Genomic DNA, 141,847 nt, shown 5'->3' with positions numbered 1-141,847 from the left:
TGAACTAGCAAAAAGTGCATCAAGGTTAACACCTGCTGCACTTGAGCCTTTCTGTGGGCTAGGAAAAGAACAATATAAGGCTGAAATCCAGCATTGGGAGTTGAATAACAGGATAACCCACTGGACTTACTCAAGCCAAGAAATTCGTGACGATTTCACCTACCTACGCCAAAAAGTTATTGAAGCTGTCACGAGCCGAGCTTCGGGTGATGGTGGGACTACTGACGGGGTATAGGAAAGTCAGCAGATGAGATTTGCAGGCTCTGTGGATCAGAAGCAGAAACAGCCGAACAAATGGTATGCAAGTGTCCAGAGCTGGCTGGCCTAAGAACCATTCATATGGGAAAGCCGGTCCTGGATACCCGAGAGGTAACAGCCAAGGCCCCTAAGGAGGTTGTCAGTTTTATTAACGTCATTGACGACCTCCTTGGGTTTCCATGAATGAGTAGGCTAGAGAACAAAAGATCTACTGGTCGCAGTTCCCGGAAGGCTTACCGAGCCACAACGATCCCGGTTCAAATAATAATGATGAGTAGATGTCTGTCGGTGTATGTACCTGCCAGTCGTTAAGTAAAAACACATTTGCAATTTCAGCAATTTGTTTTCAGAGATCCGATATAAAAATATCACGTTCGAAAAATTTTGAGGGATCAAAAAGACCACACGTTCGCGTTTACGTAACTAATTCGTACTTCGAATCGATTTATACAGGGATAATCAAAACTGTCAACATTCTATTTCATCAAGCAATTGGCAAGAAAATTATAACACCTGAAATGGAATGAAGATTCAAAATTTTCATACATGGAATGCAAGAGGAGAATTTGAATAGCTTGAAAATGGGTGTGAATATACCATTTGCAGTTTTCCATAATATTGACAAAGGACCACGCACGTTTCTTATGGGAAATGGCTTTACGTGAATTTGGCTGAATTTTTGATATGTTGTAGTTCTTGATAAACTGATCAGAAGCCACAAAGCTCAAAAATCGACAGTTTTCGAGATATGGAGCTTTGAAGATGGATTATTTGCAATTTTCGGGGTTTTTGGGAAAATCAAAATCATATATCCTCAGGAATAACAATTGTGATCACTATTGATGTCATTTACATATAGGATATGTGATTTGTTTCTCACAAATCTCAATAATCTGACAATGGGGAGCCAAGACATTTTCCTCAGAATGTCTCGAAATTGATGATAGCATCTCACAGACAAACGAATCCGTGAAAATGTCTGCAGTTTTGATACAACATATCCGGGTAGAAATGGAACAGAGACCCTGTGCCGTACCGTATGTGAAATTGAGGATGAGATGGATTAATAAAATATTCGATTAATACGTATCTCCTTCTTTTTCCACATATTGTAGGCCTTAGGCCTGTATTCTCCAACTTTCAGTACTCCTGAGATATTGAAGTCCAGGATTCTTCCATCTCTTTGGAGGTCTTCCTCTGAATGTAAAATCTAGGATTTATTCGGTGGGGCGCTGCCCTATAGGACAAGCTACAGTGCCTTTATTACCACAGTGGCGACAACTCGTGTCTCATTCTATTGGTTGGCCGCCATGTTTCATCGGAGTTGCGTAGATTGCAGATTTAGTTTGTTTATGTTTATTTGTCAAAACGTGTTCAGCAGTTGAGTTGTCAAGTTTGTGGAAATTACCGGCTTCGACTTTCGATTATCCGAATTTTTCATATTTCAAAATGCACAGAGAAGGGTTTAATTATGAAATGCTTTCCAATCCAAGGGAAAGAATAGAAAAATAGATAGCACGATCCAGTTCATTTCAGACGTGATATATTGGATCGAAGATCGAATTCAGAATAATAAGACGTTTTGTTGCCTACAGATTAAGAAAAAGGTCGAAAAAGACTATAGAGAGTTATGACCTTTAAGTCCATGGCTGATCATTCAAGGTGAATTTATTATTGGAAAATAATAATCTTTTCATTTGTATGTACCTAGTTCTTGAATTTTTTCTTAATAATAATTTAAGTTAGAAGTTAAAGATAACCAATATTTTCGATCTGTATCTTTGAAAAAATAGATAGCACGATTCAGTTCATTTGCAATGTCGTACCTTGGATCGAATTCATGAAACATATAATGCTACTTTCTAAAGAAATTGAGACCCATAATATGAAATATTGCCGTAAGTTACCGATATACAATTCAAAAATACCTCCAAAATGTCTTGACGAAACATGGCGGACTTTTGACAGTTTTATGGCCAGTTGTCGCCACTATGGTAATATAGTCACTGTAGGACAAGCAGCCACTGTGACATTGGATATTCAATAGGTTAAGTTTATTTTAACTAAAATCTTTAGGTGAATGCAAGCATTTTATATTATGTTCTTAAACTGAAAGGAGGGAAGGAATGAATAATTACAAAAAATACCTTAATACAATTTATTTTTCATAGGAAAAGATGTTCTATCTGAATATTTTTTTTTTAAAGGAATGAGTGAGTATGAATCGACAAACTTTCATTGAATTGATATGAATTCATATAAATCAGAAGCCACAAGCATTTAAACCAAAGGTGTTCATTCGATTGATATGTTAACCAAGTAAATGAAATCTTTTTATGAATACAAGATTCACAGAAAAAAAAAATTGAACTCTGGGTCGATAATTATTGTATATTTATATCCTTCAAACATAAATAATCTTTCACTTTTATAATATCATCCTTTTATATCTCGGAAGAAATTGGTTATATTCAACACTGATTTAAGCTATCCCCGATTCAAGGGTAGGTTTCGCCATCTGTAAAGAAACAACTTGGAAATGGGTAGTCTTCGATCTCTATGGAAATACATAATTATTCTCGGTAACTATTTAGAGTAAGCCATTAATCAGAAATAATGCTCTGATCGAGATAAAATTTGCCATACTTACAAAATTTGGAGTGTAGATTGCGAATACGCTGTGAAAAAACTGCAATCGCATTTGATTTTTCAAAAAAAAAAATTTTTTTTCACCTAGTTCCTCTTATACATTGTTGATTTATGGTTTATTTTGAGGGTTTTCGCCCAATATTAAATATCAATCATATTTTACGCATTTTCTAACATCAATATATCCAAAAAACCTAAAGAATTAATATTTTCTTATTTATTTTCGTTCGAAGTCGCGCATGGCGAATACCTTTAAAATAAACCACAAATCAAAAGAGTATAAGAGGAACAAGTGAACCTTGGTGAAGAAAAAAAAATTTTTTCCTTATTGAAAAACCAAATGCGATTGAAGTTTTGTTACAGTGGATTCGTAATCTACACACCAAATTTGGTAAGTCTGGAAAATTTCAACTTGATCGGAGCGTTATTTCTGATAAATTACTCACTCTAAATAATTGCTCTCAATTAAATCAAATTTCTTGAAATGATGTATGAAAACTCAATATTTTGTTGGAATGCTTCGAATTTGATATTTATTTACTGTAAACAAGCTAATGTATAATATAAACTTAACTAAAACTTAAACGGTGTAAATATCGCTGAGCACAGATTATTCTAAGGTACATAGAGTTAGCTTATAATTCTGAAATGAATTTCTCTTATGGTTGGAAAAACATAAGTGTGTAGGTTGCCAGATGTGGCATAGCTTCACTATAAACATTTAAAATGTCTTTTCATCTAGGCCGAATCGGAAAGAATGGTAAAGGAAAAAGTGTTCCTTTTGACCTCAAGAATGTACTGTTAAAATATATGTACAAGACAAAGATACACCCTGTATATATATACAGAATTATTCACCACGATGGCCTGTATATATAAAGAATGATTCACCATGATGGACTATTAGACATTAAAAATTGTGGTTCTTCTTCATTTAAAGTTTTTCATCAATAACTCTTGAAGTATTGATATTAGGTATAGGGTTTGCTCAAGTAACCCTCCTCTTTTTAATGTTAGAATTGACTGAAATAATAAAAAATATAGGTTCTAATTTGAAAATCTTGAGTCTTGATGAATTTGAGTTGTCCAAATTCATGATCTTCTGGTAATAAACTCACTGTACATTTTTGTTCCAAACCGTAGTCTTATAATACTACGTATTTGCAGAATGGAAAATGAAAAACGTTTTTTCGAAAACAAACTTTTTCTGCAGAAATATTAAAAAAATTGTGAGTCCTCATAGTCACCATTTTTTTTATTAGAATTACATCAACTCATGAGCCGTTGAGTTTTCACTCAAGCTATGGCATATTGCTGAAATTGTCACAAAAAAACTATCTAGTGATGAAATAATATACTGGGTGTGTCATTTGAAATAAGGAAGTAGTAGTCTGTTTCCGTTATAACTGGAAGTTGTAGAGATCTGAAAATATTTTAGGGAGGTAGATCATTGTCTCAAACCCCAACATGCAAATTTTCAGCATAAAATTATGATTACTTTTCCATAAACGTCTAATAGACCTTCGCGGTGAATCACCCTGTATAATAATAATAAAACAATTTTTGATTTTTGTGGCTTTGGGAGGTGGCGGGTTTTCAAGGTTAATAAAATTGTCGTAAATGTAAGAACTAAAATTTATATATATTATTTGGATAAATACCAAGAGAAGTTTTCCCAAAATTGACAAATCAAAACATACTGTTCTTGAATTCTGATTTTCCTATATATTGTACATAATATCATTGAAAATTGGTAATCTGTATTGTCAGACAAACTTCGTAGGTTGTTATTCCTACCAGGCGTTTTGAAGATCATGAGAAAATAGCATAAGCCTACTAAAATTCGATTGTGAATTGAAATCTCTGATAAATGCAAAAATGATCTGAAATTAAAAATAGAAATGATTGGAAAGTTGTCAAAGTAAGAAATGACGTGAATACACCTGGTTTTTGCACCTTTTAAAGATGTCTGGTGGAAGGCTTCCACTATGGAAAGTATCTGTAAATTGAAATTGAAGGCTTTGGAGCAACAAAAATGCATGTCACAAAACTCAATTTTGGAGATTAAAACGTTTCAAATTTTTAATTTAATCCTGAAATACCTAGAAACGAAATGAAACAATTGAAAAGTATCATTTTGTAAAGTTCCAAACTTGTCTTGAAGAAAGAAAGTAAAAATTGATATACATATTTCTTCACTGCAAAAATCAGCATTATGTGAAAAACAAAATTTTAAATTGTTGAAGTAATTTCAAAACAAATAAGGCTTTTATGAGATTTTGCTGCCATCTATGTTTCCATAGCATTAACGTTTATTGCATAGTTGAGAGATATTGACTGAAATGGAAACTTCATACAAATAATTTTCGATGAGATTGTGGCTTATATCGTTGTTACTCTAAGGTCTTCAATTGAAATAACATCTTTTGATATTTGTTCAAGTAACATACATAAATTTTAGGTTTTATATTTAAGATTTAATTAGGTACCCATTTTTTGCACCTTTGACACCTGCTATCTGCCAAAGTTATGATCATCTAAATTTTTAGTAGCCATTCCTATTGGGGACATTGAGTTCAGAAAATTTCAGCTTTTACACTGTTAGGTAAGTCTGGCATCCACAGGCTCTTAGATTAATATAATAGCAAATTTTTTTTTTTTAATAATAATTTTCAATTAAAGCTTACATCTACAATCAGTATCACATTTATTTTTTATTACCTCTATTATTACATTTCCCTCACAAGACTCAAATAGTATGACTTTTCTCTTTTATTTGAAGCAAACTGCAAAAAATAAAATAGGCGGAAAATTCGTTTCAAAAAATTACAAAAAAGCATACCTTCTTCACTTGATAAAAATATAAGCTGATTCTTCAGAGTTCAGCAGCCACCCTCTCACAATGTTTTACGGCATCTTTTAGTTTGTAGATGAGATCTTGCATTTCCTGACTATTACAAATGAAATTCAGATGTTGATTTTTTTTACACATCTCTTCTTCATCAAACTTTTCCATTGTGAAACCTATTCGAAATAGAGGACCTTCATCTTGTTCCAAGCTACTTGACTGCAAAATAACTTTTCTTTAATGTTTTTTATCTCAACTCTCTCAGCGCTTAGTGAGACCTATCAGAAGCTTGTATGAGTTGGGAGAACTTTAGGTTAACATATAGATAGATTCGAAATAATGGTTATATCGTCTGTGAATTAATTAGTGCATTAGTCCATTGCACCGGACTAGTGATTCGGAGGTTGCGGGTTTGAGTCCCGCTCGAGGAGGTACTTTTTCCAGAATTGAAAAATTGTCTGCATGCAAATATATTATTTTCCTTGTGCACTGGACTAGTGATTCGGAGGTTGCGGATTCGAGTCTCACTCGAGAATGTATTGTGATTGTTTATATACTAACGGACAAAGAAACTGCAACACCCAGAAGGAGCTGTTTAAACTTAATTTTGTTTTGTAAAACATAGATTGTATTGTTATACAATCTATGTTACTACTTGTTAGTAGTAGATGATTGAAATTTTGAAAAAAAAACGAAGGGTTTACAATTTTTTCAATAAATTTGTTAATAATATGTTTTTCCACCGCGATTATCTATACACTCCCCAACACGTCTCGGCATTGATGCAATAAGACTCCCCATACCCTGCTGAAGTGTCGTGGCTTGGGGTATTGTACGGGGTAAACGATGCCAGGCATGCAAGGGGTCAACACCCTCATGCCTGATATACCGACATGTGGAATCTGATGTCTGTAGTCATGTCTCGCGAGCAGAGAACACATGCCGGGGGATTTGGCTTAACCGCCTGAACCAAATGTATGAAAGACATAATAAAGACTTTCCCCAAGACAAGGTGGAACAGCATATGCCGAAGTCTGCATGGCTAGGGGAATATCTAGTCCTGAATATGCGAACTCCGGATACCAGGCGACCTCTGGTTTAATTGGCCTTCCAGGGGCATGCGGGGCTCTGCCTCTGGTGACTGAAATTCCCTAGCTACTCCTCCTGGGACTTGATATGGACCAAGAAAATGAAAACGCAGGGCCTGGCACTAGCCCTAATGTGCCAATCACTGAGGAAGGACAAAACCTTACTCAGCCTGAGGAACAGGTCGCAAGTCCTGGCCCCATGAAGAGGTCGTAGCTGGCCTCGAAAAGTTGGCGGTCAAGAGACCTAGACTCTCTAGGACTGCCAGAAAGAGTATGAAGTTCTTCATAAAGAAGGGGATGGAGCCTGATGAAGCCTCCAAACCAATTGGCCCCAGGCAGACAACACGCCGTGAGTTCAAGAGAAACAGGTCGGAGGATGGCACGCCTAAAGGCAAAGAGCCTAACAGTGCAAAGTGTGAGGCTCTGAACGCCGCACAGTCCTCAGGAGTTTCCGGGGCTCAGTCCTCGGGGGCTTCCAAAGTTCAGTCCTCGAGAGCTTCCAGGACTCAGCCGTCGGGAGCTATAGCCAGGTTGCTGCTAGTCTGGAAGAGGGTATAATGGATAAAAAGTATCCAGAGGTGATTTTGGAAATGGACCAACTGAAGGCCATCAAGAAATCAATCATGGAGGAAATTATGGCGCTGGGAAAAGAGCCTAAGTTCCAGCAATCACATGAGGCCAGGCTGGCTTCAGCTGACATGCTCTGATAAAGCCACTGTTGAAAAGCATCCACCCAAAACTAAACCATTAGAGGATTGCTGAAGAGGCAGAACTGCCTCACCAGGAGATCCTAGTTGGCTATCTCCCAGAAAGTCAGGATCTCTCCAGCGAGAAAATTTTCACGCTGATTGAGAACCAGAATGAAGGGCTCAAAACCTCCAGAGCTAGAGCTAGCTAGAGGGTCCTTCCAAGGGGACCATCAGGACCCATGCTCGAAATCGTTATCTCGGCTGACAGAATATCGGTCGAGAGACTCCGAGCATTAAATTGGCGAAACATCTACCTATTCGGCCAATCAAGTCTTCGCCTTAAGGGCTCTAAAACAACGGTGGAGAGGGAAGAGGCACACCAGGCCTCAACCAGTGTCGAAAAAGCCCAAAGGGGAAGCAACGGAGAAGCCTCCAGGCAATGAAAAGGCCGGGGCCTCAAAACCGACCACCAGCTCTGGGAGGAGGGCTGTGCCGCAAAGGCGTGAGGAGGGGGGCCCGGCGGGGTAAAATCTGCGGTTCCCTTCGAAAAGCCTAGCGGACATCCAACCTCATAAGGGACAGATGTCTGACATGCCTTCAGATAAACCTCCAGCACTCGAAGGCAGCCTCTAGTGCCTTATGTTGGAGAACGCCTAGAAGGCATATTGATATAGGGCTGATACAAGAGCCCTGGATTAATGAAGGCCAAGTTAGAGGCCTACCAAACAAAGTATATACTTTGTTATATACTTATACGATATACTCCGATAAGTTAGGAAGTTTAAGAGCTATAATAATACTCAGAAGGGGACTAACCTGCCTTCCACCTACAGAGTTCCTGACGAGGGATCTTGCTGCGGCATTGGTTGAGGTGCGAACTGAGAACATCAAGAGGCAGTTGGTTATTGCCTCAGGATTTTTTCCAGGAGAAGCCACCAGCCCACCACCGGAGGAAGTACAACGACTCATCGAATGGTGCCACAGGGAGAAGAGACAATTGATTTTGGGCTGCGATGCGAACGCACACCACACAGTATGGGGCAGCACAGACATAAATCATAGAGGTGAGGATTTGCTTGATTTTCCATTTTCTACTAACATAGAGATAGTGAACGTGTGTTATAGTCCAACCTTCACGAATGCGAACAGAAGGGAAGTAATTGACCTAACACTCGCGACACCTTTTATTGCGGAGATGGTCAAGAACTGGAAGGTCTCAAATGAACCATCGATGTCAGACCATATGGCAATTGAATTTGACGTTGAAGCAACTGCTTCAGCTGATGTTGAGTTCAGGATACCCAGAATGACAGACTGGGAACTCTATGTAGCCCATCTAAGTTCAGAAAGGCCAGAAATACAACATCAGTTCCAATGAGGATCTGGAAAACGCCTCTGCTCACTTCACATCATGTCTGAAGAGAGCATTTGAAAGCAGTTGTCCACTCAGGAAGAACGTCCCCTGGTGGAATAATCATCTTGAAAACCTCTGCTAGGAAAGCCTTCAATAAGGCTAAGCGAGAAGGCTGAAAACAGTTGTCCACTCAGAAAGAAAACTATCTCCAGAGACGTCCCCTGGTGGAATAATCATCTTGAAAACCTCAAGAAAACTTCTAGGAAAGCCTTCAATAAGGCTGGAATGCCTATATGGTCTGGCCCTGACCAACTACAACAAAGAGGTCAGGAAAGCCAAAAGGCAGTCCTGGAGAAGTTTCTGCGAGGGAATAGATAAAACAGCCCCAACAGCTAGACTTCAAAAGGTACTATCTAAGGACCAACCCAATTGGCCAAATAAAGAAGCCATGTGGGGACTTTGAGAATGATCCTCAAGAGGGCCTAAGAGCTCTGTTAGAAACTCATTTTCCTGGCTCCAGGCAATTTATCACTTAAGATGGGGCCCCCGCTGGGGAGGTACACAACCCCACCAGGTGGTATTCTCAGAAAGCTGATAGACTATACACACCAGAAAGAATTGAATGGGCGATAAAGAGCTTTCAACCCTTCAAATCAGCAGGCATGGATGGCATATTTCCGGTCATGCTTCAGAAAGGTGTTGAAGTTCTTATGGCCCAGATAACTGAGCTCTTTAAGGCCAGCTTTCCAAGGGGTTATATTCCGAAATCATGGAGGGAGGCGAGGGTAGTATTCATACCCAAAGAGGGTCGAAAAGGCTTCCCGGAGTCTAAATCCTATCGACCCATATTTCTCACCTTTTTTTCTCCTGAAGACCATGGAGGAAATAATAGATAATAGTATAAGGGGAAGTTTAAAGTTCCACAACAAACAGTTTCCCTATAGGAAAATCATCTCTGAAGAGAGGATAAACGGCGTCTACAGTAGATCTGCCCGCCCTATAGGAAAACTGTTTGTTGTGGAACTTTAAACTTCCCCTTATACTATTATCTATTATTTCCTCCATGGTCTTAAGCATGGCCTCACCGCAAAAGAGATTCTGCTTGCAATGTTTGGAGATATAGGAGGAGCTTTCGATAATACCCTACATGCCTCCATATGCAATGCAGCCAAAAAGAAAGGGATAGAACCCTCCACTGTTAGGTGGATATCAGCTATGTTGAAAGGACGAACCGTTACAGCCTATCTGGGAGAAATCGAAGTGATCGTGCTGACGTGCAGGGGATGTCCTCAAGGAGGGTTTTTATAACCCTTGTTGTGGAGCTTGGTCATGGATGGCCTCCTGGAGAGGCTTACGGCAGGTGGCTTTAACGTCCAGGCTTACGCCGACGACATAGTAGTGACTGTTAGAGGCAAGTATGAGGGGGAGTGAAACCGAAAATGGTACTGTGGTTATACACAGCAGTAGTACGCCCTATTGTCACCTATGCGTCTCTAGCATGGTGGACAAAAACACAGCAGTAGTACGCCCTATTGTCACCTATGCGTCTCTAGCATGGTGGACAAAAACCGAGGAGGCCATCACACGCAGCCGATTGCAGAAACTGCAAAGGCTGGCATGCATTGGTGTCACAGGAGCTATGCGCACAGCTCCCACAGCAGCGCTGGAGGTCATACTTGACTTGCCTCCCTTACATTTATAATACATGTGAGGAAATGTAGCCTGCTAGAAGCAATAAGAATTTCCCTTAATGGAAAGCTCCTACCTGGAAACTGGGTTGGACATATGAGGATATTGAATCTAGACTAGATTCAAGGCCCCTAAGGAGGTTGTCAGTTTTATTAACGTCATTGACGACCTCCTTGGGTTTCCATGAACGAGTAGGGTAGAGAACAAAAGATCTACATGGTCGCAGTTCCCGGAAGGCTTACTGAGCCACGACGACCCCAGTTCTAATAATAATAATGATGCAATAAGATGGTCTATATCTTCTTGAGGGATACTATCCCAAGCTACCTGTACTTTCTGTCTCATAGCCGCCTAAGTCGGTGGGGGCGGGGGGTAAATTTCCAAGCTTTCTATCCATGATGTCCCAAACATGCGAAAGATCTGGGGATCTAGGCAAGATGAGGTCAGGCATTATCTTGCTGAAATATTGGATTCTCGAGTCGGTTAAGGTAAGGAAGAACATATGGCTCCACTATTTCTTGAAGGTAACGCCTACTGTCCGGTGTACATGACGCTCAACATCAAACTGAGGTTCACGTCTTTCTCCCCGACGTCGTCTAACTCTTTTTCGACCATCATGTGCACCCAAGGATAATCGAGATTCATCATAAACAACGACCTAATGCCATTCCACATTCCAATGTTGACGTTCTCTGCACCACAGTAATCGTTGCCGGAGATGCTTAACCGTCAGAGGCAACATCAGATGGGGTCGATAATGCTGCAGTCCAAAAGACCCTATCCGGCGGTAAATCGTTCGGATAGTTACAGGATGGCCTTATTCTCCTAACCACTCATCAGCCAAAGATCGAGTTGTCGCAAATCGGTCTCTAATGAGTAATGGCCATAAGTCTTAGACTTCGATCTTAAACTTCATTTGTGCCCCTTCGACGTCCGATGCCAACTCTTCTTCGACTTTGGGCATTATCAAACCACGCTTGACAACATCTCATAACAGTAGTTGGATTTCTGTTCGTACGTTTAGCGATTTCTCGAAATGACAACCTCGCCTCCCGTAGACCAATCATTCGACCTCTTTCAAATTCAATTAGCTGACAATAAGTACATGTGCTCTAGGCATTTTAACAATAACTAAACATCGTTTGCTGGTTTGTTGTAAAATTTAAATAAAATTGCAAAAAACGACTACAATATTTAAGTAACAAAAATTGTTCACATGAAAAACCCGTCGCGATTTTTTTTTCTCCAATTTCAATCATATACTATTTGCTATTAGGGAATCCAATCCCGCTGAAATTCTGCGGGATCAGAATTGCGGAATTTTACATGCGGGATTCAATAATAAAATTGCATATTGGAAAATAAGAGCGCAAACGTCTTGCAAAACGTCCCAGAAAGCAATAAACCACTCATAAGTTACGGCATACAAGATACAAAGGGCGGTAGGGCATGCAAAGCTTCGAAAACTAAATGGGATTAAAAACATGTGTTCCGCTGAAAACATTTAGCATTTAACAGTAACTAGTTCCGAATGCAAAATCGTAGGAATTTTCCATATGTTGAATGTGTAAACAACTTCCACATAATTCGAAAGAGAAGATAATGTTGTTTTTCGTCTTTGTGATATACACTTCATCCCTCTTCCAATTAGGGTGATAGGCAATGCTGCTTATATTGGTTGGGTTGCCATGTGTTATTTATTGAACAGGCGGCTTAGTAAAGACGGTTTGGAGATTTTTATTGCAGGGAATTTTGATAAACTCAGCAGAGCGGATCAACCTCATGTTGTTTTTGAGAATCAAGACTATATTTTTTTAGATATATGAAAAGGCGGCCATTTATTAAAACATAAAATGACACTTTTTCAATGCAGTAAGAATAGGAGTACGGGTACATACTTGGAAACTCGAACCTTCGACTTAATTTTCACCTATCACAAACGTTCAATTTTGAATAACAAATGGTTTCTAACTAGAAACCATTTATTATTCAAAATTGAGCGTTTGTAACCGACAAGTGCTGTCTTACAGTTTTTCCAACTGGAAAAACTGTAAGACCACACTTGTCGGTGGATTTTTCGCGGCAAAACTTGACAGCTGTTGCCATGAAATAATCACTTATGAGCATTGTTAACAATCCCGCATTCTTGCGGATCCGCGGGATTGATCATTTTAATCCCGCGGATTTGATATTTTGGTGCGGGATTGGATTCCCTACTTGCTATACTATCTATGTTTTACCAATAAAAAAATTAAAATTTAAACTGCTCCTTCTGGGTGTTGCAGTTTCTTTGTGAGTTAGTAAATTTTACTCAATAGCTATGTCAGTTAATGCTGGTCCTACAAAATCGTTTAAATGGGCAAATATGAAGTATTTTTTATAGGTACTCACAATTCAGAATCAGAACTGAAAGAAGAGAAATGAAAAAAAAAATTATAACCATAAGAATTTTAAGTGAACTGGTATTTTTTAAATCGAACACCCTGTACTTCATTTTCCTAATCGGTAGAGCTCTTCCTCCTGATTTTAAATATATAAACTTTACTGAGGTTATCTTTGTCAGAAAAATATAGATTTATTCATCTAAATCAAAGATAGCTGCAGAACGCCCCATGACAATGCTGAGATTTCCTTATAAAATTTATTGAGAATTCATTGTTTATATGTTGAAAGTTTATGGTTGAAAATTTAATGAAAATTTATTAATTTTGGTATTACTACAATACATAAAACACAAATTGGTGGTGCAGAAATCTCTTAAGAGTTCCAAAATTTACCTTAATGACAAAGTCAATTTTCCAGTCAACATCCACAATATGGGGAGCCTGACGTCCTATATTCATTAGGGTAATTTCAATACCCTTCTTACGATTAGAATATAAATTGACATAAATATTCAATCTGGTCTCAATAATATTACATTCCTCGAATAAATACCGTTTTACTTCCTCTTCACTCAAACCATTTCTAACAAATTCGGCAGTAGCAATGAGAAGGTTTGAATACAATTCCTTTATAAGGTCAGGTTTTGAACCATGTAGTGATGCATTATCTAAAAATGAAGTTACTACAAAAGCAACATTTTATGGTGATTTGAATGATGCTCACTGTGTAATTCTTCAGCACCACAAAGAACAGAAAAACAGTTTTCTAAAAGTTTTAGATACGTGTCATCATCAACAATTTTCGAGTTATTAATATTTAACAAGGATTTCTTTGTATAATCTCGGAGATTCATAATATAACTTGAGATTTATTTAGTTCACATATAAAATAAAAAAAAAATTTATTCAACAAACAGAACATTCAGCCCTTCAATTTTCAATTCAAAGATATTTTTGATAGATGTCAAGCATAGAGTATGTTCTTTGATGTCAAATAATGCCACAGACTACTACCACAGACTAACTAGTAATCTGTGCTACTAGTTAGTTTTTGGGTCAGGACGTAGTCTCACTTATTATTTATCAGTTATTTATGACTAAAGTATAAATTTGATCTAAGATGTTTAAAAATACTACTATGTTGTGTACACTTATTATATTTCGTTTAAGATCATTCTGAAGACTCGACCCCCGTTCGTATGTACTTCCCTCTCCTTCCATAGGGGGGGGGGGGTATTTAATAATTTTATTAATTAGCAACCATTGAACTTGGTTTTATTAATTCTATGATAGCAACAGAGTGGAAATATGGCCATTTATCTATGATTAATTCGAATCATAGCAGTGCTAAAACCTTAGAATATACGATATTGTAGATAGATTAATTATTATTAATATTCTAAGGCTAAAACTAAGATGTCTTTAGACATCTTAGCTAAAACGTTCCAGCATCGAACGAGAGCTGTTCACTCGAATGCGCTATTTAATATCCCCTTAGGATAACGGGTTTCAGGGATACAGGACGAATGGCGATTCCCGAAAAAATGGTGAAATTATAAATCTACTACATTTTAGATGATACCTATATATATATATTTAACATTATTTATGTTTTTCATTTCCATTCTCCGACAGTTTATTGGAAAACTTCTATCTAATTTTAGGGCCGTACTCAAAAATTGTATTATTAACGTAGGTACTCCTTAGGTCAGCCATACTCAACGTGTGGCCCTTTTGCCCCTTTTATGCGGCCCAAGCCACAGCATAGCCCAGTATTAGAATTTTCACAGTAGTATCACAAATAAGGGTTCAAAATTACCCAAAAATAACGGTATTAATATTCACTCATTTAAGGTATAAACACTATAAACAGACCAACGCAGAGCGGGAGCGATGCGTTAGATGCGGCAGCGGGCAGATTGCATATCATGCACACCAACGCGATAAAGTACTGTGCGAACTGCGGGAAAACACTGCACGCTGCGAACCGAAATTAATTCGCAGACATTCCGCAATTCGCATGCGTCCTACTCGTACCGGTATGAACTCCTTAATATCCCGTCGTTGATTTTCATCCCGTAATCTGCGTTGGTCTGATTATACCTTAACTCAGGGCCCCCGCAACCGCGCGTGCACCGCACGCGGGCGCCACTCTTAAAGGGCGCCAAAACCTCTTATAGACCGCATGAAGAACCGATGGACCAAAGTTTTTCGAAAAAAAAATCTTTCAAATTTTTTTAACAATTTTTTTTTCCCAAATTCTTTCTTGCAATTTATACTGATGCAAAGTGTAGCGATTGACATTAAAGTGTGCCAAAACTATGAAGAATATAGTTGATCATTTCAAAAATTATGGGGATGATAATGTTCTCGAGGAAAAACTTGCGGAAGCTGGAAAACTAGCGGCTGCTCTTGAGATAGATCAAAGTTTTTCTCTATTATATACTGTAAGACGAAAGTATAAACCAAAATTGTTCGATTATGAACAGACGAATGAGGCACCTCAAGATTCAAAAATCGCTTTTAAAATAAATTTTTTTTTGAAAATAATTGATCAAACACTAAGTTCCTTAAATAGTAGGTTTGATATGATATGAATAAATGATGAATATCTATTGAAATGCTGTCATGCTCTTCAACAAAAGCTAACTGATCAGGAAAAAAAGAAGCTGACATGAAAGAAAATGATTCATTCAACGAGATAAAAGCCCTAAGATTGTTTTCATTATCTGAAGCGAAAATCCTCTTGAAATTCTACAATACAGTTTTGAAAATAATCTTACTTCTTCTCAACCGAATCTTAGGATTGCCTCAAGAATCCTTCTCACTTTACTTTTGTCTGTTGCTTCTGGTGAGAGATCATTCACTAAATTAAAAATAATTGAAAACTTTTTGAAGTCTACCATGTCATAAGAAAGATTTTCTGGATTGGCAATCTTAGATATAGAGAAAGAGATACTCGATAAAATTGATTGATTGATTATATAAAAAAATTGGCAACAACCAAATCTAGAAAAACATCCATTCAATTTCTAGACTGATCCTAATTAAATGTTTATGCCTTTCTGAATAATTTATAGAAGAATACAGCTTAAGTTTTGAAACACATTTAAAATGTATTATATGTTACAACTAATACCATAAAGTTCTCAAGGCAATGAAGGTTGCTGATAGATTTTCAACCATTTAACACTAAATTCTTAACAAAATTTCGATTATCAAGCAGTGCTTTTCTCCACCTCCCCTTTAAGGGGCGCCAAATTATGTTCCGCACGCGGGCGTTGACGTCCCTTGCGGGGGCACTGCCTTTACTCTTGCAGGACACTATTAGTATAAGGAATCCTTTCCTTATACTATATGCTTTATTTTATTTATACTATATGCTACTATAGGTAATACCTATAACTTGTCTTCTTAGCGAGATTGCCGTATCACATATTTTTGCTATTTTAGTTTTCGTTTCTATGAATTCTTGGGTACATTTTCTTAGCTGATTATACATTTAGTTGAATTCTCATATTACTATGTAAATACGACAATTTAACTTAGTGATTAGCTAAATTTTCTTATCACAATTTTGTTTTTCTGACCAGTACCATGATTTTTAAAACCGTTTATAATAAAAAAAATAAATAAATAAAAGAGGGTCGTGATTATGCGCGATAAACAAAAACCGCGCGGGCGGAGCCGCGGAATAAAGCTAGTTTTACAAGTAAGGTAGGTATGTAGGTAAATTTACTGCGGCACGCAAGAATGAACAGTAGCAATTATATGGCCTAACAAAAAAATGTTGAGTTTGGCTGCCTTAGGTAATAAATAACAATCCGGTATATATGATGAAAAATCGAGTCGAAATAATTAACCCAAAAAATGCTTTTATATCACACTAACGCAAGTAAATAAGTATATTTTAATTTATTGCATACTTAACAAGTGTTTTGTTTCAACTTGTCTCGGCCTCTACAGCGAAATGTTCTTGAAGGAACACATCAGGTTCCACAAAATCAATTACTCTTTTATCATTAATTAATTGAAATATTTCAATAAATCAGACATCTCAAAAGGACTTACTTAAGTAGTCATATTCATCTCACATTTGTATTTCTGTATACTCATTTCTTCCCATATTACTCTATACGTGTTTGGATGAAATACAAAAATTTGCTATGGAAGATGATCGAAAACGTTAAATCTAAACCACACAATCAAAACTATGTCCGAAACATGACTTCAGAATAATCGTGGTTTTGCTATTGTCCCAAAAATACCGAGATGTATCAACTTCTTCATTTCAGTTTTTCGAAATCGAACACAAAATTTAAAAATTCGAAACGTAAAAATATTTTGATAACCATTAATTGGAAATGTTGATTTTACAGTAATATATGAAATAAAAATATCGAAAATTACGTAATTTCAGTGCTAAGTTAACGAGCTCAGAACATTAATATCTATCTATATTTTAAGCTAACAAGAGACTTTTTCATTGGCCTCAACCGCCAAGTGAATGCCAATAATTGAAACCCAGATATACCAACCTCCTTTCAGTTTTTGAGATTAGCAATAACTAGAAAATGGCTTTTTCACTATATTTTATTATCTGAGATAGTTTGTACATAGATATCCTTATATAATAGTAATTTTAATAATAAATATTCTCACTTTTCTCTTAATATACTTTCTTAAATATTGCAGTATTTCTTTTTCACACTTGTGAAAATTTTGTCTACATTAAATTGACATTGGAACAAATATCGAGAATAGCCAAGAATAAATTACAAAACATAAGAAAATTTGAAAAAAAAAAGAGTAAAACCCACATCAGGTGAATTACTTTTATCATTTAGGTATATATTAATCTTAATTTTTTCTCAAATTTCCAATCACCCTCAAAGATTGAGCTTAACCATTTTGCAGTTGATTCACAAACCAAGAATTCCACAATATTTTTAGTCCATGAACACGCACTTCTGAAATATGCTTCAATTTCAAACATATCAATTCACTTGCTATCACAAATATTTGGCTTTGCTCAATTTAATCATTAAAACGAGTTAATTGGGTTTTTAATAACCTTCGATTGACTTCAATGCTTTCTGCACAAAATATTTAGTCTCAACTACACTATAGTTTTTTTTGCACAACCTTTTTTAGAGCATGTTGAACTATTTTATACTTTTTTATATACAAACCAAAATTGACATGTAATGTATATATCAAATATTATATTGCTCTTTATGTTCACACTGCAAATGAAAGAATGATGTGAAAATATCTCAACAAGATAGTTAATAAGATTCCCTAGAGATTTTTGTGAAATAGACACAACTTAAATAGACAAATGTATTTGTAAGCTTTCCCTTTCTCTATGGGATATACATAGGAAAATAATTCTATTTCAAATTCAAATCTGATCCAATGAGTTCTTAGGAATTTATTTGATTATAAAAATTAGCTTTTGATCTATCTAGTTATTAAGATATTTTCCCATTTTTCCTTTGGCTACTCCTCTAAAATATGTATACATTCGATTAATTGCAAATTTAGTTTCAACCTCAAAGAAATTGGCCAGTTCTTACACAAAAATACAGTGTTTGAAAACTTAACAACTTACAAAAAATATAAAATCATCCAGTTTTTAACATTTAACAATCATATACTTTATCGCAATTTACAACAAAATATTTACACACAATTTTTGCAGGTACTATTTCAAATTCATTCATGTACAGTATGTAAACATAGATTAAAAGCAAAAGTTTGAAGCGCAGGTTATTTGTTTCAGTTTGGCATACAATGATTGATAGAGAATTTGAGATTGTACTGCTGCAGAAAAATGCAACATTCTTCTTTAAAAGAAGAAAGTTGTCATTCAATGTAAATAGTTCCTGTTTGAAAACGTTTTACCAAATTCAAATTGCTTGAGAGAAAAAACAACTAGTAACATATTTACAGTTAAATAAGATAGCAAATATCGGGTGTCCCAAGGTGAGTGGCCTATTAGATTATTATGGAAACTATTGATGGTAAAGATTTCAAATTTTGTGGATAGATATTTGGCCAGTTAAGGTACATTTGTAAAATAATTTCACATTTCCAGTGTTGCCGGATGTACGACAATTTGGCAACAACTTTGTTATTTTGAATGGGACATCCGGTATTTCTATTTTTTTTATGATACTCCATAAAATATTAAATCTATTCACTCTTACTTTTCCACCCCTATCTTCAACGGTTTTTGAGTTATTAATTATTTTTCGAAATTTTAGATCAAATTGGCGTATTACGAAAATGACTCTAGTTCGCTCAATATTTGAGATTTAAGTCAGAAATTTTGCAAGTCGTTAGATATTGATCTGATCTGTGTCACTGCTTTTGAATTATGGTTGTCAATAATACAGGACGGACCAAAAAAAATCATCATTTTCCAAGTTACAAAATAGTAAAAAAGTCTGTGTAAGTGAATAGAAAAATTGTAGAATGTGTTGTACTGATTCCAAAAATCGAAAAATATACTAGGTGTCTAATTTGAAAAAATAGACTTTTTTACAATTTTGTAACTTGGCAAATGATGATTTTTTTTGGTCCGTCCTGTATTATTGACAACCATAATTCAAAAGCAGTGACACAGATCAGATCAATATCTAACGACTTGCAAAATTTCTGACTTAAATCTCAAATATTGAGCGAACTAGAGTCATTTTCGTAATACGCCAATTTGATCTAAAATTTCGAAAAATAATTAATAACTCAAAAACCGTTGAAGATAGGGGTGGAAAAGTAAGAGTGAATAGATTTAATATTTTATGGAGTATCATAAAAAAAATAGAAATACCGGATGTCCCATTCAAAATAACAAAGTTGTTGCCAAATTGTCGTACATCCGGCAACACTGGAAATGTGAAATTATTTTACAAATGTACCTTAACTGGCCAAATATCTATCCACAAAATTTGAAATCTTTACCATCAATAGTTTCCATAATAATCTAATAGGCCACTCACCTTGGGACACCCGATATATGTATGTGATAGTAATAATTTAGATTTTTTCATCCAAAAAGCTTCATTAATTCACATCTTTATCACAATGGTACAAAAAAAATAAATACTTTGAGCAAATTCCCGTAACTCGATGAAAACATTCTTCATAAACATAAAATTGGCCAAATCATCTCTCATACAAGAAAATTCCTAAAGCTATATTAAACCTACACTATAAGTTACAATACCTATCTTAAAACTAATGGGATTAAATATTTTTCATGTATATACTGAAGTTTGGATATTTCTTTGGAAAATCAAATTTTTGAAATTGAGAAGGATCTGCCTCTCAATTGTTTAGGGCCATTTGAAACTTGGAATTTTTATTTTCTGTGAACATTATAAGCCCAAATTTTATTTAGAAACTAAATAAAGAACGCTACTTTTTCAGCCTTCAAAAATCTTGGAACTAACTACTAGTGTCCTAGTTTAATGTCGGTAAAGATGTTATAATTAAAAATTTCAAATCAACTTTAATGAGAATATATTGGAAATACAAGACAATTTTCTAGAGTTAAACTCCAAGATATAGATTTGTTAAAAGAAGTATACATTATGGCAATGCCAAATGACATTTGGAATAAATAGCTACATAAACACAGATTCTCTTCCTTAAAAAATCTACGAAATTCAACAATACATAACTTTTATGTCACAGCCTAAAATTTAAAAATGACACAGAACGGATTGAATTTTCAAGATACCAGTATCGGAGAAAATAATCACATTGATTATCCTCATACTTTTATACTTCTTTTTGATTATCTTCAGATAATCTGGTATTCTAGAGAATGTGCTTCAAGACAAGAGAAATCAAAAATATTCTATATTAAACCGAAACCAATGGAGATAAATGGAAAAAACTTGTTACATGTTAACAGTTTCCTTAATCGTGCATCTATAAAACAATCTATCAACGATGGCAGCCATTTTGAGCAAGAATCTCGCGTTTATTTCTCAAGTCATTCAATAGACACAACAAGAAGTGTATGCATTGAATATTCCATTGTTTAAATGTTAGTTCATCTGTCAATGTTAAGAAAGTCATTTTTAATCATTCAGGTGATATGAATTTTTGGAAGAGTTGAAAAATTATCGTAACAAAATATCCAAAGTCAACAACTTTTCCTCGAAAATATTTTTTGTTTGATAGCCGAAACTTGCATCCAATATCCTTTATGGTCATATGAAATCAAGGTCAATATACTTATCAGAAAAAATAATCCAAATCTAAAAAATATGAGTTGTGATGTGACAATGAAAACTACTTGCAAAAATGGTTGAAATGAGGTTTTGAAATTCTTATCACAAGACGATTCATTGACGCAAATGTTATCACAGTTTGAAGATTGTGGGCTTTATGGACTAACCTCAATTCCAAGAAGCTGTGAAAAAAAAATATAGTAACAATTTTCATTGACAGAAGTACTAGTCATTGTTCAAATAGTATGTGATATTTCACATAGGGGGTGGGTTTATTTTTGTTATACATAGAAACAATGCTGTTGATAATTTTGCAACCTAATTGAAAAGAACATTTTATCAAAACCTAACCTAACCATCGATTAGAGAAGAGAAAATAAGGCAGAATGGTGTTTTATATATCCCCCTTTCATCAATAAAAAAATTGAAATTTAATTTATGTCTAATTACTGAATAGAATTGACAACAGGTACATTTAATTCAGCGAAGAAATTCAACGTGTCACAACATCGCATCAATCGAAAATCATATTTTGGTAATTGAAAATGAGCACAAGCGGACTCGAGATACTCATCAGTAGAAAAAACAACTTTTCCTCTCCTTATACATTAAATAACAATTTAATACAGTAGCGATCTAGAAAAAATCTACTGTTAAAACTTTCAGCATGTTTCGATTTTTATTTCTAGTCCAATATGGCATCTCATGTATTACATATACAATTAATATTGTCGTTTATACTCTAAATAAATATTGCATACCAACTACAAATTTTTTTCGTTTTTGTATCATTATTATTATATACAAGGTGATGTTCTATGGTGAACAACATTCTTCTGTTGAATAATTTAAAATATACAAAAAAAATAATACTTTGAATTTACAATAAATATTTACTATCCCTTCCTTAAGTAATATTAAGGTATTAAAGTATTTATAAAATTTACAGTCTTATTCGAAGATAATTGAATTTTTTTTTCAAATAAGTAGTGCCTTTTGCAAAACGGCCATTACCTATCTGTTACCTTACAATTTCAGACTGTCCATTTTCTTACACGCTTCCGAAACTGAATCGGAATTCTGGGGTAGAGGGGCGTCCCCAGCACCAATCTCGCTCAATGCAGTCCCAGTTCCCATGTTGTTTCTGCGGATTGACCTCCTGTTCCTTCGTGTTGGCAAGGGAGCGAATGTAGAAGAACTCCCAGTGTGAACCTGCGGTGCATTCGTATCATAAATTGCGTTCACTAGATTGTTTTCACCCCTGAAAGGGCCATTGACCGCGGTCTCGATCGAAGATTCTCTGCCGTTACTGATCCTACCGGTATAATTGCCATTGGTTCTAAGTTTTCCGGACGTTTTTCTACCATCTTGCTGCGAGTGATTACCGTAAAAATTCCTAGAAGGTCGCGCGTTACCGAACTGACCACCGTTGGGCGGACTAACCACACCGTTCAATCTCATCGTGTACCCGTGATTGGTTAACGGCGAATAGGGAGCGGGAGGAGGTGTGTTTAAGCCGGTAGTGCGGTGTTTTTCGTCGTTGTTATTGTTGTTACGATTGTCCTCCACACAGCTAGCAGCCGACGAACTAGAGTCTGTCCTCAGACTGGACCTGTTTGAGAACTCGTTCTGTCGACCGACGAAGTTCTTCTTAGCCGTGGGTTTTTTGGAATAGCCGTTCATCTGCGAGTATTTGTTGACGTGATGCTTCGCCTGTTGACCGTAATCGTATTGGGAAACAGGACCTCCGTTGAACGGCTGCTGCTGCGGATTGGTTAGAAAAGGAGGGTAAGCGGTGGAAAAAGGAGGTTGATAATTGATTGGGGGAGGTGGGTAGTTCAAAGAAGAAAATGCAACCGGTTGCATGCCATTTACGATTGGCGCGAAGACCGTAGGAGCCGCATTCAACGATAACGGAGCGAGAGGCTTCTTCTTACGCCCTCCTTGCATCGCGTTCAGGTCTTTCTCGACGCTATTATCGATGGAAAGTAACGACACGACAGGCGTGTTCGTCTGTCGCGTTGTGTCCGTGTCGTTTGCGATCTCTCGTTGCTTATGGAGATGGTGGTGCTGTTGTGGTTCGCTGACTGCAGTGTAAGGTGAGAAACGCGCAGAAGACGAAGAAGGAACGTTATTAGATGGTGCATTATGTGGAAGATGTTGTTCGGTCACCGGTGTGGTACTATCGCAAGGTGTACTTCTAGTGTTGTACCTTGCATCTATATCTTGTGGTAAGCATTGACCCATGTAGGGTTCCTGCGGCAGGAGAAGAGACAAGGTTCCTTAGTGAAAATATCAATCAAGATATTTCGAATATATTTATAATAGTTATTAAAAAATTTCTGGTTATTTCCCTATGGATCTCAATATTGACAAATTTGTTTCTGAAAATATAAAAAAGATACTGGATAAGCCTACAGTTGAAAAAAAAAAGGGAAAGAAGAGAATTTTAATGAACAAATACGATAGATTTCAAACTCGAAAAACTCTTAAATAATTATATTGGTTTTTCTTATACTCACTTCGGTATAGTTGCCACTACTTTCGATGGGTTCTGTGTACACTGGTTGGTGGTCCATGGGTCCGCCATACATGGGCATATTATAGAAAACTGGTTCAGCGGTATATGAGACCTGCTGGTTGTAGCAGGGGGGACGTGGGGGACTACCGGACGGAGGCAGCGGGGGTCCCTGAGGTCCTGGACCTCCCTGTGCCCCAACCATATATTGGGTTGGAGCTCCATTGTTCGTATAGTATCCATAGTCATACTGTAACATAATGATTAGTAAATAGATGTTGGACTAATGAATCATTTAGTTATCCTTGTACATGCAAATAACTTCTATCAAAAATGGTTAAAAAAGCAGAGCATGTCCAAATAAAGAGCTAATAAAGATCAATAATAAGAATCATATATTTTTCACAGTATAAATCTTATATTATCTACTAACATTGTTTGAGAATGCAACACTAGGAAGGATACAGTAACTATCCTTTCCAATATAAAATAAATATTTAGCCAACTTTTGTTGAATAAAATCAATGTTATTGTAGGTTTTATATTATAATAGGTATTAGATGTTTCCAGATGGCAAATTTATAATAAAAGTTTGATTATACTTTTTTGAAGAACAGTGCAATTTTGAATAATTTTATCCGTGTACTGCGATATAGATATCGAGGATAACTAATGAAAATTATACTGCTCAATCCTCAATATTTTGCTCAGTGAATTAATCAAATACTTTTATTTTGTATTATTGGAAGGATATGCTGCTATTCATTAGCAAGAAACATGCGATTTTTAGAGAAAAAATAAACATTGCCTTGGCTTGAAACTTATAGTATAGTAGAGTATACAATTTTATGAAAAAAATAAATAAATGGGCAATTAGGTAATGGAGACTTTTTTTGTATCAAGGAAGAGTTACTAAAATACAAACTATGTATACAGGGTGTTCCTAAATTGAACGTACAAACGAAAAGGGGAGATTCCTTGAGTGAGTTTAAGAAAAAAAAGTCCCATAAACATGGGGTCGCAAACGTTTCGTTTTCGAGATACAGAGTGTTGAAGTTTGAATTTTTTTCAATTTTTTTTCTCATAGTATCTACACTTCACAAGATATTCAACTGAAATTTGGCATAGATATTACATTTGAGAGTTCTCACCACGTGACATGGCAATTTCGATAGAAAATCTACAGGGTGATATTTTTTCTGGAACACTGCCACCTGTTCTTCTGCATTCCTATCATAGTAACGAAAATTTCGAGAGAATCGTTCAAATTTTTTTTCTCGAAATCGTTGGTAGATACGACAAAACTACAAGAGACCGAAAAGTTTAGTATAAGAACAAAGCTTCTTTTTACATTTTTTCAAATTAACAGTCGCTCACCAAAAAAAAGTTCTGCAGAAGAACAGGTGGCAGTGTTCCAGAAAAAATATCACCCTGTAGATCTTCTATCGAAATTGCCATGTCTCGTGGTGAGAACTCTCAAATGTAATATCTATGCCAACTTTCAGTTGAATATCTTGTGAAGTGTAGATACTATGAGAAAAAAAATTGAAAAAAATTCAAACTTCAACACTCTGTATCTCGGAAACGAAATGTTTGCGACCCCATGTTTATGGGACTTTTTTTTCTTAAACTCACTTAAGGAATCTCCCCTTTTCGTTTGTACGTTCAATTTAGGAACACCCTGTAGATGCTTATGTTCAATGATTCTATCTCGACTCTTCAAGATCTCTCAGAATCTCAAAGTTTGTGTGAATCTGGAGAACCAGTTGTGTTTTTTTATAACCGTCTCCTTCCACTGACTTTGACACGATACTAGTAATAGCAAAATGTTGAACGATACCTACATGTTAGAAAATGTTTTCCCCAACTGGTGGATTCAAAACATCGCGCTATCAAACTATCAAGTTATCGAATTATAACTTTTATAAATCTATGAACGTTTATACTTAAAACATTTTTAATTCAGCTAACAGGATCTTAAAAGGCAAAATAAATCTAAAAACTTATGCATGACTGCTAACATAAAATCATGCATAAAAATATTAACAAGGCGTAACTCTGGGCGAAAGACATACACAACATTTAAGTGCTGAAAATGACAGAAGGGAGTAATACAAATAATGCAGTAGGCAAAGATAATTAATCAATTCAGGATACATCTATAAAATTAAATCAAGGTATCTTAAAAACGGCATGAAGGTTTGTCTAAAAAGACAATCTTTGTCCAATTTCAAAGTTACTGCTAATACTTCCTTCTGGCAAACATAGAAATTAAACAAAAATGTGCAACACTTCATCTAGACACCAGAGACCTTAAGAAAGGGATGAGAGGTTGGGCCTGATGCCCTCAGTACTGCAGGCTGTCCAGCAACACGTAGGTGGGTTGGGTCACAGGGTAGATGCCCTCGGAAATGTAGTTGCTGGACTGATTACACACTGTTATACTCGGACATGGATACAAAAACACTTGAAATGCGACAAACAGAGTTATTTTCAAAGGTCTGCCTCATTCTGACAGCAGGTAAAACTCATAAAAAAAATTATTTCACAAAAAAAAATACGCCTATATAGAATATGGATGATGAACTCGAGATTCCGCGAAATTTCAGGCACGGCTTAGAGTTTTCTCAACTTCAGGAACATTAATCACTAGCATTTATCGAACAATACATGCAACGTTTTTTTTCTCGGACTTAAGTCATTGCAATTTCTTTCTATAGGTTCATTTGAAAAATTTGGTATCGCGAAGAAGAGGTGAATACTACTGAAGAATTCGGGCATCACATAGAATATGCCGGTTGAAGAAACTGTGCGCACCTCAAATCAAAGTTCTTTTCGACTTATCTATAAGGTAAGCTCCCTATTTACCAAGTAGATCAGGAACCTCTCAGGTTTTCCAAATGCGATTAAATAAATTTATTCCTTTTGCGTTTATTCGTAGATAAAAACTTGTGCTGTAGAAATAAATTTATTTATTCGCATGTGAAAAAACCGTCCCTTATAGAAATTAACACAAAACGGTATATTTAGTTAATTTCTATGAGAGCCTCTTTACCTGCTCGGTAACCGCGGCAACGGGATCGGACCCAGAGCTTACCGATCCCGCACTGACTAGTAGAACTCATCAGGTCTGCTCATACCTTTAAGGTATGAGCAGAACAACTCGAGACTGCGGGAGCGAAACAGAAACTTTTGCGGGATGGAAATCAACGGCTTTGAGAGTAAAGATTTCCGTCACTTTCATACATAATTTTAGATTCCTATTAATTATTGTGTCTTATTATTATCGCGTAGGTGTGCATGCTATGCAATCTACACCCTAAAAAATTAATTAATCTACACCCTGCCGCATCTAACGCATCGCTCCCGTTCCCGCTGCCCGCATCAGTCTGCTCATACCTTAAAAGATTTCATGTCAAATTGGTCAATAAAAATTAAAAGGGTATTAAAATTTTCCAATGATTCTCATTTCAAAATCGAAGCTAATGCCTTATTTATAGGTCAACAATGAACCATCTTGGTTATTGGAAAATAAACATATTTTCCCTCAATTTACCTTCAATTTTAGCTTAGATTCTAGTGAAAATTGAACAAGATCTAAGGTTGTATTAATGCACAATAGATCTCAAGGTCAAGGTACATGCAAGGTCGGATGATCTCTCGCCCCTCCTCAAATTTATGGTTGTATTAGGGTCTATTTTTTCGATGGTTTTTAGTCAACTTCATCATTTTGCAAATTTTATACAGACGATTTTTGGTGAAATTTGGGTTCTACCAACTGGTGAAAGAAAATGACTCAGCTTTGAAAATATCTTGTTTGTCAAATATTATGAGCTACAATACTTTCTACCAGAATTCCTGTATTAACAAGAAGACTACCATTGAAAAATAGAACAGATCTGACTTCAATGAATGCATTTGATAGTGAACTAATTAATGATGGATCAAATAACTTATACATATCTATTTAATAATTATTTTTGAACTATTTTATTCAATATGCTTTTGTTTTTTTAATAATTTTATTAAGGTCACAGTCCTACTCAAATTTTAAACCCAAATATAACAAAATATAAAGGATTTGATTAATCCCTCAAAACTATTTCTTCTAAATCAAGAAAATGTTAGTTTAGTATCAAATTTTTTGTTATCCAACATATGATACAACATATTTGAATATTAATAGCCTTACACAATTTCAACTCCGCTACTCTATGAGCTCTGCTAATCGTATAACCAGAGACAAAGATTTGCCAAAGTAAGGGATGTACTCCCTCTTCTTTCTAATTAGACTGTTTTTCAAAGGAAAAACATCACCACTAATGTTTGATTTCTTGCATTGTCTACGCATTAATTTCAAACACATTAATTCAGCACCTATTGTGTTGCAAGCCTTGTAGTATACAGGTCTCGAAAATTATGTTGGAAAGATAGGATTTTCAATGTATAAGATGGAATGTTGCTTAGCACTGCAAGAATCGAATTCTTCTACAGAACTACAGTATAAATTCCTATTTACAAAACTAGGATTTATTTTCAACCATTGTGGTCTCACGCTGCTTTGTCTGAATGAGAAGTGAAATGAAAATGAAGTTAGTCTAAGTCTAGTCCAAATTCAACACTATTCATCATCATAACGCGCATATCTTTCTTATCTTGCACTCTTCGACTGGACAGTCAGATTTTTCATTCTTCTCCTATCTTTCCTCAATGTAATCTTCTCAACTTGCATATATGTATAATTATATGGTCTACAAGTGCGCAATTGGCGCATGAATGGATGAGCGTTCAAATATTCTGACTCAACATTAGTGCTTTCCTAATTTTTTTTTTATTCTGCTTGAATTTTATATAGTTTTGACGACATTATAGAACAAGAACAAGAAAAACTATTGAAAGGGTCAACACAGCAAGTGATCTGGCAACGCTGCAGTGTTTTCGTTAATAGAACTTGTGTATCACTATCCTTCAATAATTCAGCACAAGTATCTCTATGTTAACTACCTAATTTTTGTGGCTGCTATCAGCTAACATGTGTTTTGATTGTGCGTCACGCAAAATAGAACGGAATTTAGAGAAACATGCCATTAAATTCTTTGTTAACCTTGGAGAATCGGAAAGTGTGACATATTAAAAGTTAGGACATGCCTATGGGAACAGGAAATGTGGCACACTGCAAATTCTCTTGAACCAAAGAAAGCTTGAATTAGCAAATCGAAGATCAAAGCAATGCTAATGTTTTTTTGACAAAAGTGGAATTGTCCAAAAATAATTTGTTTTTGACAAACTGTCAACCAAGTTTTTTACACAGCCGTCCTTGAATGTCTCAGAAAATGGTTCATTCCTGTGAAACCAGATATGACAGAAAAATGAATGTTTCAACATGACAACACTCCATGTCGCACTTCCCTCTTCAAACAGTATTTTTCACCTCAATAGTCTTTCTTTTGGTTTCCAAGCCCCCCTATTTACCTGTTATCAGGCCCTGTGTGAGGTCAAAAAAAAAGTGCTGGTACTTCGAAAATATTTTAGCTGAATTAGGGCATCATGAACAATGTCATATTCCGAATTTTCAGATTTCAAATCAGCCCTGTTCTCCAGAAACGTAAAATAGGCCGTGGAACTTGAAACACCCTGTATATACTTATACAACTATAAAAAGGGGAAATTGAAAGATCAATTATTACAAATTTGAAAGAAATAACAAAAGTAATTCAATAACCTCAATTCATACAGTGATATACTCTTTAAATAAATGACAAAAATGAATAGAATTGATGTCAGTACAGTTTTATTATAATCAAGAAGGGAAATGTTTTATAGTTTAAAACTTACCGGCATTGCCATGGGATACTGTTGTGGCATATAGATTGTTTGTGCAGGAAACATCATTGAAGGATAAGTTGCTGCTTGAGGTGGACCAGTTTGAGCTGGATAAACAGGAGGAGCTAAAAGAAAATGAAAAGTTAAGAAGTAACATTTGTTTCGGATAAATGCTACATAACAATCGGGTCCAAATTGAATATTTCAAATTTTAAATATATCTGGGATAAAACTATGATAAAAAAAATATATTTTAATTTTACATGTTTATGAATTTCATAATTCTTCTGTAGAAATAATAGTCTTAAAATTTGATTTTTTAATTTTAAACCTTTAAAATTCATGGTTCGGTATACAGAGTGATTATTAGCTCACCGACAAAATTCGTCATGTAATTTCAACAAAAAAAACATTATGGGAACATATGTCTAATTTCAATTATTTAAGGGAATAAATGGCTTCAGAAGTTTCATTCATGTCTATTGATATGATATACTTTTGGTGTTATTACGAGCTTACTCCTAATAACAGGAAGCAAGCACTGCGAATAACCCCAGCGAACTCAACAGTATTAAGAAAGTATGCTTAGAAACAAGCGTAAATATACTAGTCAGTTCATTGTCAGTAGGTATTATTCCACGTCAGTTTCCATTGCAATAATCACAATATGATATCTGCATATTCTTATGTGCTGTATCTATTCTTTTCTGTTATTAATAAATCATATCAATAGACATGAATGAAACTTTTGATGCCCTGTTTACATATCCTTTGCTAATACTGAGATTACATCCACACATGCTGTGTTGTTTGAAGTTGAAAATTTCTTGTATTGCTCCATCTTAAAAGAATATAATTATATTTATTTCCTACAATAATTGAAATTGGACATATGTCCTCCATGTTTTTTTGTTAAAATTAGATGATCTTTCATATTTCATTGAGCTTATAAATCACCATGTATAGCAAACGATTTTGGTATTATGTTTCAGATGATGGGCCCCAATTTTTTTTTTGAAAGATTTGTTTTTCTTTAATTTTTAAATTGCAATAATAAAAATATCCAGAGGATAACTCAAGAAAAAGAGAGTAACAATGTTAAGTTTCATTTTCGCGATAGTACTATCGTGAAAGTGCGATGACAGCACTCGATAGTAACTATCGAGTAATTTACATAGTGACAGTTGCTGCAATAGTTACTATCACTGTCCTCAAATGAAAATGAGCCTTCAGTCTGTAATATTTCATACTGCTAACATGAATTCATGAAATTCCTTTTTGTAAAGGTTGAGATTTGAAATTAGTTTTCATTTGAAAAAATCTTACGTTGGTAAACAGGTTGTTGAGCATTTGGATCTCCTGGAACAGGTGCGCTAGGAGGGGCATAGTAACCTACGCTACCTTGGAAATAAGGCATCGTTGGAGGTAGGAAATATTGGGGATTTCCTACAGCTACAGTAGTAGGGCTCGATCCATCAAATGCTCGATTAAAGTTGAAAGGCTGTGGAAAGGACAACTATTATGGGTTAAACGTATCTTAGATCAACGGTATAAATAATTGATAATTCTTAAATTTTATACAAAAAATTCCAATTTATTTATAATCACATCTACTTACTTGCTTTTTGACAGCTGGTGCTATGTTAAGTTTACGCTCCCTTAGCACTATATTATCGGCCTCTCTAAGTGGCCTTTGTGCGTCATCTTCACTTTCAAAAGTAATGAAACCATATCCTTTAGATACGCCGGCTCTGTCTTGTATGATCTTGGCAGCTTTTACAGTGCCATAAGTGCTGAAGAGTTGAAGTAGTTCTCCTTCTGTTGTGTTAGCAGATATTCCACCAACGAATATTCTGTTTGGAACCAGAGTACCTGTAACAAGCATTTGTGCAGCTGTAGCGCACAATCAAATCTCGCATTAGACATTTTAGAAGATCAATCATATGAACTCATGGAACCTAGAAATTTTTAATCGCTCATTACAATGATTTATAATTGCAATTTCAACAATTTTTTCTACGTTGACAAAGTTTGATTTAAATTTTCGATTATTTTCATCAGAAAAGGATATGATCTGTAAAAAAATCTGTAGAAAAAAGCAAATGTATGCTGTAATAGATGTTGAATAAGAATTAATATGAAGATACAAAGAGAAGAATAGTAAATTTTGAATAAAATTTGCCTGAAACTTTCAAATTCCACAATTAATGTTTGACAAAATTATTTTAAAAACTTGCCGAATTCCTTCTTTATTTCCTAAAAAAGTTTTCGTTAGAATGCAGGCACTAGTTTTGTTTAGCAGATTTTGATTTGAAAGGGAAAAGAAAGGAAAGTATTAAATATTTTTTCCTACAACTGCTATGGAAAGTAGTGTATTCTTCATAGCTTACTCAATTTCAAAACTATGTATTGCTCATACTGTGGGAAATATTATTCCCCACGGCACTTTGCCCACACCTCGCTTGGTAGATCAATGAAATTGGGTTTTTGAGTCGTTTCTATGGAAACGCAATAAATTAGCATATACTGTCAATGAAGGCCATTTTGATTTGAATCAAGTCCATTACTTGAATTATTGAAATTTGTGCAGTTGTAGGAAAAGCAAAGTGTGCAACATGTGGAGAAAGTCCTTTTCTCGCTCGTGTGTTTGCGGCACTCGCCTTTTAGGCTTGTGCCACAAACTTCCACACTCGCGAGAAAAGTTGGACTTTCCCCACTTGTTGCACAATATACTATTCTCTATTTCAGTATCGTAATGTGATCATTACAGTTCTAAAAGTAGAACTGTAATGAACTCATTACAGTTCTAAAAGTAGTACTGTAATGAACTCATTACAGCATCGTTACAGTTATATTTTTCATTTTGTAGTTGTCTATACTGACTTCCAATCCTATTAAAATCCAACAAACGTCAATAATTGTCAATATAAGTTGGATATAGTGAAATGATTTGCAACATTATTCGCAATTCCTCTTCCTGGTGGTGTTGAATCGATTTCGTCAGACATAATTCACGAATTTAATGCGAAATTGTAAGTTATTTCAGAATTCGAAACGTACGATCCATATTCAAATTCCGTAATCTGTCAATTTTCGTAATAGTCACACCAACTGCCAAGATACAATACAAAAGTCACTAGGATATATAATCTGAATTTTTCATTGAGTTTCGATAATATTTCACAAAACTTGACTGAAATAGTGAAGATGAAAAGTATAAGGTGTAACTGTTTAATTTTTTCACAATCAATATCAATATCAAACATCAAAGTATAGTATAAATAGAAAGTAGTTCGAGCATGTGCGCATGCCTTAACTGAGAACTAACAAGAGAGTGCATTAACGCCACACCACTGAATTCTTAGGTTTAGTTCTTAGTCTTTAGTTCTTAGGAATGGTGCATAAACCCACCATTATTTTTTCAATATTGGTTATTCTGAATATTTTATGGTATGTCCTATTGAAATTAATTTCTGATCAAATATCACACATAACTTATGCTCTTGATGGTATAACTAAAATAAACCTATGATATACAAAGTATGAAAAACATCTTGCCAAATTTTGTAAATGTTCCTCCTTGAACACATTATAGTACATTATTGATAATAATAATGATCAGAGTGACCAATATTGAAAAAACAAAACTTATTCTGATAACTATCTCAAAAACAGTGAATACTTTTCAACTGAGTTGTATAAAGTATATTTCATTTTCTTGTAGAAACAAAAAAAAAATAAAAAAATAAATAAATACAGGTTGCCCATCAAAGAAACAAAGTTGAGACCCACCCAGGAAATACTAGATTTCATTAATAAAATCATTGAAAGAAAAAGATTTTATGGAATCTACTCATATATAATCTATGATATTGAAATATGTAGGTTCTTTTGTCATTACAAAATATTATAACAAACATATAGACCATCAGCACAATGACTCTAATATAAACAAAAAACAATTTATTGATTTCATGAGTTTCAAATACAGCTGGTTAAATTTTTTTCTTTAAGTTTCGATGGAAGCACAAGATTTTGGGTTAATTGAAGAATGAACACACAAACAACAGCCCAAAACATCTATCCCCTTACAATGTGGCCAAAGAAAAAAACTCCCAAGAAATTTGAAACTAAATAATTATTGAATGTATCAAAGGTAATTTTTTGAAAAATTGTGAGTAACTCGAGTAGAGATTGAAATTTATAAGAAATACAAAATAACAATTGGTAGATACATCTAATGGAAGTTACTGCTCTTTAGAATTCTTTTTTCGATAATATTCAACGCACCAAAAATATCGAACTGAGTCAGTCTTTACTTGATGGAAATTCATTTTTAATCGAAAATGAAATGACAGTTATTAAAAATGTAAAATCTGATGAAGCTAAGGTGTAGCGAAACAATTGTAATTTATAGAATTAAAAAGTAAAAATATAATAACTGCAATTTCATTTTCAAACCCCTAAAATAATTAATTCACTTGAAATTATATTGTCAAATAATTTATCATAAATATAAAATCAATACAATTTCACAATACTCACCATATTTAGGAGCATTGTTGTTAGGTGGTGGAGAATTATGTATTACAGCTTGAGCATTACCATTTGAAGTTACTGGTGTACTAGCAGGAGTATTTGCAATGGAGCTATTAGAACTTTTTTTACCATTTTGTTGGTTAGGAACCGACATCTTTCAAATTTTAAATATCACGTCCACTTAAGAAAACTACCTAAAAAAGAAGTCAGAATTTGTTTTCAGTTCACTTCGCACCATTATAATATGCTTAATATTCTTTTGGCAGAAAATGAAAAAATTGCTAGAAAATCGCTATTAGACAATAATCACAATTCAACCTGAATATAAACTGCTTTAAAAATAAGCATCTATCAAAAACAGTCAGTAATTAATCCAAAATAAAAACAGTAGCCAAGCAATCCAAACAAGCGGATTTAGTGGGGAAACAAAAAAATCCCAATGGGATGACCTACTTTTAAAACTAATTCGGCCTATTTTCAACTCGACTTTCTCACAGATACATCTTCAATAGAATATATTGAGGTACAAAGACTTTATTCGATAAACAAAGCAGTACCTTTCTCTTTCACCTCTTATCTTGCTAGGTAATAAATAACAGAAAAGTCACTGAATTATTATTATACACTTTCAACTAGAGAATTTTTAAATGAAAAAACTACTAAATTTTATTCTGCCCAAAACAAACGTACAATACTAAATAAATCTCATTGTTTTCTGGCAAGGATCTCAGAGAAATATTGGAAAGACAAAAATCACCACTGCAGTAAGATTGCAGAGGTTTAGCGAACAGTGAGAACTCTGTAATTGCAATAAAAAGAAACACAAAAACTTACAAAATACTTACTTCAAAAGATTTTAACGATAGTTTATTAAGATTCATGAGTGAATTTTGGTAAAATAACACACAAAACTATCAAAAACTAACGAAGTTTGCACTACAAAACGGAACCATCGAAAATGGCGACGACCAATGAAATTATAGAACTAACCAAGCAATGTTGCCGTATTTTCGCTAGTTATTCGAAATAACTGAGAGACGGTTAGCATGACAGTGTTGTCAATTCAGAATAATGGAATAAACCGGGAATTTTATATATAATAGAAACAACTTGATCCCTTATTTTCTACATATATATTTTGATGAATTAATTATAAATTAAAGCTGGAATGCATTCTACAAAATTTCAATAGTCTGTTGTTGTTGTCCTACTATAATTCTTTTTATTAGTGAAATCAGTAGGAAACTAAGATTAATCATCAAGAAAATTAGAGAATATCAAGTATATAACAATATTCTGTTCATGGTTCCAATATATATGATCCGAAATTCTTACCTAAGTTTGAAGTCGGCTGAAATCCTTTGTAATTGCTTTATTTGAATCACTGGATAGGTTTCTTATTTATAGTATCAATTAAAATACTTTAAAAGCATTTTAAAATGGTAAAATTGAACAGAACTTTAACAGAAAACGTTAAACTTTTTCAAAAAACAAATTCAACTGTCAAGTTATTGAATTGCACAGCTCCAACTTGATCTTTTCACCGCTATTTGAATAAATATATACGCATTGATCAAAGAATGCTGTGACCATTGAAAATATTCAAATATTCTATAGTTTATTTTTTGAAAAAACATCTATGCTAAATTGGTCTTACATAAATTAAATTCTTAACAGGAAGCAATTTGAAACAAGGAAATTTTTACTTTTGAACATCCTTTGGAATCCAATCAGTCTCAATAATAATTTCTATTGACCTAACTTTTCTAGTGGATTTATATTGAACTAAATTTTGACGACAACATAAAAAGTATGAAAGCAGAGTGGGTATATACAATTCAATAAATAAATTCTATACAAAACTTAATATGAATATTTTATGGATTGAATGTGAATTATCTCTGAAAATGGTTCAAAAACTACCTCTACTTTCATATTTAAAAATGTGTCATGCAGAATATAATGAAACAAAACTTATATGGAGATGTTATATTTCAAAAATAGTTTTTCCTTAAATACTAATCAAATATTACTAACAAATGGAATGATGAATAATTTCAATACATAACTTACGAACAATAAAATATTAAACTAATTATAAGATGATAAAAATCAGATCTGATTATCTTGTATAACATATAGGATTGAATTTTAATACAAATACATTTTGGAGTAAATTTTGAATTTATAATAACAGTCATGGCAAAAAAACTCATTTCATTGTTACAAAAGCACTGCTTTTTTCTAATACTAGATATTTGGGAATGTTAAAAACATATCATCAATGATGTTTTGTAGGGTAAAAGAGCACTAAAAATACATTAGAAAATCAACACCTGAGCAGAAGAACTCTTCTTGAAACAGGGACAATATATTTACAAATAGTGAGTCATAAAGAATAATATATTAACAAGGAACGGTTGTACAAGTAATTCCTTTGGAAATGTATAACATTAATTCAATAAAAATATTTCCAATTTTCCCACAAATTTTTTATAAGAAAAACAATTATAAATCTACAATATTCAGTTTTCCTGATGTGATGCATTTGTTTTACATTTCACGATTTGTTTATTCAAGAATATTTTTCTTGTTCCTGAAATAGATGATGGAAGTTGTTTCTTTATAAAATATTCAGTTTTAACATAGTAAAATAGGAATACAGTTAAAACTTTATCATAAACGAATATACCAGATTAGATCTCTTAATTTTCTTATGAACTTGATGTAGATGTTAAAGTGAAAACCTGGCTAAGACCACTTCGTTTGAATACGAATAATCTTTTCACATGGTTGTTGCTTCTCCTGTTTGAAATTTGAAGAGATGACGATTCAAGTAAGGTATCCCTGCTGACTTAAGTCAATCTAGTCTTTTTTTATATATACAAATTCATCATCTAAAACATTCATGTTTTTGATAGGACGAATTAGGTATTCACCTTCCTTTAGCCAACCAATCATCTCCTCAACAATTTTGAATTAAATATTGAGATATTTATATCCATATTCCTATTCTGAATTCAAATATGTTTACATCTAAAATGATTGTTTTTAAGTTTTTTCCGAGCTACTGAAGATTTAAAAAAAATTTCATATGTCCAAATAAATTCTAATTTGTGAAAAATTACAAGAAGCTGAAATAAATGGTGATATATATTCAACCTTCAGTAGAAAAAAAGACATGTACATTACTGATTTGTCTTTTAAAAGACTATGCGCGATAACAAAAACATGAAACGGAAACATCAATAGTGCGAGATAATTTAGTACATATAGTTTTACATAGATTGATTTGAAATTCTTATTGATTGAGGAAAGGCGATTAGTTAATTTTTTAAATTCATGTAATTTATTAAGAAACTTTGTATGTTTCATTTTTTAAAGTAAACTGAACATTCATCAGAATAAATCTTTATGATAATCTACTCAAATACCTTCAAATTAGATCACCTGAAAAACTATTAAATTGAAAAATTCTTAATCCAATTGTGTATCAAAATTTCCCCAATCATTATTTAAATTAGAAGAAACAGGAAGTAGTTAGAAATGATAGAATTAGTTTCTTATAGTTGGTTAGAGTGATAAGAGTTCGGTCGAGATACTCTTGAAAATTTTTAGGTTTCGTTCAATTTAAGATGGTTTTTATCTTTTCGTCATAAATTTTGACATTTACAACTCCAAAAACTACTTACAATGTTCCTATTCATGATATTAAATCATATACAAACTTGAGGAAACCAACATCTAGTTTATCAACTATATGAATCCTTTCACCAAAGTTGAAAAAATGACAAAAAACTAATAAATATAAACCAAGCATAACAAAAACAATAAATAAAAAACAGAGGTAAAGTAACAAAAGTTACAAAATGACTAAAACCTAGTGACACTGGCTATCTGGTTAAACGTTTCAAATTTCTCTTGCTCTGTTTCGAACATGCCAAAATCCTGATTTTTGGTGGACTAGGAGGTTCAGAGTCTTGCAAACTTTTGTTTTCTAATGGAATAACAGGGGTTGTTATAAGAGCAGATCTCTTCTTAGGAGGTGCTGATGGAGGAACTACATCGTTAAACATATGAAAAACTTGGGTTTTGGGACGAATGTTCTTGAGCTTTTGGCTTAAATTCCTTTTAACACTTGATGTCTAAAAATCCAACAATTAGAGATGGTAAAACTTAAAAGAATTTATACTCACACTCACTTTAGGTGAATATTCACTCTCTGAGATGAAACCAGACGAGTCTTCAAATATCCTGCTGTTTCTTGGACTGTGAAATATAGAATAAAGATGACTAGAGGATTCTTCGTTGTAACGATTCATTGAGCGGTCATTATTGCTCATATCTGATAGCCGGCTTCTGGAACTGCTTTTGAGTAAAGCTGAAGATTGGCAACTAAAAATAAAATATCATAAATTGTTTTCTCTATTTCAGTATTGTAGAGAGTACATTACAGTTCTAAAAACAGTGCTGTAATGAACTCATTGCAGCATTGTTTTCATTTAAATTTTTCGCTTTGTGGTTGTCTACACAGACTTCCAATCCTGTCAAAATTCAACACACATCAATTGTCAATATGATATAATTTGGATTAAGTGAAGTGATTTGCGACATTATTTGCAGTTTCTCTTAATTCTGTTGGTGTTAAATCGATTTCGACAGAAATAATTCACGAATTTAATACATAATTATAAATTATTTCAAAATTTGAAACGTACGATTCTAATTCATATTCCGTAATCTGTCAATTTTTGTAACAGTCACACCAACTGCCAAGATACAATACAAATGTCACTAGGATGTATATTCCGAATTTTTCATTGAATTTCGGCAATATTTCACAAAACTCGAATGAAATAGAGAAAATATCGTCTAATACTCTGAGAGTTGCAGAAAGCAATTCCAACACTAATGCATTCGAAAACTAGCTCCTTCATCGCTCGTTATCGAATTTCACATTCGTTTTGGAATAGGAGCCCATTCTGCAACTTGTTTTAGAATATACTATTCATTCTGCAAAATTAATGAATTGCTTTTTTACTTTCAAGGGTTTATATTGACCTGGAGGTCTATTGTGCCCTCATCAGAACTGTTCTAAACACTGCACCATCTATAGCTCACCTTATATTTTTACAGTTCTAATGAATTTCAGTATCTGGGATGAATTCAATGTTACATACCCACTCCTAAAAGTTTCTTGTACAAAGCGTTTTTTTGCATTGTCGAGGCACTGTGACCAAGTGACTAGGTGCTTATTCCTCTTTGCTATAAAATCTGCATTTGTTAGTTTTTCATAACTCTATTCTTATTAGGAGTTTCCTGAGGTGGCAGTGGATCCAGATTATTTTTGGATTTTGCAGTATTTTCTGAAGGAACTTTCTAAAATGATCTAAGTCTGGAGATTCCCTGAGAGTATTTCTCAAAATTCTTATAAGTACATTTTCCTATACCACGAAAAGGTTCCAAGCTAGAAAGGAGCATGAACGCTTTCATACTCTTTTCTTGGCCTTCCATATCAACATTGAATTGATGACATAAGAACTCGGTGCTTTAAAAGCAGCTTGATTATCAGATTGGATTGCTATGACATATTTGAAATTTGTTAAAGTTCCCTCCTCATTTCCACACATCTTTCGATTACAAGTATTTCTGCTTGAAAGATAATTGAACAGGAGACTAAATTGTTTGCACTTGGTGCCTAACCCAGATACTGTAGCACAGGCTTTGTGAGAACCATCTGATGGTATTTCTTTTGAAATTTTGGGTGGTGCCTTATCTTTCCCAGTCTTTCTTCCTAATTAGTAATGTTATGACAATTTTCCTCACTAGAAAGGTTCGCTGATGATATGTGCTTGGTTAGAAAAGACTGGCTTCAGTGTCTATTATTTGATGTAGAAGTGTTAGAATTGTAAAATAATGCTTAACTTTACCTATCGTAAAAGTCTTCTGGGCCTGTTTCCGAAAAACTGAGACACTTTTGGCAGTAAATATAACCACAAAACGATACATTCTGGCATTGTCCTATAGAATTTTCTACGATACTTGGCTTTTGACATTTTGGGCACTTAGTTAGACTCTGATCATCACTCAGAAGTTTACCAATCTACAATTGAATAAAAAGATATTAAAATCAAACCTAATTCAGAATTTAATAACTAAGAAATTGAGGGAATGCATCACAAAGGATTAGAGTGTTATGTTAGAATGAATTACCTTCACATATTCATTAAATCTGCTAGGGCTACTAGGAGGACTATCACTTTTCTCTGGAGAATTTGGAGGTGTACGCTGATAATTCTCTTTATTTTCTCTATGGCCTTCCATGAAAATTTCATATCTATTTCTTGCCTCAATATTCATAAAAACTGAATCTTTTAAAGAACCAGAAGCAAGTGACAGTCTATATATATCACCATCAGACAAATAACTGTACATAACAGACATTATAACTGGATTTGATATAACTTGCGTGAATAACTTTTGTATCCTTGTCTTTTCATTACTTTCAAATAGGCATTTTTTAACAGGAGAAGAAAATTTATCCAAACATTCTCTGGTTTTGAAAGGAGAGAAAATTTTTTTATTGTTTGGTTTGAGATTAGCATATAAAATATCATGTGCTTCTTTCACTGGCGATTCATTAACTTTCAAATTGAAATAGTAGTCTGTTTTAAATTTTTTTGCTTCTTCATAATAACCAATTCTCTTCTCTGGTGTTGCAGGTATAGCTATTTTATGAAAGGAATCTTTTGAATTATCATGAATACTATTAGTTCTTATGTGAAATTTTTCCAGGTTATTCACCAATGATTCGTTAAGAGTACTGGAGAAAATAGGAGATGAAGTACAGGCTGTTGACTCAATCACATCTTGCAGGCGTTTTCCAGTAATGAAAGATTGATCATATTTTCTTTTACGAGAACTAATATGCAATGTTGGGGTTGTAAATTCATTACTTGGAGTTGAACCATAAATTGCCGATCTTGAGAAGGAACCAGAAATACACCCAGAGTCTTCAGACAATTTATGAGATAAAGGAGTTGCTTCCATTTCTAGAATATAATGAAATTTAATTGAGGTTGAATTTTAGAAGAAAACTATAAAGATTCAGACTTTCATCTTACCTGTCAATTTATAAAATAATACAATCCAAAAGTATTATATCAAGTCAAATAAATAAAAATTGATGAAGTCAAAATTGTTTGAAAGAATATATACTAAACCAAAAGAACACTCAGGTGAGAAGGCGCCATATTTTTTCTTAGCATTCCTAAGTAATATAGATCTAAAAAATTATGTTGAAATATCTAAATTCAAAATCTAGACAGATACTAGACAAAAACAATTGAATTCATAATAGTAAAATTATTCACTAACAAAAACACAAAATTTTTCAGTTAATAGATTGTTTCACTTCCGCGACTACAGAATAAAAATGACAAAAAATTGACAGAAGACATAAATTCTGTGTTCAGGGATAAACAAGCTGTTTGTGGCGAATAATACTAAAAAAAAATTATATATGCTCCACTGTTCCAATATATCAATCTTCATTTCGCACATTAAATTTTTCATTTCTGATTCGTTATCCATTCATTAACACCCAGTATACAAAATTACAGCTACTAAGTGTACCCAAAATAATCATTGGTTCTAATTAGTTGATAATTACAACACCTAATTTACAGCAACTCTGTTGACAGTTTTATGGAGTCACTTTAAATCTAATTCATTGGAACTTATGATTACTTCAGCGCAGTAATGAGAGATTATCTTATTTTATTATTTTGTTAAGGGAGAAAATATTATTGAAATGCTTTTAACTTTTAAGCCAACTGTCTAACTTTCAATTAAATATTTAACCTTTGATCCACCTTAACTTGACCCTTTCGACCCTTATTTTTTAATTTTAGAGAAGAAAATTACACATATGTGAACGGCAAGGTCGAAAAGATTAAAGATAAAAAAAAATAACCATAAGATTAAATTGCGACATCTGTAACCAAACTTATACATGGGTAAGCTCCAAGGTCTGTAGATTACACAGGTTGTCTCGTAACTTGGGTTGAATCTATAAAATCTATAAACCTTGGGTAAGCTCCTTGTTAATATACAGAGACCAACTAAGTCGAAAAACGTGGAAACGATGTTGAAATATTCGATCTTCTCGTATGGAGTATGGAGCTAGGTATGACAGATATAGATAATTAATTAATATTAAAGTTCTAAGATACAGGTGGTCGTTGAAAGCTCGAAGTAAGATACGGTAGGTATATGGAGGTATTGAACAGACTTAACTGACTTCTTTCTTGGTATTTTGAACTTCTTTCTCTTTTGCAGTTATAGGCCATTGCCTTTTACTAGTTCTTTTCAATGTAATTTACCTCTGGTGAAGTATTGTGTTCTGCTCTAGCACACAATCTCTGTGCCAGTCGATATTAATTTGGCTTAACAAGCTCATGTGTTTCCTTTGTGCTTTTTCGTCGTAGTCGCAAGTCTTCCTTATAAGGGGGTTTGTGTAATTTTTCACTTTGTTGAAGGTCTTCAGATCTATTAATTGATCGAACAGGAATGTAATTTGCAGGTCTTATCCGCATGTTGCTGATAAACCATGGTGAACTTACGGCCCGACTCAGGGTCGTATTCTGCACGAATTCAAATGTCTGCAGATGGGACTTTGCTGCGTATACCCAAGTCGGGCATGCGTAAGACATGACCGGTCGAATGGTGGACTTGTAGAGAAGAAGCTTGTTGGAAAGAGACATTTTACAAAGTAGTGGTTGTCAGGATGCTGTCTTCCCTTCGTCACAGCTGTTGCGACGTATTGTTTCCATGTAAGCTCCTTCTCAAGTATCACTCCTAGATGCTTGGCCTCGTTTTTCCATTAGATCTTTCTATCGAACATTATGACGAAAGAGGAAAGATCCCCAAAGATCTTTCCTCTTTCGACTGAAGAAAGCAGACTTGCTGTTCTTAGGTTTCACTTCAATTCTCCTTCGAGCGAACCATAATTGAAGTCTCGAGATGGCTTCTTGCAGGTACTTTGTTGCCATTTTCGGACACGATGAACTGGAAAGAATGACGGTATCGTCAGTGTAAAGTGCTTTGGGGGTTTTGTTCGTTTTCGGCATGTCAGCTACATATGATGTAACAGTGACAGTAGAAATATTTTCGGAACTCTTGCTGAGAGTACTGAGATGTATTGTCTGAAGACAATACATCGTCAACTTTGGCTCTAAACTTGCGAGAATGCAGGTAAGAGGCTACAAGTTGAGTTAACAGTCCTTTGGCCACATCCAGAAACACGGCACCTGTGACTTGTTTGCAGTTAAATCTATCCGTGATTTGTTCCACTACTCGGAGCACTTGTTGCACGGTGGAGTCTTTGAAAACCGAACTGTTTCAACTGTTGATTGATTGATCGGGCAGTAGTTCTTCGGGAATTTGGCGTCTTTGCTAGCATTGTGGATTGAAACCACGTTGGCTTTCTTCAATGCCTTAGTCGTAGCATAGCATTGAATATATATTCGTCAGTTATAGATACTAAGGCTTTCCGAGGTACGTTTCGCAATGTCATGTTAGTGATGCCGTTTTCACTTTGCTTGACATTGTAGTGTTCTGGATGTCCTAAACGGTTGCAAAACAGATAGCTTCCGTCGCATTACTTTTTCAAGTCTCTTCTAGATTTGTGGTTGACGTCCTGTATATGGTCCAAATCCGCATTTTTGTAATTAGGGCTGCATTGGATGTCAAGATCATCTGCGAAAACTTCAGTCTTTTTCTCTGAAAGATACAGGGTGTTTCATAAGTAAATGTACATACGTTAACCTGAGGTAGAGCTGCTCAAGACGAGTCCGAAAAACTTATATATGATAGGTCTAATCTTCACTATAGCCGAGATACAGGCTGGTTTATGAAATCATCAAAATTTTCAATTCCTTATAAATTTTGAACCACCCAGTATATTTGATTGACATTTGGAACGAACAATTTACTCTAATAGGTCCTTCGATTGATATTAAAACTAATTGAAAAAATCAGGTCTGTATTAGAAAAATATGGGACTTTTCAGAAGCTGAGATTCAACACCCTGTATAGTGGAATATTTGAATTTGATGGAAATATTCGGAAAGAGCAGAAATTTTTCAATGGGGATCAGTAAATTTTAATGTCCCGCACGTCATTCAAGTCATCGAAAATTTCTGCCAAAAATTGAGTTTAATAGTGGAATTTCACTAACTTCTCAGAAAATTCGTACATTGAGATTAAATTAGAAAATTTTCTTGTTTCGCTGATTGAATATTTGTAATTCTTGATATTGTGACAAATTTTCCAGAAACGCATGGCTTGTGTTGTGACAAGTTAGCAACAATGAATAAATGACTAAACACATATAAATGAACTAATGAACAAAAAAATTATTCTAAAAGAATCGTAGATGTTGTTCGAAAGGACAAGCGTTTTGCTTGATAGACATTCTCGCCCTTTTCAAATTCTTTCGAATAACCTTTTTTATCATGTCTGGATTATTTCGGATCTTATTGCATGCAACTTCGATACGTTATAAGAGAATTTCCTCACTTCATATCTCAGAGGATTTCAAATATCCCCAAACGAAATAATCGACAGGATTGAAATCTGATGATCTAGCGGGCCATGTATGAGGTCCATCTTTGCCTATCCACTTATTTGGAAAGTTCTGGTCCAAAAAGTTTTTGCCGTTAATTATAAATTGAGGTGTCCCATCATGCTGAAAATACATCCCTGGAATGTCCATATTGTCTTCAGCCCAGATATGCGAATTCTTCAGATTGAAGACGCCATTCCTCGTGAAAATGGCTCTTCATCAGTAAATAAAATTCTATTCATTATTTTTCATTTCTTAAAATCCTGGAGTATTTCTGGAGTTGAAAAGGATAAAGGTTATTTATCTTCAATCTACGCCATACATGTCACACGCCGTACATTCATAGCATGAACAATCCCCCTAGTGCTATTTTATGGACGTATTATTTCAAGAATGTCTTCATTGATATTAAGAGGCCTACTTTCTTGGAAACAATTTTGATGTTGAAAACTGACCATTCAAAGGAATATAATCTTAAACTGAAGAAAAAGTTTCGTGATGTGCTGATCTTCTTATAGGGAATCTCGATTGGAATTTCCGTACAGCCGCTCTATCATTACCGTCACAAAAACCATACATGAACAACACACGGGCGTAGCCAGGGGTGGGGGGGGTCTTTTGGGGGTTCAAACCCCCCCGAAATGTTTAAGATGTCGAAATTTATTAATCTTTTTCTCCTTTTATTCTCATTTATTTCTATGAGAAAAATTCTGATTTCTGCCATTAGCCTTTCTTTTTTTTAAACCCCTCCCGAAAATGAAACCTGGCTACGCCCGTGGAACAACATATCAGCATATTCTTGATTTGAGAATTCATGAGGCATTATTATGTTCGATTTTTCAATATCGAGAACAAACCACAATGTCAGATATTGCTGTAGCCTACTCCAATAAACTCTTGTGATATTTGACTCATAATTTGAACATAATTTCTCAAAATTTTATTATTTAGTGAACAATAATTCTTAGAATATCAGGATAAGCAACTGAATTGATGTATTCAATCAGTGGAACAAGAAAATTTTTCAATTTAATCTCAATGTACGATTTTTCTGAGAAATTAGTGAAATTCCGCTATTGAACTAATAGCGTATTCGACTGGCAGCACCAGTGTGAATAAATTCGAATTTTTGTAGAGCTAAATGACATAATCAGCTCGAATTAATTCGAACTGGTGCTGCCAGTCGAATTAGCTATAAATTTTTGTCAGAAATTTTCGATGACTTGAATGACGTGCGTGACATTAAAATCTACTCATCTCTATTGAAAAATTGCTGCTCTTTCCGAATATTTCAATCAATTTCCAATATTCCACTATACAGGAATCTCAGTTTGTGAAAAGTCCCATATTTTTCTAATACGGACCTGATTTTTTCAATTAGTTTAAAGATCAATCGAAGGACCTAATAGAGTTAATTGTTCGTTCCAAATATCAATCAAATATACTGGGTGGTTCAAAAGTTATAAGGAATTAAAAATATTGGTGATTTCATAAACCACCCTGTATCTCGGCTATGGGGAAGATTAGACCAATCCTATAGGTTCTTTGGACTCGTCTAGCGCAGCTCTACCTCAGCTTAACGTATGTACATTTACCAATGAAACACCCTGTATACCATTTCTTGTAGACCGTGAATCGGTGGAGTTGATTTCCTATTTGAGCGCATTGCTTTGCCATCCGCCAAACACAGTGGTCTTCTTTGGAAAGAGAGATCATAGAACAAGTATGTATAGAATGGAAACTCTCATGATAAAATTAACACTGCTTTCAGCGACCTCTTGCGGTTGTTTGTGAAATTATAAAATGAGCGCGCGAAAATTTGAAATGCTTTGTAAAGAAAATATTTCAATTCAATTCAAGATTTTGAATGTGAAAATAAACAACGTACGAAAATAAGGTAATAAGCATTTCTTTTTGAATGAGCTATATTACCATTATATTCCTGTACGAGTTCTTTCACATCCAATATATTTGACAAGAATAGAGGCTTAAGTTCAGAGAAAACACAAATTCATATAAAAAAATCATCTATTTAAAATTTTACATTTTTTTAAATATTTCTAGTATGCCAAATTTTTAATGTGTCCTTCACAATTGCATATTCAGGCTATCAAACAGCTTATCCATAAAAATCATCAGCTCTGCAGTGCCCACAGCCTCTAGTGTCAATTAATTGTTGTCCTCGATATCTGTAGGAAGCAAAACATTCATAAGTACTTATATTTTCATCAAATTTATTGCAATAAATAGTTCTTAATTGACTCAATCAGAATTGAAAACTTTAATATACCATTTGTTTAAAATGTTGGAACTCACAACTACTTCCAAAAGTGTGCCCGATTAAAAGCTGTTGGAGAAACATAATTCATCAGTCTACTGAAATTTGCTGATGAATTAAGTTTCTCTACATTTTTTAGCCGCTCTTTGTATGATGAAACTTTTTTTGGATAATTCTCAGTTTTCTACTCTGATCAATCAGAGATTTTGATAGATAACGTTCATTTTCAGTTAACCTTTTTCTATATATTATTGAAGTTTTCTGAGGGTGCTTAAAATTCTTCAAAGTCTCTGTTGATACTTCCCTCTCAACATCACTTTGGAGATGTATTCCTTCAGTGTCATGAACTTCTCCATCTTCCCCTTGATTTGAAGATCCTGTGAAATATAAATAGAAAAGTAAATAATAATTTTCTTGCCAATCATATATATTTATATATACATATGCAAAACTACTATTGAGGGTAAGTTTTTAAACAAAGATAATATTTATGGACAGCCGAAACATTCGTCTACGGTTAGCACTTCTCCTTGAGGACTATACTTAATCGCTTATCGTTTAACTTTTACACAGAAGAAAATATAACAAAATTTAACTCACCAGGAAGAAATAATTCAGGGATAGCAGTTGTCAAATTCCTTTAAGGCTATCTAATTTCACTTCTTACAAATTTGTTGAGGAGTTTTAGAGTTGAGCAATGGATAACTAACTTTTTCGAGCCAAAGTTTGAAAATTGTTGGCTGCTTCTCTTTATTCGAAAACGATGACGTTTACTATACATATCTCCACAGTTAGGAACACAATATTTGTTGGATTTCAAAGTTGACTGCGACATAATAAATCTCTTACCAAAAATAAGGTTCGACGGATCAACTGAAAATTTTTGAGGTTAAGTAAATAATTCTCGAGGTAAACAGAAAATCAGCGATGCGAGCGGTCTCTGGAAGGTGTTGGTGGAACTAAATTACTGTTTCAGAGTTTAGTACCTCAGTTTCTCCTCTATATATACTTACTCTATGAGAGAGATTAGTTTCTCTACTGAAGCCTCGATCCTTGACTCTAGCCACAGAATACTAACTTAACTAGCGTTAAGCTGATTGAACACTCGACGGTTCTCAGAGCTGAGTGTGTTCTAAGCTCTATGCGTCGCTCTATGCTTCTTCCTGATAAGCTCCTTGATATCTTCAGGGATCGAGTTCTTCTGAATAGGAAAAAAAGAAATGTGCAATGACTTTTTAATATTCGTCATTAACGACTAAGTCCAGTTTCTTGAGGTCAAATATGAGCCTAAGCGGACCCATATTTGTGTCTTAAAAACCTGCCAATTTGTCCATTACTTTGTTTTTGGTGGATCCTCATCGAATTCGTCCCCTAGATGAACCAAACGAAGATTGTGGTCGGAACTAAGCTCAGATAGGTCTGCGATTCGATGAAATAATGGAATGTTCCCATGTTCCCAAGTCCCCATTATATAATGGGACTAACGGCAGTTAGTCTTATGTCACCGGAGATGGTGAACACAAGATTCTATAAACGCTCGAGTGCAATGGACTTCTTTATCAAGATGAATGTTTCACCTTTTCTCTCGTCAACCCGGTCCGTACGATAGGTCTGGTATAGTATATCCAAAGTCACTTGGTGGAAGCCAGATTATTTCGATTATACAAGGTTTGTCCAAGTTTCCAGAAATTCCTTTGGGGCCAGTGAATTGACTGCCTAACAATACTTTCAAATGAACCCCGGTACTTAGCAGATCGTGGTATCCACTTCAAAGTAATATCTACTATGGCCAAGAGTTTTTATGGACTACTTCAAGTGACTTTGGATATACTATAGTTGCGAATTTTGAGAGAGCAGCATGAATTAAGGTGGGTTTCACACAACTGTCCTATCGTACACTTTATACCTGTTCAAGGAATCCTCAATCTCAGTCTTTCTTGTTAGCGATGCCGTCTACGTTCCAGACAGCTATGTCCAGGAATTTAGGCTTTCTTTTGTTCTCCATTTTTATTCCAGAAGTTATAAATCATGGGGGTCATCGGAACAAAAGATCTGCATGGTCGCAGTTCCCGGAAGGCTCACCGAAGCAAAACGACCCCAGTTCAAATAATAATAATAATGGGGGTCATCATGATCTGAAATGCGGCCATGAGTTTCCCGATTTCAGCCTTTTAAAAAGATTTATTCTTGGGCAATTTGTTTGCAGCTTTCTTCATCTTGACCGCTATCGGATTCTTTTTCTTTAGCGTCTTCATTTTCGGTTTTCCTTCTCCTTTCGGGAAGACACCAGTCTTTGACTCTTTTGATATTTAAACCGCTGAATTCGAGATTATCATTATCAGCTGGCCAATCTTTCCGATGTGAATCGACAAATGATTTTAATTCTAGTTTAGACTCTACCGCTTCTACGAGTGTGTAATGGCATTGCAATTATGCCATTTTACCATTATATAATTAATAAATTTGCTAGTTTATAGTATCTCAGAATTGATTAAGATTAAAAATAATAAACTCAAACTGTAAATACGTCTTACAAATGGGGATGATATAATAGATGTTATATTTTTAGAGCGCAATTCCTTTGAACAAATCTGCGTTTAGTAAATGTAATCCAAGAAAACCGGTGAGCAATTATAATATGTAGATTAAGTTGTAAGACAATGTCGTTCAAGTACAACTTTACTACCTTTGGGGTCGGATCGAAGCAGGTATTCACAAGTTAGTCCCGACTTCTACACTACATGAGATATCCCATGCCAAATGAGTGAACCTATGTTCTCTCCCTTGTTCCTCTCCCATAATGGACACGATTTCAAAAATCAAGGCCTTATTCTAGACAAGTGATCTTTCAAAATGTATATGTACTTTCAGTGTTCTGAACATTGAATGTACGTATAGGTTTTGAAAGATCACTTGTCGGGAATACGGTCCCAGACCAAAAAGCCTTCACAAAACCAATCTGTCAAATCAAATAATTTTATATTTATAAGCTAACAAGACGAATACAAAAATAAACAATGTTTGTTTCAATAAAATATAATCCTTTTTATTTTTACAAAGATTTATTTAGTACAAATATTCTGTCAAGTGACCAACTATATCATTAGGAATTTTCTCAGGAATGATTTTTGCTACTTTTCGTGCTTCCTTTACGTAACTTTTTGTACACTGCATCTCATTCCAACTGATGGGTATCATGGGATGTCCATGTTCGGAATGAGCAATTGCTACCCCCAATTCATTTTCTGCTGTTGAAAGTTGATATGTATGAGCTTCGGTAATTGGCATCTAAAAAAAATCATTAGTTAAAATTGTTATTATTCCATACTGTAGGCACTTACCACTCTGGCTAATATAATATCACCAGGCCTAAAACACTTGAATACCTCAATTCTATCTTTTTCGGTTGCACGAATATCCTCTCTCCTAACGACACCCTTGAAATGCCTTTTTAATATTTTGTGTCCAATACATTTGATGAGACACTTTACATATTGCTGAGTTATGATAGTAACTTCTGCAGTCACAATGTCACCATGCGCTGGTACTATGGTTTGCACGTTAGGATTTACAACTTCTATAATTTTAATATTATTTTTTTTAATGATATCAACAACACCGGCTAAATTTGAGTAAATATACCCAACTCTTTCGAAAGTACCATTTCCACTAACATAAGTTTCGTCTTTTACACTTAATCTTTGTCCTGGAACGCAAATCTTTTTTTCGGCCATTTTTTTCTTGAAAAATTTTTGGGAAAATATTCTTTCAATAATAAAATTAGTGATGAAATCTGATTTTTGTAGGTTAGTCTGCAGGTAAACATGGTATATTTAGTATTCTGTGGTAAACAGCACAGAATACTAAATATATGTTCTTCTTCTTCTTATATCCTTTACTATGTGCTAGGACTCAGCCATTCGCACATCGAACAAATAACCTTCTCGGTTCTCTTCTCACATCAAAAGTAACTTAGGTTGCCTGACTCTGTTTGGACTGTCAGACTTCAGATTAGCGATTCAAGTTCATCTCCAAGCCACCTATCGGAAGAAAGAAGAAACTGTAATATCGGCTTAAGGTACGGTAGGAGTGAAAGCTTTGACGGCGTGCATTTCAGGATAAGCTAAAACTAAGATGCATAGAATACCTGGTGTGTCTACTTATAGCTGTAAAACTTTCAGACAAAACGGGAGATTTTTCGGATTTATACCTACTTGATTTCGAGGGATCGCGGGCTTTTCAGATGGCGCATACATCGTTTACATTTGACATTTCTCGACTCTTGTGAAACAAGGGCGTAGATCTTTTTTTTCTTGGGGAGGGATAATCGAAAAAAAAATTTTTGACGACAACTTTTATTAATATCTGTAATGTTGGAAAAAGAAGTTTGATAATGAAGTTTGAACCAAATTACTCGAAATAATTTTTCTTGTTACTAATTAGGTTTTTCTCAAATAAGAGTTACGAAGGAAAATGAGAAATTACTTGGATAATTTTGAGAAAAAAAAGTTTCATGAATATGAGCTCACAAAGGCTTTGCTTTCAATATACAGGTTGTTTCTAGTGTGTCGTACAGTTTATCAAATATTTATTAATCTTCGCTACAGATTAGGTAAATAAATACCAAAACTTATAATTAATGCATTCATTAGAGCTTACTAGCTGGATCTTCATAATAATTTGGATTTTCCTGAGGATTACTGGAGATTTTTCTCGAAATCGATAGCAGATACGACAAAACTATAACAAACAAACAAAAAAGTATAGTACTGGACCAGAGTTTTTTTTCTACATTTTTCTAAACTAACAGCCATTCACCAAAATATAGTTTTGGAGGAAGGAAGCAGGCATCCTTCCAGAAAATATATCACCCTGTAGATTTGCATTCAAAATTAACATATCACATAGTGAAAACTTTAAACTGGAATATCTATGGTCAATTCATATTAAATATCTTGTGAAGGGAAGGTTATACGAGAAAATAACTTGAACTTCAACACATGTATCTCAAAACAAAATGTTTGGGGACTCATGTTATAGGACTTTTTTTCTTAAAATGATCCGGAAATCTGTCATTTTCATTTGTATCTCCAATTTAGGAGCATCGTGTAATTACCCCTAGTATCCCCCTATTTCTACGCTCTTGTCGTGAACTTTGAGTATAGAACAATAATATTTTATATTCTATGGTCTGTCATTATATTCCATTCATTTGAGTAAAAATTCGATATGAACTGAATTGTAATTTATTGTGAATGTTTGCAGTGTCTAAAATCAGTATTTCCTTTTTAAACGGCACCAGGCAGATGCGGGAATTCGAAAAATTTTAAAGAGCGCCACCTTACAGCACTCTGGTGAAGCACACCACCAAAGCAACAGGTGGGTCTCTCAAAAAGTCTGAAACAAAATCGAATCAGTAAACACACCAGGTATTCTATGCATCTTAGTATTGACATTTTGCGTTCAGATAATTGACCGACAAATGGTTAAATGTTGTTGAGGCACTCAGGCACCACTTTTCTGAAAAACAATGTTATATTAATATTCGATATTTATCTAGGGATACAAGTAATGGAAAAGCGATATGTCATTGAATTCAGAGGTTGAGAATAGTTGAGATTTAAGGTCTTTCGGGTAAAATGTCGTTCTATTGTGTTTGATTGCTTTTGTAAAAATGGTACATTCTTGTTATATTTGTAAAATTTCATCTGAGAAAGACCCATCAGTATCTTTTCATAGGTAGTAATTTGTTTATAATTAACGTCGATTTCCAAGTTCACTGTATGATTTCAAGGTTTCCCAAAAATGATGTCCAAAGAGAAAAATGGCTTAAATCTCTTGGTTTGGATAGAATGAAAATCTCAACCAGTACTAAATTATGTTCAAAACATTTTCCTGAGGACTCTTTTCGAGTTCGGGATGGAGGACGACGAGACCTCAAACCATCAGCTATACCATTGTTCAATGGCAATTTGGAGAAAATGTAATATATCCAAACTTTCACAAACTACAGAATTCTAAGTTCAATTTTAGTTATTCAGATGATTCAATTGTACCTGAAGAGATGCATTCCATGGCTCCTAATTCTGATTTGTCAAAGGATGAGAGTGACAATTTTACTATGTTTCTCACTGATAATTTGGAATTGTTTCCTGATCACATTATAAAATCTGATTATTTAGATGGTTCTGATTTACTGTTAAACGAGTCCATGGAGATGGAGATAATGGATACTGAGAGAATTAATATTGAGATGTCAAATGTATTAGATCCTGTTTTTAGGTTCGTCCTTTCAGACATAAAGTATTTATTTTTTTAATATTAATATGAGTGGCTACTGGGATTACTTCTACCAATGAAGAAATATGTTGTAGTTATATTTCTAATTTAATACTTTCTTCTTTCAGTGAACGGCTGTCTGATTTGAGTTCTTCAATAGAAGTATCCCCTGTTTCTATTTCAAAGACTCCTTCACCATGTTCTGGTAAAGTAAAGTCAGAATTTGCACTGAGTGAATTTTCAGAAATCAGTAAGCCAGTTCAGGGTAAGTCTATTTTCTAGTTGTTATTGATACATTTTGTAGCCCTTTAATTTGTAATGTCTTTTTTTCAGCTCAAGAGAATGTATTAGATGTAGACAGTTTGATTTGTAAAATATCTGCAGATAACAATTTCAAATGGAGAGCCTACTTTAAGCAATGTACAGTAGAGGATTTCTCAACACCGGAAATGGCTAGAAGAAATATAGAATTAGGTAAGAAAGAAATAGAATCTCACCAGAAAAAAATTAAAATCCTACAACAGCAGAACCGTAGGTTGAAGTGTAGGGTAACTAGGTTGAAACAATTGCTGAAGCAGTGTAAACAGAATAACTCGGTGGATATAGGTAATATTTTAGATGAAGATGATGAAATAGATATTTGAATTTGCTGTCAAAATTCAGAGTATTAATTGTTTTGAGGAACTGCTAGTAACTGTAAGAATAATTAATTGAGCTCAAAAACAAAAATATTATGTATATGTTTTTGGGAATTTTAATTGTTGCTTCTGAGCAGATTACATTCATATCAAAAAACTAAAATGTTCCCTTGACATTGATAGCATTTATTCTTCCTCTGAAGAAACACTACTATAGGCTATTCACTTTAGGTATGAAATGACGTCACACCTAGATTTTAGCACCACCTAAAAGCTTCTTGTTAGTGCTTAAAGATTACACAAATCTGGAAATATGTGCTAGTCCTATTGTTGCCATTAATTCACAGTGCATTCTGTTTGTAATTCAAATTTGACATTTTCATTTCATTCTCTCAAAATTGGTTTGGTTTGGTAACTCAAATAATAGAACATTATGCAAACATGCACTTTTTCTAAATTGAACACAAAATTCAAAAGTTCAAAGGGAGAGTATATTTTGACAACCAATAGTTGATGTTGATTTCATGGAAAAAATCTACAGCCTAGCAACAATGCTGGAAAACATTAATGACGTCAATTCATTGCTAAGATGAATATACCAACTTGAATAATTTGATGGTACATATTTAATGCATTGTATTGAGTGTAATTTAATAGTTTAATGAAGAATATATGAATTTTTCATATTGTTTGAAAGTAATGCCTGAAGCATTGTTTTTCGGCCTATGATTCTTGGAAACCTATTTCGCTATCGACTTTGCTCAAAATTCTACAATAGTTACCATTATAGTATTATTTTATTGAAAGAAAAATTCACCCTCCCTCTTATTCTTATGTTTTATTAGTGAAATGTGATATTAATTTTGTTTAGCTTCTATCTTTCCATTTCCATATTTTATGGTATAAAAGAACTCTTCACTAAAATGGTCCTTTTATTGAATTAATTTTTACAATGTTCAGCAATGAATGCTTGACATGTATATAATTATCAATGAATGTTTCAAACTAAAAATTTTAATTGCTGCTACCTTACGAATTCTTTTGATGAATTTGGTATTTGTCAAAAGTCAGATCCAAATTGTGCTATCCATTACATATCTCCTCTTTATTGAAATTCATTACAATAAAAACCAGCAATGAATGACCACTTTTACCTTAGTCAATAATGATTGTTGTTACTTGATATTAACCATGGTGGAAACAATAATGTAGACATTGAATGTATTATAGTTAGAAGTCTTATGTCAATGATGTATATCAAAGCACTGGATTTTGGATAGTTTGTAAAGAATATTTGTTTTGATTCATTCAAGAAATTATCGATATAAAATTGAATAAGTTCCTAAATTTACTGTACAATACTAAATGGATATTAAATCTGATATTAGTCTGCAATCAAGATTCTCCCTATTTAATACTATAAACTTTATTTATAGTAAGTATTAAAAATATTTCTTCAAGCATTCTCAACTGGTTTTGAAAATATTTTCTCTGTTTAATGGATATTTGTTTATTTAGTAAAAAAAAACAAGAACTGATTTAGTTGGTAGCTTTTTTGTGCTATTTTGAATTATCCTGACTGACAAAATAGCTCTAGAAAGTATTTTTAATTTGCTATGAAAACATACTATTTAAAGAAATCTCTTATATCGATTATTTTAAACATTGTCTATTAGTCATTTTATGTATTTTATTTATATGTAAATTTCAAATTTTTTGTATATACCTTATTTTCATTTTTATATCTTCATAATTTATTTTACAATAAAAAATTAAATTGTATGTTTATCATTTCCTTTGTACCTCGTGTCCTACACAGTTGATTTTAGATTGTTTTTTTCATTAAACTTTTTATGTATTATATTATTTATCTGTTCCTGTTCAATAAAAACCTATTTAACTTCTTCAAAATCAAAATTGGTCTGATTATTTTGGTGCTGAGTTTACCAAAGGTAAAGGAAGCTTTGGGATGAATAACAGTTTGGCCTCTGATGTTGAAATTTTCGCTTACGAAAAATATATTATGATCAACTTTGGTTCGTATGTCTGTCGGTTCAATTCCCACATCTTGGTTTCTACTAGTTCAATGTTTATGAAAATTGGTATGGATATTCAGAGTGGGTTCATAGGAATTTCTACTATTTTGGAAGTACAGTTATCTTGCAAATGGAATCTTGATATGTATTTCTTGTTCTAGTAATGATTTTGAAGAATTATGAATGGGTATCCATAGGAATTTCAGATATTTCAATTTGGGCGTATGAGAAAATTATTTTTTAGGAGATAATAGTGTTATAGGACCAAAAATGGAGAGCTGACTTTAGAAATGGAGAATCAGGAAGCACAGTATCACAACAACTGGCAGAGCATTTTCATTTTGCCAACTTCTGATTTAGTTAATGAAGTAATTCTTATCAATTATATCATATTTATTATTTATTGAAGAAAATCTAATATTTCCAGGAATATAGAATATTTAAAGCAAATACATCAATATTCTAGGAATCAGAAATGTATCTGTTCTTCAATAACTTGGAATAACATCTCAGAAAATGGAATTTCATCTGAGGAAATTCCTAAATAAAGACATTTAGGGTTAACTTGAATTTTTTTCAATCATTGTGAAAGCAAACAATGCATAAGACAACAATGAAATGATTTTTCAAAACAACAATTTTTTTATTGCTACTAGAAATATTTCAGATCCAAATTATAATACTTTGCACATATAAAATGAAAACACTTGACTTCTATTCTCTAATCTTATTTTCAGAACCAATATACATACTAAATTACATACATATCTTGGATATGTAATTTCAAATGAACAATTTACATTCATCTCCATTTACGTAACATGATAATATTGTCAGTTTTTATAATTACAATAGGAAAAATTCAACATAATAAAATAAACTATTCAAATATATCATGACAAAAAAAAAACACAAACACTTTTTCCATTTCATTAACATTTTCATCAAAATATGAGGCCGAAAATTTTCGCCCTACAAGTCTACTTCAAACTAATATCCACAAGAAAATATTTGGAAAAATATAGATATAAATAACTGGAAAATATATTTTCGAATTAATAAACAAAGGATAAGTTTATAATTTACATAAATAACGAGGTTGCAGTCTAGATAACTGAGAAGCTATCGCACCTAGTGAGAGAAAATCCAGGTGTCTTCCAACAAATATCCAACAAATGTATGATAAGAGCTTGTCTATGTTGATGTTGTACATTTTCAGATCAAAATATAAAACGGGTAACTGAATCCCGGTTAAATTTAAAAATTCAGCTTAATAAAACCGAAGATATTTTTCAAATTTACGATGTTACATTATAATATTGACTTATTCATGCATGTAAGGATAAGTTATATCCTTCAATGGTTGGAAAGTTTCTTTTATCGCCTGAGGATTGGCAAATCTTAAGACGTAATGGGGTCCACCTGCCTTATCATTAGTACCTGCAACAACGTATTTCGATAATAACTCAGATAATCCTATTGACAGGATGACATACCTGACATTCGGGCACCTCCAAATGGTTGTTGGCCAACCACACTACCTGTCGACTTATCATTTATGTAGAAGTTACCTGCAGTAATTTTCAAAGTGTCCAGTGCCTTCTTCTGGAAAGCTCTGCAAAAAAAATTGTTTAAACACGTGGAAGTTGAATAATTTTTCTGTTACTTACACATCCTTTGCAAATACAGCTCCAGTCAGGGCAAATTGGGTAGAACTTTCAATAAGCCCCATTATTTCATCCTCTTTCCCATCCTTGTAAACGTACACTGCTAAAACAGGTCCAAAGATCTCTTCAGTCATGATCTTGTCTTTAGGATCTGTTGATTGAACAATTGTTGGCTCGATGAAGTAACCAACACTATGAAATAGAGAGATTTTTCAATTGAAGCGTTTGGAAATTTTGCTAATTTGTTTTACCTATTGTCGCATTTTCCTCCTGCGACAATTGATAGATTACTAGAGTTTTTGGCGTGGTTTATATAACCAGATATTCTATCAAAAGCTCTTGCATCAATGACAGCTCCAGTAAATGTGTCTACTTCTGTAGGATCACCGATCTTCAGTTTGTTTCTCTCTGCTATGAGACCATCCTTGATCTGAAATAAGCCGAAAAAGTTATTACGATCTCAAGAGCGTATTGAGGCAAATAATGTTCATTGTGTGTTCAACATTTCTTGTCATCCTTTGCATGTGAAGAAATAATACCTATTTAATAGACATCACTTTTTGACAAGTTTTGTTATAAATATTTTAAAACTGCATGAAAATACATGTAAAAGTGATGCAGTTTTTGAGCACTGTCATTTCGTCATGTCTGTAATTTTTTTTTGAATCATTTATTTCTGACCTCAAAATAGTTAACAAAACCGACACCAAGGCCTTTCAGTCCAGTAGACAAATACAAAAAAAAAAGGGCTGGATGAAATTCCGAACTTAATGAAACTTCGACAGGTTGTTCGGGTGTGTTGTGGGATGACTCTGTCAAGTTATCCAACAAGAGGAGCCTGTGCTAACTTGAGGGCGGCCGAAAAACCTCAACATTTCCGGGCTTTTTTCAGTTTTTTTACTCATAACCTCTAAACTAAGTAGTTTTCGACCAAAACGTTCATTTTTAAAGTTGTAGATCATTAAAATCTCTACAATTTTGGATTCACAAACTTTTTCGTTAACATAATATCAATTGAGATATAGACGATCAAATTTATGGTCCAGTAGTCAAAGCAAAAAAGTGGGGTCTGCTGAAAAAAATTCAGAACTTGATGCAACCCCATTGAAGATTATTAAAATATTCATATTCCTTTTCATCGAAGATTCAATAATTGTTTTGTTCTTGATGGATACTGGGTACCTACTTGCAAAATTCTAATCATATAAACCAAAACGTGCTATTTTTTCCAGGAGTTACAGATCATTCTAACTGTGCTAGCTAAACTTGTGAAGAAAACTTGTTGATAAATTTAAAAAGTGTAGTTAAGTGAATGGAATGGCAATATCATAAAACAGAAATAAAATTTAAAGAATCCATACAGTATATGAAGAATTTCAACATTGCAGTTGTACTGTAACTTTTAAGTCCCATATTGAAATCGTTCATGACATGAATGATTGATTAAACTTAGATGAAAAATATAGATACCTATTTGTTCACTCAAGTTTAAGTTTCCTACATTTTTTCCGTTATACTAAACTTATCCCTAAAACTTTGCTGTAATTATACTTATTATATTATAGAGTATAGACTTAGTATGTAAAATTTTAGGGTAGGGGGCAGCAAAGTTTTAGGGGGGGGGACCAGGGCCCCCTGCCTATAATATAATAGGATGGCATAAATGGAATATTTGGTGGAATCTATTAAAAAAGTAACGCACCTTTGGCCATAAGCTTTCAGGAACATACATTCTTGAACATGCACTGCATTTTTGGCCGCAGTATTCAAAAGCGCTTCTGATAGTACCATTTACTACAGACTGGACATCTGCCGATGGATGTATGAAATGATAATTCTTACCTCCACACTCTCCAATTAGCCTAGGAAAATTGATGTATTTGTTCAAGTTTTGACCCACTTGATTCCATAATCTCTGGAAAGTTCTGTAATATACAAAATAGATGTTTTTTAAATATTCATCAAATTCAGCAGTGATATGCAACTTGTGCAGATTTTGAAGTTAGGTACAGTATTGTGGTAATCAATATGACAACAGACGGAAATGCTTTAATTACATAACTCATTGGAATGGAATTTTAGGAAGGAGTAATTGAGAATGGAAATCTTGATAATATCTAAAACATAAAATAAAAAAAAGTTTTTTTTTTTGAAAAATTTATTTGTATAACCGTAAGTGCCGGAGCTTCGAAAATATTTTAGCTGAATAGGGCGTCATGAACAATGTCATATTCCGAATTTTCTGATTTCAAATAGGCCCTGTTCTCCAGAAACGCCTAATAGGCCGTCGAACTTGAAACACCCTGTATATTGAAACATTTCAGTATTTTTCATTCCCTGAATTTAATTTTTTTGAGCACGATTGCAAGATTATCCGTCGGAAGAAAAAAGTTCTGTACAATCGATTTCGGTTTGAAATAAGTCATCATCAGGCCAGCAGAAAATATACAATACTTGAATTTTATTTGAAATGAAAATTTTTCTCAGTTAAATATTGAGGTGTGTAACCTACCGTTAGTAATCTTGCACACTGGAGCAATAAGCAACTAGCAATAGTCAATGAGCAAGAGGCAAAGACGATAACGATATCACGTTGCGTCAGTGTACGAGTCACCATACAAATGAATGTGAAATACATACTGTCAATAATATTGCTTATTGCCTATTGCTCAGGTGTGCGAGTCGCCTAAGAGGTAGAAATGACTGAAATATTTATTGATTTTTATCTCGTTCAAATATCCCCTGAATTTTTTTCTGCCAGGAGTTATTCTCATTATCGATAACAGCAAGTCAATCTAATTTAATTTACAAATGATTTGTGATGTTATTGGGAAAAGAGTAAGGAAGCGGAAATGTTATTGTTTTTTGCTGTGAAATTCAGAATTACATTTATTAGAGAGAGAAGATTTCGCAGTGTTAGAGTAACCTATATTTCTAATAATTATTTTCTTTATCCAAGAGTTGAACAATGCTAGTTTGTTAGTGTAACAATCTGAAAATATCGTCTTGGGCACATGATCCGGTTTCAGTGATATTTAGAGGTTGTGAACTATTAAAACCATGCTTACTGGGTACTGTTGACAATAATTGGCACAATACTGTAATTTTGCCATCCAGAATCCTTCGATCGTTTAGTTAACATGTAGATATTAATTGGCAATTTCTTTCAAGAAACTTTTTAATGAAATAAACAAAAAAATGCTCACGGTACACTTCCAGTGAAGTTCAACCCAGCGAAATGAGGCGAGGCAGTGATTGTGTCCCCGAAAACAGGCCCATCAGCAGGTACAAAATTAACAACTCCAGCTGGCACTCCAGCCTCTCTGCAGATCTTGAAGATTTGCCAGTTTGACAAGAGGGCTGTGTCACTTGGCTTCCACAGCACAGCATTTCCCTGAAATTGAAGAAAAATGAGGATACATTTTACCTCACACTTAAATTTTTTCATGAAGTGACATTTCTTAAATCCCATTTTTATTCTTAAATACACTTTAATTTTTTCATATTTCGTATTTAGATACGATATTCTTAGGAATAAAGGGTAACATTTAAAAAACGTTATTTGGATATATTAGAAAAAGAAGTATCATTGAAAATGTACAATTAATATTGAAATTAGTTTTTGAATAAAGCCAGGAAAAAATTAACATTTTTAGCAAAATTTTCTCAAATTTTTAAAAGCGTGTTCACAGAATCTAAACTATGTTAGCAGTTACATGGCATCCGATTTTGCAGTAATGTTAACATAGCACCAAAATCGGATCAATGTTAATGACATAGGTTTCTATAGGTTTAATGCTATGTTATCATAGATAAAGATACCAGGAATAGCGAAATCCAATCCCGCGAATGCGGGATCCCTCTGAAATTATGCGGGATTCAATATTAAAATGTCCCAGAAAGCAATAAACCACTCAGAAGTTACGAGCGAAGACGCAACACTACGATTAAAGATCAGCAAATTGGAAAGTCTTTATAACTCAACATTGAGTAAAGAAATGGTTGAAACTTAATTTTCTAGGATAAAAGAACGCCGTTCATTAATGACAAGTATGGTACGGTATGCAGAAAACCCAGGAAAATATCTAGAATTTCTGGGATAAGAGTCAATGTCTACAAATTGCCAAGATAATACATTTGTACTTCATAGCAAATCAACATTATGAAACAAAATTAAGAGTTTGACTGACAGGCTGCAAATAGAGACGTCTTTAGAAGGCAAAACACCTTTTTATGAGCAACTAATTAATGAATTAATGAGCAACCATTAATTAGTTTTCACCTTATAATAATCCTAACAAGAAAAAAAGCATAATAGATGTTGTTGATGTGTGTTCGTGAGTTACATTTACGAATTTTCCAGTGCTCAAGAAATGCTTTTAATAATTTCAGAGAATGTTTTATGGTCTAAAGAAGTCTGAGATGAAATTTGGTGAAGAGATCCATAAAACCTAAGAAAGAGCCCTGATGAAGAATCAATAAAGATTCGAAAAGTTGGCAAATTTAATAAGGTTTTTTATTCTTTTTTGCTGGTCACCAGTCCTCAAGCTGTGATTACCTATTTTATACCGAATAAATTTACCACGGACTATAAAACCGACAGAGTTGAGATTCTTTTACCTCCTAATACCTCTCAGAGATGACTATAAATACTGGAGTGCCCATTGCCTCTGAAGTAATTCTAAGATCGGATAGGCGCTTATTCTTTCCTTACCTTGGAAGCACTTCATACTATTTGAAAAAAAAAATATATATATTTAACACTCAACATACCGCAAGAGCGGGAGTATAGGCTAGGTTTCCACCAATTGCGGTAAAGTTGAATGGGGCAACAGCAGCCATAAAGCCGTCCACACCCCTATACCTCATGGAATTTATTGTTTCTTTGGGATTCTCGGATATTGGCTGGTACTTGATGGCTTCCTTGAAGAAATAACTGTTGAACCTAAAGAAGTCGATCAGTTCAGCTGCAGAGTCTATCTCTGCTTGTACCATGGTCTTAGATTGCCCCAGCATAGTGGCCGCATTCAGTCGTGCCCTCCATTCTTTGGACATCATGGTTGCCGCCCTATCCCAGATCTTTATCCTGAAAATATTAAAAGAATTTGTAAATAAGCAAGTATTAATTAAGAATTGGATTCATTATAATTTTTCAATTTTCTTATATCAAATATTTGTCATTATTTTACAATCAGATTGCTCCGTTTCTCTGTATTCATGGTTGCTACAATATAATATTGATAATTGATTGATAATAGTGATTGCACACTATTATACACAATTCCAATTCAAGAACATCTCAAGTTTCAAAGAGAAAAAAATAGGAAAGCACTGATGTAAGTGCTTTTGCTTTGAGCTTTTGGAGCGACAATTAAAGGAGGCCTTCACATGAGTAGAAGCACTTATGCCTTTCTTTGAAAAGTTACACGATGTAAAATATATGTACATATTATTTTGAACTCTTTCAGGAAACTGAAAATTATTATATAGCTTATTTGATTTATAGTAGACATTACATATACATAAATGGTCATGATAGTGAGATGCAGTTCCATAAGTGGGAGTAGCGTCAGTATTTGCTGCACTTAAATATTTAATGTAAATGTTCATAGTTTAAAATATGATAAATATATCAAAATACTTTATGTTTGAGATCGAAACCAGGTTTTCTTCACTTGATTTGAAATAACTTAAATGTGATGTTAACTGTGATTTTGAACTTTACTAATGGCTATTGCAATAAACTGAGTATTAATTTGATTTTAAATGAACCAGCATATATGTTGTTTAATAAAAAAAAGCCTTTTCCGTTCTATTTCGCATAAAATCGTTCTTTTTCTAAATTTGGGATATTTCAAAAATAAATAAAAATTGGAATGCCATGAATTGGACATCTCACAAAAATTCCCAACTTTTTATAATCGTGGCATTTCTTCGACCCTCCCGTAAATAACCAGAAAAATTCTGTTCTGCAAAGAGATTCTTTGGTTTAAATCATTACTAGCTCAGGAAATCTTCATGATTATTTTTTTCAAATAAGTGTTCTTTGAATAAAACCTTTTTGGGGCAACGTTTTTTTGGCATATTTTTACGAGTAATCAAAGTAATGTAGTCGACACCCCTTTAAAATTCAATTCTTTTTGTATCTTGACATTTCTTCCACCCTACCAGCAAATAACGAAAAAAATTCAGAACAAATCATGTGAAAGCTAGGTAAATTAATTTTTTTATGCAATTCAAATGAAATCCACATCAACCAGCGTACAAGATGTTTCATCATTTTTTATGTAACAAATTTCATACAAATCCTAAACTTTTGCAAACATTTCTTAGTTTTCAATTTTCAGATATCCCAGTTTGTCAAAAATATTTTTTCTATATGAACATTTCTTTCACAACTCTTATTGGGCCTTGTTCGAAACTTACATTTTTATTGATTATTTAATATTTGTTCTAATGAAAACACCTACCTATCTGCAATAGGAACCCTATCCCATTTTTTTTGCGTTTCTGTTGCCACCTGTATAGCTTTGTTGAGGAGCTCTTTGTTTGCGTAGTAAAATTTTGCAATTTTGTGCTTATGGTTATGTGGCATCACCTGAAACAAAGTTATACAATAAGTTGAATTGACAAGAAAGCATTACTTGATGAAATAATTGGTATATTTGTTTACCTGATACCTGACATCGTCAGTCTTGTATTCCTTATCACCAATAACCAAGGGTACTTCTTCGACCTGAGAGGACAACTGTTTGATGGCATCTTCTAGCTGTTTTCGTTCGGGAGAGTTCTTGAGATAACCAAGGACAGGCTCATTTTTTACAGGAAAATCGGGTATTTTATCCAGTTGAACCACAGAGGAGTAACATTTACATAATGCCCTGAAAAAAGTGTGAGTTATATTCAATAAATAACTAAGAATCACTTCAAATCAACATTTTTGCTTTTTCCTGTAACTGACAGACAGATGTCAAATGTTGGGTATTGAAAATAAATTAAAATAATACACAACTAATGTTCCATTGAGATCTGACTTTCAAAAATAGATCAATGGACTTCATGTTGAAGGATTATCAACATTTATGTTTGATTTTCAGGTTGTGTAATGGTGTATAGGGTGCCAAAGCATGATACATACTTGCCAAAGGTTCACAGTTGAATTTGATAGATGTTTTTCGTTATAATATGGACAATTCTTTTATTATATAAGTTAGGAAATCATCCCTATATAGGTATATTGATACAAATGATAACTATGATAATGATACAAGAACAACCAAAACTCTTATATTTAGTAGCATAGCATACAATCAAATTCCTTTGAATTTAGTAACAATTCGTATTCAATCAAAGACATAATCTGAAATTATCTTTGGATGATTTAATTTTTCGCTTTTGTGTGATATTTTGCTATTTAAAGATTGTGAATGACTTTTCATTTAGTTTGAGTGTATTTTCCAGGAAAAGTTCTACTAACCGATTGCTCAACCATTTGTAATAATGTCGAATTTTGAGCCGGTAATGGTCTCAAACGATAAGGTTCTACTGACTGATGACGACTTCGTGGTCAAATTCAATATATTCCGTCTGGCAATAAACACGATAACTCCCGAACGAAAAGTCGAATTGCAATCGGCCAGCTGGTCGTCCGTAAACATGAAAAATCTCCAATTGAAAAACTCAGGAACTAAAAATTAGCCGTTAAGTTCGATAATGAGCGAAATTTGACTAGGGGTTCCGATTTTTTTGATTCATTCAAAACTTTGTGTTGACACAAAATTCCATCCAAATTTTCCAGTTTCTTTATTATGACCCTATATTAATATATACAGGGTGTTCGGCCGAACGTTGAACGAAAATGGGAGGTAGGTGGGGCCGTATGCTACCTACTCAGCCCCAAAGAATTTTTATCTGATTTTTTTTAATTTTCGGAATTTAAAATGCAACACGCACGCAGTTGATCTTTAAAATTTACGTTATCTATTTTTTTTATAATTTGGGGGTCCATAACTTTTTTCTAGTAACAACTTGCAACAAATATCAATTTTAAAGAGACTAACCAACCATTAAGACTCAAATCAAAAATATTTTCAGAAAAGAGTTACTAACACCGTTGTACGAACATTCATTAAAACTTAATGCCGTTATTAAAATTTTAATCCTCCAGTAGGAGGAGCCTATTGGCTACCTGAAATTTTAATGCGGCATTAAATTTTAATGAACGTTCTGGCACCTAGATCTTTAAGTTTTAAAGATTAACTTGGCGTTGCAGAAACAAATTCTAATTAATTCTAAAAAAAGGTAAAAGAATCAAATAAACTAGATAAAATATAAACTTTCCAGTTAGCAGTAAATGTATATATGTATACTAAATATATGTTGAGAAAATACGAAAAAAAAATTCCATGAAAATATATGATGGAATATCAGGATAAAACTTGGTTTATGTCACTCGAAAATGATTCAGTAGTTACTGAGCCTATCCATAACAAACATATAAATGTTACTTCGTCATAAACTAAGTATAGATATACATAGAATAACAATTCCAAGCTTCGTGTCTTCTGAAAATTATATACCTATCCTTTAACTTCAATAGCCGTTAAAGTAATGGAGAAGATCATTTATAATGCTATGCTGCCATTTTTAATGTCCAATAATATTCTACCTCAGGGACAGCACTGATTCATTCCGGGTAGGTCTATAATCATTAATTTATTGGAGTGTCTCAACGTGTGGATAAAGGCTTTTGATGTGATATACTTCGATTTTGCCCGTGCCTTCGATCGCGTTCCTCTGAGAAGATTGTTGCATAAACTGTGGCATGTGGGTATTCGGGGCGATGTGGTCGCTTGAATTGAGAGTTTCCTTTCAAAAAGGTGGGCTCAACTAGGTCTACAATAAGTGGTGTGCCTCAGGGTTCAGTACTGGGTCCCATTATGTTCCTTGTCTATATTTCGTATCTGCCGGCGTCTGTGAGTTATCAGTGCTAGTGTTGTTCATACGTGGACGATACGAACTATGCAACTTCCCATCATTCTGTCCTACAGGAGGATCTCAACACCCTGGCGAGGTGGTGTAATGACTGGCTGCTTCCGCTAAATGTCGAAAAGTGTAAGGTGTAACAATTGTGAAAGAGGTATCCAGGACTTTCTTATTTTATTGAGGGGCAGTTGATTGAAAATGTATCAGCTCACAACGATCTGGGTGTGATTATGAGGGAGGATCTGTCATGGAGTCAGCATATAGCACACTGTACGAGCAGAGCAAGAAAACTCCTCTATCTCTTCGGGAGGTCCTTCGCTGGTTGCGATCCTATGACTGCAGCGTAATTATATAAGAATTATAAGACGTACATTCGTCCAGTTCTGGAGTTCGCCGGTCCTGTCTGGCATCTTACTCTATTAGAATCGGTTCAGCGGAGGGCCACCCGAATACCATATGCGTCCAGACTATGAAAGTAGATTAGCTCTCATGGATATCACCAGGTTCTCGTTAAGGGGCGACCTCATAATAACTTATAGATCGCTACATAGTTTCTTCGATTGTGACCTCAGCCATCTTTTTGTGCTCAACTCGAACAACCTCAGAGGACATACTTTCAAACTCTCATGTGAGAGATTCCTTACCACCACTAGGCAGTACTTTATTTCCAACTGAATTTTCGAGGTTTGAAACAGATTGCCGAACGAGATAGTTTGTGGGCCTAGTGTGAAAAGTTTCAAGAACAAAATTAACTTGTGGGCTTCAGAATGCTGAGTGAATGTGAAAGTGAATTCATTTTTTTTGTTTTCATCTTTCATTCAATAGCTCGAATTTTGGTTTTTTCCCTTTCTTCTTATAATTTCCATTTTTATAATATTTTTCTCCGTGACAGCATTTTTTATTCAAACATATTTTTGAGTTCATAAGCAAAGCCTCAACTCTGTATCAAGTTATAATAATAATAAGCTGTTCTTTTAGATACTGCAAGCACGGTGAGAAAATTCCTAGAAAGCGAAGGACAGGTCCAAGGTTCGCGTGTAAAAGGACCAGAAGTACGACGAGAACCACGGGGGCCACAAGGACCGGACACAACCGAGTTCTTCCCTTCGGATATTTTAAATATCTGGGATTGAGTGAATGTTCCTCTTAGCGGGGAGTGAGAAAGGCGACAGCGAGGAGATTTTTCTATCCTACGCGTATAGGCTGAAGTCGGGGATACAATTTCGTCAGAACTAAGGAAAATTTAAGCAGAATATCGAAAAAAATTAGTTAAGTTTGTTAATTCATGCGCTATTTGAGATCACATATATACAGGTCAGTACTATTCAGAGGGGCACTACAGGAATATCGAAAATCGTTAGAGATACAGGATGGCTTAAATTACAAGAAGTTGCGTTATTTAGGGATTAGTGTGTTGGTGTTAACATATCCAAAATATCTCCAATGGTTCCCGAGATATAATGAAAAAACTGAAAATCGAGATTTTCTTATTTTCTGTTTAACTCGTTTGTTTCTGGAAATAACTTCACGAAATTCGGTTTGTAGTCATTATCCAATGTAGAGATTCTAATGGTGTCGTCAGATTTTTTCTGCTTTCCATTGTTTCAGGGACGCGATGATAGTTAATTTTTATTCTTATGGAAGCCATATTGGTTTTCTTTATGAGGTGATAAAGAAATTACGAATTTACAATGTATCGCACTCTACAAAAATATCGAGTCTAGGTACGCAAACTTGAAGAGTTGTAATGTGAAATCATCAATTGACTATCGAAACAATGAAAACAAAAAAAATCTGAAGACACCACATCTCTATGTTAGATGATGACTATAAACCAAATTTCGTAAAGCTATCCCCAAAAACAAATAAGTTATACAGAAAAAAAATCTCGATTTTCAGTTTTTTCGAGGTATCTCGGGAACCAATGGAGATATTTCGGATCTTTTCACACCAACACACTCATCCCTAAATAACGCAACTGTTTTGTAATTTAAGCCACCCTGTCCTTCTAACGGTTTTCGATATCCCTGTAGTGGCCCTTTAAATAGTTCTAACCCTGTATATAAGTATATAGTTCTGTGTTACAAGGGTAATGTTACAGGTAGGAGTATAGATTTTGAAAATCGATAAATACATACTGCAAAATTTAAACAATGATTGTTGATTAACCTCTTATCTTAGAGTATACTATAAGTCATTGGAAAAAAATGTATATAGTACGATTTGAAAACCGTGTTTTTGTTGTGAATTACAAATATTATATTCAAAATTGTGAAACTAATAGGAGAGGAATTTCGAGATGAAAAATACTAAATAAATAGTAAGATTACACATTATAACTTTATAATCGTTTTATAAAAAAGTAAACTTAATAGTTTTGTAGTGAATTGTGAATTATTCATAGGAATATAATCCTTTTTTGTTGAACGATTGCAAAGGTTTATTATTGAAAATAATATTTGTACTAAAACAACAAAATCTAACAAAAAAAAAAAAAATTAGTACTTCATTAATCGCAGTGGAGTACCAGATGAAAAGAAGTGTCCTTTTAAAAGTGATTTATTGGAAATAATTTGGCAGCATCTGGATTAGTGAGAGAAATAATCTCTGGATGATATGTCATATTTATTGCTGTAACAACTAACAATAAGTATGTTTAACAAACTCATTCATCCTCCAACATAGCGTAAGCAACTAGGTTATTTTTATCTTGGCTACGTGAATGTATGGAAAGAAAATGAGATATTCGGTTTTATTTTTGGAACCATGTATTGCGAAAAATACATGAAAATTTTGAAAACTAAAAATCTGTTTGTATAAATTCAGATGTTCATCTGAACCATTGAAGTTCTATGAAGATATTCTAAACTTTTGGATTTATTTCATGTAATGACGATAAACCTTCACTACCTAAAATAAAGATTCAAAGCTAAATCTTCAGATGTTAATCTAACCCAGATAGCACAAACGTTCTAGGAATATTCCTACAAAGTGAAAAAGAGGTATGTTGTAGAATATTCCAAGAAATATTCATGGGATATTCTCAAAACATTTACGAATATTCATAGTATCATTCAAGAGAATATGCATAGAATGTTTCATGATAATGTTCTAGGAATATTCCTACAAAGTGCAGAAGAGGTATGTTGTAGAATATTCCAAGGAATATTCATGGGATATTCTTAAAACACTACGAATATTCATAGAATGATTCAGGAGGAATATACATAGAATGATTCAAGATAATTTTCCAATCGCATTCTCTGGCGTGGTGTTTTGTGTTTTGACAAAATGGTGAAACTTGATGATTGCGCGTTTTCGGAAACTTACTCGGGTTCACTGGATCCCTAATCTTTGTTTACTTTTAGAAGGTAAAATAATGGTTACGAGTGAACCAGAGTAAGTTTCCGAAAACGCGGAATCATCAAGTTTCTCGTTTCACCATTTGGTAAAAACGCAAATGCTAACACAACGCACAAAGCGTATGTTGTATGTTCTGTGGCACAAAGTTAACTTTGTGCGTTGTGTTAGGTTAGGTTAATGCAGAACGCAGATCTTCAACTCGGGTTCGTAAACTGTGAATGTGAAATATAAATATTGTTGCTGGTTCATATGCATATAAGGTAAGGTATGGTTATTATGTTATTTAATATATATTATCTATCACTCAATTAGTTTCTGAATACATAACCACAGAACACCTGTGTGTTCTGTGACATAACCTTCTTTTTTTTTCATTTTGGGTTAGTCATATATTTTCTCGCACTTATTCATTGCAATATTATTGTGACTTTATATGTTTACGTGTTTGATGAAGTTCGCAAATCGATTTCGAAGTTACATTTTACTTTGCATAACTTAGTAAGACAAGATCAGGTGATAAAAAATTCTATCACTACCTATTTGATTTTCTTGTAGAGTGATAGTTTTACTTGACATAACTAAGTAAGATCACCATCATGGCAAGAAAGTATTCAGCAAATTTTTATAAGAAAGTGAAAATCCAGACGGACATGAGCCTGAGTTATCCGAATATTCCACCCTCTGCTTCTTTTTCTTCGATAGTTGAGAATGAGATCAGGAATGAAGATGATGTTGAAATGCACATGCCGGAATTGCAAAACCCAGTGCATGAGTTGAATGAGATGGAAAATATTGAGTTAATTAAGGAAGGAAAAGGTGGACACATTTCTGAATATTCATTCCCAATATTAGATTCTCTTCAAACAAAAACTAGCCATATTGATAACAAGAAAGTTGATAAAGAGGAAGATATTAAGTCTAAGTTGAAATTGTGGTCAATTAAATATAATATAAGTCACGTTGCTCTAAGTGATTTATTGAAGATATTAAAAAGTTCAAAAGCCCAGTTAGATGAACTTCCGAATGATGCTCGTACTATTTTATCAACAAAGCGAACCATTGATGTAAGAAATATTGATCCAGGCTCTTATTGCCACGTTGGTATTACTGAGGCTGTGACTTATCTCTGTACGAAAAAATGTTATGATAAAATAGAATTGCTCATTAATATTGATGGGTTACCTCTCAGCAAAAGCTCTGGCAGTCAAATATACCCAATTCTTTGTTCTCTATATGATGATCCAAGAGAAGTTGCAGTTATTGGTGTATACCATGGTTATGAGAAACCTTCGAATGCTAATGATTTTCTGGGAGAATTTGTCCAAGATGCAGTGGAACTATCTAATAATGGCATTAAAGTGAATGGTGCTTGCATTCCCTTCAAAATTAAAGCGTTCATTGCTGATGCTCCAGCCAAATCGTTTATTTCCTATACCAAGGGTCACACAGGATTTTTTTCGTGCACCAAATGTGTGCAAAAAGGAGAATTCATTAGAAATCGTACATGTTTCCCCAAGATAAATTCTAAAAAAAGAACTGATAAAGATTTCAGACAAAAGAATCAGATACAACATCATACAGGAACTTCAGCCCTTGAAAATATACCTGATTTCAACATGGTAAGTGATATTCCCTTGGAGTATATGCATTTAATTTGTCTTGGTGTGATGAAAAAGCTCATTGTTAATATATGGATATATGGTAAACCTTCTTTCAAATTAGGATCATCAGCAGTTGGGGAAATATCCAGTATGCTGCTATCTTTTCAAAATCACACCCCCATAGAATTTGCTAGAAAACCTCGTTCGCTGGATGATGTTAAAAGATGGAAAGCTACAGAATTTCGTTTTTTTCTTTTATATTCTGGTCCAGTGGTTTTGGAAAAATTTCTACCTCAAGCGCAGTATCAAAATTTTATATGCCTGCACATCGCCATCAGAATATTATGTAATGAAACACATATTGCTGATAAGGAATATTTTGAACTGGCTGAATCTCTTCTGACATATTTTGTTCAAGATTTTGGGAATATTTATGGTCAAGAATTTATATCCCATAACATTCATGGACTGGTTCATATTGTTGATGATGTAAAAATGTTTGGTAAGCTGGATCACTACAGTGCATTCCCATTTGAAAATTTCATGCAAGTTTTAAAAAACATGGTCAGAAAACCTGATAAGCCGCTTTCCCAAATCATGAAGAGATTGTCTGAAAGGATGAAAGTTCCAAAAACAAAAAACATTGGAGTTTTAAAATATGAACGTCATCATAATGATGGTCCTACTCTAGAAGGATACTCTACACAATTTGAGTTGGTCAGATTTGACTATTTCACAATTAATATAAAGAGGTCAGGTGATACATTTTGCTTACTGCAAGATGGCAACATTATGAAAGTATACAATTTCATAGCAAAGAAGGAACAAATATATGTATATGGAAAAGTTTTTACAGAAACAAGTGATATTTTTTCTCGTCCAAATAGTTCATGTGACTCATCTGACATTGATGTTTATTTTGTGAGAAAGGAAAGCTCATTAGAAACCAGGCTTTTGGATAGTGTCTCAAAAAAAATGGTAGCTTTTCCACATAATGATGGATATATTGTATTCCCCTTTTTGCACGATTGCTGAAATATATCCAAAAATATTTTATTTCAGAATAATTAGAATTTTTAAGATGTAATTGCAATGAATTGATTTCTATTGATTTATTCAGAAAAAATTATATTACTAGATATTTCAAAATGATTTTGTGATACTTTCACCATTTTTTATAACTGTCGCTATTTTTTTTATCCAGGTTTTGAACCTAACTAATATTAATGAAACTTGGAGTGAGATGGTGCTCTTACTTAAGTGATATTAGACATCGAAATCAGTTTGGCTTTCGAATTAGAAACAAAAATGAATTGTATTTTAAACTGTATTTTTCATAAATTTCAGTCACAAGTTACAAAGTTTTTTATCAGGATATAATTTTGTTATCTAGTAGTTTTTGTTCACTTCATTATCATGAATGCTTGGAGAGTGGTCCATTTTCTAAAGGAGGATACAGTAGAAGCGGTACCAGTCTCCTGGTTGAGAGGCTCCAACCAATGTCACTGGCCTCCCTTCAATAGGCTGAAGCTCAAGACAGCGATCAATAAATGTATGCCACCTTCTTCAAACTGGGACGTACATGAAACACGAGTAATTGGGGAAATATATGGTAAGTGAAACAAAATCGCCAATCTACTTTTGAAGTAATTTAAAATGATTATACAGCAAAATAACATTACAGGAGATTTATCTGTTGCCCGAATGAAGGCTCTAGAAGCGGAGAGTACCTCTGATTTGAATTCTGATTCTGATCTATTAGGGTTGGGACATAGAAAAATCAGAATGAATAAAAAATATCAGGATTCTGAATCATCAGAACAAGACAAAGAGGATAGTCTATCACCAGAAGCATCTAAAATTATGATGCCTACCCTCAAAAGAAGAGAGGAAAAAACATCTGGTAAGATTTTTGTTTCTATTTTTTGTTTTATTTTGGGGACAAATCCCTGTTATCTGAAATTACCCGGTAAGTGAGAAAAGTAGTTCTGATTATTTTCAATTTTTTTTGCCATTAAATAATATAGCTGCACTCCTACACTGAGTCGCTCTACTTTCATATGTATATTACAGTTTCTATATCTGATTTTGGTATTTCTTCAGTGGCCCCTTCAGATGATGATTTAGGATTTGAGTCATACGTAGGCTCTGATAATGCAGGTGAAGCATCTAAAATTGTGATGTCTACCCTTAAAAGAAGGGATAAAGAAAGCGCTGGTGAGATTTTTATTTTTTTCTGATTCATTTTGAGGAAAAATTATCCCTGTTATCTGAAATAACTCTGTTAGTGAGAAAAGTAGTTCTAATTCTTTAAAATTTTTCTTGTAATTAAATAATATTGCTGCACTCCTGCATTGAGTCGCTGTACTTTCATCAAAGTATGCATGTTACAGTTTTCAATATCTGATTTTGGTATTTTTCAGTGTACCCTTATTCAGATGATGATTTAGGGATTGAGTCAAACGTCCCAGGATTTGATAATGCAGGTGAGAAAAAAAATTCAATTACTACCTCTATGAATAGCTTGTAGAAAATAGCTTTGTCGTCATGCTCGAAAAATCGCGCGTGTTTTAAAGACCTTAATGTCCACTTATACTTTAATGTACTGTTTTCAAAGTTCTTAATAAAACCAACTGTTTAGGAAATCCACTTAGAATTGTCCCAGGAAATCCAGACAGAAATGAGGCAGAATGTACAGCAACAGAGATCGAAGGGAGCTACTACAATAGACAGTATTACTTGAAAGGTGATTGCTTTATTCGTTATAGTGAGAAATTTAATTATTTTTTTGCTTTGCAGATGAGCAGTTTAAGCGGCAAGTACTGCGAAATCTGTCCATTTTAAATTTTAAACTGGATCAGTTGGCTGATGATATAGGTAGATTAGCGCTTAAAGAAAATACTGTAACAACAAACCTTCCTCCATCAGTATTTTCAAAATTCAATTTTCCATTAGCAACTGAGGAAGAACTGCACAATTTTGAGAGTCACTTGGCAGACAGAGAGAAGTACCAGCAAGTGGTGAGTATAGAGAATTCAACAATTACCGTCTTATTTGTTGGCTCAAGGCTCCCCTGCGGTAAAGATGTATATACCTATCTATTTAATTTTCAGCAATTGGAATTATCAAGAATTGGTGGTGGTACCACCAAAATTATGGTACGACGTTTAATGGAGAAGCTTATAAGCAGTCAACTTGGTGTTGAGTACAGTTGGATAGGATTTAAGAAAAAAAAGAACTTCTCAGTTTTACTCATATCCAAAGTACTCATAGGTGAGATTTTTATGGACTTCAAAAGAAATTAAATATGCAGGGCAGTAGAGATATGGTTTAAAATTTGATCAATCTTTAAGTACAGATATAAAGTATCTAAAAAATTGCAACAATGTTTTTTTGGTGCACTGTCTAAGCAGTATGTCTAATTCAGTGTTTTAAAAAATTAGGAAAGCCCTAACTGCAAACCAAAACAAGCCTTTCATCTTTTTCAAGACTGTCATAGAAGTAGAAAATAAAAAATATTATTTTTTGCAGATGCTGTATTGGCTGTGCATAAAAATTCAAATGCAGCGGAAGTGGAAGCATCAGCCAAACAATGGCTGGTTAAGTGTAAGGAGCGATGCACCAAAGAAAAATAATTTATATTATTATAAGAATATTATTTTTTTGGAAAAATGTTAGATTTTATTCTTTTATTTCATGTTGTTTTTGAAGAATCAGTATTATGTTTTTTTTTCAATGTATATTTTATTTTTTTATTTTATGTTATGGTTTTGAAAAATCAGTTTTATGTTTTTTTTTCAATATATATTTTACTTTTGTATTTATTATTATTTATTAATTAAACCAAAATTCTGGAGCACATTCAATGAACGTTCATAGAATGTGCTCTCAATTCAAATCTTAACCTTCATAGAATATTTCTAGAATGTATGAGAAATATTTCACGAATCTTCTGTAAATATACTTAGAATGTTCTCAAGAATATTCCTAGAATGTATGAAAAATATTTCACGAATCTTCCGTAAATGTACATGGAAAGTTCTCAAGAATATTCTGGGAACATTTATAGAATATGAAACTCAGTCCACTTTTAATGTCCATAGAATGTACCCAGAATATATTAAGTGTGTTTTGGTAATATTCTTGGAATATTTAAACATTCCAACCAGAGCTTCTATGAATATAATATGAATGTTCTTGTGCTATCTGGGAAGTAACGCTTGACATGTGAAAAGAAATCAATACGTACATAAAATTTTTTTATTCGTGATACTTTATGAAAACCGAGATGAAAAGCTGTGTAACTTGAAAATATGACATTGGAAACATATAACTCGCAATAATATAAACCGCAATGATGAATACTTAACAAGTAATGCGGAATAAAAAATTACTGCTAAGAATCAAATTCATCATTCTCGAAAAAATCGAGACTGATTTATACCTAGTAGAATTTCGTCCGCTTTACATAACTTTTATAGAAAACTTTAAGAGGTGACTGCACGAAATGAGTTACAATAACATTTGAAATTGGTTTGAAATTCATTAAGATAGGTATCAAATTAAAAAGAAATAACAAACCATATACAATATAAACATAAATATTATTCAAAACATTCTGCATGATATTAAAACTATATAGCAGTCTATGTTGAGAATAATTCAAACTGATTCGTAAATAATAAAATTTAACTTTCTTAAATGTATGGTTTTTTTTAATTTCATTTATACAATGTCGACATATTTGAAAATATTTGCCTTTATAGTTTGAACATGATAATGAATATCCTAGGAAAGTTTCAAGGTTGTGTTTCATAAATCACAGATTAGCGGATAGTTTTTTCTCTAGTGATATTTTATCCTAAACATATCTGCTATTAGAAGATTTAACTGATTAAACTTTCAATTCAACAGCATATTTAATATTATAATAACCATTTGAACCCACGGATAGCTTTCAAAATTATGGGTGTAAATCTCTAATAAATTTTTGTTCAATATTTTAGAAAAAATAACTCTTTTCGATTATTGAACAATTGATAATGAAAATCTAGATAATTTTTATATTAGTAGAAGACTTTTAACAAAGGAATGCCGTATCGAGATCATAAACACGTAAGAGAATTTCCCGAAACTCCATAGGTAATATCGATTTTTCATTGGAAACTTCCCACGTCACTGTTCAATTTTATAACAGCCAATCTATCGAAACTTGTTGATAAATAGAGGTGTTGATGGATGAATCATATCAGTTTGATTTATTCCAATAATCTCCGATTATTATGATCATTATATGGGTCACTAGGCACACCAGATAAACACTGATAAATTCATCACAGATAAAATGTCACTAACCTTTGAAAATTTGTTGTTGTTGCAGAAGTCTGCTTCAAAATTGATAACATCTTGGAACAAACCTGTTGTTGCAATTCGGAAAAATCGTTTTATTTTTTGGGGATTACACAATTTTATATGAAGGCATTGATTTGACACTTCTATTTGCGATTCGGTTCTGACGTAACAATGGAAAATTAGAGGCGCTTTTCCAACCATCAGGATGGGGTCTGTGTATTTGACAGACACCCAGTCTATGGTTAGAACAGGGACGTAATTAGCCTAAAAAATTCAACTGTCATCAGTCGATGGAAATTCGTTACTGTTTAAATTTTAATTGGTATAATCAGGTCAGTTTCTTCCAAATGTTATTGAATATATCTCCTTTTGAGGACTGCTCATGAAAGTGAATTACCAATACCTATACATATAAATTGGTCAAAAATTACTTAGATTACTTTTTCCAACATTCCAATAAATTAAATTGAAATGAATTGCCCCTAATATAATTTTGGCAGGCTAGAATTATTTTTTTTATGTACTTAAGTACCAGGTAGGAGACTAGAAGTTATTCATATGAAAAAAAACATTAAATAGTTTTGCATTATTTTATTAACACAAGTGCTTAAAAGAAACAAATCCACATACATTACATGGCAAAAAACAACAACAAACGTGCTTGAAGGCACTCCGATATATAAACTTAATATCCTGATATCCTGTATACAAATACATAAAAAATTGACTAAAATGTGTAACATTCTTAGATCCAGTGTATATATAGGTAACTATAGGAAAAATTTATTAACAATAACCTGAAGGAAAAATTTCACACTTATGAAATAATTGACCTATCAATTCGATATACCCCAATAAAAATAACTGTACATATGCAAAATTTACAATAAAACTTGCAAATATAAATGAAACATGTCAAATACATTACAACAATATAATTCTTATATACAAATGAATGATAACAAAAAAAAACAAGTTTGATAATTATTCAAACTATAGGTTGAAGAAATCTCTTTGGTGTATATTTCCTATAAAAAAATTCACACAAAACACTATTAGTACTTTTTCATTGTTCTTCTTGAACATTATCAACAATTGTTAAATTTTTCTGAAAAAATGAATCTAACAACTTTGACTCTATACATTTTACAATAAAACAATTTTTCATAAAAACTGTTGGATGAAATTTTTAAGGCTATTTTCTTCCAATGTAATATATGGAATATTTTTTTAAAAAGCGTTCAAAAAATATGAAGCTGATTTAATGATAAGGCGATTCTTTAATACTGAACCTTCATTTAAGCCACATTTTTGAGTTGTATAATTCTGGAAATAATAAATTCTATGAAAAAAAGTTGAGTATGGACTGAAATATCAATTCTCATCATGTTTTTTTAGTAATTATGTTGAGATCAAAGAACTGATTATTTTCAATTGTGGATATCACATTTTGAATGCCTCATATTGATAATGCCAAACAAGATTTGCAAGTCTTGAATTAAAAGATAAAATTTTTTGTCCATTGACAGTGAAGAAAAAAATGATTTTTAACCATCCATGCAAATTCCTTTTCTTGTATAGCTGATGTGAATATTCAGAGACAAATTCTCAAAGTGGATTGAGACAACTATATAGGCATTAAACTCAGTGTTTTTCTATTTACAACCCTGTATCAAAATGATTACTCTTCATATATATATATATTTTTTAAACTTACTTAGGTGAAATGATTTTTATACTATATAATATCCCCTCTGTACATTCTATAAAGTAATTTTTCACAAACAGGTACATTTCCTATGAAACTTTAGTGGTTCTCTAAAGAGAAAATAAAAATTATCACGTGAGTTCAAACATTCACATATAAATATATGATAAGGCTTTCTAAAATTTAATTGATCCCTGATTAGTACAAAATTTCACTCATATTTCAAATTTTTTGCCATAGAATCTATATACTTACATCTTTGTATTTTAACAACTGGCTGAAGATTTAAATAGTCTGTTTTTCTCTTAAATATTAACTTTACACCAGATATGTTCTCTCCTTCATATACGGAAAACTCTCCAGCAGTTTCTTGAAGTTCATTTTCACTTGTATCAGGACTGTTAGAGTACAAATTTCTGAACCTCTTCTTTTTCTTTTTCACTATACCACCTACTTTTTTGAACTGCAGTTTTAGTTCTTTGGTTGATGAACTCTCTGGAGATTTCTTAATCTCATAATTTTCTTCTGCCATTCTAATATTACTATTCGAGTTTTGTTGTGTTAATTGTTGTATTTTTTTCTTGTAATATATTATTCGTCGAATCTGTTTGATTTCTTCTGAACTAAGCTGTTCTTTCCTTAGGAATTTATGCATTAGTAAGTCATCTTCATTGAAAACCCTGTTTTTTGTAGTCTTTGGTATCTGTATATTCAAAGAATTTAGTTTCAAATCAACTTCTTCTTTGTAATTTTTCAAACCGTCTTCACACGAGACTGAATTATTTTTATATGAATTTTTTAATTCGCTTGTATCAAAATCATTGATATCTATTATTAGTTTACTCTTTGTTGTGGTTTTCAGAGTTTCTAACTTGGTTTTATCCAAGAAACTATCAGCGAATGCGTCAGTTATGCAGTCTTTCGGTGAATTAGAATCTTCCCAATCATTCTGTATCATTATTGCACTTTGAAATTTCTTAATTAAATTATCTTGATTTTCTTGACCAGTTTTTTCTATTTTATCGGCACATAAAGGATATGATTTTTCATCAAAGTTATCAGAGCATGAAGATGTTACTTCACAGCAACTGGGATTTGAGTCCTGTTTCATTCTGATAGCTTTGGTTTGTGTAGTATGTATTTCGTTTATTTGCACATTGTCGTCAAAGGAAACTTTTCTTCTAATCTTTTGATCCTTTTTATCGCTTGTTTCTGTAGATAATCTCCTGTTTGTTGCATCTATTATTCTTGATTCATTTACTTCAATGAGGAGTTTTTCAGGAGTTGAAATAGTGTAGTTTTTCAACTGGTTATTAGTTGAAGTTTTGTTGAGCGGAGAGTCTATAATAATTGATGATTGAGTTGAGATAGTTTCAGTTGAAAGAGATCGAAGAGGTGATATATTCGACATTTTTGAAGAACTTGAGTCCTGAAACAAACAGACAGTTGGTAAATCCATCTGATGAAGAAATGGTTGTGGGTAAACAATTGTGAAAATTTTCATACTAAATGGTGAAAATATATAAAAGTTATATATTTCATCTTGAAATGAATTTCCATCATGTAAAGACTGATGAAATCGAACATACAAATATATATGTTAGGGGCATTTATTCAAATAAATGAAGTTTCGTTCATAAAAATGACGTGGTCAAAAAGTTTTTAAGGCCTTTTTGAACCACATAAACACATGAAACTCATATATCAAGTCCATCATAGAAATCGAAAAGAATTTCGAATACTACTTATTACTAGAGAGTCCAAAGGTAAAGTATGATGCAAGGGTATACAGAAAATACATATATACACAAGGAGTCATCATAACCACATAAAAATGAGGTGCCAAAAGTTTATAAGAGCAACTTTTTCGACAAGTGTTTATCTCCAATCAGTACATCTCAGAAGAAATCAAATGAACACAAGAAAAAGTCCAAAGATTATAGAGAACTATAGATATATATCACAGACGTGAATGAAATGTCAGCTTTATTGCCAAAAAGACTACATCTTTAATTTTGACATTCAATCTGACAGCGAAATTCTTCATCAACATGAGCTCTATTTGATAATGTTCTAAAATATAGTTATTAATATTTTTGCAAATACATAAATGTAATTTTCAGTGAATCACCTCAGAATTGGCTCTTAACATTCCAGAATGACCAGAATTAATGAATTGAAGCCTTCTGGGATCCTTAACGCAGTTCGAAATATTCTCGAACTGCCTTCCTGAGTAAATAGTGGACGGTCTAACATGGTTCTCCTCTACACTTTGCATTTTTCGCGGTTCCTCCATCCTCATTTTCTTCACAACCTTATCATGAGTGGCAACTTTCGCTTCCTCCATTTTTCTCTTTCTGCTGTTGTACTCTTGGATGCTGAGCTTCTTCTTCAAATTTGAATGATCTTTTCTTGAAAGGTAGTGTTCGTTGATGTTCTTTGTTAACGAGAGATCTCTGGGTGCTGATATTTTCGGAAATTTTGAATGCTTTTCTTGGATGCTCAAGTACTTTGTGACATCTGTGATTTTCGATGAATGACCATCTTGAAAATTTTGGACCGAAAAGTCTTCTGGTAATGTTGAATGGTTGGAGTCAATGTGGCATGTACTTGTTGGTTTTTCTTCTAATTTTTGTTTTTCTGAAAAGGAAAGAGATAATTAATTTTGTGTCAATTAAATATTTTTGGGATGTTATAATGAATTCAGTTATTTAGAAATAATTAAGGTCACAAATTTTTAATGAAAAATCGTCAATGTGAATTAGATAAATGATACTACGTCATAAGAATCAGTGGAAAATTAATTTCGAAATCATAATTATATTCCCCATGATATTGAGTGTTATTTGAACAGGTGCGGATCCATGCCCCACTTTTGGGGGGGAGGAATTTTTAGATATTCAAAACACTGAAAATGTGGACAATTCCGCCATTTTGGGACGTCATTTTTTTTGGCGTTCATTAATATGGGTTTTCACAAAATGTATTGAAGGTGAAATTTTTGCTGATCTTGTTTGAACGTTCCCCCGTGATGTGAGGTGATCTTGTGATTTAACACCTTCAGACTTTTTTATTTGGAGCCACAACGAAGATAAGGTTTATGCCAATGCTTCACAATCGATTCAATTGAAACATACAACTATTATCTTGTTAATTGCTATAGGTACGTCATATGTGTTATTTGATGTTACGTAAATGCAAAGTAAGATGTCTAAAAAACTGGTGTGTTCACTGATCAAATTTTGTATGAGATAATTCTGGTGTCTCAGCTCGGCATACGTCTCTTTTCTTACTTGAGGTCATGAGGTGGTGCTATACAAAGAATTGACCTACAGTGACTTAATAAAACAGTGGCAACACGAGTTGTATCGTTTTTGATTGGCTGTCGGTTTCTGAGCCTGAAAATATGGCGGTTTTTTGTCTACATTCTCTGTTTACCTGATTATTGGGATTTATTCGATATGTTAGGCATTTTATCGAGTCACTGTAGTAGGTATCCTTGAGTTTAATAAATTTGTTCTAGATAACGGGTGTTTTTTTTTTCGAGGTATATAACTTTAAGTTGGCATTACTGTTCAAGATGGCGACCGATTTAACAGCTGTCAAGTGATTTATTCTCAGTTTGGTTTGGCAATTGATCATGAATAGACTCACGCTTGCAAATAGTGCAATTTATTTCGAAACTAATGGTTCTGTGCGGAATACGTATCGCGCACTACGTCCATTTTATTTTGTTTAGCGATGAAGCGCACTTCTGGTTGAATGGCTACGTCAACAAACAAAATTGCCGCATTTGGAGTGAAGCTAATCCTCAAGTGTATGTCGAAACACCGTTAAATCCAGAAAAACTGACTGTTTGGTGCGCTTTATGGGCTGGTGGAATCATTGGTCCGTACTTCTTCAAAAACGATTATGGCCAGAACGTTACAGTCAATGGTGATCGGTATAGAGTCATGATTACTAACTTTTTCATTCCTGAATTGAACAACCATGATGTCCAGGAGCTGTGGTTCCAACAAGACGGCGCAACATGTCACACAGCTCGTGCCACAATCGAATTATTGAAAGACACGTTTGGTGACCGCCTAATTTGACGTTTTGGACCTGTAAATTGGCCTCCAAGATCTTGTGATTTAACACCGCTAGACTACTTTCTGTGGGGCTATGTGAAGCCATTGGTCTATGCGGATAAGCCACAAACCCTTGACCATTTGGAAGACAACATTCGCCGTGTTATTGCCGATATACGGCCACATGTGTTGGAAAAAGTCATCGAAAATTGGACGTCCAGATTGGACTACATCCGAGCCAGCCATGGCGGTCATATGCCAGAAATCATATTTAAAATGTAATGCGAGAATCTTGTCGCATTACATATCCGCAAGATAATCTTATCTTGCGGATAAATAAAATTCATGTCAATCGAATAATCCATGGTTGTTTTATTGCAATTTAAAGTTCTATAGCTCTAAAAAAAACACCCTTTACAAATCTATCAGGCCCAATAATTTTAATTTTGACGAAGTGTCGGTTCTGTTCAGTCAATCGTATTCTCAAGTTATATGGTTAAGCCTTGCCATTCGCCGATTTTAGGCTCAGTTTGAACGTATTGTCACCACTGCGTTTCATTCATGGCGTATTCGACTGGCTGCACCAGTGCGAATTAATTCGAATTTCTGTAGAGCTAAATGACATAATTTGGTCGAATTAATTCGGAAAGGTGGAGCCAGTCGAATACCCTATAAGTCACTGCAAATTGACTAAGATGGTTTCTATGCATCTTAGAATTGACCAATAGACGAAATAATTTTAAAATTTTCATTTGTTCTGTCAAAAGTCGTTTAGCTGATTTTCATTAACCTAAAAATGACATACGAGAAATATGTCGTTAGCGCCATAAGAGACGATGCGGAAATCAAGTGAAAAGGGACTATTAACATTAAAATCTAAGAAGGCCGGTCACTTCAAAAGAGGCCAATTTAATCTTAAGGTTTTCCAAGAGTAAGTAATCACATCAGTGTTTTAGACATCTAAACAATAACTAAGTAAGATGTCTAAAATACTGGTGTGTTCACCGATTAGATTTTGTTTAAGATAATTCTGGCGCTCCGCATAAGTCTCTTTCCTTCCTTAAGGTGGCACTATACAAAGAATTGACCAATTAAAGGCATAATTTTAAAATATTCATTTGTTCTGTCAAAAGTTGATCGACTTTTGATTTAACCTCAAAACGACATTGACAGAAAAACGATGTCAGCCCAATAAGAAACGATTCGGAGAATTGATGAAATTAATAAGTAGGTATATGTTTTACTGATCACTCACCTGAATCTAAATTGAAACATGGTTCCTTTATTATGACCGAGGCTATAAGCTGGAACTTCTCTTTAGTCTCCTCAACCGATTTTCTTCTTATTTTATCTTTACATTTCGTCTTGATATCTGAATTTTCCTTTCTCTTCATCTCACTGTTGTTCCTAACTTTATGAACAATGGAGCTCACTTGATTCTTCTCCACCTTCATGACGTCCGTCTGCATCTTATGAACTTTTCTGATTTCACTTTTGACTTCTTTTTCTTGTCTGATCTTGTCACATTCAAGGGACGCCTTATCTGAAACTTCCGGATCTTTCACCTCATATTGGGAGTATTTCAGACGCATTTTCTCCTTTCTTATTTTCCTCTGTTTGATGAGCTCTAGCAAGGCCTCCTGTGACTCTTCCTTCAGTTCAGAAACGTTTTTTTGTCTGGTAGAAGTACGTTTGGAACCTTTACTGTACTTTGAACCTTTCATCTCATCGTCGTTTTCCTTCTTTACAGCTGGCTGTGACTCGGGTTTAGTTTTGAGTTTTCTGAAGTCTCTAAGGGTACTGTGCGTCTTCAGTGGTACTGGCACTGATACGTCATCATAAATTTTTTTGGCTGCTTTGGTGCAAAACATCGGTTTCTCCTCCAAAACTACACTGTCGCCTTTAAGGTCCAAATTAATCTCTTCTTCCAAACTTTCATCTCCTATTATTATCTCATTCTCGTTCAGTATTATGTCTTCGAATATCTCGTCGTCGTTGTTGTGTATACTATCCACTGTCTCAGTTTGCGTACTCGTTATCTCTTCATTTCTTAGTATGTTCTCCTCGTCCTCCGAAGAGTTGATCATCTTCACCAAGACGGGCAATTTTTTCTCTCCACTTTCCTCGCTGAGGTGTTCTGAAGTTTCTTCATGGAGCTCTGGCATTTCGGACTCGATTTGGGAATTTGAGATGGTGATATCTTCGTGGTGTACACGTTCTGCTTGCTCGTAATTATCGTTTATATCGACTGTGGCAGTGGTGGACATCGGCAATACAGTTATAACCTTTCTACCATTGATCTGGTTAACGCATATTTCTACCAATTCACCGCAAATCTCAAGAAGAACGGCATTTTCCTCTATTTTAAGTACACTTCTATATTGGACGGTTTCTGTTGGAGTTTTTTCTTCTTGTCGGTCATTCTTAAATGAATCTGTTTTCAGTAGTGGATCTATGAACCTCTCTTCGAAACTTGTATCTTCTTTGGAATGCTTATTTTGCAATGTTGTGTTGCTGTCTTCCATCTTTTCCTCAGTGATTTCCGCAGTTCTTTCTTTCAACGTTTCATCTAGTTCATCATTGAGTAATAAAATGTCTTCCGTTTCTTCATTACTTCGAGAGTCTAAGTTTCGAGTAGATTCGATTATTGCCTCTTTTTCGGGGGTGAAAGTACTGCTAAAACTTTCCTCCTCTTGAACGACTATTTCAGCACTAGAAGATTCAGATACTTTTTCTATCAAAACAATTGGCTCCTTATGTAACGTTTCAGTTCTTTGAATTACTGAAAATCGGCATGGTTTTTCTTCTTTAGCACTAATTTCATTTTTTGGGATAGTCGTTTGGTCTCTACTATCTTCTTTAGTTTGAAAATCATCAAATTTGAGTTTTTTACTGATTCTTTCGACTATTTCCTCATCTTGCTGATACTCATTTTGCATATCAGTTTCAAGTAGGCTTCTCTTGCGATTTTCTGTTTCTACATCAAGGTTCTCAGATGAACAGCTTTGTTCGGAAGTTTTTGTCTGGTTGGTTTTTTCACTTGAGGAATCTTCACTGGACGGTTTAATTTCTTCTTCTCTATTTCCGTTTCCCTTCTCTTCCGTTATTTGTACTGCTTCTTTCGATTCAGATGAATGAAGATTATCCGAGATTTCCCCAGATGCCAGTTCTTGTGGAGTTTGCACAGTAAAATTATCAGATTTTTCTCCAATTGCATCAATGGAGTGTTTTTTTTCTATCTGTTGATGAGAAGTTTCATATGATGCTCCTTCAAGAGATGAATCGTCAAACGAGACAATGTTTTGATTCTTTTTTAATTCTTCATCCTCAGATTTATTGAAAACGTCACTAATTTTTTCATTGTTCCTTCCTGTTTCTGGGATTAAATTAGTTGCTTCTATTTTCGATTTTTCCAAATGGGCTGATTGAGAAACTTCATTTTCAATTTGAGAGGAAGAATTTTCTGTCATTTCCAAATGTTGAGAAAATGTTGATTGATTATCCTTTTGGCTAAAAACACTTTGCTCTTGTTGGAAAACCTCATTTCTATTTGAAGAAGAGTCCATATTAATTTTTTTTTCTGCTGGTTCATCATTGAAACCTTGAATTGTACTCTTGCGAATTTTTTCATCTTCATTGTTTAAACAATTTTTTTCTTCATCTGTTTCATTTGATAACATCTCTATTTCTTTGATTTCTTCTACGATTTTTTCCCCTTCGTTTTCTTGTTTTGGTTCACTTAATTCTTCGGTTCCTTGTTGAGAAGTCCAGTTTTCATTCAAACATTCAGTATTCGACGTTTCTTCATTTTCATTATCATGTTCACTAACATTCTTTTGTATTTGATTAATTGTGGAGCCAATGCGATATATAATATCGTCAACCGAAAATATACGTTTTCTTTTGAACCTTAAAACATCAACCTCTGAAGTATTAGTTTCCTCCGAATTTTCCGTCTGACTCAAAGAATTTTCTTCTTCTTTATCTTCCGTAGCCTGTTCCTCAGTTACAGTTGTTTGAGTTTCCTCATTCATAATTATAATTTCTGCATCTTCCTTTTTACAATTAACATCGGAAATATCTTTTTCCGTTTGAGATCTTTCTTTCGACTGACCATCCTCTTCACTTCGTATTTCTTCAGGTAATAAAGGAATCTGTGGGTCAGTTTCTTCGTTTTCGAGTTTTTCTCTTACTCCTCCTACTTCTTTAGCAGTCCTTACAGATTGTTCCTTCTTTAAGAATTCTAATGGTTGAGGCTCTGTATCTAAACTTCCAGAGATGATATCTTTAGGTTTTTCGATTTCAAACTCAGTCTTCTCTTCATTGTTGTTTTCCGGTTTTTTCTTTTCGTCTTCTATTTTAGAAAGAGTTACATTACTTTCTTCGTGTTCATTCTCTGATTTGTTTTCGAAAAGGCTTGTTTGGTTTTCTTCGCTTTTCTGCGCTTCAGGATCTTCCGAACTATCAAAAATCAGAGGCATATGCTTGATAGTAGATGCAACTTCCTCTTCATCCACAATTTCTGTTTGAACTTCATCCGTATTCATTTCTTCATTTTTCTTCCCATGTTCCTCTTCTTCTGTTTGGTTGGGTGAGCAAGAAATCGTACTGGGTATTTCTTGTTCTTCGCTTTCGATTTTACCAGTCCTTCTAGAATTAGTACTTAAATCAATTATGGCTTCATTTTCTACAGGATCATCCCTTGGCGTTTCTGTCGATGGGGTTGTTCCTAAGTCTTTAGAATTCGAATCTAAATCAAGGTTGAGGAAGTCTGGAATCCTCGAATTCAAATTTTCCTCGATTTTGGACAATTGGTTCTTTTCGCAATTTTCAAGAGGTATATGCATATTGGTCGATGTCAAAGTATCTTGAACGATCTTATCTAGTTCCTCATGGGCCTCTTTTAAAATTGCCTCTTCGTTTATAACGTTAGAGATCACGGAGTTTGCGTCATTATTGTTATTTCTCACTTCGAAATCTTTTTTCTGTTTAGAATCACAAGGCACTGGATTTGGTAGCAACGATTCGTCGAAATTCAGCCTATTTTGGGAGGAGGGCATTACTATACACGAATTTTGAGGCACTTCATTGTAAGACAACACTTGCATTTTCATTTGGTCGTTATCGGTGTTGGTTTTATTTTTCTCCGGGGATCTACAATTGGTCCGATTGGTTATTTCTTGGGAAGAATTGGTGGCGTTGTGGTGTAAACTTAGGTTAATGGAGGTATCGCAGTTTTGAGATGGGTTTTGAGTCATTGGTGACACGTGGTGCACCATGTTCATCCTATTAACGTTGTATCCAGATTGGTTATAGGGGCGATGAGTTGAATTATTCATGTTGGAATTGTTAGGGGTTGTAGCTGTAACGTTAATAGAAGTTGCCGGTTGGTTCGTGGCCACCTGATGTTCCGCATTCACATTCGATGCTCTATTATTGACCAAACAGTCAGTCTTTGGGTTTTCTATGATATGAAGACTGACGACCCTATCTTGAGCATCCGTCGGTAAGATATTATTCTCAACAGACTTATCTAAAATCTTGATAGTGCCCGTATTGTCGATGGAAACGTTACTTTTGAATATATACTGTCCGTTCTCAGACGCTATTAGCGGAACCCCGTTCTCGAGGTACTGCGGCAACTCCGAAGCATTAATAACGTACACCTCGTTGGCTTCTTCGCGACCCAGGCGAGAAATATACTTAGGATTCTCGGGGATCTCCGTCGACGGTTCTTCTTCCGCCCAGTTCTCCAGGTACTGCCTGATGTTGTTCGAGGCCACATGATTTTCGGGCATCTCTTGGGGGTGATGATTGGGAATGTACTGAGCGTGCGGCCTGGAGTGGGGGAGCTGCTGGTGATGGTAATATTCCTGCGGGACCGCAGGGGTTCTTCTTTGCTGGTAGTGCTGAGCATAGGCAGGATAGTTGGGGTAGTTCGTTGAAATTTTTTGGGGTACCGGGGGGAAGTTCATGCCCATATCTATATTTTCGGGGTATGATCTCCGAGGCGACATGTTTCCTTCTACGTTCATGGGGTAACGGCCTATTGCGGAGTTCATCTGGGCGGTTCTGGGATAGTTGCAACTGGGGTAGTTGTACTGTTGAGCGGGAATGTTCCGGTGAGGGTAGTTGGGCGGGTATGTCGAGTTTGAAGGCGGTAAAGGCGTTGGGTAATATCTGAAACGAAGGAAAGTGGTATTAATACTGAACACCATCTTGTATCCTAATGATCTTTTTATATAAATCAAATAATTTGACAACTTTGTGTCTAATCCTTCACAATAATATATCTGTATGATATATTTAGTTTATTTTTGTCTTGGAATATATTCCAATTCTAAAAATGACAAATTTAATAATCAACCAAAAAAAAAATTCAAAATGACTAAAACTGTACAAATTGAGTAAACGGTTAATAAATTGAACAACTAAATTAACATAAAGACAGTCTTTATGTTTATTTTTTTTCTTTATTATTATCATAAAATAAATTGAACAACTAAATTAACATAAAGACAGTCTTTATGTTAATTTAGTTGTTCAATTTATTAACCATTTACTCAATGTGTACAGTTTTAGTCATTTTGAATTTTTCTTTAGGTTGATTATTAAATTTTTCATTTTGAGAATTGGAATATATTCCAAGATAAAAATAAACTAAATATATCATACAGATATATTATTGTGGAGGATTAGACACAAAGTTGTCAAATTATTTGATTTATATTAAATATCCTTTATCAAGAAGACTCATTAAACTTTTATGATCTTTTTATACTTTTTATTACTAAATGTTAATTTATATTCTGTCAAGGAAGCATCGAGAACTGATAATTTAAAAAATTTTGAATTTTTTTCTTCAGAAGATTTCAAACATTCATTATTAGTACATAATATTAAAATTATATCCTACGAAACCATTTCATGGTATGAATAAAAATGAAGTACATACTAATGCTAGAATTTGACATTTTCTACAGAATAGATAGGGACTCAAAACAGTCAAACTTAGAAGGTACTACATTTCGAAGTAGATACTTGTGATATTTCCGGAAGCTACTATATCAAGTAGCACTCTTTTGAAACATTGAAGTATTTACTAAACTTTGAAGTAGTTCCTGAAAATGGATGGAATACGCAGTAGAAAATTATTCAGTGCAACTTTTTGAATAACTGGATTCTCATTCTTCATATAATAAAATTTATTATCTTATTTAGTATCTGAGTGGTTCTTTGTATGTCTGTTCTAACTATTGGTTATTTCTTTGAGGGCTTTGTCTTTTGCAGACTTTTTGGCAGGTGTCTTTTTGTTATGCAAAAGTGTTTTATAATTTTCTAGATTTATCACAAATGCTTTTTGTATGTCTTCCGTTTGAGCATTTTCTTTATGAGGCATTTCTTCGTCTAATGGAATTTTTCCAGAACCAATTTAATACAAACTAACAATTTTACTGATAAGCAAGAAAAATATTGACGACTTTTTTTTTGTCTAACGAAAACTATGAAACAGATAATATAATAAACTAATCAACACCTGTTCCTGATCTGACAGAGTGGGATAGATGCTACACATATTGAAGCATATACTATAGACGTTAAGTAAATAATAACAGTGCATTAAATACTTCGACGTTTTGTAACTACCACCGGAACCGAGTGGATGCTTTATGATAGGGTAAATACTTGGGAGAAGATAGATGTGTAGAATTAGCATTCACTTCATTTTATCCATACCATTCATTCATTAGAAATGATAAAAAATCTCGTAGAAAATTGTCCTTTGTTGTTTTCTAACTAGCACTTATTCTATTTTGATTTTACCTTTGCTTCTGGGCATACATTCTGCTTTGCTCCATAGGACCATATTCCGTTGGGAATTCCCTCATATGATGATGGTCATTCATGAAAGATCTGGCCAAATGGGGATCCATCCTTTGAAAGGGAGCTAATGATGAATTATCCAATGGTACATAGTTTCTCGATTGGGGAATGTTATACTTAAGAAAAGGCGGTATCTGGTGGTTAAATACTCCTTCTTTTGGAATGTATTGAGATTCAGGTTTGTAAGAGGAATGCATCTGCAAGAAAAAACATTGAAAGTTAACTACACTTGCTATGAGATTTTATTTGAGGTAATTTGTATTTCTCAACCGAGTTGGTGATTTACGTGAGAGATGCATAAAAATCATAGCATGGAAAATTTTAAATTGAAGATAGGGAAGGATCAAATAGAACTGAAGAAGTGTGGAATTATGATTTTGTTTGAGGTAATTTGTATTTCTCATCCGAGTAGATGCATAGTAATCATAGCATGGAAAATGTAATAATGAATATAGGAAGGAACAACTAAAACTGAAGAAGTGTGAGATTATGGTAGTCCAAGTAAAGAACTAGAAGGTTGGTAGTATATTTGTTATTTCACCCTCAGCTAATCGTAGCCTATTATAGCCTTTAATCCTAAAGGTGTTCAATGGTTAGTGAACACACCAGTGTTTCAGATATCTTAAATGATAGTCAACATAACGCTTTACATAGATATGTGATATTATGATTTTCGACGTTTGAAAGAATCTCCGATTTTTCAATTATTTTTACTACTAAGATGTATTCACTACAAAAACATGATGAGTATAGTATAGCATGTAGAATGATTTTCTCTTATAAAGTATATGGAAAGTTTGAGTTCGATTATCTCCTCTTAAAAGCGGACAAATCATGAATCTTAGAGCATCGAAAAAAATGATCTACTTGCTATCTTTTCTTGGACATAAATACATAAAATTCCCGCATAAATAGGATGGTTTTCGAATAAGAAGAGGTAATGTCCGTCCAGAGTGGAACTAGGAAAAATTCAAATAATTCAAATTTTGTTCTCCATATTAATCTACAGAATAAAATATACAAAACATCGTAACATAAAATATATCTCAACAAGTGGCCATATATAATCTTTCTTACATTTCTGTGAAATGGTTATACAAATCATTGATTTAAATTGAGATCCACATTCCCTTGCGAGTACGATCCTGGCAGAATATTAGGGACGAAGAAGGAATAGGAATTATGACCGTTTGAACAATAACAGTTGTCCTTCGCGCAAACCATGCGATTTACTTCGTTTATATTGCTCTGACTCATATTTAAACAGACTATAGGGCTACTAGAGGAGTAGAACTGCAGTACTGAAGCCAGGTTTATTTTCGTCTCAACAGTTTTCTGAAAGGATTAAAACGCTTACTTGTGAACTCTGAGGCTCTTTGTGCATGTACTGATGGTGCATCGACATCTCCGGAGTGTAGTTTTGCTGTCCGTTGAATTGATGCTCAGGGTAGGCCTTGTTGAGATGACTTTGCTGAGGTATGTTGCACATTTCCACGTATTCTTTCTCCTTGTGTTTAGTTAAAACTGATGGGGGTAAGTGGTCCAGATGGGGTATAGATTGGATAACAGGCTCAGCAATTTCTGAATATTTGACCGTCGATTCCTTGTATGGAGAACTGAAAAAGTATTTTGTGTTTGAAACATGATGTTATATATGAAGTATGTTGATAATCGGAACTCTTCCTGTCACGAATTTATCTATTATCTGTCAAATTTGTGATACAGAAAATTATTCTGCTAACCAAAATTTTTCACTAACAAAACTATCACAATCATATTTATGGGAATATTTCATTAATTTCATTAGAAATTCAGCGAATTAGAGTGAATATTGTATAATACTCGTAGAATAAGCTAATTCTAACAATTGTTCATTTTCAATTTTGAAATGGTGGAAAAATATCAATGTTTTCTGCACTTGTATTATAATAGTAATTCTAAAACAAGTTGCAGAATGGGCTCCTATTCCAACACGAATGCGAAATTCGAAAACGAGCGACGAAGGAGCGAGTTTTGGAACGCATTAGTGTTGGAATGGCCTTCTGCAACGAGTATTAGACGATATTTTCTCTATTTTAGTCAAGTTTTGTGAAATATTGTCGAAATTTAATAAAAAATTCAGAATATACATCCTAGTGACATTTGTATTGTATCTTGGCAGTTGGTGTGACTGTTACGAAAATTGACAGATTACGGAATATGAATTTGAATCGTACGTTTGGGATTTTGAAATATTTCATAATTACGCATTAAATTCGTGAATTATTTCTGCCGAAATCGATTTAACACCACCAGAATAAAGAGAAATTGCGAATAATGTCGCAAATCATTTCACTTGATCCAAATTATATCATATTGACAATTGATGTGTGTTGAATTTTGACAGGATTGGAAGTCTGTGTAGACAACCACAAAACGAAAAATATAACCGAAAACGATGCTGTAATGAGTTCATTACAGCACTGTTTTCAGAACTGTAATGAACTCATTACGATACTGAAATAGAGAAATAATTATTCTAGATATCAAATGTTTGTCGTTTGAATTACATCAATGCAATATTGTACAAGGGTTGGCTCACCTATATTCTGGATATTGGGGTGGATATCGAAAATATTCATTCTGCTTATGAGGGTAGTGATTGTGGGGGGCCACTCGGGCTACATGACTAGAATTCGTGGAGTCTTGATTTGTTGCAGCCCCATTTACTATCGAAGCTTTTTCTACATTTTCTTTTTTTCTGAACTGCCTCAGCGAACTGGTCGAGTTTGACGAGCTATTGTGCTGGAAAAGGAAAAATAAAATAGGAATTTATAATGATGAAGCTGAATTCAAGAAAGATATATGTAAATACATTTATAGAAGAAAAACACTGCAAATTTCACAGAAAAGTTTAATATTTCCTGCAAATCATTCAAAATACATATTCACAATGTCAAAAAGTATGGTTCAATATTTCCACGCAGAATATCATGGAGAAAAAGCTTAACAAAACGAAAAAATATATCGGACCAAGTGTATTTGAAGTCAAGTCATCCGAGCGCTAACCACTGAGCTATGGCTAAATGCATAATTATTATAATCCATGTTGAAATTTATATATTCACAAAAACTCCGAAACAAAGTAATAAGACTTAGCAGTAAAAATTTATTACTAAATTTCATCGTAGCAATATATCTTCATTTATATTATTATGTGTTGTTAAGTTTTTGTTTTTTTTTTCAATTTTATTTTCTTCCATTATCAGAAATGAGTTACAAGATTTATTCAATAGATATTAACAAAATATACTGAAGTATATATGAGGCAGGGCCGCCGCCAGGACCGGCAAACCGTACATTTTGCAGGGCGCCAAATTAGGGGCGCAAAATCCGTTAATGAAACAAAAAATTAAATGTTTTCTTAATGAAATACCACTCTTTTATAATTAAATAATAATACAATGCTGATTTCCACAAAATTTATTGATGACGACAATTGTTTCGCTACACTGTAGCTTTTTCAAGTCGGGTGCTGAACTGAGCATTCCCAAAGTATAACATTCATTTAAATAGGTAATTGGCAACATAGTTGAGAAAAAAATGTGTTTTAAATGAGGTAATGAGAAAATGTGATTTAAATGAGGTGATTAACATTATATTGGAGGGTGCTGCTGGTTATTGCAGGGTTGTATAAAGATGTTAAGTAGCGGTGATCTATTTACATCTGTTTGTTCATTCAGAAGGACCTTCTTGGAATTGTACCTGTTTATTTCTAGAGATTCTAAGAGTGTGAGTCTAGAACTCTTGTTTTCTGTATGGAGGATCTGGTAATTATTGTTGAACTCATGTCGGCATTCTTTTAGGTGGTTGGCGTATGTAGAATGGGTGGTGTTGGATGTGAAACTCTTCTGATGTTCATGTATTCTCTTTTTGAAGGATCTTCCGGTTTGGCCTATGTAAACCATGTGACAATCCCCACATTTTAACTTGTAGACTCCAGATTTATTATCTTTGTTTGTTTTATCTTTATTATTTCTGACGAAAGTTCCCAAATTATTGTTTGTCTTGAAGGATACTTTGAGATTGAATTTATCTTTGAAATACTTAGCAATACGCTCGGAAGTTCGATTAACGTAGGTTAAAGATATGTACTTTTTGGTGTCATCTTTTATGTGGGAAGGGTACGCTAACAGCAAAGCATGTTTTATTTGTTTATTGAACAGGATTTTATCTATGATGGTAGGGTTATAACCGTTATTGATTGCTATTTGTTTGATTAAGTTTAATTCTGTGTTGAAATGATCGTGATTCATAGGTATAGTTATTAGTCTATGGATCATAGAATTGTAAGCGGCCATCTTGTGACTATATGGATGATTAGAAGTGATGTGAATGGTGGTATCAGTATGGGTAGGTTTGTGAAATATACTGAAGTTATGTGTGTCGTTCAGTTTAGAAATTGAAATGTCTAGGAAGTTTATTCTACTATTCATTTCTTCTTCTACTGTAAATTTCATGTTAGGATGGATTTCATTAATAAACTTCATAAACATGCTTAGCTGTCTGTTAGTACCTCTAAAGCAGCAGAATATATCGTCTACATATCTGTACCAATAAAGGAAATATTTAAATAATGGATGTGTGCGGATTTTCTTTTCTAAATTGTCCATGAAAATTTCGGCTAGTATTGAACTTAGAGGATTACCCATGATTAGACCTTCGTCGGAGCAATAAATAGTTTCATTGAATTGAAAGTAGTTCTGTTTTAAACAAATTTCAAGACAATTTAAAATATCGACTTTTATGATAGGGTTGCAATTATTTTTAGTATTTTTATAAGTTCTACACTGCACCTTTAAGTACTACGTTGTCTTTTTACTATAGACTTATAGAGCGTCGTACTTTTGAACATTTCAGGACATTTTTTGATGAAATCGACAAAACATCCTTTGATAAATTTGACAAGGAAATCCAGTTAACTTGGGCAAAGCAGGGCGGCAAAATGTCCGAAAGTAGAAAAGGGATATACACATTCTTCTGAGATAGAGTAATACAAGAAATTATTAACTTCAAGCAATAAAACATGTGTAGATAAAATCTCAGTACTAGAGGAGGAAATGTAAACAGGGCATCATAAATTTTGACGTATGATACAAGAGTATAGATAAAAACCTCAGTAAAAATTCTCCCCGTATAGGTGTAGTGATTGATTTGTGTATTCGTTTTCATAATAAGCTGACATATTTATATGGAAGGGCTTTCCCTTCATCCAAACAGACTCTTTTCCATCCTTCCTCTTCACCAAACGTTGACAATATATAAAATTAAATCTGAAATCAAAAAAGAAAAGAACCAGAAAGGAGTAATGATTGTAATAGTTTCCATTATATTGATTCAAAGTTAGCGACCCTTTCTAAAAACAGAATCTGAAACTGGATGGATAGCTTGGAAACCACCATGAAATCTATGAGTAGGACAAGTATTCTCCAAGTGGTCAATGGTTTCCTCTACACCACACTCACATAGTGGGTTTTCAACGGAATACCATTTGAAGAGACCATGACCAGTCCTAAGTCGATTTAAAATACTCCAAATATTCCTAGAACGATTGAAACCTACACATTTCTCTGAAGGATCAACGATTAGAACTTTGTTGAAGACATTACAAGAACTCCATTCCGAACGCCAAATTTCCTTGTCACTTTCATTAGATTGAAGGAAGGTATTAAACCATAAGGTTTGCATGACTTGAATCTGGCAGTTCTAGTATCTGAGAGGTAAGATACAATTGGAAATGAGTTCGGATAGAAATGGAATTTATCCCAAGATTTCTTGACTGCAATCTGACTATGAATATGAGGCGGAAGTATATATGATAGCACTGGTATCCAATATAAAGGTGTATGTTCCAGAGATGATTCTTATAAAAACGTTAAGCTATGTATCGATTTCATGAACATGAGCATTATTGAACCAAACAGAACAACAATATTCAGCAGCAGAAAAAACAAGCCGAAGCTGCCCTACATGAAGAACCAGCTAATTTTTGAATGATATTATTCCTCGAGTTCAATTTCATACTCAAAAAATGGGGTAAGGGGCAATTACTTAGCAGCTAACATTTAACATAATGTAAAAAAAGCCTCAGAATGCTGAGAAGTGTAATGGTATGTATTTCACACAAAACAAAAGTATTGTGTTTTGATTACACAGTAGCGGTAGTTTGCTCCAACATCTGGAGGTTTTGACTGATTTAGGGGTGATTATTATTGATTCAAAACTTCATTTACACCACACATTGATGCCACTGTGTCTGCTGCAAATGGTATGTACGGGTTCATAGCACGAATTTCTCGCAGATTTCTGATTGCAGTCAAATTGAACATCCTTTTGAAGGCATTCATTATAGATGCGATATTCTAATCTTGATCTGACATAAGCATAAAATACCAAAATCATATTTAGAGAGTTGAGTCTGCTACGTTGTCAGAAAATGTTGCCTTATAAAGAGTAGATGATCTTTATCCGCCTATCGGCTTTCGACGGGTTCTGATTTTGAGCACATACGGCATGAATATGTAGTTTGAAATATCGACAAGAATGTCATTCTGTTGTGTCTCAAACTAATGAGGTGTCCTTAAAGATTCTTGCATACTCGAGAAACCCAATTTTACTGTTCCAGACCAACCTCTAAAGTTAGAAACACATTTTATGTGTCAACACCTCAAACTACTCCATTGAAGTATGCAAATCTTTATAATTTTTCTGAATGCCTGTAACTCTGTAAGTCCTAGTTTAGATATTTGAAATCGTTCCATTTCAACTCTAAGAATTAAATCTTGGAATTTCGGCTGACTGAATCATTTTTGTTATCGTTTTTATCTCTTGAAACTGCAGTATTGTAAAGAGTTCAATAAATAAATATTGTTCTGCTATGCTCCTTGTTCTATAGTTGGGTATAAACATGTATAACATTGTATATTATTGAATGAAATATTGAATAAAGTATTGTATATTATTGAATAAATAAATAAGTATTGGCAGATGCGCTGTAAACATATTCATTCCCGATTATATGCATCCATCAGCGAAACGTTAATCTCACCTGTATCTAAGTAAATAATAACACATAGGAACGTTACAAACGGCACAGGAACCTTCCACAAATAATGCATACATACGTATTCGATGAGTCTATGTAAATACCACCTCTCCAAAGGAAACATCATGACAGAAACAAACGTACAAGAAACAGTAACTTCTAATAGTAGATAGCGACTGTACACCTTCGTGAACAGCAGATCGGTGATACCAGTAAGTTACAATTGTCCCTTATTCATTGGACATTACTGACCAATAATGCCAATACACGCGGGATCGAGGTAAAAATAGCTATGTGGTAGTTATAGGGGCAACTCGATAAGTTTTATTCTTCTCTCATTGTATTATGTAGCTTCAAAGACTCTTTTATTTCGTTTCATTATAATTCATCAATTTTATAACATGTGAAATGTAATAATATTGGTTATTTACTTAATTTTACAATATCCATACCTATTATTCGATCCAATTTGAATACCAATAAAGTATTATAGTATGTCCCTCGTACTGACTGTCAGAATATTCCTCGTAATGAGCACTGTGCCAGTTGAGGGTGAACTGTTTATTTGTGAGCCTACCATCAAGTATTTGAAAGGAAAATAGAATGATAAATGACATAATTGTAACATCTAATGGATTGCTTAGATGACGTTCGGATTTTACTGTCAATGTTGACAAAACGGTCTAATTTGATTGTGTTTAGCTCGTTCTCCAATTTTTGAAGTAATAATCAGACATTTTTAATCAGACCTGAAGTACATATTACCGAAAGCTAGAAAATCAAATTTAAATAAATAAAATTCCCATTTATTCACAGATACCTACTTTGCAGGATGTCTTTACGATAACAATGACCTAATAAAAACACCAATATTTTGGTAGTTATTTTTTATTTTGATAATTTTTGATTTGATGAAATATCATATTACGAAATACTTTTTCATGGGAAGAAGTATACTTTTTCCTGCGAAAATAAGAATATATCGATTTTACAGCCGCAAAATTTTACCTCACACTTCGGAAGAGAAATAAATTTGCTTTGAGACAAGAATACTTGAGCGCTAAACAATGTATGTAGCGGGGGAGGTGAATGAAGTGATTTTGATTTGTATAGGTGTCAAAAACGTCGTGCCAAACCTAACAAAAATTTTGTCAATATATCACCGGTTTGAAGTTATCCACATCCACAAGTACAGGGTGGGCAAATTTCGATGTTTTAGCACTACAACTTTTAAACCAGAGGAGATAGACAAAATCTATCCACTTCTCGGTCTCTTTTTTTGAGAAACTTATCAGGGTAGTATTCATTTTTGGCCACCTTCTTTTGTTTTCGAGTTATGAGCGAAAATTGGAAAAATGGCGATATCGAAAAACATTTATATCTCCGCTAATACTGATGATAGAGCTCTGAAATTAAAACATTATACAGGCACTTTTTTACGTGGAATCCAGTGGCGTGCTCGTATTTTCAAAAGGGTTTTTAATTGCAAAGCTATGACCCAAAGTGATGTTTTTTCAAATGGGAACACTAGATTTATGTGCTATTTTTGGAAAGCTCAATTTTTTCTGATTTCGAAAATATATAACATCATATGGTTCATATCGATATAAATAATAGAAAATGGTCAAAAACCTTTTTCACCTAAGATTCTCATTATTTTTATGGTTTCAACTGTTGACGCGCACAAAAAAATTGAGCTTCCAATAACAAGAGTAGTGTCCTTCCATCAATCTGATTATTTCTATGCTTTTTACTAATTTATACAAAATTCGAATCTAGGTATATTTTATAAATTTTTCATCTAAAAATAGATTCGGAAGATTATTTTCATAGGTCTCCAGAATGAATACGCACAAGTGTAGTTTATTCAAAGTCACTTGAACTATTCCATAAAAACTCTTGGCCATAGATGTCCCTTTGAAGTGGATACCGCGATCTGCAAAATACCGGGGTTTATCTGAAAGTATTGTTAGGCAATAAATTCACTGGGCCCAAAGGAATTTCTGGAAACTTGGACAAACCTTGTATAATTGAAATATTCATCTTCCTCCAAGTGACTTTGGATATACTATACCAATCCATTTCAAATAGCACATGAAACAATGCATATATGATTGAACAATTTAATTACTGAGGGAATTAGTAAAAATCATAGAAAAAATCAGATTAACGGAAGGACACTTCTCTTGTTATAGGAAGCTCAATTTTTCTGTGCTCGTCAACAGTTGAAACCATAAAAAATAATGAGAATCTTAGGTGAAAAAAGGTTTTTGACCACTTTCTATTATTTATATTGATACGAACCATATGATGTTATATATTTTTGAAATCAGGAAAAATTAAGCTTTCAAAAAATACCACAGAAATCTAGTGTTCCCATTTGAAAAAACATAACTTTGGGTCATAGCTTCGTAATTAAAAACCCTTTTGAAGAGACGAGCACGCCACTGGATTCCACGTAAAAAAGTGCCTGTATAATGTTTTAATTTCAGAGCTCTATCATCAGTATTAGCGGAGATATAGATGTTTTTCGATATCGCCATTTTTCCAATTTTCGCTCATAACTCGAAAACAAAAGAAGGTGGCCAAAAATGAATACTACCCTGATTAGTTTCTCAAAAAAAGAGACCGAGAAGTGGGTATCAGATTTTGTCTATCTCCTCTGGTTTAAAAGTTGTAGTGCTTAAACATCGAAATTTGCCCACCCTGTACACTTCGAGCCTAAAGTAGGGTCCAAGCAAAAAATGGTATATTTATGATTTTCATTATGAAAATGGATAGTAATTTACTATTTGAATCAAGCAATACAGACTTTTCATATTTTTTTCCATTATTCAACATTTTTTAGCCATTCAGCGGGTTGTTAATGTTGTTATAGGGGCTGTTTCTAGATAAAAATTCATAACTTTTTAGAATTAAGGAGTACCGTGTTCTGCTTTTAGTATCTGATGAATAGAGTAATACTGAATCAAATGACATAGTTCATGTAGTTTGTCAGCCCTTAGGAAGGGGGATAAATAGGATTTAGGAGGTATTTTCTAATAAAAAAATCATAAATTTTTTGAATGAAGGAGTACCGTGCTCTGCTTTCAGTATGTGGTGAACAGGGGAAAACTGAATCAAATGACATAGTTCATGCAGTTTGTCAGCCCTCGGGGAGGGGGTACCAATTTTCTGGGCATTGCAGTTGATGAACATTGGAACTGGTATGATCATTTGGATACCTTCCAGCGAAAACTGAATTTTGTCTTTTATACTCTTTGGTTATTGGTACAGCAAGCTTGAAGATTCTTGAACGTGTACATTTTTCTAATTAACAGGCAATAATTAGTTATGTGTTGGAAGAAATTCTGATATCACCAGAGTATTCGTTGTTCAAAAAGGGTGCTTAGAACTATGCTACGTTTATCCTCCAAAACATCCTAACATTCAGAATAAAATACATCCTTACAATAACTGAATTTCATATATTTCGTTTGAATATATGTCCTTCATCTTGTTTAAGCCAAGAAATTATCAAGTCCTAACAGATTTAAAAAATTGCGAGAAAGAAGTTTGTAAACTGCTTATTTATCATGAACCATATTCTTTAGATGATTATTTAAATTATAATTCCCTTGTAAAGACATCACTATTCAAAATTGAATAGATTAGCGATGTTGTATATTCAGTTTCTGTTTTCTTTCTCATAATTGATTTCTTTTCTTTTCTTAATGTGAATTTTAATCATGAAAATAAATGAGGATCATTATTATCATTATTTAATCAAGGGGCCCAACTACTCCCCACTACTTAACCCATTATCACACTTACACTAATAACATTATTCAAAACTAGCTTCTTTTTTTACATTGAATAACAGTAAGCAGATAGGCTATTGGTGTTAATTCATAACATTTCCAACAAAGTAACACTTGATTCAAAAACTTGCATTAAACAATTGTTATAAAACAACTTCGATAGAACTCCGGACAGTTTGAAGTAGGGAATTCATGAAATCGACTGTTTAGATTATATAGCATAGTGTATGTAGGACAAACGTTGCGTAATATTCTAAAAAGGTGCAAGGAACTAAGGAACACAACATAAGCAGACCATGTTTTGAAAATTTGTCAAACTTTTTCAGAAACTGCTTAAGTATTCAAACAAAAAATTAGGTACAATGGAAAGCATTGAAATGAAAGAAAAGATAAACTTAATTTTGACTTAACAACCCATAGTTTACAGTTCTCAGTGTAAAATAGAAGCTAGTCTAAGTAGAGACGTATCGAATAATGTGATCAGTGCTTTAGTGTGTTAATGTGAATTAAGGACACTGTGGCTACTTGAGAAGTATTTCACTGAATTCAAAACACTTATATCCAAGATTCCCTGCAGAATGTTTCAATTGCTTGGATATTTTCCATCAAATGTTTGAATTTTATGAATTCTTAGGAGAATAACTGTGTCTAACCCATCACCAAATAGCAGAATTTATATTTGATACCTATATGTTTTTGTACAGGTACATAACTTTTGAAGGCATTCATTCCTCCATGTCTGTGAATTTATCTAACTCAACTTTTATCATCATAAGTTTTTTCGAGATTATTCCAGGCTTCTTCAGAACATCTCACATAAGTATAACGATATGGTCGAATGATAAGGTGAATATTTGCTTTTGGTTTAGCATACTTTCAATTTTTTCATAGAAGTCAACTAGCCAGTCATTTGAATTTTATTGAGAGAATATTTCGATAATTATACTGTAAGAAACAATCAATCATGGCATACAACGCAATACATACAATCGAATCAAGAGATAATATTCTTAACAAAAACTACTTTTCTCAGTAGGCTGTATCAAAGAACAGGTATATACATTTTTTTGTACGGTACGGTAGCTTATTTGACGTCTCAAAGAATCAGAGAGATCTCAGAGAATCAAGAGATAATATTCTTAACAAAAACTACTTTTCTCAGTAGGCTGTATCAAAGAACAGGTATATACATTTTTTTGTACGGTACGGTAGCTTATTTGACGTCTCAAAGGTAAAGAAAAATTCAATTGTGATTCAAAAAATCCTCCCCTTGGCTCAATACAATCACAATTCTCCTAGGTTTTTGCCTCATATGTTTTTTCAATATGTATTATTGAATATTGCTTCCTAGTTGAATAAGGGAAATAAGGGGAGATATGAAAGAAATAGGTTGTCTCATAGATTTTTCTAGAATTTTCGGTGTGTTAATCTTGTTCGGGCTTTGGGTGTTCCCATACAAATCTCAGAGTTTTCAGGAGCAGACAATTTTTCAATTCCGGAAAAAGTACCTCCTCGAGCGGGAGCCGAACCTCTACCAAGTTGAAAGTTCCAACTTCCTCGGTAGCGCAGTTGGTAAAGCACTGAACTAGTGATTTTGGGGTTGCGGGTTCGAGTCCCGCTCGAGGAGGTACTTTTTCTGGAATTGAAAAATTATGTGCATGCGACGATGTTATCTTCTTGTTATTAAATTACAGACGTTACAAAACCACAGTTTCCAGGGCGTTACGCTTGCGCAAACGCTCTATAAGTATGATAAGTAATTCAGTTCTGCCGAATAAAACTTGGGCGTTGCTGATGCGTAAATTAAAACTTCGGGGGAAATTATAGTCTTACAATATAGTGCCACACAACTCATTCTATGGAATGATTTACAAGACAATTGGCAATTTCTATTTGATATATCCTCCCACAAACACAACTTGAAAACTGAAACATTGGAAAAGAGTTAGCGAGAGGAGAAATCGAAAAGGCCTAAATGCCTAATTGATTGTTTCAATTATGTGAAATATGCAGTGTTCTTTATTTTCATCTATATTCTAGTATGCCTCTGAGTTCTGAGATAGTAGTAGCTTCGAATACAAACACTAAAAAAAAAAATGATTTGATTCAACTTACCCCCACAGTAGAAACGAAAGGTGACTCTTGTACAGGAGTAACACCTTCTCCATAGTGCTGCCCTGCATTCTGCATGTGTCACTGGAATAAAAAAAAATAAATTTTATAGTATAGTAGTATATAGAATATTTTAAAATAGGAGGTAGTATTGTTGTATTGATGGATTATTATCAGTTATAAACTGTTGAAATAATGAAAGAAGAATTTCAACACCACCAAAAATTTTGTTGTTTACATTTTTGGGTGTTCAGAATACAATTAAAAATTAGCACTGACTGTCAGGAGCTTTTCAGCTATTTTTTTTCGATATTCTTTTTTAATCTTTTATGATTCTGATAAATCCATCGCATGAAATTTTGCAAGAGACTTGAAATTGTTATTATTTATGTATGTATACGTAAAATCTCAACCCATACGGATCTGTAGTCACGAATATATTAGGTATTTCTTTTCCAATATTCTTATTGAATTTTTTATGGTTCTGATGCTCGATTGGTGCATTTCGATAATTCAATGACATTTCACTGAGCTTGACTTTTATTTTTTTGGCGAACTTCCAAGAGCTACGACTACTATGGAAATGATTCCAATATGGCAGGAGGCGAAACACCAAAACGAATATACCACGTCGTCAAGGGTATGGGAAAGCGTATGGGAAAGGAGCGGCATACCGGACATTTTGCCGTGGCGCCAAATTTTAGGGGTCCAAAGTCAGTTAATAAAACAAGACCTTTGCACCTTTAAGAACTACGTCGTCTTTTTACTATAGACTTATGAACAGATCGTCGTACTTTCAAACAATGCAGGTCGTTTTTTTTATGAAAATATGCTTGAGAGGAATAACAGAGGCTCCTTTGAAAAAAATTCATATAAATCAGGCAAAGCAGGGCGCCGATATTTTATTTTGCCGGGGCGCTAAAATGTCTGGCGACGGTCCTGTCTACGGATTCTATTGGTTCATCAGAACATGAGTTATATAATCTTCAGTATTTACTTCAGTTCAATCTCCGAACTAGAAATCGAATTTCTCATGTTTAATATTTTATACACCCAACAGCACCAGCTGTTGCTAAATTCGTTCGATTCTCACCCTCCCCCCAAAACAAAATCCTGGCAGTGACATTGAGTGACATTCATTGCCTCCCCCGCTGTCTTTTACCTGTGGGGTTTCCTTGAATCTTCCTTCAGTAAACTAAGCCCCCTGGCCCTGTTAAAACATGAAATAGGAGCTATCACAGAGCATACTTTCCAAGCCATCATCAGGAATTTTAGTATTAGCTTGAATAAGTGTCGTGAATGCGAGGGTTGACATCTGGACGACATTATTTTCAAGAAATAAATTCTCAAATAGTTTATTTTCATAAGTGACAAACATTTTCTTGATTACTTTCAAACTTTTGAGACACCTCGTATGATTCTTGTATCGAGTTGAGATGATATATAAAATGGGAAAAATTTATTAATAAGCCTTTAAGGATTTACAGTACCAATTTTTTGCCGTATTTTTTGCTTTTTGTTTGTAGTTGTTTTGAATTATTTTTTAATGCCTTGGTCATAATAACAATGTGGTCAATTCTAATTGCGAGTTTCATTGATTAGAAATTTTCGTTAGATTTGTTCATATAAATATGTATAATTTCTATTCAAAACCGATCAATGATGAATATATAGGGAATCCTCTCTTCATTCAACAAGTCATGCATGAAAAAATTACATCAATCACGGACGTAAACCATTAAAAAATACGCAAATTATAAATACTTGACATTGAACTGAAAAATATAATAAACATCATTTTCATAGATAATTATGGCGGTGAAAAAATATGATTTGTATTTGATGGCTTTGATGGAGAAATTATATCATCTTTTTATGTCGACCTCAGACCTTAAAATATTTGTATTTACGTTATGTTTAAAATGAAATCGAATATTGAATGGAAACTTCGTTGAAACTATAGTGGGGGAGATTCTTGTTGATATTTCTGAGAGTATTTCTTTCCACTATTTATGAATGAATGATATGTATTTCGATTTTTATCGGATAGATTCATGAAATGTAGAAACGAAAACCCACGTCCTTGCAAAATATAGCGAAAAGAAAACTTGGCCAATGAAGAAGTATCATATTTATTAATTTTTGAGCACCCGTCACCGAAAATATTGCTCTATCATTTCATCATGTCTGTAATTTTCCAATTTTGAGCCGGGAATGGTCTCAAACGATAAGGCTTGTCTCACTGATGACGAGTCCGTTCTGATAATAATAATAATAATAAAGTTTATTCGAGAACTTCAACAAATAAACATAGTTTGTCACAGAGGTAATATACAGGGTGTTTCCTAAACATGCAGCAAAAATTCAGGGGGTTGTTCCTTGGACTATTCTAAGAATATTTTGTCCTTTGATGATTTTTGAAAAACCTATTTGTTTCGAAGATATAGGGGAAACAAAATTTCAGATAATAACATTTTATTATGAAAAATTACATGAAAATTCAACTCAACCTACAAAAACTGTTGAAAATGACCACCTCTAGCCAGCATACAAGCATCCAATCTTCTCCTCATTGACTGCCGAACCCTTTCAAAAAAAAAAAAAAAGAGGTTTTTCAAAAATCATCCAAGGACAAAACATGCTTAAAATAGTCCAAGGAACAACCCCCTGAATTTTTGCCGCATGTTTAGGAAACACCCTGTATACTGACAGAGTATATTAACCTGTACGTGATACTAAATTAATTTTACATTCTAAAACTGTTCTGCAAAGAAAGGAAACAAAATTCACAAAATCTAAAAAAGTACAATATATATAGATATCCGATTATGTCCATCTATCCGTAAACAAGACAACTCTCGAAGGAATGGAAAGACCTCGAAACTTCAGGGGGGTTCGGATCTCCAAGTTAATTAATGAGTAGAATTAGAGATCAGATTTTGGGTGCAAAAGGGCCTTATACGAGATAAGAAGCCCAACTTTGAAATCTGCTCTAAAAAAGATTGGTTTGCATTTGAGATTGAGTTGGGCCGCTTATCTCGTATAAGGCCCTTTCGCATCCAAGATCTGATGGGCTCAATCGATTCAACGAGAAAAATTACTAAGGACCTCAGTATCAGAATATGAATGAAACGCTGCTTAAGCCTAAAAAAGGACGAAAAAAATTTGGTTCCAACCAATTTGGATGTAAAATTTCCCGCTGAATCCGAATCTGCAATAAAAAAGATGGGTTTACATTTGAACTTTCAAATTTGGGACTCATATCTCGTATAAGGCCCTTTTGGGTCCAAAATCTGATAGGCCCATTCGATTCCTCGGGCGGAATTTTTAAAGGCCTCAGTATTAGAATTGAATGTAAACTTATGGTTCCCTAATCATGAACTTAAAAAAATGTTATTTTATATACGAATAACCTTGGATTCAAAACCCTCAGCATGATAGGAGGAAACAATCAAACATATGTCACAATCCAACAAGTTTTATTCATACATAGGCACAAGAACGAGGTTCGATTAGGAAGTATAATAGTATGTTATTCCAAGGCTTTTTGTACCTTCGGCGGAATACGAAAAAATGTTATATATTCATTTCGAAAATTAGAATCAATTCTGAATTGAAGATCACAATAGAAAATATTCTTAGCGAGCCAGTTTCCTGAAAAAGGGTTCACTATTTATTTGATTTTTGAAATTACCTAAATCAAATCACAAACTTTTTGCGATGCACAACAGTTTTTCTCTCATTTTTTTTTTTTTTTGTGAAATGAGACGGTGAATTTTCCAGAAGGTGTGGTAATACTTAATGAAGGACAAGAGGTCTTTTTTTATTCAAAGGTTGAGTATATTTTATTCCGATATTCTTCTTGAATTTGCGATGGTTATGTTGAAGCAAACAATCTATTAATGGAAGATGAATTGACCACAGTATTAGTGGTCCAGAGTTTCTAGAGCATTGAAAGATTTTTTCGAGCATTGCTTTCCAATTATATTAGGTGTACAACTTGGTTTACTCCTTTTTGCAATAGATGGCTGTAGGGCTAGTCGGAATAATTAGATCGTAGATGACATACAATAAGCTAAGATATTTGTGAACATAACGCCATCGAAATATTAGTCGGTTTGTGTCTGCATCATAAAGTTTTAATTTTCTGCTTTAATATGAAGAAATCTGCGGCTGAGGCTCAACGAATGCTCTCAATTACATATGGCGAGACCGCTATTAGTGAAAGAACGTGGCTAGTGTGGTTTCAACGATTCAAAAACAGTGATTTTTACGTCGGTGGAAGATAGAAGGTTTTCGAAGATGCAGAATTGAAGGCATTATTTGATCAAGACTCGTGTCAAACGCAATAAAAATTGCTGCAAGCAAGGCAAAGACTGTAGGGATTTCTGCATAGTATTGTGACTGGAGAAAAAATGGGTTTATTACGATAATACCAAGCGCAGAAAATCATGGGGATATCCCGGCCATGCCCCCTCGTCGACGCCAAAACCGAATATTCACGGTTCCAAGATCAAGATCAGTATTTGGTAGGTCCAGCTCGGCGTAGTGTATTATGAGTTGTTAAAACCGACTGGAACAATCACAGGCGATCGTTATCGAACGTAATTAATGTGTTTGAGCCGAGGATTCGTGTACTGACCGAAAGATGGGAGGAATTAGTGGCCAGCGATGGACAATACTTTGAATCTCAAATGTATAACCAGTTTCTTACAATGAAACCTCGAATTTCGGGAAAAAAACGCGGATGCAAAGTTGTAAGCTTGTGTAGATATTTCATATTCCTTGGTGAAATTATTGGCTTCAGTTTCCCTCATAATTATTGTCGATGTAGTTCTAATTATCCCTCTCAGAAAAGAGTATTTTAACCTCCTCCATTGTATCTTAATGCGATTCGAACCATGCATTTAGGTAAGTATGTGATGACATGATCAATAACAATGCGTTTCAGCAATTTTCTCCTGAATTACTCTGCTTTGATTTCCCCAAAAAATATTTTATTTTTCGAACAGTTATTGTTTTTACCACAAATGCTGATCCATCCATACCACCTACCCTTAATATACCTTCAAGGCGTAAGTGTTTTGTTTTCGGCAAAATTGAAGCCTTTATATGTTCCAACGGAAGTAAGCTTGTTTACCTCTGATTATTGTCACTGTCACCAGAGTGTGACAGTAGCTGCTTCCGTAGACCATTTCAGTTATACCGGCAGCACGAAAGAGAGGAACACGTTAGACAGAAGTCAACCGGCATAGATGTATACAGTTAGGATGCTATGAGACATGAAATCATTATGAAGCGCAATATCTGTCAGTGGGACGATGAAATACGTGAGGTATCTGCCAGTTTTTTCGAGCCATCGTGATTTCACGTTAATGACGTGAAAAAAATTTAGATGCGCTCAGATATGAACTGGTTTCATAGACTAACATTTCTTGACGGAGTTGTTTCAATCATGCAATTTTGTTCATCTATGAATTTTGTATCATGGTTATTTTGTTTAAGTTTCTACTCAGTTTATTTCTAAAAAAATATTTCCTTGTTATTCGACTATCATATAGATATATGAGATAGACATTTTGAACTGTATTGTGTTCGTTGAATAATTAAGCAGTCGAGCATACATAGTTTTAGTGCGCATGAGCGAGTGAACCCTCTTTTGAGCGAAAGTGTCCCGCGCAGATGAGTTTTAGTGGATTCTAGAACATTGTGATTCAGGTTAAGTTACCATTGTGTTGAAGGAAATGAAAAAGCCGATGAACTTGCAATAAGTACATCAAGGATAACACCTGCTGGACCTGAGCCTTTCTGTGGGCTAGGGAAAGACCAATATAAGGCTGCGGTCCAGCAATGGGAGTTGAATAACAGGATAACCCACTGGACTAACACTCCTGGACTTACTCAGGCCAAGAAATTCGTGATGATTTCACCTACCTACGCCAGAAAGCTGTCACGAGCCGAGCTTCGGGTGATAGTGGGACTGCTGACGGGACACTGTCAGTACAAACATCATTTGTACCGTATGGGAAAGTCAGCAGATGAGATTTGCAGGCTCTGTGGATCAGAAGCAGAAACAGCCGAATACATTGTATGCAAGTGTCCAGAGCTGTCTGGACTAAGAACCATTCATATGGGAAAGCCGGTCCTGGATGCCCGAGTGGTAACGGCCAAGGCCCCTAAGGAGGTTGTCAGTTTTATTAAAGTCATTGACGACCTCCTTAGGTTTCCATGAATGAGTACGGAAGAGAACAAAAGATCTATGTGGTTGCAATTCCCGGAAGGCTTACTGAGCCACAACTACCCCAATTCAAATAATAATAATAATACCACTGTGTTGAGTCCAGGTCGAAAGATCGTTGTTACGATACATATAACAATTCGTTGGCTTGGACAAGAACAAATATGATGTAATGGATATTTGAAAGCAATTACCCCAAGAAAAAAAATATTGAATTTGGGAAAGAAAGCAGTGAATATGGAGAATCTGATTTCAGAAGAACCACGAGAAAAACCAATATAACAACCACCTTCAATAGATCACAATAGAATCAATTGAATCACTCAGAAACATAAGAAACGTCTGAAGGAGGTAGAGTATATAAAATTCAAAATTGAGGAAAAATTGATGGTGGTATTCCGTGGAGTACCAATCGAGACAACGTAAGGAAAAGTAGATGAAGGTTATATATCTCGAAGATGAAGAACAACATCGCTTGGTCGCAGACAACATCCACCTAGCGATCTATTACTCCTTCCGAAAAAGCGTGACAAGACAACTGCAAAAAGACGAAGACATTGTAGTGTACTAATTCGAACGATGGAGATTGAAGATTAACTCAAAACAGACTGAAGCTATTTATTTTGGAGCAAGCAAAGCGGAGAAGAGCATGGAAAAAACATAGCTATCGAAAATCGCAAATTTTATTGAAAACAGAAGCAAAATACCTACAGTTGATTCTCGATGGAAAACTGAATCCGGCGAGTAGATTTTTTTTTTTACTTTGAAAAACAAAGTAAAAATTATAGAGGCAGTAGTAATTCCAAACATCACATATGCAGGAAGCACATGGCACAATGTGTAAAACCCTGAGAAGAAGGCTTTAGAAAGTGCACTTAACAAGACAATAGGACATGCCATAGGAGCTTCAACAGATAAGAGAGGAACTGAAGTCGGTAAACTATAGAAGAGATAATTATTAACTCAAGTTTACCTCGAAAGTAACTTCCGAAGAAAGTGGAAAAAATAAGACAAGACGGCTTAAGGAAGTAATTTCGGTCCTCTGAAAAAATCAAAAGGATTTATGATGAATAATTCAGTGTTTTGGTTTAGATTCGGGATCGATTACCTGAGACTCAGGCTCTCAGAACTGCGACCATTATAATTTTTTGTTCTTATACCCTGCTCAATCAGATCTTATATTGTGTTACAAATCTGATAACATCTTTAGGAGCCTTAGCTATCACATCGTGATGAAAAAGAACTCGCCCACATATAGACATGGTCCTTAGGGCCTTAGGCCAAGAAGTTCTGAGCATATGAACACCACGTGCTCGGCTATTTATTTCTACCATTTGCAGTGTACGCAGATTTCATTTGCAAACAGGACCATTTAGCATATCTGTACCGACAGTGTCCTATCTGCATTCTCACAATAAGTTGAAGTTGAACTCTTGGCAGCTGCAGAAGTTTCTTGATGTGGTAGGACGACAACATTTTCATGAATCTATTTGCTTTTTCAAGTCTGGGTTTGTTACTCCAGAGACTCTATTTGCTCTTCAGTCCCCACTGCCTAATAGCCGTCCTGGAGTGTTTTTTACAAGACCACATAAAGATTGATGTCCGACAGATCTCTTATAGTTTTCGTTGTTTTGGCTATACATGACGTAAATTGTGAGAATTCCTAAGGAGGTTATGTTTTCCTCGAACGATTCCAAAAATTGATTATTGAATATAACCAAAATTGGTCATCCACAATCCCACAGATAAAATGAAGAATTAGGAGAGACTTTACGGACTCACGGTATATGTATCTCTTTTCAACTGACCATGAAAATTAGGTAAGTAATTCATAAAATGAGGCTAAAAAGAATAATTGATTGACCCTACAGCTGCCACCCATTCTTTCATTTTTATTGATATCAAAAGTTAACAAGATATTAATGTATGCATTGTGTATACATCCATCAATTTATGGCTCACTTTGGCTTCCCAACTATACTTCTTTGTTTTGATCTTGAATATTTAGAAGGCACTCATATATAAATCGAATATTTCACCTGTACTAGGTACTCCCAATAATTTTGGAGGTATTAACATTTTTATAACTAATTTCGTTAGGTTGTGTTATGCAATACTGGAGACCTCCAAAAAAACCGAAATTGGTATATCGCTACTCACCTCTAATAGCAACTCGTTTATCTGTGTTTGATTGTTAATCTAGATTTCTACCAGCCCGATATTTTTGCTTATTTAACTTCGGTCGCTCTCCGTTGGAGCGTTATTATTTTTTATGAATAAAAATAATGAAACGTCATGTAGAAGTTGAAAGAATTATTTTATGTCAGTATTCAATTTAACCTCGGTACATCTTGAATGACCCATATAAACCATCATCCAGTACGGACAAAACCTTTGTTGCAATTTTATTCGAAATATAAAATGTGATGTACTCAAGGTCGAACTCCTGTTTATTATAGCATTTTTGTGGAAAATAATGATCGTCATTAACGACAATTTCGGTTGAAAAACATGCTGCTGCTGTCAGTCATGGATATCGCGAAACCCTGAGTTCTGGTAATATTGGTGTATCAGTCATCGACACGCACTCATTTGTACATTTTATCGAAATACTGAATCATACAAGCAATTTTCTACAGTTCACTCGATAAGTAATCTTCAGGCAAGTAGGAATTGGATTTAGGTATTCATTTCATTAAAACTACCTGATAACTTTCTATACTTTAAATTTAATTCCATAGAAAATCCAAAGAAAAATTCGAAACAGTACTCCCGCGGATTCAGAACATTTTGAGCTTTTGTTCATTCATGCCTCAATTGCACCTTGGGAGACCACATAACTTTATATAGGTATATATGTTGTCTTCAAGGGTGCAATTGGCATGAATGAGACTGACTTCATGTCAGTGCTTTCTTATTTTTATTTAATATTCTGCATGACTTTTCTATGGTTTTGACTCCGTGATTTACACGCCTAAAAAAAATCATAATATAACAATATTCAATAAAAAAAATTTTTTTTTCGTCACACTGTTGGCGGCTCATCTACATTATATTTTCATTTTGACAGAAAAGTACCAGAAATTGTTTTTTTAAAGGTCTTGAATAGATCGAGAAAATCGTGTTGTCACCAAGTTGAACTTCACACTTTATATTCACACACAAATGGAGTGACTTCGGCTTATTTGTAGTGTGTTTTGAGATTTTTACAATGGCAGATACCTAACAAATTAAATGCTTCTTTTATTATTTCCTCTTCCAATGCAAAATATCTTAAAACGTGAGAAAAATGTAAAATAGCAATATAAAGAAATTACGAAACTTTTACCTTTTACGGTAAAAATATCGTATTCAGTATCATAGTAGCAATATACATTCTACAATATTCCCAATTTCTTGATTTCCATATTGTTATTTTTTAAAATTTGTTTCCTTGGATATTTTTCCTCTAAATTATAAATTCAATTTGAACCGATTCTGTACCAAATTCAATTTGAATGGTTGTTATACAGGGTTGGACACGGTAGATGGTACCGAAGACTTTTTACAGAGTACATTTCATTGAGAATTTGGTTTCTTGAGTAGGAAGTAGGAACCACTGCTTTATCGACCGGAAATATATTCAGCACTGCAGTGTTGCCGTTCATATAGAAAATGACTAACAACTTTGATATTCCATATAGAACACCCTATATATTGATAACTTCTTCGGTTCGCTGTAGCCTCTTGAGTATTTATCTATTCTTTCTTGTCCCTATTTCTAGCGGTTTTCGAGTAATTGATTGATCTGCTTCTTTTTTGTGCAAAACATAACTTCAAATAAACTTTCATCACTTCGAATCCTAGAAACTGTAAATTTCGGGTATGGATTACCAATATCCCGTGTATCATTTACGGGTAATAAAATACTTCCCTATTCATACGGTTCTTCAACGAGACGTACAATGATAAAAAGTTCGTTTTTTAAATGGAATGATTATGACATCATAAGATGTATAAAAAGAAAATGAAATATCCTTTCGGACGACTTAACATGGTCCTATACGTAAATTGTAAGGTTTCCTGATTAAAAGCAAGTTTTCATCCCAATGATGGCAATATAAAGATACCTCCATTTTTGTAGTTTCCAAGAAAAGCTTCAGATGGCGAACGTTTTCAATACGATTATTGGATTTTTCACTTTCGAAAAAGTTTTCCAAAATTTATGCACCATGTTATAACTACCGATTTCTTTCCCTTACTTCATGCAAATATTTGTTTTTGGAAGAAGTTCTAGGCGGGCTGCAGATTTTCATTTGATTTTATCATGCCTATACGTTCATTCAAGAATAAGATATGGGATTATCTTCTGGGCAAGATCTCCAATAGTTGAAAGAATTTTTCTACTACAAAAAAAATGTTTAAGAGTAACCTTTGGAATGAAACAAAATGAAACCTGTAAAACTATATTTGAAAACTTTAGTCTATAAACCCTTTACAGTTTGTGTATATATGAGTGTAATGTTTGTCAATAATAATCAATAATCCTTCTGACTTCAAAAATATTGAACATCCCTATAACACCAGAGGGAAAAAATCTTTAATTGAGGATAAGCCAAACTACTCTTACATGCAGAAAATTGTAAGGTTTACTGACAATATGGAATAATTTATCTGAAAAATTCAAAAATCGATCTCTCGGTGTACAGAAAAGTAGCCTTAAAAGTTTTCTTATAAAGAAATGCTATTATAGCTTGAACGAGTTCCCAAATGAAAGGAATTTCGAGGAACTGTAGTGTTTATTTTTCTATTTTTACTCCTTGTTTAGTTTTTCTTTTTGTGTTGGACAAGATCAACACCTGTATTGGTTATAAGATTGAATAAATGTACCTCTTTATACATTTCAAAATGTCAATATTTCAAGCGGGGAAAGAGTTTTTTCCCTTAATGATTCCAGAGATTTGTTATTGGGAATAATGAACGATAATGAGGGACCAAGTCGAACAAACTGAAGGTAATATTGACGATTTTGTCCATTAGAGCGTTGTACACTCGGAATTTTTACAGAAACTGATAGAGTAAATAGCAAATTTTATTTTATCATTATTCGTGATTCAAGAGAGTTAGATAAAAAAGACGAGATTTGTGGAAATAAATACAAGGCCAAATATACAATAAATCTTATTGAACAATAAGCTCGATGACAGATGACTTATTGTTGTATTATGTCCATTAACTAATATAAACTCAGCATTCGAGATCCGAACCTACCCTAAAAATTTTGAGATTCTATGTCTTTCCGTTCTAGAGTTGAAGTGTTTACAGCCGGTCTTCCGGCTCAAAATTCGAAAAATGCAGACATATTGAGCGATCTGTTCATGAAACAAGCGCTCAAAAAGCAGAATAAAACCAGAACTTCCCCATGTTTCGATTCATCTACAAAATCGCCATCAAGTCAAATCCAATTCAAAACAATCAACACTTACCCATCAGAATTATGAAATCCAGTCGACATTGAAACAGTTGGATTTTTTAACGCACTCCAAATTTTATACAAAGGTTTATTATTTCCATTATCTCACGGAATATTTGACTTAATAAAAAATTAACTGAACATGAATATTAAAACACTGTTCATGAACGAGATACTCTGGTATAATTATGTATAACTATATTAGGTGTAGTAAAAAGAAATCCATTATTTTTCCAATATATGGCTTCAGTTATTATATCTGTATCTGGTGTTTTATAAGTTCGATCGGGTTCCACTAGATGGCGTTAGAAATATGAGACTTTGATTGGCTGCCGGTTTCTGAGCCTAAATATGACGGCATTTTGTTTACATTCTCCGTTTACCTGATATTTGGGATTTATTCTCAATCTAAGGCCCACTATTGAGTCACTATAGTAGGTATTCTTCAGTTTTATAAATTTACAATTTTTAAAATTTACGAATCTATCAGGCTCAATAATTTTAGTTTTCACGAAGTGTCAGTTCAGTCAATCGTATTCTTGAATTCTAGGGTTAAGCCCCATCCCATTCGCCATCTTTAGGCTCAATTTGAACGTATTGTCGCCGCTGTTTTATTGAATCACTGTAGAGATTTCGTACTAGAAAAACCGCACTAACAGTTTTGTGATTAGTTGACTCACTTGACTCAGTTTAGTTTGAGAGCGCGTCAATCATGGATACTAGCAAAGAGAATATACGCTATATTTTACAGTTTTTTTTTCGATAAAGGCGAAAATGCAAGCCAGGCGGCTGAAAATGTAAATATTGTTTATGGTCCTACTATTGTAACAGCCAATCACACGTAATTTTGGTTTCGTCGATTCCGTTTCAGTAATTTCGAAGTCAAATATACAGCACTTACTGGAATTCCAATTGTCGAAATTGACATTGTTGAGTCCGACCGTCATACAAAAACTGTTTCGATCGCCCAAGAGTTGAAGATTGCACAAAAAACCGTTTGGAACCATTTGCATAAGGTTGGTCTCAAGAAGAAGCTCGATGTATGGGTACCACACGAGTTAGCGCAAAAAACTTCATGGACCGAATTTCCATCTGCGAATAGCTGTTGAATCGTAACAAAATCGACCCCCCATTTTTGAAGCTCTGAAAGTTGATCACTTACGACAATGTCAAGCGAAAACGGTCGTGGTCGAAACGCGGTGAGCCGGCAGAAATGGTAGCCAAGCTAGAACCAGGAAGGTTTTGCTATGTGTTTGATGGGATTGACAGGGGATTATCTACAGCTTCCCTACGGCACAACTGTTAACTCGGAACTGTACTGTCAACAGTTGGACCATCTGAAGAAGCAGCCAGCTCTTGCCAATAGGAGAGGAATAGTGTTCTGTCAGGACAACAGCACACACATCAATAGAGAATCGCCAGAAGCTACGGGAGCTTGTTTGGGAGGATTTTATGCATCTCATAGTCCGGACCTGGCACCAAGTGATAACCGTCTGTTCCAATTTTGCTGGGGAAAAATTCGCTTTAGCAGAGGTTTCTGAAAATCGACTGTCTCAATTTCTTCGGACGAGGGCTTCTAACTATGGTAATTAAAGCCTTGTTTTTCATGCAAAAATAATGCATTTCTGTTTACTACACCTTATATTTTTTCTTTCGAAATTGTGCCAAATTCTCAAGATGGAGGAATCAATTTGTTAGGTACAGAAGAAGACTTCTGAAATTATTTCTTATTCTTTCAGAGGAAATATTTAACGTTATATGGTAGACAAATGGAATATTTATTCGATTTCAGATTCAATACTATAGGTATTAGGTATATACAGCGTGTTTCTAAATAAGTGCGGTAGTTTTCATGCGGTGAATCTTTGCCGAAAAGTAAAGGACGTCTTTCGTGAAAAAAAAGAACTTAGACCTTTCCTTGGAAAGTTACACACTTTCAAAGATGAGAAAATTTTTTTTCTTGAAATTGCTGATGTAAAGAAATGGAAGAAATGGGTTGTGATCGTGTTATACTGAAAAAAACAAAATAAAAATTTATAACAGCCACGTATTAGATTTTTCCGATTCCATTCACAGATATTCTCTTCATATACCTTGGATTTAATTTTTTTAGGAAACTATTACTCTTACGGACACAACACAAGAGTTGAAAAATGATAGCAATGAATCGTTATTCTCAACACATTTTGTTTCGTTGAAAAGTTGTGGTAAGTTAGAGCTATTTGCATGAAATTAGGCACAGAAATTATGGACGCGAACTGAATGATTTGAATTGATTCGAATTCCACTATAAAGCTAAAAGCTCTATAGCAGAATACAAAATGCAAAAAAAAAAAAATTAAATTTTGAAAAATTACTGAAATTACGATTTTAACAATGAAGCACCGTTCGTATCTAGCCAACTTAAAACGTAAAGAGAATAATAAGCTAGTAAAGACATCATACAGATTCACTGAATTTCAAAGATGAGGTCCTCGATTCCTTCAGTGAAGATGAATAAATCAAGTTTTTTTTTTGGGTATTCAATTCAACTGAATGTTCTTGGTTTTTTCACGCAAATTACTTAAATGACCTTGTGCATATCAAGGAGTTTATTGCATATTTCAAAATAACACACTCCACATCACATGAAATTTCTTTAATGAACGAACCGAGCGCTAATTATATTCATTTCGTTTTTTCTGTATTCGATGACAGAATCGATAATTTGAGTAGGCGGTGATAAATATCCGTGATTTGAGAAAATTGGAGAATATTTATATGTACTTGAAATATTATTTAATTGTTAACTTGTTCTCGAACTGATGTTCAACAAAGTAATTCAAGTTTTGAAGTTTTATTCCATATTTATTTATTTCATTGATTAGTTTCAATAATTAACTCCTGAAGTAGTTATATTCACGGTTCTAATTGCCTGAAAGTTTCATTTTTCTCTCATCAAAGCTATTTGCATAGAATTTGATGAAAAGAGTCTTTGAGTTTATGGTATTACGTGGAATTATTGGAATTTCATTATATTACCGACAATCATCAGAAAATAAATTAATACTTAAAATAGAGTGTTGTTGTTTCTATATTCTTGTTATCTGATTAAGCAGAAACAGACACACAAAGGTCATGACATACATACTTCGAACCTTTTGGAAACCACTAGATGTTTAATAGTATTCCATTACTATTTATATTGAAGAATTATTTCATCCTATTGTTTAGTGATAACACTGATAACTAGTCATAATAAGGATATCTCAATGTAGAGGAAAATTAAAAGAAGACGATTCGTTTCAAATCGTGAGAAACCGATCGCCATCAAAATAACTCCCTTTTTACCAACAAAGAAGTTAGTAATGGGGTATTAGGAAAAAATGATACCAATTTCACATTATCTATATTCTATTATCTTCTCCCTCGTTTTCTCCTATATCATATACAGGGTGTTCTGATTTGTTTCCGACAAACTGAAACGGGTGATAGATCACATCATTTTAAGCAAAAAAGTTCCTATGAACATGGGTCCGGAAATGCTTCGTTTCCGAGATACAGGGTGTTAAAGTTGAAAAAATAATTCGCGTTTTCTTAAATATCTTTCGACTGATTCCAAATAATTGCATGAAAGTTGGTACATAGGGTTTTTTGAGATGAGAAATTCAAATTTGTGGTCGATTTGGTTGTATTTTATAGAGGGCGCCACTGGCAATCATTTCGTCCCCTTTAAACCGTAGCAACTTTTCTGTGCTACCCTGTACGTCATTCTGGACTAAAAAAAATCGATTCCCCTGACTTTTCTAGTTAAAAAAGGTATGACTCATTTAAGTTGCTAGGGGCAACCGTTTCAGAGAAAAACGCATTTAAAGCCAAATCCATATTTTTGTTATCTCTAAAACATGTAGAAACAAATTTGTAATAATTTAAAATAAAATATTTTTTAGAAGTAACAATTTAGAACGAAACAAAATAACATAATAATTTTTAAAGAAGGTGTTCGAAATGTCCACCGTTCTGTTGAATGCACAAATGACATCTTCGAATGATTGATTGTTTTACATTCAACAATTGTTGCGGCAATAGATTTAAAATGGCTATACACAATGATAGATTTAAAGTGTGTTAGGATCAGATGTCATTAATTATAATTATAGTTAACTAAGTTAATAGCTTATCAACAAATACAGGAAAATGGTATTGGTTACCAAAGGCCCGAACGAAGCATACAAAGAAGAAATCATCTACAGAGAAATAGGATTTTACAGACCTTCGAAGAAAATAAAAACTCAGTATTCGTAAAGCATCCCAACAACGCAATATTTTAGGAAACAGAATATTCAGAACACTTAAAAACAACAATTACATAGCATACCACTTCTACTTATTAGTGGGCAATAGAAAATCCGCATGCATTTCGCTTTAGAAATTTTCAGAATGAATTTAAATTTAATATTTGAATAGGAATGATTTCATGAAAGGATTTCGAAGCAGTCAAAACATATTAAAGAAAACGCGAATTATTTTTCCAATTTTAACACCCTGTATCTCGGAAACGAAGCATTTCCGGACCCATGTTCATAGGAACTTTTTTGCTTAAAATTATGTGATCTATCACCCATTTCAGTTTGTCGGAAACAAATCAGAACACCATGTATATCTCGACTTCGGAACCATTGAAACAATAGTTAGTAGCAATATAGATTTTCAATCTAATGATTGTATATTATCAAGTTCTCGTGAAATGATTATATTTTTCATTTGATTTTCATCTTTTGAAATTAAAGATGTTGTTCTCAAGCTAGGAGGAATGTAATAACAGATTTGGCATAATATTTTCGTAAACAGTTCATACTGGATGGCGGACAGTAATTTGTTTATTATTTTCCATACTCAACCTTCGGGGGCAAAAACTATCTCTCTCTCCCACTGAAATTCTTACAATCTCATATGTTTAAAATCTAAAACTCGAATGGAAAATCGTATGCTGTATGCTGTCAAGATTTTCATTCGAACATATAATCATTTGTATGAAGTTAGGTACAGATTACAGAAATTGTACTCCTACATGGTTCATGAATTTTGGAGATGAGTGATCAAAACATAATAATAATAATAATAATAATAATAGCTGGTAATAGATTCCATCATATGCAATCAAGCCTTCAAGAAACATAGAAACCTTTTCATGACTTATTTTGATTATAAGAAGGCTTTCGACTCACTTCCACATGGCTGGCTGAAGAAAATTTTGGAGATATACAAGATCGATCCAATTATAACCAATTTTCTAAAGCTTGCAATGGACAATTGGAAAACGAACATCGAGCTTTCCACGGCAAACATAAAAACCAAACTGATTCCAATTAAGAAGGGAATTTTCCAAGGTGACTCCTTGAGCCCTTTATGGTTCTGCTTGGCGCTGAACCCACTCTCTAAACAGCTAAACGCTACTGAAAAGGGTTTCAACATTAAAGGAAATAATAGTACTACCACCCTCAATCATTTGCTGTACATGGATGATTTGAAACTGATAACAGGCAATAAGAACCACCTAGAAATTATGGTCAAACTAGAGGAACATTTTTCGAAAGATGTAGGTATGGAATTCGGATTGGACAAATGTCGTACTCTCAGCGTAGTGAGAGGAAGAATACAAGATGAACCGATCACTCTCGCAAATGGACAGCAAATAGAAGCAATGAAGTCGGACGATCTTTATAAATATCTTGGAATGAAACAGAATAGACGAATCAACCACCAAAGAATGAAGCAAGACTTAACGACTGAGTTCATTAGGAGAACCAAAAAAATCTTAAAAACAAACCTCAACAGCAGGAACATGACGAGAGCCATCAACACATATGCATGTTCAATTCTAACATACTCATTCGGTATAGTTCCATGGAGCAAAACAGACATCGAAAACTTGCAACGTAAAATGAGAACGTTGATGACAAAAGCAAACAAGCACCATCCGAAAAGCAGCATTGAGAGGACTACACTGCCGAGAAATAAAGGAGGCAGGGGTCTTACGGACATCATGGAACTTGCTGGTGGGCAGATAGAAAGCCTACGGGAATACTTCAGAGATCAAGCAAGTACATCAGAGTTCTACAAAATACTGTGTGAAGCAGACGAATCAACACCTTTACAACTTCACAAGGAGCAATTTTCATACAACCACCAGACAAACCAAGAAAAACTGGATAGATGGAGAGAGAAGCCCCTGCATGGAAGACATTTCAACGAGGTGAACCAGGATCATGTCGACATTGAAACGTCGAACTATTGGCTCACATCAGGTGCAATGTACCCAGAAACAGAAGGTTTTCTCTTAGCCATCCAAGATCAAGTGATCTCAACTAGAAATTACTGCAGACATATCATAAAGGATCGAACTATTACCGACGATCGATGCCGATATGGGTGTTTAACAAATGAGACAATACAACATATCACGGGTGGATGTCAGATGTTTGCAGGAAATGAATATAAAGAGAGACACGATGCAGTGGGGAAGATATTACACCAAGAAATGGCAACTAAATTAACACTAATTCAATCTGAAAAAGTACCATACTACAAGTACCGACCGGAGACCATCCTGGAAAACGAACGCTATAAACTGTACTGGGATCGTACAGTTTTGACTGATAAAACAGTCCCTCACAACAGGCCAGATATATTGCTAGTTGATAAACATCAAAAGGCAGCTATACTCATCGACGTAGCAATACCTAATAACAACAACATGCGTCAAAAAGAGGTCGAAAAAATTTCAAAATATAGGGACCTCGAATTTCAGATAAAGCGCCAGTGGGGAATGATATCAACGAGAACTATTCCAATTATCATCTCAACAACAGGAATAGTACCCAAAAATCTCAAGAGAAATATCAAGCAACTAGGGCTTAGTGAGTATATATGTAATGTAATGCAAAAAGCTGTTCTTTTAGGTACTGCAAGGACGGTGAGAAAATTCCTAGGAAGCGAAGGACAGGTCCAAGGATCGCGTGTAAGAGGACCAGAAGTTCGACGACAACCAGGGGGACCACAAGGACCGGACACGACCGAGCTCTACCCTTCTGATATTTTAAATATCTGGGATTGAGTGAATGTTCCTCTTAGCGAGGAGTGAGAAGCCGACGGCGAGGAGAAATCCTACGCGTATAGGCAAAAGTCGGATAATAATAATAAGATAATAGTTATGTTCAATACAAGTGCAACAGGTATCGATATTATCTCAGAAGTTCAAGTTTTTAAATGAATGAGTGTTAGATTGAGACTTCTGTACGTGTATTGTACCGGGTTTTTCACCATAATTTGACCCCCCCTTTAACTTTGTTACTAAAAGAGGTACAAAAAATGTTTTCTACAAAAGTTTCACGAAATCGACAAGTGTTTTTTAGAATGATTTCGAAAAATGAAATATATACAGGGTGGGCAACATATTGATTGCAACTTCATTTTTTCAAATGGAACACCCTGTATATTTTTCTATAGTTGACTAGCTCTTTTTCCCCTGATTTCGAATATATAACATATGTTTGGTCTATCTCTCTTATTCTGAGTACCACAGAGTTTCAAATTTTAAGAACCACCTGGCATGCTCAGTAATCAGTTTTCAAGTGGTAGGCTGCGATAACTCAAAATGCATTTTATTGAGTTATATCGTTGGCAACGATATGATATACGTTTTTCACTATAAATTGGAATTCGATGATTTGGATGCAACTCCATATATTCTCCCCTTGTAGCTTTCTTATTTTTATTGTTCTTCACATAAAGTGAAAATATTTCAAATTTTTCCTCTTTCTGTGTATGTAACATATATCGTTACCAACGAGATAACTCAAAAAAGGGCATTTTGATTTATCGCAGCCTTCCACTTGAAAATTGATTACTTAGCTTGCCAGGTGGTTCTTGAAATTTGTTGCTCACCCTGTGTATATTTCATTTCTCGAAATCACTTTAAAAAACACTAGTCGATTTCGTGAAACTTTTGTAGGAAACATTTTTTTGTACCTCTTTCAGTAACAGTAAGTTGAAGGGGGGATCAAATTATGGTGAAAAACCCGGTACCGACATTATTTTCTCCAATTCATTGAACTTTTTTTTTAATTAATGAAATATTTCCATAAATATCGTTTAGTGATACTTGCATTGAAAAATGTTGATTCGCAGAACTTTGTTCTGTATCACAAATTCGACAGATAATAGATGAATCCGTGACAGTAGAGTTTCAAGTACCAACAAATAACAATGAAATCTATGTGAAACTGAGATATTACAGAAGCTTATGTCCAACAATGTATGACAGAATGAATGGATTTGCTGCAGAATTAGAAAAACAAATTGTTTCGTATTTGTTCCGATGAACTCGACACCTATAAAATCCAATTTTTCTTGGGTCTAGGAATGCGAATGAATGGAAATATTCAAAATCAACAGCCTGTTTTCACAAAATTTCAGAGGATAGATACTGAATTTTTTTCTGCTATTTCCCACTCCTTACGAAATTTTACATATACATTCCTTTTGCAACTGAATTCTGAATTTCAGTTATGAATATTCCACCAAATCTTGAGAAAACCAAGATTTTCTATGGAAACTTAGGAACAATTGAACAGATTTTTCCCATTGACAAACTTGACCAAGATATTCGAACTCTGGATCCTACGGACTGAATTGACGTACGGACTGAATTGAATTCGACCTTAAATTCTCCATAAGTGAGTTTAACCGTTCCAATCCAATCATTTAAGGGAGACACTACCTTCTCTTTAAGTCCTCCAGCGCAGATTCATTTTGATTCTGTGGGGAAATCGCATGATTAATTTCGATTTTCGAAGGACACCTTCGTGTGGCAGTGATCACTGATTTTTTCACAAAAGATATAAGTTCTTGTTTTATATCACCTCGATACTTGAAAAGTTTTTCAATAGTATCTCAATTATTTCAACGATGAGCTTCAAAAAACACATTATCTATTTAGTTTTTATGAAAAAAAATTATACGTTCTTGTGTATTTCAATTCGAAAATTCAGCATATCAAAAAATGGAAATACATATTACAAAATAATAAAGCAAAAAATGAGAATTGGCCTAAAGTGTGTTTCAGAAAAATTGGTAATTCCATGATAATGAAAAAAATTTTAAAGTCATCACTGAGAAGGCTAAAATACGATTGAAAAATCTTTCAATTTTCGAAGTGATATAAAACAAAAACTATATACATATATAAAATAAAAAAAAATTCCATGAAGAAAATCAGTGAGTTTATTTAAAACTACTATGGCTTCTTCCAAAAATTGAAATAATCTGTCAAGCGATTTTCGCACAATATTAAAATGAATCTGCACTGAAAAACAGATGAGGGAGGTAGAGAACACCCTTTATGACTTTTTGGAGCAAAATTTGGGACATACAGTTATAATATCCCGATGTATTCCTGGAACCAGTATGCAAAAAACAGTTGTTTACTCGAATACGAGTGAAAGAACTCGACAATTGTTTTTTAGATGAATAACACATTAAATATATTGAGACAAAACATTTTCATGCTTTCACTTCGGAAGCATTTCACCTAATGACAACTGAGGACATTTATTATTCATCAATGTCAACTGGTCGCAACCAATAGATATTAGTGTTTATCGATTGATACAATAACCCATATTTGTGGTGGTTGGAATTCCAGGAATGGGCTTCCCCTTCTGAAATGCGTTTATCGAAACAGAATGAATAATTGATCGGGTTGAACTGGAACAATGGGGGTTGGTATCATTAAATAATCCAGTAATACCATTGTATATTAAACTCTATTCCATGTTGAAGGTACGGATCGGAAGTAAAAACTCCACAACTATAAAATTAAAAATAGGCGTCCAACTTTTCTTCCACGTTTTTTACGAAATTCGAGACTTCATTGTAAAAAACTGGTTATACATTTACGATTCAAAGTATTGTCCATCGCTGGCCAATATTTCCTCCCATCTTTCGGACAGCACACGAATTTTGCGTTGAAAAACCTGGTCATCTTTTAAAGCGATCCACGAATCGATCATTTTTTTTACTTCTTCATAAGACTGGAAGTAGTGGTCAGCCAGGGCGTGTGTCATTGAGCGAAACAAGCGATAGTCCGATTCAGCAACGTCTGGAGAATAAGTCGGGTGGGGTAGGACTTCCCATTTCAACGTTTCCATTGTTTCCAAGTATGTCTTGAAATCTTAAAATCATTTTATCATGTCTATCGTTGTATTGCGGACGGTTGTCTTTCGAAGCTCGGCTCAAACGCATTCATTGAGTTCGATAACGATCGCCTGTGATTGTTTCAGTCGGTTTTAACAATTCATAATATCCTACGCCGAGCTGGTCCTAACAAATACTGAGCATGACCTTGGAACCGTGAATATTGGGTTTGTCCGTCGACGTGGAAGCATGGCCAGGATATTCCCATACGATTTTCTTCGCTTAGAATTATCGAAATCAACCCATTTTCCGTCTTCAGTCACAGTGCGATGCAGAAATCCCTTCCGTCTTTGCCTTGCAAGCAGCGGTTCACAAGCAAAAAAACGCTGTTCGAAATCTCTCGGCTTCAACTTGTACGGCACCCAATTTCCTTCTTTTGAAATGGCTTGTTGTATCACTACCAATGATCCTGCCATTTCTTCTTGCGTTTGACACGAGTGTTGATCAAATAATGCCTCCAATTCTGCATCTTCGACAACCTTCTCTCTTCCACCGCCATGCGACGTTAAAATCAGCGTTCTTGAGGCGTTGAAACCACTCTCGGCAAGTTCTTTCACTAATAGCGGCCTCACCATAGGTATTTGAGAGCAATCGATGACCCTCAGTCGCAGATTTCTTCATATTGAAGCAGAAAATTAAAACCTCCCGCGAATGATGAGAATTTGGCTCGTAAGCTGACATGTTTAATCGAGAATAACTTCATGATGCAAGCGACTAATTTTTCAATGACGTTATTTTTACAAATACATGAGCTTATTGTATGACATCTACGATCTATTTATTAGACTACCTCTTACTGCTACAGCATTCTCGAATTTTTCGATTTGATCAATTGTATCAAACTTTCTTCAACATTTGTTGTTTTCTCATTTTATAGGTATTCCAATTTTCGAAAAATATGTGCTAAAAGGGCTATACGAGTTGCATGGATATCATTATGTCACCTTTCCTGGAGATAAATTTGAAGGGAGAAATTTGAAAGAGAGAGAAAGACTGAAAAGACTGGAAGAGCAGGGGTGTATGGCTTCATCACCATCTGAACTCCGCCCTATGATTGATTTTTTCTGATGTTTTTTTTTTGGAATTGTAATATTTTTTTCTTTGCGATTTGTACCATAATATGATATTGAGTTTTTAAAAGGCGACCTATAACACTACATTTAAACTTTCAATTAGGAGTCCTTTTTCTTGGTGAATTAATCATTTCACATGGTCCTGTTAAACCGACTCCAAGATAGAATAAGCTGTCTAAAAAAAAACGATTTAACACAGCTCCAACTAGATGATAACTATAATCAACACTAATTATAGTATTTGTACCTTGGTTTGCTAACCCTCTCGATTAAACTGTGTAATATAAATCACCTTCCACACACTTACACAGCTATTACTATCGGGTTTTTTATTTTTTTTTTAATCGATCCTCATTATACTCATTATCACAATGACCTCTTCATCGATTGTTTCGTACATTTGGAACATTCCTCATTAGTGGTTCAATTCATTAAACAAAGTTACGTTTAGAATGATTAGTATTTTAATCCAGAACACGAAGATTGGATTATGATGTCAGAAATATGGAAAGCTATAATATACAGGGTGAGTCAATAATGCTCGATTGTTCCTTAACTGCTGGAAATTTTAGGCTAGGAAAATTTTGGCAGAATCGACAGTTCTCAGCGCACAACCATAAATTATTTTTAATTCCACAGGCTGGTTCGAAAATGGTGAAACACGATACCACCCTGTTTTTTAAATGAGAATGCACAATTTTTATGTCATACTCATCATCTCCATCAAAATCTGATTTTGAAATACACCACTTGTAATTATTTATCTGTGGTGTATTTTGACGTAGGCCACTTTTTTCGACAAATTTCATGAATCTAAAAGTTGAAACTAGAGGTCATATCTTGAAAACCCTCCGAGATAATAGTACTTTTTTTTATCGGAATCCCAAAGTTTTTAAGTCTTCTGCAAATTTACGTAGCACTTTACAGGTAGTCCGAAAAATACTGCAATTTTAAAAAAATCACCTTTAAAAGATGTCAAGAAGTCCATTTCTTCAAATGGCATGCCCTGATTTTTTTTGCCTGTTCGATAGCTTAGTGAGTAGTCTTCATGTTCTAGTCGTAATTTTTTCAAAGACCCTTCAATTCATTAAAAATCGAATTACCTCAAAGATAATGAGCTAATACAACTTAGAACAAACTTGAGTTCAATTATACCATTCAAACTGGAAATTTATTAAAAAACAGAGTGTTCCATGAGAAAAAAAAGTTTGTTTGGTCATTTACACTTTTTTGGTCCACTCTGAGCATTTCCAAACACTTTGAGAATGTAGCTCTAATGGATCCTAATGTTTCGGAAAAAAAAATTCGAAGAATTCCAGTGCTTAACAGATAACTTTTACCCTTTATTACAATAATTTCATTAATGAGGTAAGAAGGGAGTTAAAAATCAAATAACGCCCCCAACTCATATGTCGTCTGTGGGTGGTTCCAACGGCCGTGGTGACTAATGGTTTTCGAGTCTACCGAGTGGGATCACTTTTGGAATGAAACCAATTTTTGATCTCCAATTTCAAAATTTCCATCGCAAAATGTATATTTTAGACTAGCCCAAACAACTTTGGTTTCGTCTCTACTTGTTTTCATTTCCTTGTATCACATAACAGCTTTATTTTCTACAACTTCTTATTCGATTTCAATGAAATTCCATATGGAATTTCGGGTACTAAGTGGTTCCATCAAAATTTCGTCTCTTTTGGTAAGCTTGCTCATACGTAAACGTGAACCAGGGATCTTGATATTTCGCGTTCTAGAGGAAATTTAATGTTGGTATTTAATTTCGGACCAAGTCAAAACTTCTTGAGATATACCAGTTTTAAAAAACACCGGAAATAACGTATTGTGAAGTGATCAATTTTCAGGAGAGTAGAAAGAGGAAACACATTGCTAGAATTCGCAAAACTGAAGAAGGAACTCGATAAAAAAGTAAATAATTTTGGGATATGAATTACTTTAACAATGTTCGGAAAAAAAATGAAGGTAAACAATATCAGGAGCAATATTTGAAGTCAGATGGTACAAAGCAGAGAAGTCGAAAGCCCTTATCCGCCAACAAATCTGAAAGTCTTAATTAACCAGATAAGAGATATTTGGTGATATCACTTGCTTTATTGGGAAAACAAAAGTTATCTTAGATTTTTATTTCAAAATGTATTTTTCGCCTATAACACGGGCCAACACACATTTTGTTGCCTGCGATTTTTCAACTGTTCCTGAGTAATTTTTGGATGCAGAATGTAAAAAAGTTCTCAGATTTTGTCTATCAGATCTAGTTTTTGAGATTTTTAAAAAAATTGTGTATATAATTTACGTTATAACTGTTATAATATATAATATTACTATTGACAGTTAAAAAAAACAAAGACACATGGATTTAAGTATTTATTGCAAAAACTTAATTTACATAATTACATTAGTCACTAATCACATAAAAATTTTCTTTTATACGATTTTCTAGAATGGAGTTTACTAGGGCAGTCTCGCTGAAGGCTCCAGCAGTAGTCCGAAATCATGTGGCTATCCCATCGTCCTTGATAACGATCTTCCATAGTTTTAATATCCTGGTGGAATCTTTCCCCCTGTTCTTCACTACAATCACCTAAGTTTTCTGGAAAACGATCTAGGTGGCTGTGGAGGTAGTGAACTTTTATACTCATGTTACAGCCGAGAATATTAAAATTTGAAAGCATAGTTTCCACTAATTCTACGTAATTCTCTGCTTTATGATTGCCAAGAAAATTTTGTACTACTTGAACAAATGAACACCAAGCGTTAGATTCAGTCTCGTTCATTGATGTGGTGAATTGTGGATCTTTAACAAGTTGCCTTATTTGAGGACCATCAAATATACCAGCTTTTAGTTCTTCCGTGCTAATGCCAGGAAATTTACGTGACAAATACCCAAAACAATTTCCATCTCGATTTAAGGCCTTCATAAATTGCTTCATTAGGCCTAGCTTGATATGCAAGGGCGGAAGTAAGATTTTTTCTCTTGAAACCAAAGGTTCGTTGATCACGTTTTGTATTCCTTGAATCATGACATCTCTTGAAGGCCAATTTTTGTTAACCCAGTGCTCATTTTTAGCTCTGCTGTCCCAAAGGCACAAAAAACAAGGATATTTTGTATAACCACTCTGCTGTCCAAGGAGGAAGTTAACCATTTTTAAATCAGCACAATATGACCACTGATGTTCTTCGTATTTAATTTTTCTCAAAACTAATGCTATTGTTTCATATTCTTCCTTCATGGTAGTAGAATGACCAATAGGAATTGAGCCATATTTGTTACCGTTATGTAAAAGAACACATTTTAAACTAAGTTTTGAACTGTCAATAAAAAGGCGCCATCATCTGGAGTGTATTCAGGCAAACCCATATCATTTAACCTGTAACGTGTATCTCAAAAACTAGAGCTGATAGAAAAAATCTGGTGGCGTTTTTGGAATCAGCACATTGAAAACATCTAAAATCAGATGTTAGATTTCTGGCACCAAATTTTTTTTTTCATTTTGTTGGCCTGTGTTATAATACCATCAAATAACATCTACTCTTGTGACGAATGAGATTAACATTCGTTCATTAAAATAATCATATTTTGGTCAATATCATTCTTGAATTTGAACATACAAAACAAGACCATGAAATAATTATTGCAGTTTCAATCTAAGATTGTATTTTCTTAATTTTTAAGTGATTTTATATGAAAATATGTTAAATTTCGAATCACTTTTTTATGATAGGTATACTTCTTACATTATTTGACTTATCAAAGATTTTGCTGATTTTCTCATAGTTCTGATGATAAAGTACTGAAATAAATATAAAGAGTTTTCCACCTTCAGACTTTTTGCTGGGACCACGTGAAAGACAAGCTCTATGCCAATGCTCGACAATCGATTCAAGATCTCAAAGATGCAATCCATGAAGTTATGAAGGACAGACATTAGCAAATGTGCGAATTGGTCATGGAAAATTTCATGAAACGGATAGGGTGCTGCAACCGTAGCCGTAGCGGTCATTTGGCTGATATTGTTTTCTTTGATGGCATTGAAAGGCATACTTTCCCTTCACAATGAAATAAACATCCATTGATTTCCCTCAGACTAGGTATTTTTTCCAATATCAAAATGAAACTCCTTTTTGGAAAACCCTGCATGTAATGTCATATTATTGAATATTAGTGATGAGTTCAATATTTTAATCCGATAATTATTATATACGAAGCGTATTTCATACTTTTTTCTGATAATTATCATGAAATGAAATAACATGCCAGTTCATTTGATGAAAGGCTTAATCAAATGCAATTGCCGTATTTCATTTAGTGAGCTATTTTCATATTTCTGTTATCTGATTAAATAGAAACGAATATGTCACGTTACATTCTCAATCCATCTGAAAACTTCATATATGATAAATACGAAAACTGGAATTTCAAGATCATCACTTCATTCAACTTTATTGTTCACCTCAACATAATTTGTACTTACTTGAAATCCGACCAAAATAAAACTTGACACTAACAAATTATGTTCTGAATATGAAACAAATTGAAAACTGGACAATGTCTTCGTTAAATTCCTAGAAAGTTATGAAATCAGAGTAACAACTTTGTGATTTCAATGAAGAAATCATACTGGGCTACATGTTTTCTCAATATGTATATAAATTATTGTGTAGTGAGTACAATTATAAGATAACGTGTTTTCCACAATTTTTTGGAGATTTGTTAAACTCCAGTGCTTCCAATGGATAGTAAATATATCAAATTTCACATTTCTTCAGCACATCTTAAAAAAGAAAAATTTTTTCTTATGGAATCTGAGTTTTCGACGAATAATGATGGACAATATTTTCATAATTCTAGTATTTCTTCATTCAACTTCATTTCGATTTGATAACGGCCTTGAGAATTCATCCAAATTATCCTGAAATACTTCAAATCAAACACCAAATCAAAATTCAACAACTCACCTATTTAATAACAGCATTATAATATTTCCACTATTTCCAAATAAAAGAGTCAAGCAGTTCCTTGAAGTAGAACAATTACTAACTAACCTCAAGCAATAGGAAAAATTCAATAATAAGCGATAACCGAAATAATCAATAACAGTAAATGCTGTTATCAAAACAACCGAGATAAGAAGTACAAAAGTACCAGAAACCTCTCCGTTAGACAAATACGAAACAACGCAAACAGACCCAGTGAAAAATCGGAGGTATGTGCTTATGAGTTGAACCAACAAACGGACGTCATACACAATAATAACAAGAATGTATAATCACTAAATTAAACAGTCAGAGATAGTTCAATGTTAACTGTCTCATTACGATACATTATTTCTTTCGAGTTGTTTGTATTCCAGATAGTTGAAATAGCCACGATTGGTTCAGTATTGTTTGATAAGGTTCGAGTAGACGACGTAAATTTTCGAAAATTTATTTCAGAAAACGACACACAAGGTTATAGATAAGTTTGTATAGGGTTAAGCCGTCTTTACGATTATTTCTACGTATTTTGGAACGCAGAAATAGAATTAGGAACGTTGAACACTGGTACTCGTTTAGATAAGGTACGAAAATGACTGTATATTAAATTGGTATTCTTTTCTAGACAATTGGCGATATGCATGCACTTTGAATATTTCTGAATATCATGGCCAAAATTGCAATTGTGTTAACTCAAAATGAATGATAATTAAGTTACCTGAGTGACAGAATTGCATTATAAACCGACGAAAAAACGTTTCAGGATTTTTCTTATAGTTATCGACAGGTTTTCAGTAGGACACCCTTTACACGGATAGATTTTTTATTCGATATTTTGAATCAAACTGTAAACTGGTGAAAATTTCCAGTTTTTTTCTTGAAGAATCTCGATGGTTGGAAATAACAAACAGTCAATCCATTCTAAAGAGTTTGAATTAATGGTTATCGCACTCCAATGTGATGAAAAATTCTGTTTAGTGGAACGTATTTTGGTCTCTTGAACGAAAAATTCAAATAGAATTTTCGGCGATCTCTACTAGTTTCGGGGATATGGCCCCCTAAGTCAAGAAAACGGGGTTTTTCACGTATGTTCTTTCCATCAAATTTAGCTCGAATTTCTTCCTTTTTTATTGACACAATATGCACATCCTAATTTTTATGCTTTTCAACAAAAGAATAACCTGCAAATCAACAAAAAATGATTCATCTTTCTAACCACACGAGGTTACAACTTTTGACAGACGATCTCTGTGTCTAAGAGTCGTCAAAAGTAATATTTTTGTGGGATAAGTGAGAAGGATGTTTTTTTGTTAATTTACAGTTGATTTTTATGAGGGAATATGCTGAAAATTTTTAAATGAGGATGAGTATATTGTGTTGATAAAAAGAAGGACAAAAACGTGAAGAATATTGTTTCCTGAATTTGGGGGCTATATCTCCGAAACTAGACCGCCAAAAATGCCATTTAAATTTTTTGTTCATGAGACCAAAATACTTGAGTTTCACTAACCAGAATTTTCCACAGGGTGGAGTGCGATAACTAGATATTGAACTGAAACTATGTGTATGAAATTGGTCACAAAATTTGATTGCACCAGTAAAAAAAGTGCAATACATAAAACTCAATTCTTTATGAAATCAATGAAAATTGCAAACTGCACATTTGTACATCACAAAGAAAAATTGAACTCGTCGAAAATAATGAATAGATATAATGAAGCAGTATAATAAAAATTAGCATGAGCGATAAAAAAATAAAAACAGAACATAAAACAGCATTTTTCTTAATTTTTCGTCTGTCTGCCTATCTGTACACATTATTCTTCAAAATTACGAAATGGAATCCATTGCAATTTTACAATTAGATTAAGATTCGGAGCAACACTTAGGCATGAAATTAGATGGAAGTGGAAAAAGTTATCGTCATTTAAAAAATAGTCGAACAATGTCGTAGGCACCACTGTTATTCGATATTTTCAATTTCAAATTAGTTTTATACCGGGAGGCTTACCCATATGCCGATCTTAATTTGAGGGAGTAAATGGATATATTTTGAAAATCCTTTTTAGATTTTAGAGAAATTAGAAGCACAATTCAAAAATTAATTTAATATTTACAGGGTGTTAGAAAATAAAGTTATAGAACAAAGTTATACTTTTTTCAATATAACACCCTGTATATGAATTGAAAAATGGAATGGCAAGCTCAAATAATAATGAGTTTCTTCAGATCAATTTATATCTAAGAAACCCTATTTAAGAGAAAATAGCGAAAAATTAAAAGTATTTTCCTGTGGTCACAATTATTCCAAAATCAAAATAACCATTCAATATGTAGTGATAAAAATCGAAAATTGCGGAAAAACTATCAGGTTTAGGAGTAGGAAAACATAATAAAGATAGTTTCGAAATAAATTTTTACGTTCAAAAGGATATAAATATACTGGGGGTTGAAATTTTTTTTCTGAATCGAAGTAGACAATATGTCTACTCGAAAAAACATTATCTGTAAGGGTAGCGTAGCTGGTTTCTCAATTAATTACTAATTAAAAAACTCCATATTTTCATTATAATAGTTAATTGAGTCTATTCGATGAAGATAATTCAACATAAATATCAAAAAATTGATAATATTTCGTCCTTTCCCTTGACAATAATATATTTTCAAATCTAACAGATAGGAATTGTATTAAAAAACAAATAAAACCCAATATATCATAAAGATATATGTGTATTGTTGTAAAGGGAAAAGACACAAATTTGTAAATTTTTTGATATCTATATTTTCAATTTTTCGTCATTTTCTCGTAAATGGGGATTCTAAGGTTGAATAAACTCATCATTATTTGAGCTTGCCTTTTCATTTTTGACTTCATACACAGTGTGTTACATTGAAAACGGTGTAACTTTAGTCTATAATATTGTTTTCGAAATGAAAATGATTATGAATTGTGTTTCTGACCACCCTATATACATCACAAAAAAACGTTCAATCCGCCGAGATGGTCTCACTCAGGAGATAAGTCTAACCTTATCGTTTACTCACGATGAATTCGTCTGGTCGATAACTATAGAACCGAAGTATGTAATTCGAAAGTTAAGTTCAAAGTTAAGGGCAAAATCCTACAAGGGGTCCGTAAATATGGTCGTTTTTGTTTTAGTGTAAATCAAAACTGCAGATCCGATCGAGATGAGAATTCATTTGGATAATATTTGATGATAATTTAAGCCTCAGGCGGAATTTTATGTTTATCGCGTAATCAGAACAACATAAGATTAAAGAGCCACGAGACCACAACGGAGTTGAAATTTCATATGTTAAAATGAAATACCAATTTCAAGATCCTTCTAAAATTTCAGGCTGATCACATCATCAGAACTCTAGAAAATTCTAGGAGAATTTTGGAAAAAAATACTGAATACAAAATAGTAAATATTTCTGTAATAAAAGATCCGATTACGTTTGACGATGTTGGTTTCCTCAATTTTTCTCACTGTACGAATATGTATGTACCTACATAAAAAGATAATAAACTATTATTATTATTATTATTCCTAATTTGATCATTGGTGCCGTCAAGTTCCCGAAAAATTCAAAAACTCGATTTCTTCAAATTGAGCCTTTAAAATACATAAGGTTCTCAAACTAACAAGAACTATTTTCTTTTCAAAATTTCACGCAAACATTTCTTACATAACTCCAAATAATAATTATTTTGAGGTAACCAATTTCTTATTCTTTTAAATTTGAAGCTATGCTATGTTCGATATAAAAAACGTAGCAAATTCTGAAATAGGTTTCATTATTTCATTTCTATTTTTTTCATTGTGATTATTCTTTATTTATTGAATTATTCATTCTACGATATGAGAGGAAATCATAAACAATAAACAATGTCCATGTATTTTATTATGACATCTGATATTTAAAGAATTCCCTAATATAATACTGCCTTATATCATACAAAGATAAAAAAAAATAATGACCCACCCTGGTACAACGATCACAAGACTCATTTAAACAGATAATTTATGCCTAGAAATTTACATTTTCATTACAGCGATGACTGACTCAAACAAAATTAAATCTGAAATTTAAATTCTCTATAGAAGCGGCTGTATTATGGTCTAGTTTTTAGTTACCTATGCAAAACACCATTGACATGTGAACAATGTATAATGGGAAGTTTTTTATATTTTTATTGGCACATTGTTCTCCAGTATTTTGAAATGTTTTCGGCTGTTGAAGGTTCCAGTTTGAAGAGGTGAGTATGCCAGATGTAAAGCGATTCATTTATCTTTCGATGAAAAATTAATTTCACATGAAATTTTACATTTCTTTTTGATTTGAGTATTTAATTATTAACGACGAAAAATGTTTCCACCCTGATATGTTCATAGTTTACATTCAGAAATGTGTAGAATTCAAAGATATATTAGCCGTTCAGAGCTTTTCACAAACAACTTTTTTCTGTATGGAATTTTATACAAAAAAATATAATAAAAATAAGTGAACCAGCATAGTCTTTACTCTTTATAATATATCGACGATATTAGTTGCGAATCGTGCTCAACGTTTGATTTTTATATTCGCTAAACTCAATCAAATCAGAAAACCATCAAAACCATGAGAAATGAGAAGAAAACAACTGAATTGTTCATTACAAACGACCTCTATTTGATTCTTCAATCGAAAATTCTATTTTCTCCGATTCATAAAACTTATCGAAATAAGCGATTTGAATTTTCATTAGGGGTATCAACTCTGAAATAGTCTATAAAGTAACTTTAATGATTGATATTAAAACTTTTATTGTGCAGTGTTTTAATGGTTTTCTGAAAAAATTGCATTGGGAACTTCAGATGACATTTGTTGTTTCAAGCAACGAATTCGACAGACAAAATGCAAACATAATATTTTTCGTTATTCTTGAATTTGAAAAGAAATTATAGTTTTAAATTACTCCTAATCGAAAAAAGCAATGCAAACTTCACGGAACGGTTTATTATTATTTTTTCGGGAATATATGTATTTATGTTTAGATTTTATAGATCTCTTTCAATTTTATAATCCCCGAAACCGTTATAGATGATACTCCTTTGTAGGGATTCACGGATTGGCTTAATATTCAAGCTACTTGGCTCAAGTTCAAACTCAAGTAGCCTGAGTTTGACTTGAAATCAACTCAAGTTCAAGTCAGGTAGTAGATCTTCAATGTCAAGTCAAGCATTCATTTATTAAGTTCTTGGCTTGAAGTTCAAGCTCAAGTAGCTTGAGCTTGAGCCAAGTAGCTTGAATATCAAGTCAAGCCGTGAATTCCTACCCCTTTGATCAAAATTCATTTATTATTATTATCATCGTATGGTTGAACTTGAACATTTTAAATTGCTTTCACGTTTTTTCGAAATATACATTTTTTTTTAATGATTTCTTGAATTAAAGCGTCTTAAATTTCCGATCTAAGTATAGTAAGTACTTACTTGATGGATTTTATGTATATTGCTCTAATGAGTCCAAAGAAACTTTCACGTTGTTCATTCAGAGAAAACATGAAAATTTTAGAAGCAATGAAGGTTGAAAGTTTTTCGATATTGGTATAATTTTTTGAAACTAATTCATTAATATAAATCTGCTCAAGGGACATACCATTATTGAAACAAGAGATTCTAACAATTACCCATCTGCAGATATCGTTTGAATTTTGGAAATTAGAATTATAGACTTCAGGGAGGTCCGAGTAGCTCAACTCACAAATATAATTTTTTGAGAGGCTCAATATAGGTACTTACATAACTTTATGAATATCATACCTTACTCTTGAAATTTATTTTGACACATATAAATCATTAATGTTTCTCAAAGGTCAGAACTAAAGGATATATTTATTAAGAAAAATGGATATGTGGTACTTTAATATGTAGGAGTCTAGTCCTAATTGTATACCTACATTATGATTAAAATTGGATAACTAACAAAGTATGTAATATGAAAATATATTTTGTCAAGAATGTGCTTACTTGATTAACAGGAATTGTTGAAATTATTTTTGTCGTTGTGGACACAAATGTTTTCAGTTGGAGCGCCATATGCCATTTAGTTTGTTTACTGTGTCCATCTCATGTTTGTTTTGCGATTTTATGATTTTAACAAAGGATATAAATATCGAAAAAAGAACAGAATCTCTAGCATAGAAGGTCTGAAAACTTCACATTAAAGCTTATGAAATTTGCTTCACAAACTCAAAAAATCTTAGTTATCGAAAAGCCACCGTATTCCCTTGGAATGCTATAAGCTATAACGCGCTACTTTTTTGACTTAGCAATATATTGTTACCTATTGAAATCTCAAAAAACATTTCTTAGTTCAATTCCGAATGAATAATTCACTTCAATGCATATAGTGAATGGATATTTGTTCTATTAACAACAAAAATCAAGCGACTGGAGGAGTAGTTTAGCCATAATCTTTTGACCTAAAGGAGAATTGGTGTCTGTCAACTGTGGGGCAGAACTCAAGATGATGCAACAGGTATTTTCTCCAAGATGGTCTGGATGGTCGGACTTTTCAGCGGTAGTAAGGGTAAATCTACATGAATATCGTTCAGTTTTTGTACTGTGTAATGAAATGTGATTAAACATTTTAGATACGTTTCATCAGTTACCTATTATAGCTATAAATCATAAAGAGAAAAAGAATTTTGTGATAATCATATCTTAATTGAGTATTCTAATAAAATCTAGAAAATACATCAAAATCCCATAACTATTACATACTTTATCTCTTAATAATCATTCACGAGTTAGTTTGTCTGTGGAACTCTGAACTTAATTAAATCGACCATTTGAATATGAATATTTTCAATATAAGGTTATTCTGTTCTTTCTTACTTTGAGACGATTTCACATTTTCAAGTATGAGTTTATATTCCAACTTCAAGAACAAACTTGTGTAGGTATTATACGTAATTGTTTCCTCATTGAATAAATTGAAGCAATCTTTCAATTTTTCGGGGAGTGTTACTTGAGCGACATAGGATCTTTAAAGCCATCATAACATACCAAAATATGAATTCCGATTCGAAATGACATCAAAGTGACATCTCGACAATCATTACACGACACTGTCGAATGCACTCGTAGCCAACTAAGCATAAATATTTAACTGGAAATAATCAATAACTACTTGTTTTCGTCGATAATACGCCGATATTCACTTGACAACGCTGTGGTACGCGGGCGGTCCTCTTTTCTATAACATCAAGAGTTATAAATCGCCAAAAAATCCTCAGTAAAAATCGGTGTACTTACCTAATAAAGCAAAACACCTAACAGAACACTACACGCCATGTTGAGAGTAATTGTCAAATATCAAATTAAATTGTTTATTTTACGATGACACATGAATAGCGGCATGCGCATTTACAGCGTGCACCGACACCGAACGTACGACGGCCGACGTCGAAATGATTACCGAATTACCGATATTACCATTACCAAGGAAACCACGATTTGCTCGGGAGTTATCGGTTACAGCATTGCCGGTTCGGTATATTTTTCAGGAGATTTTAGATTGCGCTTGAAAGGGCCGAGGATAACTGTCACTTTATTCAAAAGCATGTCGTCACTGATGGAGAATGAAGATATACATATAGGTGTAGCAGAAAAATTGATGCAACGATTCTGTTTCACAAAATTTTATTAGATATGTGCATTCTCACGAACAAAATGGTGCATGCGATAGAATTAACTTTTGAAATTAAGTCTTTGTAGAGAAACTATCGAAATTTGTTAATATGGTAGAAAATATTTTATTAGAAATTAATATAATGAGTGATAACGTCTGAATTTTTCCGAAACAATATACAGTAGGTTAAATCAACTTCAGTTTATTAAGGAAAAATGTGAATACTTACAACAAAGCTGAAGGAAATGAAGCGATAACTCTTGAAATATTTTTCTCTTTTTCATTAAGACTACATGATTCTTTGAATATAGTCGCTACTTCATATAATAGTCGAACTAAACAATCGAACAAATAGCAACCCGAAAGTAAATTATACCTACATTTTCGTTGCTATTTGTTGTATAAATGTGTGATATCTGGTAAAAATCGTGGCCTGCAGGTGAAAAGGTAAAAACAAAACCCACCTACAGAAAGTTTACATTTATTGTTGAGCCCACGAAATGAATCTGGTGATTCGCTAAGAAGCCTAATATTTCACTAGAACCTATGAGAACCTAAGAAAATAGGCGAAAACAGCAAGAAGGCTTTTATATGGTTTCTGTTGTTGGTGGAAGCAATTCTTGCGATTTGTCATCTGATATAAAAACCGAAGAGTACTGGAAAATAAATCTTGACTGCCTAGTAGAAGATAGTATCATTACTAAACGCTGAATCGAAAATCTACCATTAGCTCGTATATTTGACGCTTTTTCCGATTGGACATTGAACACGTAAAATTTCATCAACAATTATAAAAAAGTGCGGAAAAATTACACCTCAGCCCTAATTGTTGAAGCGATAATCAATAGGAATATACTTCAATGAAAAAATTATGAAACTGAAGCTGGAAATTTGAAAAAATACACAAGGAAAGAGGTCTGCTCTAATTTGTATAAACTTTTCCAAATGAAATGAATCAAAGTTATTTCCGCTTATATAAATATCAGTGGAAAGAACTATATCTATAATGAGTTTCCATCAAGTATCTAAGTATTTAATTCCACAAATAAAAATATTCCAAGCTGTAATAGTGACCTGTACCAGCTGCGAGATATGGTTTTCTGCCATGTGGCCAATAAAAACGTGGCTGAAAAGCACTATGCTACAAGAACGATTCTCTGTTCAACATTGAAAATGACATCGTGAAAAAAATTTCAGCGAATGAAGTCTTAGGTACACCGATTTTCCGAAAAAACAGAAAACCGAATAATTTTATAAATAATTAATCAACTGATTGACGAATAATAAATGATCGCCTCGATTATTTTCAATATTTTGTTAACTTGCAGCACTCATGTTAAACATGAACATTTGATATAACTTCCTCGCGCCCCCAAGTGAATATCCTAGCTACGTCAATGATCAGCAGCCATACAAACTAAGGGGAATTTTCGACACCATCTGACAACCTCGCTTTCAGTTTTGCTTACCCTGATCGGCTTAAAATGACAGTTATCGACGCATGACATGGCAGGCAACTCCAGTTTGAAAGCCTATCAGGCGATGAAACTAGACGGATAGGAAATGGAATACTTTCGATTATCGACATCCTATTTAACCAGGTTCTTGTACGCGAGAAAAAAGTTCTTGAGCAATTCTAAATTCGACTTTCATTTTCAAGCCAACCACAAGTTGGTGGACTGGAACTATCTTTAAATGACAAATTATCTACAGTCCATATTTTATAAATAAGTAAGTCTTTAGAATTGAGAATGATAGCTATTCAAGAGATATTTTAAAAATTATGTAGGTACATCGATTCATTACGGTATGATATTTCTTATAACAAAGAATTGGAGAAATTGTTTAGAAAACGACCCTGGATATCAACTTTTATTATAGGATGAAGAATCCAAAATTCTATATTTTCTATAATTAATAATTTGTGAGTCTTTGATTTGTAGTATTTATACATATATTTAACCGAAAGATTCCTGAGGTAAAAAAACCTACTTTTACCCTTCATCATTTTTTCAGATTCGGCTTGGTTGAAAAGATACAAGCTGTTGAAAATCCATAAAAATTATTTTTCACTTATATCTCACAAATAGTTCTATCGAAAGAAATTATTTTCGGAATAAAGTTTTTTTTATTGATGTGGTGAGCCTTCTCCCACACAAAATTCCAGACATTTTGGCGCATCGGCAAAATAAAACTTCTCTCAATTTATCAATTAATTCATTATAGCACCTTCCTATTCATCGGATTTTGTTGGAGTTTTGAATTGATATGATTTGTTATTAACCAGAAAAATTTTTCTTGACTGTGAGGGTTTTGTAGAACAACCATTTATTACCTACTTTCTATGTATTTCTCAGTTTTTTCATTTAATAAGTTTTATATATTTGAGCCACATTATTCGTTTTTTTTTTGCTACTGAGGATGCTTGAATTTTCTTTGAAGGAGCCTCTGGTATTCCTCCCAGGCAACTTTTCAAATATAAATGAAATCGTATTTTTTAACTTAAAATCACCTCGTCCAATTCATCATGGATATTTTGTTAATTTAACCAAAAAAGTTCCTGAATTGTTTAAAAGTATCAAGATCTATAGTAAAAGACGACGCAGT

General features: G+C 33.7%; 8 protein-coding genes and 1 long non-coding RNA gene across 22 annotated transcripts; 2 read left to right on the top strand and 7 right to left on the bottom strand.

Moving 5' to 3' along the window:
• Nucleotides 1-2,629: 2,629 nt before the first annotated feature.
• LOC123676687 (COMM domain-containing protein 3) lies at nucleotides 2,630-13,929 on the bottom strand. 3 transcript variants are annotated; one of them, XR_006746994.1, is made up of 4 exons: nucleotides 13,684-13,927; nucleotides 13,353-13,627; nucleotides 5,629-5,974; nucleotides 2,630-2,776 (listed from the first exon to the last, which is right to left on the bottom strand). XR_006746994.1 is itself a non-coding variant. In XM_045612807.1 (4 exons), exons 1-3 carry the CDS (start codon nucleotides 13,811-13,813, stop codon nucleotides 5,783-5,785), a joined length of 612 nt encoding a protein of 203 aa, XP_045468763.1. In that variant the 5' UTR covers nucleotides 13,814-13,929; the 3' UTR covers nucleotides 2,630-2,776; nucleotides 5,750-5,782. The 3 variants fall into 3 exon arrangements, 2 of the variants coding, with proteins under 2 accessions (XP_045468763.1, XP_045468764.1); XM_045612807.1 differs by having other exon boundaries at nucleotides 5,750-5,974; nucleotides 13,353-13,642; nucleotides 13,684-13,929; XM_045612808.1 differs by having other exon boundaries at nucleotides 5,750-5,974.
• A 7,929-nt stretch (nucleotides 13,930-21,858) lies between these two features.
• On the bottom strand, nucleotides 21,859-35,614 carry LOC123676686. The gene is made up of 7 exons (XM_045612806.1): nucleotides 35,421-35,614; nucleotides 34,092-34,279; nucleotides 31,165-31,418; nucleotides 30,873-31,047; nucleotides 29,559-29,671; nucleotides 23,728-23,973; nucleotides 21,859-23,461 (listed from the first exon to the last, which is right to left on the bottom strand). The coding sequence occupies exons 2-7, from the start codon at nucleotides 34,237-34,239 to the stop codon at nucleotides 22,232-22,234; spliced, it is 2,166 nt and encodes a 721-aa protein (XP_045468762.1). The 5' UTR covers nucleotides 34,240-34,279; nucleotides 35,421-35,614; the 3' UTR covers nucleotides 21,859-22,231.
• Nucleotides 35,615-36,059: 445 nt separating this feature from the next.
• Nucleotides 36,060-41,535, bottom strand: LOC123674953. Of its 2 annotated transcripts, none has more exons than XM_045610138.1 (5): nucleotides 41,210-41,535; nucleotides 40,299-41,137; nucleotides 40,016-40,188; nucleotides 38,288-38,480; nucleotides 36,060-38,230 (listed from the first exon to the last, which is right to left on the bottom strand). In XM_045610138.1, the coding sequence occupies exons 2-5, from the start codon at nucleotides 41,133-41,135 to the stop codon at nucleotides 37,979-37,981; spliced, it is 1,455 nt and encodes a 484-aa protein (XP_045466094.1). In that variant the 5' UTR covers nucleotides 41,136-41,137; nucleotides 41,210-41,535; the 3' UTR covers nucleotides 36,060-37,978. The 2 variants fall into 2 exon arrangements, with proteins under 2 accessions (XP_045466094.1, XP_045466093.1); XM_045610137.1 differs by having other exon boundaries at nucleotides 38,282-38,480; nucleotides 41,210-41,533.
• Nucleotides 41,536-46,722: 5,187 nt separating this feature from the next.
• On the bottom strand, nucleotides 46,723-48,009 carry LOC123676405. The gene is made up of 3 exons (XR_006746931.1): nucleotides 47,591-48,009; nucleotides 47,226-47,367; nucleotides 46,723-46,901 (listed from the first exon to the last, which is right to left on the bottom strand). It is a non-coding gene; the product is annotated as an uncharacterized LOC123676405 (long non-coding RNA).
• A 2,001-nt stretch (nucleotides 48,010-50,010) lies between these two features.
• On the bottom strand, nucleotides 50,011-50,826 carry LOC123676404 (exosome complex component CSL4-like). Its single transcript, XM_045612284.1, has 2 exons — nucleotides 50,332-50,826; nucleotides 50,011-50,278 (listed from the first exon to the last, which is right to left on the bottom strand). The coding sequence occupies exons 1-2, from the start codon at nucleotides 50,722-50,724 to the stop codon at nucleotides 50,057-50,059; spliced, it is 615 nt and encodes a 204-aa protein (XP_045468240.1). The 5' UTR covers nucleotides 50,725-50,826; the 3' UTR covers nucleotides 50,011-50,056.
• A 1,592-nt stretch (nucleotides 50,827-52,418) lies between these two features.
• On the top strand, nucleotides 52,419-55,689 carry LOC123676236 (THAP domain-containing protein 5-like). Of its 2 annotated transcripts, XM_045612019.1 has the most exons (6): nucleotides 52,419-52,729; nucleotides 52,785-52,973; nucleotides 53,024-53,272; nucleotides 53,398-53,534; nucleotides 53,603-53,743; nucleotides 53,805-55,637. In XM_045612019.1, the coding sequence occupies exons 1-6, from the start codon at nucleotides 52,665-52,667 to the stop codon at nucleotides 53,807-53,809; spliced, it is 786 nt and encodes a 261-aa protein (XP_045467975.1). In that variant the 5' UTR covers nucleotides 52,419-52,664; the 3' UTR covers nucleotides 53,810-55,637. The 2 variants fall into 2 exon arrangements, with proteins under 2 accessions (XP_045467975.1, XP_045467974.1); XM_045612018.1 differs by having other exon boundaries at nucleotides 52,420-52,729; nucleotides 53,603-55,689.
• An 873-nt stretch (nucleotides 55,690-56,562) lies between these two features.
• Nucleotides 56,563-77,088, bottom strand: LOC123677016 (delta-1-pyrroline-5-carboxylate dehydrogenase, mitochondrial). Of its 2 annotated transcripts, none has more exons than XM_045613415.1 (10): nucleotides 76,915-77,088; nucleotides 64,284-64,491; nucleotides 64,081-64,208; nucleotides 62,384-62,696; nucleotides 60,817-61,004; nucleotides 59,313-59,535; nucleotides 57,862-58,040; nucleotides 57,614-57,802; nucleotides 57,440-57,558; nucleotides 56,563-57,383 (listed from the first exon to the last, which is right to left on the bottom strand). In XM_045613415.1, the coding sequence occupies exons 1-10, from the start codon at nucleotides 76,962-76,964 to the stop codon at nucleotides 57,268-57,270; spliced, it is 1,713 nt and encodes a 570-aa protein (XP_045469371.1). In that variant the 5' UTR covers nucleotides 76,965-77,088; the 3' UTR covers nucleotides 56,563-57,267. The 2 variants fall into 2 exon arrangements, with proteins under 2 accessions (XP_045469371.1, XP_045469372.1); XM_045613416.1 differs by lacking the exon at nucleotides 76,915-77,088 and adding an exon at nucleotides 64,547-64,693.
• On the top strand, nucleotides 69,549-75,218 carry LOC123677015. Of its 5 annotated transcripts, XM_045613413.1 has the most exons (9): nucleotides 69,561-70,218; nucleotides 72,953-73,171; nucleotides 73,244-73,462; nucleotides 73,633-73,776; nucleotides 73,983-74,045; nucleotides 74,201-74,305; nucleotides 74,359-74,579; nucleotides 74,673-74,832; nucleotides 75,091-75,218. In XM_045613413.1, the coding sequence occupies exons 2-9, from the start codon at nucleotides 72,976-72,978 to the stop codon at nucleotides 75,192-75,194; spliced, it is 1,212 nt and encodes a 403-aa protein (XP_045469369.1). In that variant the 5' UTR covers nucleotides 69,561-70,218; nucleotides 72,953-72,975; the 3' UTR covers nucleotides 75,195-75,218. The 5 variants fall into 5 exon arrangements, with proteins under 5 accessions (XP_045469367.1, XP_045469369.1, XP_045469366.1 ...); XM_045613412.1 differs by lacking the exon at nucleotides 69,561-70,218 and having other exon boundaries at nucleotides 70,257-73,171; XM_045613414.1 differs by lacking the exon at nucleotides 69,561-70,218 and having other exon boundaries at nucleotides 70,259-73,171; nucleotides 73,663-73,776.
• Nucleotides 77,089-77,487: 399 nt separating the features above from the next.
• On the bottom strand, nucleotides 77,488-139,029 carry LOC123676671. 5 transcript variants are annotated; one of them, XM_045612770.1, is made up of 9 exons: nucleotides 138,865-139,029; nucleotides 103,573-103,653; nucleotides 93,155-93,357; nucleotides 91,931-92,189; nucleotides 90,514-90,770; nucleotides 87,264-88,869; nucleotides 83,945-87,227; nucleotides 80,751-81,259; nucleotides 77,488-80,048 (listed from the first exon to the last, which is right to left on the bottom strand). In XM_045612770.1, exons 2-9 carry the CDS (start codon nucleotides 103,645-103,647, stop codon nucleotides 78,831-78,833), a joined length of 7,410 nt encoding a protein of 2,469 aa, XP_045468726.1. In that variant the 5' UTR covers nucleotides 103,648-103,653; nucleotides 138,865-139,029; the 3' UTR covers nucleotides 77,488-78,830. The 5 variants fall into 5 exon arrangements, with proteins under 5 accessions (XP_045468726.1, XP_045468724.1, XP_045468721.1 ...); XM_045612768.1 differs by lacking the exon at nucleotides 138,865-139,029 and adding exons at nucleotides 131,056-131,493; nucleotides 131,627-131,777 and having other exon boundaries at nucleotides 83,945-88,869; XM_045612765.1 differs by having other exon boundaries at nucleotides 83,945-88,869.
• Nucleotides 139,030-141,847: the final 2,818 nt, after the last annotated feature.

The sequence above is a fragment of the Harmonia axyridis genome, chromosome 3, assembly GCF_914767665.1.
Source record: "Harmonia axyridis chromosome 3, icHarAxyr1.1, whole genome shotgun sequence".
NCBI lineage: Eukaryota > Metazoa > Arthropoda > Insecta > Coleoptera > Coccinellidae > Harmonia > Harmonia axyridis.
Note: the sequence above shows the minus strand (reverse complement) of the source record. Positions and strands in the feature narration are given on the sequence as shown.

Excerpts from the sequence above, each read along its gene's own strand:
- LOC123677015 (XM_045613411.1), top strand. The coding sequence starts at position 70,555 with ATGGCAAGAAAGTATTCAGCAAATTTTTATAAGAAAGTGAAAATCCAG.
- LOC123676671 (XM_045612765.1), bottom strand. The coding sequence starts at position 103,647 with ATGCAGAATGCAGGGCAGCACTATGGAGAAGGTGTTACTCCTGTACAA. Across the intron at positions 93,358-103,572 it reads CTTTCGTTTCTACTGTGGGG|CACAATAGCTCGTCAAACTC; the intron begins GTAAGTTGAATC and ends TTCCTTTTCCAG. Across the intron at positions 92,190-93,154 it reads CCCCAATATCCAGAATATAG|TTCTCCATACAAGGAATCGA; the intron begins GTGAGCCAACCC and ends ATACTTTTTCAG.
- LOC123676404 (XM_045612284.1), bottom strand. The coding sequence starts at position 50,724 with ATGGCCGAAAAAAAGATTTGCGTTCCAGGACAAAGATTAAGTGTAAAA. Across the intron at positions 50,279-50,331 it reads ATATTATATTAGCCAGAGTG|ATGCCAATTACCGAAGCTCA; the intron begins GTAAGTGCCTAC and ends GATTTTTTTTAG.
- LOC123674953 (XM_045610137.1), bottom strand. The coding sequence starts at position 41,135 with ATGGAAGCAACTCCTTTATCTCATAAATTGTCTGAAGACTCTGGGTGT. Across the intron at positions 38,481-40,015 it reads CCAGAAGACTTTTACGATAG|TTGCCAATCTTCAGCTTTAC; the intron begins GTAAAGTTAAGC and ends TTTTATTTTTAG. Across the intron at positions 38,231-38,281 it reads AATATTCACCTAAAGTGAGT|ACATCAAGTGTTAAAAGGAA; the intron begins GTGAGTATAAAT and ends TTGGATTTTTAG.
- LOC123676686 (XM_045612806.1), bottom strand. The coding sequence starts at position 34,239 with ATGTCGGTTCCTAACCAACAAAATGGTAAAAAAAGTTCTAATAGCTCC. Across the intron at positions 31,048-31,164 it reads CACCAGCTGTCAAAAAGCAA|CCTTTCAACTTTAATCGAGC; the intron begins GTAAGTAGATGT and ends TCCTTTCCACAG. Across the intron at positions 23,974-29,558 it reads AGTATCCCATGGCAATGCCG|TATGACTATGGATACTATAC; the intron begins GTAAGTTTTAAA and ends ATTATGTTACAG.
- LOC123676687 (XM_045612807.1), bottom strand. The coding sequence starts at position 13,813 with ATGAATCTCCGAGATTATACAAAGAAATCCTTGTTAAATATTAATAAC. Across the intron at positions 13,643-13,683 it reads TGGTGCTGAAGAATTACACA|TAACTTCATTTTTAGATAAT; the intron begins GTGAGCATCATT and ends TTGCTTTTGTAG. Across the intron at positions 5,975-13,352 it reads AAATTGACTTTGTCATTAAG|TCAAGTAGCTTGGAACAAGA; the intron begins GTAAATTTTGGA and ends GTTATTTTGCAG.
- LOC123676236 (XM_045612018.1), top strand. The coding sequence starts at position 52,665 with ATGGTACATTCTTGTTATATTTGTAAAATTTCATCTGAGAAAGACCCA. Across the intron at positions 52,974-53,023 it reads AATGGCAATTTGGAGAAAAT|TTATTCAGATGATTCAATTG; the intron begins GTAATATATCCA and ends GTTCAATTTTAG. Across the intron at positions 53,535-53,602 it reads AATCAGTAAGCCAGTTCAGG|CTCAAGAGAATGTATTAGAT; the intron begins GTAAGTCTATTT and ends TCTTTTTTTCAG.
- LOC123677016 (XM_045613415.1), bottom strand. The coding sequence starts at position 76,964 with ATGTTATCAATTTTGAAGCAGACTTCTGCAACAACAACAAATTTTCAA. Across the intron at positions 64,492-76,914 it reads ACAACAACAAATTTTCAAAG|GGCATTATGTAAATGTTACT; the intron begins GTTAGTGACATT and ends CACTTTTTTCAG. Across the intron at positions 58,041-59,312 it reads CTGAAAGCTTATGGCCAAAG|ATCAAGGATGGTCTCATAGC; the intron begins GTGCGTTACTTT and ends GGCTTATTTCAG.